At 41.7% G+C, this 107591-nt stretch overlaps 2 protein-coding genes across 3 annotated transcripts; one reads left to right on the top strand and one right to left on the bottom strand.

Moving 5' to 3' along the window:
• Positions 1–6098: 6098 nt before the first annotated feature.
• Positions 6099–33926, bottom strand: ptpn18 (protein tyrosine phosphatase non-receptor type 18). Its single transcript, XM_042224444.1, has 15 exons — positions 33855–33926; positions 23977–24063; positions 23038–23146; positions 22551–22627; positions 22198–22293; positions 20789–20827; positions 20372–20440; positions 20142–20204; positions 19258–19374; positions 18800–18859; positions 18279–18356; positions 16298–16387; positions 13019–13056; positions 7028–7153; positions 6099–6449 (listed from the first exon to the last, which is right to left on the bottom strand). Exons 1-15 carry the CDS (start codon positions 33924–33926, stop codon positions 6107–6109), a joined length of 1464 nt encoding a protein of 487 aa, XP_042080378.1. The 3' UTR covers positions 6099–6106.
• Positions 33927–35382: 1456 nt separating this feature from the next.
• gripap1 (GRIP1 associated protein 1) lies at positions 35383–77466 on the top strand. 2 transcript variants are annotated; one of them, XM_042224471.1, is made up of 30 exons: positions 35383–35588; positions 37040–37106; positions 38487–38548; positions 38723–38749; positions 39462–39569; positions 39659–39824; positions 41012–41178; positions 42094–42133; positions 43886–44052; positions 46804–46851; positions 46987–47018; positions 47350–47397; positions 47548–47647; positions 49206–49283; positions 50041–50133; positions 50969–51010; positions 53670–53804; positions 53928–54023; positions 54125–54235; positions 54505–54606; positions 54745–54858; positions 55098–55175; positions 60019–60114; positions 62434–62490; positions 62814–62913; positions 66533–66663; positions 69485–69601; positions 70031–70124; positions 73266–73438; positions 76668–77466. In XM_042224471.1, the coding sequence occupies exons 1-30, from the start codon at positions 35541–35543 to the stop codon at positions 76746–76748; spliced, it is 2778 nt and encodes a 925-aa protein (XP_042080405.1). In that variant the 5' UTR covers positions 35383–35540; the 3' UTR covers positions 76749–77466. The 2 variants fall into 2 exon arrangements, with proteins under 2 accessions (XP_042080405.1, XP_042080406.1); XM_042224472.1 differs by lacking the exon at positions 50969–51010 and having other exon boundaries at positions 35392–35588.
• The last annotated feature ends 30125 nt before the right edge of the window (positions 77467–107591 follow it).

The following is a 107591-nucleotide window of genomic DNA, read 5'->3' as shown; positions in this document are numbered from 1 at the left end:
AGTGAAGCCAAAAGTTTAATTGAAACCACCTTTCTCCCTCCCTCAGTGTGTTCTTTCTGTTCATTCACACTGCTTCGGGAGCCTCTGTTCTTCTTCTTCCCTTTATTGCTTTTACACACCAACAGGCTCCAGGCCTTCCTGCTGTTGGTTGGTGTTGCTCTGCTGCCTCCTGGTGGTCATCTGGGACACTGTGTTTTAGTCATCCTGCAGACACCAGGTTCAACAAACATACACAACAAGTGAGTTTCATAGGGAACATGTGTAATGTCATCAAGGTTGCTTTGCAACGGGTTACTTGAAAGTCTGCATTACAAAGTGAAGAGGCTGCCTCTGCATCCCATGTGTTCTTTGCCCCCGTGTATTAAAGAGGGGCGGTACTCCTCAGGAGGAAGGACTCCTCTACAAACAGCCAGGCCTTTGTATTCAGCAGCTGTTTCAGCTTCATGCTCAGACTTTGTTCTTCACCATGTGTTTGTGTTTTAAAAACAAATGTGTTCATGTTGTTGTGAATTTAACCCTAAATATATTTTAAAAAGTCAGGAGCACTAAAATGAGATGATAAAATACAGCTGCAGGGCTCGAACAAAACTATTTATGATGCAGTTGGCTCAAATATATTTAATTGATTTCATTTAAGTGCTTTAAAATGAGGCTGCAAAGCAAGGTGGTTTTATTTTGTTAAATCCCAGTTTCCTTGGCTCATCTTTAGAGTGACGAGAGGAGTCAGGGATGTGCAATCTAGCACATGAGGAAGGCCAATATGAGGTGTGGCGTTTGGACAACCTGGCTGCAGGCAGGAGCTAATGAAAAATCCCATCAGGTGTATGATGGGAAATGTAGGCAACCAACCAGGAATATTATTCCATAGTGACTGACTGTACTGAGATTAGCTCTGAGGACTTCGAGGACTTCTGCTTTGGTGTGTTTGAGAGTACTTCACTTGTTGATATAATTTCCTTTTTTTAGGTACTTCACAGACCAAAGAACCAGGTTTTCTCTTTTACTCTTCATCGTTTTGTGAAAAGCAATCCCGCGTGGATCAGCTTCTTCTAGCATTTGTTTAAAATGTACAAAGCACAAAACCTTCAAATATAAAAACTTAAGGTGTGTTGAGCCAAATTAATCCTTTTTCCCCATGAAACCTTATAGTTAACAGAAATCCTTTATTAGTAAAAAAATTAATTACGCTCAGCAGATGTGATGTTCCATTTTTATTTTTACAATTTGTCATTAACACTCACGTTACAAAATTAAAGTACTATGTTAGTGATACTGAGCTTTTGTGTCTTCAAATGATAGTGACAGTGAAGATTCAACATCTAAAATAAGATAAAGCCCCTGGTCAGGAGGTCAAATATGATTTAAGATTGTGGTCAAAGTCTGTAAACGTCTATTCGAAATATTTAACATATTAAATTATTCCCACCAAAAAGGTAAATTGAACCTTTAAATACAGACACGTCAAGCATGATTTCGATAAATATTTACAGGCAGCTTTCTGAACCCGGTCAGATGATCACAGTGACACCAGTTTAGCAAATCAAATCACACAAACAGTCAGATTCAAGTCTAATTCAGTCCAGTCCAGTCCAACAGTCTCTGATAAACCAGTTAAACCAGTTCATCTCTCCACCCGAGTCCACTCAGCTGGAGGATCTCTGGGTCCTCTGGGCTTCTGAATCCGACAGTTAAACCCTGAAAAATAACAAAATAAAGAAAATCAGAGAAAGTATAACTTCACTATGTGACACACAAACGCAGCAATAAGAGAGCAGTCCAACTGTGAGTAAACCGTCTTCTCTTCTGTCATCACCACTGCCAACTAGCACATTTTTTAACACCATCACCTCCCCCATACCACCTACACCATGTTCAGTATTCATAAGCAAAATTTAAAATAGTTAGTAGCACACCACAGTGTAGCTGTCAGATAATAGTAATAAACATAAAACAATCCTTATTTCTGAGCAGCTAGAAAAGCTCCAATGGAACACCCAAAAGGTTTCCAAGAGCACCTATTTGACATCTTTACTCATTTTTGGAGCAAAATCTTCCTTCAGTTCTGAAAAACAGAGACCAGAGAGTTAAACAGTCCAAACTCTTTCTCTCTTCGCAGGACTACTGACCAGATCGCGACCCCCTGATAATCCTCAGTCACTTGGGAAAATGCGTTTTCCCCAGCTGGTCAGCAAGTGGTTCCCAGTCAGCAAATAAGTCAAGTCAAGTCAACTTTATTGTCACTTCAACCACAGTTAGTACACAGTGAAGCGAAACAACGTTCCTCCAGGACCAAGGTGCTACATGCAACATAAATTTACAACAGAAATAAACAGAAAACACTAAACTAGCTAACTAAGAGGCGTAGTTAGCTGGCTAGCAGAGACAAGACAGACTGACCTAACATGAATTACAACATAAATTAACAAAAACTAACTAAGGATGACTTTTTTTTCCTTTTTTTTTTGTTAACAGACAGCAGACAACAAAATGCACGTGCAAATGTGCAAACAAGAGCAGCAAAGTGACAGTGTGACAAAAAAACCCAAAACAAACAAACAAACAAATAAACATTTTTAACTAGACTGACAGGTCTCCAGGGTTGGGCAACAGAGTTTAAATGATCAGTGTAACTAGTCACAGGTTTTATAATATTGCTTAATCCTCTTTCATCCATGAAAGAGAGGATTTACAAAGTTTAGCAAGATGTTTAGCTAGACGTTTATCAGTTTAGCTAGAAGCTAGCAGTTTAGCTAGTTTGTTTCCATCTAAAGATTAAATACATCAGTAAGAACATGTTTTAAACTTTGGACACAAACTAAGATGGAAACTAAATAACAGTTTGGAGAGTTAGTATAGTTTGAATGGCTGACAAACAAAGATGTGATACCTGGTGACTAGCTATGGTTAGACTGGTATAAACACATTAGCACAGCTGTGTCTATGCTGAACGAGGGTTAAATTGTTCTTAAAGAAAGTTCATTTTTAAGGTCCCTGATGGGCAGAGTGTAACACATTAATCAGGCGGGAAGAAGAAACCGAAAACCGACCAAACTTGAGCCCAGACAACGTCTGAGACGATCCATCTACACAGAGGTCAGACATGGTTCACATTACTCTCTATGAAAAAGTCCTGACCCAAAGCTTAATGTCCACACCGAAATCTCAGTCTGAGTATTTCTTGTCGTTCTTGTCACTCTTATGTGTAGCTTAAAGACTTTCTGCCTATGAGCAGCAGCCAGTCAGAAGTATGTTAGCTTAAAAGTGGCTTGAGTTTGATTGAGGATGAACAGCACCAGTAAAATACATAATTATTTTGAACTGCAAGTACTGCCAACTACCCATCGAGTCCTTGGATAAAAAAATAAAAAAAATAAATAAATATGGAGCTAGAATGAGCACAATACATGCCCTTAAAACGCTAGCATGCAACCACTATATCATTACATACACATTAAAATGACATTTCTTAGTTGCTATTACTCAACCTATATTTACACACATGCTTTTTAGACACACCGACTCTCTAATTAGCCTAATGTGACACAGTGAGCACTACAACACACATATTGTGTAGTCCGAGCCTGGCACCGAGAGTGTGGAATCTCCCATTCAGGATCTTGTGTTTGTTTTCTTTTTTTGCTCTATTTTTTCTTGTGTGTTAGTTGGTTAGTTACAGAATCCACAGAGTATTTGATTAGGTTAGGAATGAGTTTGACTGGGTTAAAAGATGCCCCTTCTCCGTGTAGAAAAATTATGCTTACCGAGTGTGTTCAAATGTGTCAAGCGCAGTGTTGGGTAAGTTACTTTAAAATAGTAACTTAGTTACATTACTAGTTACTTCTATCAAAAGTAACTCAGTTACTTCAAGTTACTCGTTACTTTCAAAGTAACTAGTTACTAGGCAAAGTAACTTTGACCGCCGCCATGATTCTAGCCTACGTCACAGCGTCATGTGCGCTTTTTACATCCAACACAAAAACTGCAGTCGTGGTGCTTTCGATTGTACTCAAGAAATTCTGCCTTCTGAATAGGAAGATGTAGGTAACACCAGACTGCAGATGAGCTGCATACAGGGCTGGACTGGGACAAAAAATCGTCCCGGGCATTTTGACTAGAGACCGGCCCACCATTATAGGAAAAATCATAAAGCCTTTGAATGAAAATAAACACTGTTGTGACAGTGATGTCACTGTTCTGATGGTATATATGCATCAATCTATCAATCGTTTGTTGTAAGATTCAGATAATTATTTTTTAAAAGCTAGACATTTTAAATGAGAATAAGAAAGAAAAGTATTTCTTTGTGCCCCCCTCTCCCTGTTAATGCCCTACCTGCCCCCCTGGCAACACTTTGCTAGACCCGCCCCTGCACAGTTACCAGCTGTCAGCTACATAGAAAAGGATCCTGGTGTTATTTGTCTCTCAGAAACAGTTCATAACTTCAACTCATTCATGTCACCTAAAAGGTAAACCTGTTTCTCCATCACAGCTCTGATGATCCAGTAAGGACATCTCCTGGTTTCATCTTCATGTTTCCCTCTCACCAGATAACCAAACCATATCATGACCAGCAGCTTTACAGCTGTGGCTCCAGCAAACATCAGCTGATACTAGAAATTAATATTAAATAAATTCTAACAACAGCTGATCAAGCTTAAACGTGCTGCTGTTGTTTAGCGCGACATCCGCTGGGCGATAAACAAACAAGAGAGAAAAGCCGATCAGCTGATCATTGATCAGTTTCATGATTGAAGTAGAAACGGAGAGGGAGGGGAGAGAGAATGAGAGAAGAAGAGGCAGCTGTGCAGCGTAAACACAGAATAACTCCAGCTTTGTGTCTTTTTCATTGTAGCTGAAGTCCGGGACAAACTGTTCCTTTTCACCTCAACACGAAACGAAAATATTTTCTCTGAATACGGAACGATTCCGTTTTTTATGGGATGGTTGGCAACTCTAATAAGGGTTTATCTGACCCAGATAGACTGCAGGTCATAACTTCTTACCTGAAGTTCAGTTCACCTGACACTCGGACCGGCGGCCGCCTCGGGTCTCTCCTCCTCCTGCCTCCCCTTTCCCTCATCCACCTGCTGGCCTCCACCACTTGCTAATGTTACTGAATCTGTGGAAGCTCCGCGATAGCCACCACACGAAGTAACGAATAACGAGCCTATCTAAATCCCAGTAACGAGTAACGCGTTCCTGATTTTGGCATAATAACTAGTTACCGTGCTCGTTACCACAATAATAACGTAGTTACTGTAACGCGTTACTTAATGACGCGTTAGTCACAACACTGGCCAAGCATAACTTTACAAGTGTCTATATACAAAAAGTTGAGAGGGAAAGACCTGAAATTATGAGTCTGTGAGGTGTGACAACATTAACAACAAAATGAGTTACTATTACAGTACTGTGAGAACAGGTATACTGACCGATGCTACCAGGCGAAAAGAAGCTGGTCACATCTGAGAGTGATGAGGAAAAATCTTCATAATATTCAAGGATAAAAGATCTGATGTCTCAACAGGACCTGGAAAAACTAGTCCATGCATTCATCTTTAGTAGGCTTGATTACTGTAACAGCATCTTTACAGGTCTACCTAAAAAATCAGTCAGACAACTACAGCTCATTCAGAACTCTGCTGCTCGAGTCCTCACTAAGACCAAAAAAGTGGACCACATCAGTCCAGCTCTGAGGTCTTTACACTGGCTGCCTGTCCGTCAGAGGATAGACTTTAAAGTTCTGATGCTGGCCTATAAAGCTCTGAATGGTTTAGGACCAAAATACATCAGTGACCTCCTGACCCAGTATGAACCTTCCAGATCCCTCAGGTCATCTGGATCCGGTCTTTTATCAGTTCCCAGAGTCAGAACCAGACACGGAGAAGCTGCATTCAGCTTTTATGCTCCTTATATCTGGAACAAACTCCCAGAAAGCCTCAGATCAGCTGAAACACTCAGTTTATTTAAATCCAGGTTGAAGACTCACCTGTTCTCAGCTGCATTTGAATAAAGCACCAAATCCACACTTTTAAGCTTAAATTTCAAAACTTACATTTTACTACTGATTTTATCTACTGTTTTAAAAATTTTTAAATCATGCTTTTTATTTGTTTTTTAATGTCTCTGTAAAGCACTTTGAATCACCTTGTTGTTGAATTGTGCTATATAAATAAACTTGCCTTGCCTTACATTTCAAGTCTTCACGTCCCCTTAAATCCCAAACAGCACTCGCCCGCCCCTCCTTCACCACCCTCTTCTTACCTGCAACCAGCTGATAGTCTGAGCCCTCCCCAGGCTTTTGACCGGTCGGTGATGCTATGTCATAGATGGGTGTCACTGAGGGTGGCAGGCTCTGCTGTTTAGCTCGGGGTTTGACGGTGCTGTAGATGGGAGCAGCTGACACACTCTTGGGGTCGTTGTCATAGTGATGGGAGGTGGGCATTGTCCTGAAAGGACAAAACAGCCATGATCAGTGAGTGGAGGTCTTGTGGCTCTATAGTGTAACAAGTGAAAGATCCTGGGACAAATCCCTTTGCGGTTGTGTCAGGAAGGGCGTCCAGCAAGCATGCCACGCCTTTAGGGTGGAGGTGTAAAGAGGCAAGAGGGAGTGAAGGGGTCAATCAGCCAAAGCAACAAAGACAGGTCTTGAATAGACTGCAGGCAGAATGGCGAGGATAAGACAAAGTTAGAGAGGCAAGGCTGCGATTGGTTGGACATGTCCAGAGGAAGGAGAGCGGATACACTGGACAAAGGAGCTGAAGATTGAGCAGCCACGACCACGGAGAAGGATCATGTAGTGAAGGAGGACCAGCACAGGGATAGTGTGACAGAAGATCCGTCCACACAGGATGCAAGCGATATGCTGAGACGACAGCAGACGAACTGCTGTGGTGAAGTAGAAGACGGCGAGGATTTAGGGTGTGGAATGAGACTTTTCATAAACAATAACCATTTATTCTTTTTACATGTTTGTGCATCACAAAATCCTAAAATTTCTGCATAAAGCACACTTTAGTTTCTTTACCTGCTTCCAGGATTGGATCTGGACAGGGGTACAGCTGAGTAGGTGGGAGCCGATGGGGGTGGATGGGCGTGTTTGGGCTTGCTGACCACAGCGTACGTATCATTCATGACAACCTGCTGTGATAATCTGCATGCAGACAGAGAGAAGGACAAGTACATTTGAGCTGCTGTATGAGGCCACATTTTCAATCGTGTGCAGCACAGTGATGATCAGGACCAAGCGGTGGTAAAAATTACAGTAAAACGTCCAAGTTTACAGCAGCAACAACTCCACAGCCTGTGACTAAAAACAGTTTTGGTTTCTGCAGCTAGTTTCCCCCTTTGCAACACTTCTTTTTAGGGGAATGACACGTAACCGACGAACGCTAACACAGGAAGCTGTAGCTGCTGCTCACCCCAGCCAAGTCTCTAAACTGGACCATGTTTGTGCTGTTGATGCCTTTTGGACTGATTTTAACAACGCACCAAACAACATGTCAGATAATTCCACAGCTTGTCCACAAAGTTTATTATCCAGTTTTGGGGTAGTAAATCCCAGCATTTCAATATGTTAATTAGTAAGTGCGTGTTTATTTGTGTACATTGCACCTGTACGGCGCACCAGAATTAGCTCCTGAGAGCACCTGTCAAATGTGGCCACATTTAGTTTCAGAAGACCAGATATAGAATCCACAACACCCCCTGCATCACATCTTCCTATTTACGTCAGCTTGTTTCCAGTTTGGATTCTTTGTATCCAGTTTGGTTTACACGGAAACATCTTTATATTCTGACTTCACGGTGAACAAAGATGCACCACGTTGTTTATTAATAGTAGGTATGTTTCTAGTTTTGGACAGAGATAGGTGACCACTTCCTGACAGTAGCAAACACAAAAGCATGACGTTAGCTTCCTAAACTAACCTGAAAATGACTGTTTAAGGCGTGACATGCTTTCCCTCTTCTCCCACCAACAATATGACTGTTGATTAACAGAAGAAATAAAAATGTTGAAGTAGACACAATTTGAAAAGTGCCAGAGGCACACCAGAAGTGCGAAGAAACTGTTAGACTGGTGTGATCAGAGGAGAGGAAGTTTGAGTTTCACAGGCAAAACTAAAAAAGCAAAAAGAAACAAAAAGAACTCCCCTGCCCCCAACTCAAAAAAAAAAAAAAAGAATTAAATATCGCAATTAAAAGTAAGAACTCAACAGCAGCAGTGTGGTTTCATATGTGTTGAGCTGCAAAACTGAGCAGATGGGGAGTGCTGCCAATGTGCTACTCAACACCACATGCAACAGCATACCATCCCACTCGTCAACAGCTTTTCTTCATTTTTATTTTGAGAAATGTAAGTAATATACAGTACTGTGCAAAAGTCTTGTGTCAGTCTTTGTCCGGGCTTTCCGAAGGTTTTGTGGCTGCTGTCTCACCCAACGTCAATGCAAACTTATTACTGAGCATTTTCACATGAGAGGTTCATTTTTGGGGTTTGTTTTTTTAAAACGCCATTTAACACTGACCGATGAACCATTTGCTAAAAATGAACTCAAAGTAGCGTCAGTCAGATTTTGCTCCACCATAACATCCAACTACAAAATGACAAGAAAGTCGTCTAAGAGCTGGGATGAAGAAACAATGTGGTCAAACTCAGTACAGCAGCTAAATGCTAACACGTATGTTTGCATTTATGAAAGCTGATGAGTGCGTCTTGGATATGAACACAGTTTCTAATAATTAAATGAGTTCGAAGCAGTGGGTGTATCATTTGATCCTCTACTGTTAACTGAAAGGTTTAAGGATGGCGTGACCTTTTAACTCCTATTATTAAAACTTTAAAATAAGCTTCGACTCAAATGTGACAAACGAGTCATGTACACAGTTTCTTCCGGCTCTAAAACCTACAGACTAGAAGCTTTTTTGAAAACCCATCAGATTGTGGAAAAGGTTACGCATGGTTACATTTACTCAGGTTAGTCAGTTTCACTTCCTCATTTGCAGTTAGCCCAGATTAATCACTTGGACTCAGATTACTCAATGTTAGCACATTTGCATGGGGTCCCTGTGGTGCTGCTTTAATTAAAGCCCTAACACTCCCTCCAGACATCCGTCATCCTGTGCTCAAAGTTCACCTCAAAAGGGCCTTTTGGACTGTGGGAATGATCCATGTGACCTCAGACAAGCATCAGCTGTGACCCACTTTAAATCAAAGATAATTAAACACTTCCTTCTTGGTCGAGCTTTTGGAAAGTGCTGATATCCGAGTTGTCATTTTATGTAACTAGCAGAGCATCTCACTGGTGATGTCCACAGGTTCTAGACTTCAGCCACTCGCTGAACTTCACACAGTGGACAAAACATGAAGTGAGTTTTTACAGCACAGCACTGTGGAACTATAAAAATGTATCGTTGTAAACTACAGGCCCCATGATGCATTGCAGAATCGGGCGTTCACATTAAGACCGTCGATCTGATATCTTTATATTGTGGCTCATGCTGTCACTGTAGCACTGCTGCCGTCGGTTAAAATTTTCATCTCTGCAGGAAATCACAACTCTACTTCCTGCTGCAGCCTCGTGATCACGGTCGTCGTGGTTACAATGATTGCAAACACTGTGCACCAACTGTGGTCCCGGAAGGAAGTAAAGACTGTTTAATTGATTGAGCTTTGATCTGAGTTTCATCATTTGCTCCTACTCTAACCTCCTTCCTCAGCTGCTTCCTTACTTCCTCATGTTTCCTCTGCGCTTTCATCATTTTCTCCCTCTCACATTTCCCTTCAGTTCTCCTTTTTTTCCTTCCCCTCTTCTTTTTATGTCATTCCTTCAGCATCCCTGTCCTCCAATTCTCACCTCCTACATCTACTTCCTCACCCCGTTTCCTCCCCTTCTTTACCCGCTCACTCTGTCTCCACAGAAACATGATAGCATATGGGAATGGAGGGTGGGAAGGTGCTAATTTAACACCTCGGGGTGAAGCATGCTGTCTATATCGGTCTCTCTGCCTACACAGACGGGTGTCAAATTAAAGAAAGGGGCTGAACTCTCAACCCCCTAAAACGAGGACATTTTCCTGTGTGGTGAATTTTTATGCACCAATTTACAATCTTGTGCATGAATTTATGGTGAAAATGTCTTTGCAAAAAGAAAACACACAAAAAGACTCTTAGAAAGCCTAATTCTCCTCGACGTTCTCATTTATTATTGCCCCTCACACACATGCAGGCGTGATTTACTCTTCTGGTTTTTTGCCCGTTGTCTCATATGAAGCTGCGTGTGTGTCTTTTGTTTGGGAAAGAAACCTGCTTTAATGCGCGTGTGGCACCTGTCTCCCTCTGTGATATCTTAAATCTGTGTAATTGATTTTTGATCCCTGGATTCTAATAGCTCAGGTAAGTTTTAATTAAAACGTGCTGCACAGTCACAGATCTCTTATCGCTGCGCTTTAGATCGCAGCTTTGTCACCGAAGCTGACTGAAAACAAAGATGACAGGATTATCTAAAGACTTGGTTTAAAGCCTGACTGATATTAGGCCTCCTGATTTTCCTTCTGGCTTCTCCACGTTTGTGATCACAGCTCTGAATGTGTGCAATGCAGCTGGGATGACCACTTATCACAAACACACTGGGAGTTTCCGTGAGAGTCAAAAATACCGACTGATACCAGCCGAAAGAACATTGTGAATAATCTTGTAACTATTCTGCCTCCTTAATGCTTTTACTGCAGCAGGAGGAATGCATGCATTATAAACGTGTATGCGGGACTAAAATCTTTGCCCCTGAGTGAGGGGATCAGGTGACTCTGCTGCCGCGGGGGTCGTTTTGCTGACATGGTTTGGGTGCTCTTGTCTCCTCAGGGCAAAAGGTCACTACAAATCAATGAAAAGCTGTTTTAGTGAAACATTTCCAATCTGATGGATGTGCCCTTCTCTGCAATGACAACGTCTCCATTCATAAGACATGAGTGCTCACTGAAAACGATGTCAATCTAATGCCATAACTCGATCTCAGACCAATTTTACTCCTCTGGGAAATACAAAGCACATGAGGGCCCGTCACGCAGTTTATCGACAAGCTTTAATTTAGTCAATAGCACACGTGCCATAAATCATTTCCTTGTACATTTTGGTGCATATAAAACCCTCAGTTCTGCTTCCAGAACAACTGATTACATTTCTATTCAGCTCATAGAGCTGAATCTGACAGCTGCTGGTCCTATGGAGCACTCGCTAACACCAAATATATCCTGACGCTAAATCAAAATAATGGACCCCTACATTTGTTCTTGCAAATGTGCATGCAAGTGTCTCTCAGCCTGATTCGCAGGCCTGAACATGAAAGCTCCCTGATGGCATAGATCACTGGTAACAAACAGTCCAGCATTATACCATGAAGCTGGCTGCACATAAAACTTAAACCAGCCTTTGGCGCTTCGTCCCTTTGAGATTTGCCTTGAAGAAACATTCTGCTGTAGCTGCATGCCTCTTTTCAGCTCAGTGACTCTCCGGAGTGTCTGTTCTCTCCCTGTGACTCCGTCTCTCTGCTCGTGTGTGGATTCAAAAATCAAAACAAGAACGTAAATTATGCTCTTTGAAGACATGGCGGCTACACGGGCCTCCGTTTACACCCAGTAAAGTTTTCAGTCTCCCACCTCAGTGAAAACTTTTCAGACCACAGCTATGCTGGTTGGGCCAAAACAAAGAGAGCAGGTCAGCTACTATTCTGCCAAATATCCTTGTTCTAGAAACGAACCCCAAGTTTCTCTCTGATGCCTTCACTGGAGTATTAATGTGTGAATGTTAGAAGCACTTAAGCATAGAAAAAAGTGGTTGTAAGAATAGATGAACGGGGCATGTTGTATAAATAGCTTTGAGTGCTCAGAGTAGAAAAGCGCTATAAGAACCATCCATTCACCTACTTAACCTGACACATGTGCCTAAGATGGCACAGGCCACAGTCTGCTGTTCTGAGACCATCATGGCAAATACAACTGACGCTTTTCTGGTAGCACCTGATGGCTCTACAGCTTCCACTACAACTTTTCCACACGTTACCTGCAGGGCACGCAACAAAGCAAATGACTCAAATTCAGCATTAAATGGCCATTAATCTACTGGCTCCCCATTACGATGTGTGTGTGAGTGAAACTGGTGTGTGCCTGCGTTGTGTCTGACAATGAAAGGTTAAAAGAAAGACCTCCGAGTAAACAACTTGCCTGCTCCAACTCCTATAAAATAAACAGTTGGGTCGAGAGTTAGCTCACCTCACTACAACTTCCAAGCTAGCAAGACGTACTAACAGTGCCTACACACACACGCATCACATATTCACAGCATCTAGTAAAGACAGGTGTAATGACGACAATAACAAACTAAAACACACAATCAGAAACATCAGGGTGGATAAAGATATAATTAGTTTTTGGAAAATAAATGACTGGGGAGAGGCCAAAGGGGTACCCCAAACCTATAGGGCTGCACCAAAGAAGAAGAAAAGGATGAGGAGGGGCTCTAACTTAATAGTCTGGAGCATTCACAGCTAGTGAGTGTTTGTCACGCTCACTGGCTCCTCCATGTTCTATCCGAGCAGCACCCTCACTAAACCCAACGGAGCATTTCCTAAACATTGTAGAGACCAAAGAGGTCCACGTGAGGAGTTCGGAGGGTTGGCAGGGGCACGTGCAGGAAACCTTTTTTTTTTTTGGGACTTTTCCAATTACACTTTACTTTCAGCTTTACTCACTGGAAAGGTTTTGACACCATGAACTACGTGGTTAAAGTGCTTTGGGTTCACATTACTGACAGACACCTCTCACCAATGACAGCATTAGGCACGGATACCGAAAGACACATTTTGTAGAAATCAAACACACCAGCAGCTTTGGCAAAACCACATTACCAAAATTCCCAGCAATGAGACAGATTCTAACATCTTCTGGACTTCATGTGTAAAAGCAGATTGTGTGTTTTTTTTAATGTATGTATGGTGCCTCTCTGTAGATAACATGCACACACCTTTTGCTGGAAGATGCAGCTGTTGTGGTTTTCTTTGTCTGAAAATAGAAAAGAACAGTTCAGTTCATCTTGAAGAAGAAATGAAGGATTTCTGTACAGCAGATGGAAAAGGGCTTCTGGGCAGAGTGAGACAAAGATGACTGAGTAAACGTATGTAGCACACAGGCCTCCAACTGTGGAGCCAATCATCACTTTCATATTTATGGGGTGTGTCCCAACGTTACCCCTCACAGAGTAAATGCAGCAGCAGAAATTCAATTCAGTTTTTTCAGATCACCCATGTTGACAATATGCACATCAATACGTCTCATTTCTGAACTTAAGCGCTTTCCTTTTATTTATTTTGGACCTAAATCCACAGAAATGAGGTCACGGGAGATGAAGTTCACCTCTGAGTCCGACTTGAAAACGTGTCGGCTTCGCAGGCTGGGATTTGCATGTTGCAGCTTTAGCAGAGACTGCTGCAAGTGAGAGAAGATGCTCGTCAGCTTTGTTTGCGTCGAGCACTGTAAGTGGTTCATGTGTAGATCAGAATAATTCAAACCACAACACTGGAGAGGACAGATCTGTGGCTGCTGTTTCAGCGGCTGCTTTTAAAACTCTGATGTCTGTTATGCGTGTTTAGATCTAGAATAGCCATTGTGTGTCTGCAGACAGCAGCTCAAACTGGGGAAGCAACACTGATTTAAGAGGTTGTTTATGGGCTTGTTTTGTGCGTTTTTTTCCCCCCCATTTGCCGTCTTTGTAAGGAAACAGGACGTGCCGCTTCATGTGCTTTGATGCAATGGTTAAAAAGGTGCATGAAGTTGTCATTTATCTGATGATCATGATGTTATGTTGTCCAGTATAATTCAGCAAGTCCTTCATCAGATCCTTAATCCAGTCACAGGTACAACATAATGACGGCTTAACAAACCTCTGCCTGTGTTTATCGTGCTGTTCGGCTATTTTAATACACGGATCACAAACCTGCAGCTTCCCCCGTCTCAAGAGGTTTGATAAAACATAAATAGAAATAACACAACATGACTGAGCTATTGAGCTATATTACTAAAGCTAGCAACACGTTAGCCTTCAATCAGTTGGACTTGGAGGGTAACCACACACCTAAACAGCCCACTGCAGAGCACTCATATGTGATAAAATAGGATTTATTTGCATCTAATAGTGATGTTGTGAAGCTAATTTATATGTAACAGTCTAAAATACGTTTTGTTACTCTATCCGTGTGGTTTTAAATTTAAAACTCAATATAGGTTTTTCGATCGTAAACGTCCACAAACCCACTGATGGGCGAAGCTTCTTTGTCCTGAAAAAGACCTGATTGTTTAGAAGTCGATGGGAAACAGCCCGGCATGGCTCTGTGACCTGTGTGGCCTGTTTGTGCTGTTGGCTGTGAAGTTAAAATGATGCCGTGTTTATTAAATCTGCTGAGCGTGTGTGAATGATAGATATGTGAAGGTTCTGAGCTAAGCTGTACCCGTGTGCAGAGTTTGGCTGCCTGCCTCCTGATTGTGCAGGAGGAGGAAGCAGACACGCAGATACCAGTGTGTGAATGTGAGAGTGAATGAATAGTGGCATTGTAAAGCGCTTTTGTTGCCTTGAAAAGCGCAATATAAATCCAATCCATTATTATTATTATTATTTTGTGTTTTATAGTAAGAACAGAGAATGACATCTCCATCACAAGCCATTAATGAGCCTGCAGCGTCTTTGGTTTCTCAGTCAGAGCTGAGAAGGCAACAGTGAAAACACAACCTTCACAACTGAGTGCTCTAACCCCTGCATCTGTCCATCATTTATCTACAGTCTTTGTGCAGAAAGTAAAAAAAAATATTTTAACCTAAAATTCAGAAAATGGTTCAGAAACGCTCATTCTGGTCGGTTTACTTTTAAGTCAAATTTACATGACTCAGAGTTTTTAAGAGGTTATATAAACTGAACTAAAAACAACAAACGTGTTAGTCATTTAAATATACCACATAAAGAAACCGTCTCTTAAATTTATTTACTTACACTAACACAATACACAGTTTTAATGTGGCAAATTTTCTGTAAGAAAAAGTAACATGAGGCAAAAGCTGGTTGTACGTTTGGTTTGCATACGTTACATGTTATAACTGCACTGAATTTCTTTACACGCTCACGCAGCACTAATACTGGGTCCTGTCCCCGGACAGGCTTCCAGAAAGCGAGCTTTTGGAAGAGAAGCCAGTTCAATTTCTTTAATGCAAATACTGTGTACATATATTACTTATCACAGTAAAGACACAGATAAGTGTACAGCTGTCACAGTATTTATGAGAGCTGCTGTTCGTGTCGGCGCTCTGGATCGAAGGTTAATGAATCTGTAACGTCACGAAACGGCGCACATTTGTAGCTGAAGGTGGTGAAATAAAAGGATAAAGATCATGAATGCTATTTTGTGGTAAGGTCGACAAAAGTTTGATGCCCAGAAGAGCTTCGAGAATGAAGCTGTAGTACCAGATAAAGAAAAATATTTACGTTAATAATGCCAATATGATCCACTGGAAATCACCCCATCAGCCTTAAATGTAGAAATAAATAAATAAATAAATAAATAAATAAAGGCATTTGAGAAAATTTGGAACTACATTGACATTTAATAAAATTAAATGTCAATTATTAATAATTGTATTTATGTTACTATAAACAGAACCATCTGTGTGCTACTTCCTATCAGAGTTTCTCTCTATTGTGTGACCCACTGCTGGATTTTTGTTCCATTTGTACTCATTTTTATTATGTCAGCTTAAACACAAATACATTATTTGTGCAAGAATGGTTTTTAAAGTACAATTCTAACTTAAAAGGCAGCTCTCAGTTTAAAGTCAAGTCCAAGATAAAATAAAAGAAGGAACGTGCCAGTGTTTCTAAATATCACCAATTCCCTTTTTTGTTCAGCAATAGAAAAGCGAGCCATGGCTCTCAGCTCGCGAGGTGAAAGCAGAGATACCACTGAAGCAGTGACATAAACAACAAGGTTAAACTCAGATCACCTCAGAAAACTCTACAAAACTGATGTAGCACAGAAGAAAAGCACAACAAAAATAAGCCATGTTTGTTGGAGTGGACCTACCTTCCGCCTCTGTGCTCCGAGCACTCTGCTGTCAAACTGCGTGCAGCAGAGGATTTGCAAAGAGGAACTCGGAGTTAAAGAACATTTCCTCTTTCTGCAGCTGCTGTCAGTCTACTTCCTCTGACTCCAGCATACTCATTTTGTTGTTACTGTAACACAAATAGATATTCGTGTTTTACCTGTAGGCTGCTGTAGACCTGCTCCTTAGATGTCTGCAGGAATTGTTCAAACATAGAGATGGCAGCTGTGTAGATGAACTGGAACTGATCCTGCGAAGAACAAAGGAAGAAAAGTTTCCTCTCAGCGTGGAAGACTGATGGAAGCTGACCGCGCTGGGGTCGGAAAACAAGACGAGTCATAAATGCAGAAATAAAGCCACTAACAAAAAAAAAAGAAAAAGAAAGAAAGAAAGAAAGCCACTGTTATTCTGTCGCTGTGCAACACAATACATTTTAATCTAAAAGTCACAAAGTAGGGAATGAAATGTTTCCATTACAGAAATCTAAAGTACGAGGAAAAGAGACAAACTTTCTCCATAAATATACACCAACCAGACGTAACATTCTGACCACTGACAGGTGAAGGGAATAACACTGATTATCTCTTCATCATGGCACCTGTTACTGGGCGGACTCAACCTAACATTTTGTCCTCAAAGTTGACATGTTAGGAGGAGGAAAGATGGGCCAGTGTAAGACTGTGTGATGGTTAGACGACCGGGTCAGAACATCTCCAAAAATGCAGCTCTCGTGGGGTGTTCCCGGGCTGCAGTGGTCAATCCAAAGTGGTCCAAGGAAGGAACAGTGTTGAACCGGTGACAGGGTCGTGGACGGCCAAGGCTCACTGATGCACGTGGGTAACGAAGGCTGGCCCGTGTGGTTTGATCTGACAGATGAGCTACTGTAGCTCAGACTGCTAAAGAAGCTAATGCTGGTTCTGTATAGCGAGAGACCCGTCAGGGTGCCCGCGATGACCCGTGCTCAAGAGTGGGAACATGAACATCAGAAGTAGACCATGGAGCAATGGAAGAAGGCGGCCCAGTCTGATGAACATGCTTTCACATCATGGTGGATTGCTAGCTGCCTACATCGCTTATCTGGGAGGCAGCCAGCTGGTGGAAGCAGTGTGTTGGTTTGGACAGTGTTCTGCTGGGAAACCTTGGGTCCTGCCATCCACGTGGATGTTACTTTGACATGTACCAACTACCCAAGCATTGTTGCAGAAACCGTGCTCGCCGATGGCTGTGGCCTCTTTCAGCAGGACAGTGTGCCCTGTCGCAGTGCTGCCCCTCAGCCTGTCAGCAGATACAATTATGGTATCAATTTCAAAAACCATTGCTTTGTTCTCAAGTTGTTGCATTCACCAGGTTTTCAGAGAACCTGAAGCCGACCTTGAGGTTCACAAACTAAGATGACCATGCTGCATGCCGCTGACAATACCTCATCAGCCTTTTACGGGTGAAGGGTAAAAATGGTTGAGGAATGGTTTGAGGAGCACAGCTACAAGATTGTGATGGTGACTTGTCTCCAAATTCCACAGACCAAATCCAATCAAGCATCTGTATGATGTGCTGGACAAAGATCCACATCCCAGCGTACAGGACTTAAAGGCTGTGTTGCTAACATTTTTGTGTGGACACCACAGCAAACCTTCAGGAGTCTATGCTTCAGTGGGGCATTATGGCATGATGCTATGCCTGATCAATGTACATCCATCCATGCATTCCTATCCCAGCTACCATTGGGCGGAAGGCGAGGTAAAGCCTGGACAGGTCGCCACACAGGGCTAACACAAGAACACCAGAAACAGTCACACCTATCCACAATTTAGAATCCCCAATTAACCCAACCCCACTAAGCACCTGTCTTTGGACTGTGGGGGGAAGCTGGAGCACCCGGAGAGAACGAATTCATGAACTGAAAAAGAATAAAAATTTTAAACTTTAACTTTTTAAGCTAAAGAGTTACAAAGAGAAAGATGTTGTGTGTCATGGCTGCTGTTGCGTTATGAGATAAAGTGATTTCACAACATTTTAACCGAATACCATTATAATGTGAAATTGACTCCCTTGCTGTTAAAAAGCAGCTGATGTTCTTTAAGTGCTGTTCCTGGGGATTAAATAACTCCTAAACTCTCACACTTGCTCGATGAAGCACTTACTTTAGTTTGCACTGTTGAGGGTCTCTGCCTCCTGAGCTCCAGGACGATGTTCAGGATGCTGAACTCTGGTGTGATCTTCTGCAGAGCGAGCAAACAAACACTGAAGAGCCGCCCCAAAACACAGAGTCTGAATGAGCCGCACACAGAGAGGCTGCAACATTCACACGTTACATCTGACATGCCTGATCTCCTGGAAAACAGACTACGTGCTTTTATCCGGCCTCATCTTCTGGTTTCATTAAAAGGTTTACTCGCCACATTAGGAAGCTTTTAAACACACTGATATTAGCTCAACTCAGGCTTCTCAATCTGAGACGTTTGTATCTTCTGATCAAACTCCATTTATTACTCTTAGGTCACTAAAAGAAAACCATTTAAAATCTTTAAAAAGGGTGAAATGTGTATTTAAAAAAGTGAAAACATGAAAAGAGAACAAAGATTCAGGACACGTCAGATTCAGACATTCAGCAGCCACACGGCAGACCAGCACTGAGGCCATGTGATGTGTTATCATGTGTTACCTTGGTAACCAGCAGGTCATGGATGTAGTCTAGTGCACAGATGACTCCTGTCCTCCCACAACACACACACACACACACACACACACACACACACACACACACACACACACACACACACACACACACACACACACACACACAGAGAGCAACAGATGCAGCATGCATGTTAACTGTGCCATCGTTAGCAGGTGTTACCTGCTGCATATTCACAGCCTCCTGCTTTCGATGTGTGGGCATGTGTTTGCACGTGTGTGTGTGAGTGCGTGCCTGTTTGTGCACGTGTGTGTGTGTGAGATAAGCTGCCATATGTGTGATCTATCCTGCTGAATGTTAATGACCATCTGACCTGCGATCTGCACCAATTTCACAAACAAGCTGCAGTAATGATGAGGCATTACCAGCCGTGTGTGTGTGTGTGTGTGTGTGTGTGTGTGTGTGTGTGTGTGTGTGTGTGAGACGTTGGCTCCACGGCTGCTCCTGGCTCTCTCCAGCATGTCCAGGACTCCAGCAGTCTCGTAGGGAACGTCATGATCCGGCCATGAAAGGAACTGATACTGAATCACTGACCGGCTGGCCTGGAGGAGGAGGAGGAGGAGAAAACAAATAATTTTAAAACTGAAAAGGTCAAGTCATTGATATTAGCGTTCATAATGATGCTTTAAGTTATTCAAAAGGTCCGTTTCCAAAGAAACTTCGGAATTAAAAACAAAATGCAACGAAAATGAAATCATTCTCCGTTTAACTGAAAATGGTACAAACTGAAAAAAAATTAAAAAACTGAAATTGAGATCATTGTTGGATGTGATGCCAGCAGTTCTTTCAAAAAAGGTTTTGATGGCCCAGAAAATCCTGGAAAATGTTTGTAAAACTAAATTTGAAAAAAAAAAAAAGGAGAAGAAAGTTTTGAGTGCATTAACCCATAAACTTGAAACACTGCTGCCTCCTAATTAAGACTAAAGCAGAAACATCTCGTCAAAAGGAAAACGTCTCCTAGAAATCGCTGCCACTGTGTCCTCTGGAGGCTGTGCGTCTAAACTGGTTTATTCCAACAGGATGGCTCTGTATTGAAAAATTTGGGAGCTGAAGTGGCCTTTCCAGATATCCCGCCCATTGAAAGCACAGATTATGAAACAGAAAGGAGACCAAACAGCTGCTGAGCAGTTGAAGGAAAAAGTTTGGATTTTAAAGAACAGTTTCCAAACACACAAAAGAAGGCGTGATGAAAAACATTGTCTTTGAACTATAGCCAATGAAAGCATTCTGCTTTGTAAGGTCCAAACTTCTTGTTAACCCGTCCCAGCGTAGCTTTTTGAAACCACTCACTCATGTGAAAACTTCCTACCTGCTGGAATGTGACGGTCAGATTTCTCACCACTATATCTTCATTGGGATGTGTCTCCTCCTGCTGGAGACACACAGGAACAACACGTCAGAATCACTCCAGATTATTCTGGATTTGTATTAAATAAAAGGACTAAATACAGTCTGAACAGTTGACATCGTTAATGAGGAGGTGAACTGTGCTGTATGTTCTGTGTTAATCAGATTTATTAGCAGCCTGTTTGTTCTTACGTTGCTGACAGTAAACGGTCCAAATGAAGCCGACTGCTGAGCTGCAGCCCAGTAACACTCACACTTTCTCTGCAAAGGAAAATACAGACTTGTTAGTTACGAACACGAACCTTTAATTCTGTTTTTATTATTTCTGGTTGCACGCAGCTGTTCCACATGTACAATCAGTGATGAAATACATGCATATGAAGTGTGAGATTCCCTTTCATTATTCAGGTAAGACTATGCCATACTTCACTCACTAATGCAATGATATTTGGGTAGTTATAGATTTGCATATTTGCTCTATTTGAGTAAACTTGAAAAACCTTTGAGGTTCGAGAGGTTAAAGAAAATAAAGTAAAAGAGAAGAGTTTTTAAAATCTGAAGTCAAAGGTCTGAGCCAACAAAGAGATCAAAGGGCAAAAAGGAGTTTACCTTTCCCATCTCTATCTCTCTGCAGGCCATGACTATCACCTGAAACACAAAGTCAGAGGTTAGTCAGAGCCTCCTGAGGAGAAGCTGCTGATCTGATGAAGAAAACGTCCCTGTGCCTCAGCGATGCACCGACTTCAGCTTAACAGTGCGTCTGAGTCTGACATGAACAACCTCAGAAGCTGAAAAGAGCACAGCTGTGTGTGTGTGTGTGTGTGTGTGTGTGTGTGTGTGTGTGTGTGTGTGTGTGTGTGTGTGTGTGTGTGTGTGTGTGTGTACACGCTTTGTTCCCCTGCTACACATTTTGGGACACATTTCTAAAATCTGGCTTTTATTCAGCGCCTGTGAAAAACAGGGAAGGCTGTAATCGTGGGCTGAGTTCAGGTGGCAAATTTCAGGACACTGCAAATCTCAAGTTCTCCAGATTTCAGCAAATATGATGAACAGGACAACAAAGAAAAAGAAATGCAGCTACTATAATTATTTACTTAGAAATGTAGAGGCATGCAAATAAAAAGGTGTAAATTTATGCTTTGTGTGCTAAACCTGGAAATCCAGGCTATTTTCAGGGTGTGAACAACAAAGACAGCTTCTGATTTCCTATTTTCAAGTCTAGACTTCTACACACAGCTCACATGGTCCAGACAATCCTTAGTTTAAACTAGCAGACCCTACTTTCAGTCACTGTATTTGTTATCATCAGAAATACATTTCTTTGGGCCTTTCTGGATCCATATTTTGGATGCTTGCAGTCAAATATTCAGCCACCATCAGCAGCCATCAGAAGAACATTAAATAAGACGGAGAGAGTTTAACTGGTTACTAGTCGTGCATTCATGTGTAGGCAGCATTTTATTGCACCGTCTGGTTGGATTAGAAGCAGCCAATCACATCGCGACACATTTGGGATGCTGGATCTGAAAGAACTGGCAGACTGTTACAGCGCTGCTTACTAATGTGAAGTTTAGCGTGAGCCAAAACATCATGCTTCATCTGTTTGGAATCCAAAAATCTGAGCACATAAAACACTTAAAAATTTTCCCTTTAAATGCAACAGAGTGGAAGCCCTAAAAAATAAGATAAAATAAAAATCTAGTGTTTCTGCCAGAGTGGCTTTGGTGATTTACATTTCAGTACAAGCCTTGTTTGTCTCATCATGCATCTTGGAGCAGCTTCCTTTTAAGCCAGCTTTTGCTCTGATTGGCTGCCCCCCGTAAGCAGCAGGGCTCAACAGTATAAGACCTGCTCTTTGTGACGTCATACCAAAACCTGAAGCCGAAGTTTTAGGAAGAATAGCAAGAAAAAGAAGAGTCCGCTTTAATGATTAAACAAAAGTTTATAAACACCATTTGTAGCTCAGACTAATTCGTGGATATTAACTGAATGCTAATGGTTTGCGTTGTGCGTCTGACCTTGACGTTGTACTGCCAGATCATCCTCCAGAAATCAGTCACAGTGGAGCTGAGGGGCCCCTGACAGCCAATGTATTTGCAGTCTCCTGTCGCCCCCTGCAGGACAAACGGCAGCATTACAACCCCATCAGAAACAGCCAAGCACGAATCGTTAAACACAGCAAACTGAACGCAGTGTGACATAAATCTGGTTGTTTGACAGGTGTGGAGTTAAAATGATCTAAAGAGCATGCCTAATAGAATACAGAAACATGTAAGGGGCCTCAAACCGTGCTGCACGTGTGAACCAGGTGATGTTTTCACATTTAGAGGAACAGCTTTGAATGATTTGTGTGAAGGCAGACAGCGTTTACCTTGATGAAGCTGGCGTTGATGTAATCAGAGTTGGAGTCCGTGGTCGGCAGAGAGAGCTCCACCCGAGACTGGTCATCTACAGACAGACAGACAGACACACACTTACTTAAAGGACAGGTATTTGAGACCATTAAAGCAGGTTTCACTATAACTGTTCTTCATAAATATTCGATCAGTCTCTGCTGAGCCCAAACTGATTTCGTAAAGCACTTTGTTAGGATCCGTGTTCACTACAAGCAGTCGAGCTACAGAACAGCCACAGGGACCAACAACAACCAGAAAAATAAACGCATGGCAATTGAAAGATTTTATGAACGTTTCCAGAGATGCAAAACAAAGCTTTGTGTCTCTTGATAAAATGTTTTCCTCCTTCGCTGTTCAGCTTGTTTGCAACTTGAAAATAAGCTAATCCTTACAGGAGAGGGAAACAAAGGAAAGAGGATGGAGGTATGAATGAGAGAAAGGCTGAGAAGAGTGAGGACATACATGGCAGGATGTCTTTATATCTGTTCTTCTTGATGTTTTCCTTCAGAGCTCCAGCCTCAGAGGTCAAGCCCAGCTCTTTCTTATACCCCAAAGACCGTGAACGCACCATCTGTCACAAGACACAACAACACACAGGTTAGTGTGTGTGCAGGTCTAATGCACACCAAGCCCAAGTCACAAAGAAATGAACTTTTTCAATTCATTCATGTTTATTTCAGAGTATGTAGTTAGAGGTCTATTCGCACGTGCATGTTGTAATTGTGTAAATGTGATGTGAGAATTTACTCCTTATGTATGAATGCAGTGCAGCACATTCATGTATGAGAGACAGGTGTCAGCAGTGAGTCAGGACTGTGTTCACATCATGAACTGAACATTTTGTAAACTTATTACACGGTGCTGTTAAAAAAAATAACATAAAATAAATTACATGCGCACACACACACACACACACACACACACACACACACACACACACACACACACACACACACACACACACACACTTTTATTATAGCATTTGAAAAAAATGTTGAAAACTATTCTCGGTGTTTGAAATGGTTACAAAAAAAGGTTTGTAAATTGACCTGGAGTCCAGTCTAATAGTCCACAAAGTTCCCTCCTCTTATTCCCATAATTTTCCTTTGACCTGGAAAATATCACGAGGTGAAAGAAAGGAGTGAAGCAGACTTAAAGTGTTAAATTGCTCAGTATCAGTTTTCTGTTGCATGTTTGATGAGACCAAAGACTCATACATCAGGGCACTTTTTTGTTGATTACAGCTCCGCCTTCAGTACTGTCATCCCACACAAACTCACACCCAAGCTGGCAACACTCGGCCTGCACCCCACCCTCTGTGACTGGCTACAGGACTTTTTGACTGGCAGGCCTCAGTCCGTCAGGATCAGCAACAGGACCTCAGCCAGCATTATCACTAACACTGGCGTTCCACAGGGTTGCGTCCTCAGTCCCATCTACACCCTGTACACCCACGACTGTGTCGCCTCCAACAGTGATAACAGCATACTGAAGTTTGCGGACGAAGGTTCAGGAGTGTGAAACCCAGAACATCTCGACTCAACAACTCCTCCTTCCCCACTGCTATCAGACTCTTGAACAGCTGACCTATTTTAACAGTAATAATATTTTTTGCACATCAGGTAATCTCACATATCAAACCAGCATATTAAGCTCATTGATCGTTTGCACATAAATCTATTTAATACTTCAATTTTTTTGTCTCCATTGATTTATTTATGCTATTTGTATTGTATTTTTTATTGTACATATTAACTGGCATCTGTGTGTGGACAGCAGAGAAAGAATTTCATTATACAGAGAACTACTTTTTCTTTGCACACATGACAATAAACGCTTTGAATCTTAAATGTTTGGAAAAGCAGCCTCAGATTGAATCATTGGAATTTTATTTACCATTTAAATAAAGTCCTTCTTGGGGATACTTGGGGTACATGTCAGTTTCACAGTCAAACTAAATTGTAAACATGTTTTAATTAGTTTCATTAGTATAACCTACACCGGTGGGACAAACAAGCATTCATTTAAATCCATTTAAATTCTGAAGCAGACATGGACCAATCTGACTGCAGGCGTTTTACCTCAAGTGACCACATCTTTAACTGTCCTGTGAGAAATCAAGCCTCACTGCCTCAATGGAAAATAAGAGGCTCAGTAGCAGCAAGGTTCAGCATGCCAGCACCTCTGCAAAAGCAGACGCTTTGGCAGTTTGCTGGTCCGGAGCGTTCAGCTGTGTTAATGACACGATGACGCTAATCAGAAAAAGACTGAACAAAGGAGGGTTGCTAGCACGATGCCTCTTATCTCTAAAAAGAACATGGCAGTAAAGTTTAAGCTTGATTTAGACTTCTGCAGGAAATCTAGTTCCAAACTTACAGTTCAACCAGAAACCTCTCAACCCTAGACCGCAACTTCCCCCTCCGTCTTTGCGGGCTGCATCCACCTGACGCACAATCAGATTATGTGAAAGCGTTCCTACGGGAAAATAACAGTAATCTAATTACCGTTTTTGCAATAGTAATCCCTTTACTCGTTACTTGAAAAAAGTAATCAGATGCCCATCTCTGGCCACAGGATTCTCGGCACCCTGCAGTCATCGACCTTGAGCTCCTCTCTATGTTTCGGATAATTTCATTGATAAAAGTGAGGACGTTTGTCTAATTGCTAAAACTTTGGGTTACTTAGCTGTGCTCGGACAATGATCCTGAGGTCAGCTGCAAACCTCTACGTCCAGACCTCGACATGATTGAAAGGCTGTGGTGGGACCTTCAGACATAAACAGGTCTCAGGTTCCCCACAGCGATATGAAAGACTAACGATAACTTATGTATTGTGAAAATTATTTTTCACATGTCACTTTGCACAGTTTATATAACGTATTGCTTTATTGTAGGTGTTTCTGCATGTTTATCGTTTATGGCGTCCTATCTTTAAATAATAAGGACAGCAAACAGTGACGTCACAGTTGCTTCAGCCTTTTATATACAGGTCACGGACCCGGTGTCTGTGAGCAGTGTGGATTATTATTATTATTATTATTATTATTATTATTATTATTATTAGTAGTAGTAGTAGTAGTAACTGTCCCTGAGACAGTTAAAATAAAGTTGTTTATTTCATGTTGCTTAATTTGGTTCATTTATTTATAAGATACGATGATAAAAGTGTAACATTGATTATAAAACATGTCTAAAATATGTGATTACAAAATATGGGTTTGTTAAATATGTAAAGTGCTGTAATGTTTGTAATGGTCACATGACCAGGTTTGGTTGAGAGCACAACCATGGCACGGTGGAGCTTGCATGGATACATGGCTACAGCAACGGGTTGGCTACAGATGCATCTACAGCCTCAACGTTAATGTCATTCTGCATGTGGTCCAAGAGGCGCACACGGTATGCTTTCATGTATATTGTTTGTATAATGTTGCATACGTGTTCTAAACTGGTAATAAGAGGACATTTATGTTGTAAACATAAATGTAAACTTTGTGTTTCTTCAGTTTTCACGGTGTCTGAAGACAAGTGAGAGAGAGAAAAATTAATTTGATGCGTGGCCATTGTTTGTTGGACCCCTGTAGTTACATTATTATTATTATTTTTGTGATGTGTGCGTCTTCTGCACGATGCTGTCATGTCTGTGTTGCACTTATTGTATGCATGTATGCATGCATGCAGGGGCGGAGCGTGGGGGTGGCTTACTGGGCTTAAGCCCGGGTTGTTTTGTCAGAAGCCCGGGGTATTTTGGAGTGTAATTTTTTCATAGTTAGATGTCTGGCTGACAACAAAAGTACACACAATATTCGAAGCACATAGTGCACACTGTGGGAATTTACGACTGTGCGTGAATCCCCCCTGATATTGGTATGATCCGAGCTCAGGCACTAAGCGACTGAGCGAGGGGGCGGGGCAGCTGCTGCCTGTGAGTGCGCTGTTGGAGAAACGGAGCCAGCCATACTAAGGAGAGCTTAAGTTTGACCAGGTACCAAAGCAAATCATTCGTACTGTACAAATAATGTAAATATGACGGTGCATCACGAAAGATTGATATCAAACTGATCACTTGACCCATATTACGTTACTTGCTCTTCAAGTGAATCAACAAATGGCGAAATGAAAAGCCGAACAACAACAATGCTATTTTTTTTTTTTACATGTGTGTTTATTTCATATTTTCAGTTGTTACCCTCCACGGCTAAATCGGTTTCAGTAATGCACTGATATACAAGAATGGACATAAGGGGCTTCTTTCAAAGAAAAAACTCTGGTAGTATTTTATATATTATGCTTTGTATGTTGTTCAGTATATTTCTATGCAAAACAAGAGGAACTTCAATACACAGCAGTATATTCACAGTTGAAACCAGATATTTACACTTTATGGAAAACACAAGAACATTTTTTTACTGTACAACATCAATTTAGAGTAAACTTGTTTTGTTTTGGATAAATAAATATTGAAATATCTTTTGAATTAGTTAAATGTCAGAATAAAGAGAGACAGAGCTGTCTATTTTTTATCACTTTCATCAAATTTAGGAGTACATGTACACTAAGTTTATTGTTAATTAATAAGAAAACTGCAGACGATTCCATTCTGAGCTGAAGAAGCTTCTGATAGGTTAGTAGAGTCCATGTGAGTAAATTGGTGGCACAGCTGTGGATGCATATAAGGCAAAACACAGAGCCTGTTTCTGTGACATGGGAAAATCAAGAGATGTCAACCAAAACACCAGGAAAAGAACTGTGGAGCTCCATAAGTGTGGCTCAATTTTGAATACAATTTGGTGCCATTTACAATTAAGAAATACAGATAGTTTCTCTCTTTACTCTTAAAGTTAACAAATATGTTTTTTATATTTATCAATCTAAAAAAAATAAACATTTAGTCTGATTTGATGTTACAATTAAAAAAGTGTTTGTGTTTTGATCTGAAGAGTAAATATGTGGTTTCAACTGTATATTTGATGATTGTCAGCACAAGGAGGGAGAGAGAGGAGCAGAGATGAACAAGAGCAGGCGAGACACACGTGTTAGTCAAATGGTTGTTTACCAAAAGTATCACCGTATCACAGGTCCTCATGTATCTCGTACCTATGTTTCTTTTTAGGTTTACTATTTTTCAAATTCTACATTTATTAAGTTATGCAGGCTTGTTTACACAACAAGGCTAAATAATTATATAAACTTTTCTCAATCTAAATATTGTACTTTGGTTCTGTCTTGGTTAAGTCCTCAGTAGTCCTGATTTTGAACTGTTGTCCTGTTTTAATTCCGGATCAGTTCTGGGTCTGGTTGAATTGGGGTTTAGTCCTCGTGTCTTGATACAGCCCCGACTTTGCATATGTGATATATATTTTTCCCTATATGAAGTCATTCTTTTTTGAACAAAACTCAAAACAGAGCCAATTAATCTTTCAGTCATTTCAGCCATACCAAGGTCGAGGCTGGTTCATAGAGGCGATCGAGCATTTGCAGTCGTAGCACCTAAGCTGTGGAATAATTTGCCCCTATACGTCAGACAGGCTCCTACTGTCAGTCTCTTCAAATCTTATCTTAAAACATTTTTATTTACTGGCTTTTAATACAGAGTTATTTGTTATTTTATTAGGTATGTTGTATGCTTGTACAGCACTTTGGTCAACGCTCCTGTTGTAATTAAATGTGCTATATAAATAATTAAACCATAATAATCATGTAGTTATGTTGAACTGCAGTGAAACAGAAGTGCAAAGGCACCACAAACAGGTCCCTGTTCCCCTCGTTCCAAATCTCACTTGTTGCCTTATTAAACCTTGCATCGACATGTCCTGCACCAGTAAGCAAACACCACACACTTACTGTAATCTAAAGCTGAGACCAGTGTGAGGAACAGTGGTGTGTCCCTCAGCACTTTCACTGGATGAGTCATTTCAGGAACAACAACAAGGAAGCTGCTGTGGCGGGTTAATCATAAACCAACCTGAGGGACAGAATGAGGAAGCAGGATTATTGACTAACCAACTTCTGCTGCCACACAGGAACAAAAAACCAACTTGGCAGCTCACCTTAAAACAGACAGCCAGAAAAAACCTCAAGAAATGCAAAGCAGCCTCTGTGTGCACGGCTAAAACAAGGGTGTGTCTGTCAAATTAGAAAGTCCCTCAGGGTTCCATATGCTCCGACAGGTTTTTAGAGCAGGAAATTAAAATCTTGTAATGCGTGAAAAATAGCAGGCTACTCAGCATTTCAAATGAGCTCGAGGCTTTTTGTCACGTGAAGGTGGTTTTATTTTAGAAGCAGGTTGTTTTCAGTTTGATGCTGAAACCAAAAGAGGCTGCTGCCGTAGCCAAACTGAAACTCAGGACATTTCCTCTCCGTTTCGACCTCATTAGCTCCCTTCAAATAAACAACAAGTTCTCTCCTTTTTCCAGAGAAATCTTGGCGATGTTTTCAATCATAGTGTTTGGGAGTCGCTCCAAATCACAGGAAGTTTGGGGAAACCAGGTCTTATTAACATGATGTTTCCTGAACAGCTCAAGGAGACAGTCTTAATAAAAAGATATTGAAGTGATGATGTTTTAAAGCCACATGGTTATGCACATAGACTGTATATAAAAGATGGACAGTGTCACCATGGCAACCACAATGAGACTGTACCTTTCTTAGTGTTTTGAAACCAGATGTCACAAGTCTGGAAACATGTCTCAAATGAGCAGTTTGAACTCCTGTGAGTCAGCCTTCTTCTGGTTGGTTGCCCCTCTCAACAGAAGTTGTGAACTACAGGTGGGTGGAGCTTCTGTGTCTGAAGTGGAATTTATAGTCCAGCATATATTCATCTGCATACATGTTTCGGTTCCGAGAGGGGGTTTCACACACCAGAGTTGCACTCCTCTGCAGTCCTTCAAGATCTTGACTGCGTGTTGCTAGAAACAGATGATGTATGCGTCTGCCGAATGCTGATTGGTTAACACGTAGTCCAGAATAGGGCGTAGAGCAACAGAAGTTCACCGAGAACGTGCAAAAAGCACAGACAGTAGCTTCAGTGGACATTTTTCATTGTTTTTAAAAACACCCGTTTTCACTTCAGCTTCTTTGTTTGCAGCACAAGCAAGAGTGAGCGGTTGTACAGACTTTGTACAGCGCCTCCATCTGGCAGCGGAGCCCTCTGCAGACAGACAGGCCCGATCCCGAACTGGAGTAGACGTGTTGATGATGATGTTTGCACTGCTCTGTTACCAACACATTTGTCTAGTTGAATGTGTCGTCATGCTCGCTGGAGCACTCGGTGCATCCCACTTCTTTCTCTTCGGGGTAAAGATTGTTTCTGGTGTTCTGTGGATGAGTATTACACACTGTTCTATGAAAAGGTTTTTTTGTTTTAGGTGAAAGAAAAATCAGAAGAAATGAATCAACATTTCTTAGAATCAAAATATTTTTTCCGACATGTTAAGATTATAACGAGGCACGGAGGATGCTGCTTTGGAGACTCAGCTGCGTTACTGCTCTTATATTCACCCTTTGAGCCTTGCTCACATACTTGGAAAATGGCTTTGTAAGAATCACTCAGCCTTGCAATATGATCATTTAACGCGTCACTCAAACACAGCAGTCTTGGTTACTAGAGTGAAGCAGATTTAATCTTAAATGATTTTAATTGTCATTGAGAGCATGCTCACCTCATTTAATGCTATGTTACATGAAAAACACTTTTTTCTTCATAAAAAGATTGTAGTCTGTATAGACGTGTGTAAATTGTAGCTTCATGTTTTCTGCTGCTGTCATTTAATTACACGAAAGACAAAAATAGCATCATTAAATGTCATTATTCAAAATAAAACCACACAAATTTGAGACAAATAACAGCTTTACCTACAAAAGCTACAAAAACAGAAACCTAGGCCTGTGGGTTAAGCTAAATTTATGTCACAAAGTAAGTCTCAGCTCATGTTGGATATTTTAAGAATATTGACCTAAAATGAAACCAAGTTCTAAAATAGAAGGAAGACAAAATAAATTTGAACCAGTGTTTAGATTTAATTACTGGTACTTCATCGCTAATATAAAGCTACAAAGGCAGAAACAACGGAAAACACCTAAACTTAATTCAAGTTTTCATTTTCACATGTTTGGTTTGAATAAAATGTGATGGATTTTTAGTACATGAGTTAGCGTCATGGCCCCTGAAGAAAAAACAGCAGCTTGTGTGCGTATGTTTTGTGGTGAATGGTTTCAGTGTAATGTTGACACTAAACTCTGCTTTTAGTAACTCCGCAGGTTGTTTCTGCTCATTTCTAACCTCACCGTGAGTTTAAATTCATCTTCTCTCAGAAATATGTGAGCAGAGCAGCAGCGGCAAAGTGACAGGCCTGAACACAAATACGTTTTGTGCCCCAAAATAATTAATTTAGCAGCGCCATGCGAGTTCACATCACTATTCACTCGATCCAATTACATAGGATGTAATGCCCGATCAGGCCATGTGACTCAGCCACACACCGATTAAAAAGTAGCAGAAAAAGGCCCTAAAAGGTGTGAACTGTACTCTGATATAAAGAGACAGGAAAACAAGAGCAGGGTGACCATTTTAAATATTGGATTATGAAATATGCCGCACACAGATTAACCTAACATCAATAAAATTAAAGAAAATTAGCAGAAAGCTGCAGTTTCCTTGCAGCTCAGCAGCAACAGCTGCACAATGTCACCATGCTTCATCGTTTCGACTAAGAGTTGTAATGTGTACTTAAATGTATGAAGATAAATAACACACATTTAGAGGACATCAGCATCCTGAATACGGGAGGATTGTTTGGATGTTCCTCTGACCAGTGAGCCTGAGAACAGAGGACAGCATCAGTTTGATGTCAGGAACATCTCATCTTAATTAGCGAGTACCGCGCTGCGCTGCAGACAAAGCAAAGGTGGAAATCTCTCAGCATTGATATTTCAGACACTCGTCTGCTGTTCCACCACAGAGGGACGTTGGGTTTGACATGTTAAATAATGTAAAACAGTTTGAGCAGTTTAAGGTCAGCGCTCACGCGACATACATGACTTTCAGAATGACCACAGCATTAAAGCATTTATAGTCCGAGTTATTGTACGTCCTGCTGCTGTAAAATAAATTAGCCAGTCCTCTCAAATAAAATGCATTTCCTTCTTGTTTTATGTTATAAAATAAGGATGTAGTTTTAGTTTCACAGAAATATAAGATGATAGTTGGACAATGTCAACAGTTTGCTTTAGCAAAAACAGGCTTCCTTGTTTGATTCAACAGTAAAATGGAAAATTAGTTACCTGATATTTAAGTTTATAATTACACTGGATTTGTTTCTGGACATAAATTTTATGTGACTTTGAAGCTTCATTACACAACGTTTTTAAAGAGTCTCTTATCCAAGCAGCCACTTTGGAGAGACAACAGGATAAAGGACACTGTGCAGTGGGGTCGGGTTCATTCATGAACAGAGCACAAAGTGGACCCAGAAGATGCAGATGGAGGACAAGTTAAAATTTCTGAAAGCCACAAACGAGGGAATTTACTACAACCCCCCCCAAAAAACAACGCCTTGATCCCCGAGTCTGACAAAAAGCCAAAGACTCACCAGCACGTATATCGACACCTTGACATCCACCTTTGTTGTAGCGTTCGTGTTGCATACCATCACATTACTGTGACAATGAGCACGAACATTAGGTGGCACTTGATTGTAATGGAAAACTGGTCAGTCCAGCTCGCCCTGGCGAGTTGATCCAAGTAGGTAGTGATGGAAAAGAGGCTATACAAAGTTGATGGAACAAACAGGGAGAACAGACAATGATGGAGACACAACTCTGGGAGACCAGACAGACATGGGGACGTGACCGGGGAGAGAGAAAGGGTAACGACACAGAAACAGGAGTGACTTCCACAGGAGACGCTGATGATCGAATTTTTATGCAAACTGGCCACCTGCATATAAATCTAGTTCCTGCAGCTTTTTCAGGAGCACGAGTGGATATTCTGTCAGTGTCTACCTGGCACATGATGATTTGGACCATCTACAGCTTTGCTGGTAAATTACCATAAGTGTGTCTGTTTGTATGATCATGGTAAAACATCAACCTGGAAACGCCTACAGAAGTGAGTCTCGTCTCTTTGTCATGTTCCGATAGCTCACAGTTGCTGTGGCTTTTGTGATCCAGTGGAAATTATTTTTAGTATTTTCTTGGCCTGAGTTTGACCTCTGAGGCTGAACGTACACTTAATAACATACTAAAATTAAAAAGAGACGTTATTTTTGTTTTCACTCACTGTTCGGGTAAGGTACCAGTGTGACTCGGTTCAGATTAGAAAAAGGCCTTATTTTGGGTTCAGATAAGCATGTTCACAGTCTTAACCCTTTGCATTTTAAATGGCATGCCGAAGAGTATCGTGTAATTGAAAGTGTGACACAGAGGAGTTTGACGTATGATGGACCGAGTCATAACCTTTCTGACAATGAAGAGGACTATTGGACCTGTGTGAGGTTTGTAAAGAATTGGTCTGGACCGCAGGTGTTTATTCTAAAAATAAACTTTGAAGAGAAATGGACCGAGATTGGACCCCTGAGGAACACCCGTACAACCTGTCAAAATCTGGTTTGAGGTTGTTGAGACTTAACTGAAGTGAAATCAGGAATCTTTGTGTTGAATGAAGACAGGTAGGATTAACAGAGCAGGTTTTTGAATAGGTGGAGGAAAAGCTGGAGCTCTTAGAGAATTCAGGACCCTCTTAATGTCTTAATGTTAATGCTTAATACTAAAAACAGGGTACAGTGCTGATGGGGGTTCATGAAAATAAGAGTATCCCCAGTCTGAAAACAACCTAACATGGTGTGCATGTTAGACTCGACCTATTTAGCTTTGCATGTTTTACACACACCAGCCTCACGTGACTGAGTTTATCTGATTATTGGCTGCAGCTCATTTAATTAGATGGGTCAGAGTTGAAACTAGAGGCAGGTTTTTCCAGGAAAGCACATAAAAGAAGTCATTGACAGAGATGAAAAGCAGCGAAGTTAAAGGTCCACCACATACAGAAGTTTGTGCATTGCGTATAAATGTGGCGTATAGGAGAAAACCTAACCTCGAGCACGACCTCAGAGTTACTCAAGCTGTTCTCAATCGTTATCTGAACTTCACAGTGCGTTATTACTGCACTTTTATTTCTGTAAATACTTTTCTGACAAATAAGACGTTGGACTAGATTGTCGAGGATGTGAAAGCTCTCAAACCGGCTTTTCCATAAACTGAGGAATGAAAACAAACACTCACACTGTACTCCTGATCCACAGTCCTGGAATCGACTGTCTTCAGTCTGGACAGCAGCGAGGGCAGCAGCTCCATGTCGAGTCAAGTAACATCCAACACCTGAGCCGAGCTCGTGCGCCTCACTGACTCTACTCTCCTGGCTGAGGCTGATCAGCCAAAACTGAAATTGAAATAAGCCTCTCCCTCTCTCTCTCTCTCCCTACCTCTTAGTTGTCTCTTTCCCTCTCTGTGTCTCAGTTCTGCCTCTGTCTGTCAGTTAATAATTTAACACCAGCTAATTGAGCCTCTCTCTCTTGCTCTCTCTCTCTCCCTGTCTGAAGAACAAGGAAGTATGTGGACAGTTTGAAGGAAATACAAAAACTTTATGACTGGTTACTTCACTGAATTTTAAAGCGTGTGTTACAGAAATATATTTCCTTCCTGAAGCACACAGTTAGTGAGTAATCTGGTACAGGCTGCATACCCATGTATGCAATCAGGCAACCTGTTTCACCTGTGTGTTCACCAGACAGCGTGCAGAGATAGATAATCTTGATAGAGAAGTGTTGACAGACGTGGAATTTAAAACCACTGCCTTGTCTGAAGCTGAAAGATATAGACACGTGTTTAAAAACACTGAACTGTGATGGGCACGTGATTAATTCTGCTTTTTGCCGACCAGGCGTGGAAAGGTTACTAGATAGAGATCTAACTTATGTAGTTCAAAAGTTGAATAACCACTCTCACATAAATTGGAGGCAATCTTATCTAGCTCTTGTCTGTTCTACCTGAACACACCTCATTCACACACACTCATATAAGCATTTTTCTTTTCCTGTCCTTTAGTGCTTTCTATCTAACAAGGATATTTGGCATGCCAGGGCTCAAACCACCAACCTTATGGCCTGCGCTACCTCCTGAGCTACAGCCCCTAAAAACATTAGAGGTAAAAACCACCAAATACACTCAGACACCTTGCAAGAAACAGGTTTGACTCCCTTTTACCTTCTTCAGTGAGTGCTGGAAACACTCCTCATCAATTTTGGTCCATATTAACATAATTAAATATGAATACATTAAAAGCCACATACACAACTAATTCCCATTACTCTGGATGTGATATTTTCTTTATTCATTTATTAATTCAGTAATGAAATGACCCTGGCTCACCATTGCACATCTATTACAGCTGTCCAGAACCTAAAATGACACCTTAACAGTGCTTGTTTTGCTCAGTATTCAAACAACAGCCTTAAGGAAACCCAGAGTTAATCTATAATGAAGAACCTCAGAAAGAAAAGGACAGCACGTCCTCACATGTGAGAAGCTGGGAGCGAAAGGTTTTTAAATTTATTTACTGGAATTATTTTGTAAAAGCATCACTCATTTGGCCTTTGAATGTTAAACAAAAGTACGTATTTCGTTATCTCTCATGACATTTATATGGACATATCGCCATATATTTAAATCTGACCTCTTAATATTCGCAGGTCTTGAGTAAATGTGATTTGAGTGATCGAGGTTTCGCTTAGGTTCTCGGAAACAGCATCAGAGTGAGCGCTCTGTCATGGCGGCTACTCTGTCAGCTGCTCGGTTCTCAGAAACTGCGTCAGAGTGAAACCTCCATCCTGTCTCTTCCTCTGTGTCAGCTGCTGCGTCTCCTCCTCCGCTAGCTTAGCCTGCTAGCTCGCAGCAGCAGGGAAGGTAAACATGGCTATGTCGCAGGCTCTGTCCGAGGAGGAGTTCCATCGGATGCAGGTGAGAAAAACTACGGCGATTGTTCTTTTGGTGTGTAGGTGTCAGTGTGGTGAAAAACACCTGTGCGGTGCAGCATCACTGCCAGGGGCGTTTGCCCAGTCTGCTAATCGTGAGCCGTTGCTAGGTGGGAGCGGTTAGAACGGCTAGCTCGGCTGACATTATTCATTTAACGTTGGCAGGAAGGTAACGGGCAGCCAGAGCTTTGACATGCCTCCGGGCGATATAGTTAAGAAGGGGAGGAAGCAGACACAATGAGAGAGCTCAGTTCAACACTTAGCCTAGCTTACACCCCCCCCCTGTAAAGAAAAGCACAGCGTAGCATTTTTGGTGCTAACCGTTACTTCTATCTGACAGCGGGCTAACATGTTAGCATTCACGGGACTCTCGCCCTGCTGAGAGTCACGGGGTCCTAGGCAAGCTGCCGTGGGCTCCTCTGTATCGGAGACAGGGCCGGGAAGCGCAAACACCTGTTAACATACTAACCACTGACATCCCCGACTACTTTAATAGGACTGTTTACTCATAGAGTCGTTCTCTGTTGTTGCACAAAGTGTAAGAACAGGAATCTTGACTGTCTTCACACATGGTAAACAGCAGTAGGGAAGAGTTCAAATATATTTACCACAAAAAAGCCGTTAATACAGCTGTTATACTGTAGTAAACGCATTTTTTTTTAAATTTCTTTAAATGCAGCTGTAAGGCCCCTCTGGGGCAGTAAGGTGGGTCCCCTCAGAACGTCATGCTGTTTATGAAATATTTAGGAAGAAAGATCTTTCTAAAAGATGGAGGTAGCCACTGGTGTCAGCAGCTGGTTTTGGACTTTTACAACTGTCATTGTTGTGTTTTTTGGTGTCAGCAGTGAGTGTATTTAGGCAAGTGAATAGAGTGCTCTATAATGAGCATAAACAGCATTTTGGGTGGGTGTAGCTGCCATGATGTCACCCGTTGGTTTGCGAAGTCCTGCTACAAAGCTTCAAGATCAGGGTGTTTAATGTCGCCCTCTTGAAACTGGATATCTGGGATGGATCCGACTATGAATCCACTTGTGTTAAGTGCTTCAGTTGAAGGCAGCTGGACTTCTTGGTTCATGAAGACATTTCATCTCTCATCTCAGGGGCATCTTCAGCTCTGAAACCTGATAGGGGGTCCCAGGTATTTAACTCTTTGGGGAGGGGTGGGACCACCTGTGCATCATCAGCGGTTATTTTGCCTCTTGCTGACATTCATTGATCTCTGGTCACCATGCTGCTGCTTGTTACAGTAATCAGTTTATTTACATGTTAGATTTGTTTTTAAAAAGATGAATAAGCTCATCTTCAGTTGACCTACTGGCCAATCAAAAACACAACATGATTCATGCAGTTTCTAAGAAAAGCCGGTCATAAATTAATACTGGTGTGTGTGTGTGTGTGTGTGTGTGTGTGTGTGTGTGTGTGTGTATCCTTGTGCAGGCCCAGCTGTTGGAGCTGCGGACGCAGAACTACCAGCTGTCTGATGATCTCAGGAAGAACACGGCAGGTAAAACCTTTCACTCTTTGTCCTTCTTGTTCCTGCTGTTTCATCTCATCAACACTTGAATTGACCACAAGCACACGAGAGGCTCTTTAAAGCAACAGAATTTTTAAAAACACGGATTAGAAGACCCACAGCATAAAACCAGTTTTCCTGCTCCACCTGAGCAGCTTCTGTCCAGGTGAAAGTTTTACTGAAATTAAAATTCTTTTTCGAGAACGACCTTGCCAACGGGGCAGCAGATATTATAAGAGACATTAGAGGACAAGTGCAAATGTCACACAGTGCATGAGAGAGAACACAACATTGAGATTATATGAAATATAAAATAAAAGGTCAAGGTCAAAATGACTTCAAACTCATTTTGTTGCAAGTTTCAGAGAAACCACACTGACCGAGAAGCTTTTGTCTCAGGGTTTACAAGTGACTGATGCAAACCGTTAACTGTGGGGTTGTTTACGACCGTTTCAGGTCCGTCTGCATATTATTCCAGGAAAACAGGACCGGATAGATGAATCTTTGTTTGTGTAGAAAGGGCTGGGATTAGCTGGATTTTAAAAAGTCATAAAATAATCATGTGTAGTTGGAAACACTGTAAGGCCAGAGGAGGATTTTGGTGTAGTTAACTTGGAGCCGTCCTGTGTAAAATGAATCAGTGCCTTGAGTAACAGGCCCTCAAGAGTGCACAGGTCTGGGTCAAAAACTTCTGGCCTTATTTTGCCAGCATTTTTAAGCCCTCATAGGTCCATGAGTACAAGGATATCCACAAATTTCAGAGTTAAAAGACACATTTACATGGCTGGATTAAAAAAGAAGACAGCATATGTAGGTAGAAAGGTCTTCTTTCTACCTACATTTTGATATCAGGCTCATCTCTAGCCACAATTCCTTCTAGGTCGTAATCATTCTGTAATATAGTCATGGTATGAAGGTAAAATTTCCATGGCTTTGTTAAATACACGGAGGGGCTCAGGTGGGAAGCATTTTAAGTGGAATGGTCCAATAATCATAGTGATGGTATTTTTATTTCTGTCCCACTTTTTAAAATGTACATATTCACACAAAATAAATTGCACACAGATAAGTGTGTACATATCACAGCATAGCCTGCATGAAAGCAAGCAGGGTCCTTCACTAGAATGAAATAACACAACATGAGACGGTCTACGAAAACGCAAGCCTACAGGAGGGAATCTGCCCCCAGCCCCCTGACATTCACCGATACAAGCAGGCTTTAAATGCAGTCGATGTACAGACTCCGCTTCAACTAACGAACATGAAATCATTCATCAGATAAATATTTGATTGGCCCATGTTAGCAGTAAAACTTTAATGAAGAGGAAACGTGTGTTTTCTATAATTAAATGTCGTCCTGGTGCATTTCAGAGCTGAATGCCGTCCGTCAGAAGAATGTGGTTTTGGAAAGAGATTTTGTCAAAACACAGAAGGTAACGAACACTTTATTACTATGTAGTTGTTTTTGTAGATGAGTGATTGGAAAAAAATAACCTGCTGACCTGAATTTGGGGGTTTATTTTCTAACAAAGCTGAGCGAAGAGTTTTCCTCATCTCTTCATGTTGTTGATTTACATTAAATGTTTTTCCGCTTTTCTTCTTTTCAGGCCTTGACTAAGAGTAAGAAAGCTCAGGTAAGCTGTTGTTTGATGATAATTGTTACCTCAGTGAATTTCTAGTGTAAACATTTTTCAATTATGTCCTTTTAATTGTTTCTTATTTTGTCATTGTTAATGCTTTATGGCTTCCTTATTATGCTAACACAATCACCAATAATCTGCTTATTGGAGGTTATTTCTGTAACTGAGACAAACCGCAGTGCAAACATCGCGTCTTCTTGTACCGTCACATCCCAGGAGCTGTTTAAGCTCTGCTTCTCTGGTGAAAGCTGTAATGTTTAAAGGTCATTCAGGCAATAGGTGAACTGGAAGTGCATCAGAAAAATAAGAGTTTAGTTTTTGGCCGTGTGTCATTTCTCTGTTCTGAAGAAAACCTGAAGTACGACTGAACTGTGGTTTTAAAGTTTGTGTTTATTCTCACCTGGTGCTGACGTCTTCTCTATTTTTGGCACTGTAGTGTTTTCACCGAAAATGTTAATTCACTCTGACTGCAACATGTTCCACTAGCTTTCTGTCGCATTGTTTGGCACAGAAACCCAATCACCCGCCACTGTTTGGATGGTTTAGTTGCAAAGAAATGACAGAGATATAACAATATGTCAAAATACTACATCACGAAAGTTTGGTCAGTCTGTCTGTGAGAGTGATCTCAGTTGGAGTTTCTGTAACCTGTAGTCAGCTTTTTATTCTGAATGTATTATTTTGTGTGTTATTTCTCTGTGTGTAGGAGGTGGATGCTTTGCTGAGTGAGAATGAGATGCTTCAGGGGAAACTCCACAGTCAGGAGGAAGATTTCAGACTACAGAACAGCACACTGATGGCTGAACTCTCCAAGGTGAGTCTGAGTGTTTGTGTGTAGTTCAGACACTGTAGAAGCTTCATATCATTATTGTGATCTTAACATTATAACATTTATTTTTCCAGCTGTGTACACAGATCGAGCAGCTGGAGCAGGAGAATCAGTGCCTGAAGAAGGAAGGAGGAGCAGCCTCTGCATCCAGCCCCCCACCTAACCCTGCATCCAGCCCCGTGGATGGAGAACTGCTCCGCCTCCAAGCAGAAAACTCCACCCTCCAGAAGAAAATGAAGGGTGAGGTGACATTTAAAAGGTGGAGATCTATCATCTCTGCAGTTTTAGAGGCTCATATTTTAATATTTTTTTCACATAAAAATCGTCCTGAAGGTGCGTAGAGCCAAAGACAAGTAAAGGAAAAATATCACGATCTGACAGTTTATCTTCAGGTGTCGAGCTGAGATTCGCCCACCTGTGTTCTCTCTCTCTCTTCCTGCATCAGCAGCAGTGTATTCAAAGACTTTGACACGCAGTAAGCAGTGTTGGGGGTGGATAGAGCTCCTTTAACTCCCCACAGCGTCGCATTCTGTGCAGTTCAGGAGACAGACAGAGGCTACTGTTGTTTTTCGGCATATAAGTATTAATTTTCACAGGTTTAGAATTCATCATTTAAAAAAACGTAATCATAAGCCTTCCTGGCACATTACAATATAAACTCAACTCTTCGTCCACAGAAGGCCTTTATCATTAAACATTTGCTGACATATGCAAACATTAGTCATTTTTGTCTGCTGCCCTCAGTTTTAACTGACCAGTGATTTTTGAGGAAATTAGGTAATTTTGAAAGGAGAAGTGTTGCATGAAACAAAACCCCAAACAGGACTCAGAGAAGGATGCTAGGAACTAGGCTGATGAGACGAGCTTGTATAAATCTGTACGGATGGAGAAACAGCACATGTGTTAGCAGTGTGTAATTAGCTGGGTGTATTGTGTACTGATGACTGAAGGTATGGACAAAAACATTGTCATCCTACTCATGAATTCTTAATGTTCTCACTGTGAGAGTTAACTTGTGTGTGCTGGGGAACGTTGTCGGTACGTGGGTGTGATTTTTAGATGCTCTTTATTTAGATTGAAGTTTAGGTAGAAGCTCCTATTGGCCAGACAGACATCATTTACTGATCTGGTTGATCACAGCATGTTTGCAACATCAGGCATTCAAAGTTGACTTCGTTCACATACAGTGACAAATAATTTGGACAGATGAACAAGTAAAGTTGGTTTAGAGTTATAACTTGTGCCTGGTTATTTATTTCCCTTTTTAAAGGTTTTAATACAATTTCATGTAAAAAGTTATGAAGCTAACCTGGGCGCAGTGACCGCCGGGCTTGTAGTACAGCTGTGGAAACCTTGTGATTCCTGTTAGTCCTTCATGAAATGAATGACTGAATGAATGAATGATGTTAACTGCAATTCTCCTCCAGCCCTGCAGGAGCGCTTCGACAAGGAGCTGCAGAGACAGGCGTCCGTTCAGGGCACCCAGAGTGCGACCACAGAGACTGACGGATCAGCAGGTACCAATGGAGTCTCTGATGTCACAGGGACAGGGGCGGAGTCATTGCCAGGAGGATCCAATGAGAGACTGGAACAGGTGATTGGAAGTCAAAGACACAGCCGATGCAGCATGTTTGTGATATTTTCAGCCATCGAAGATGATGCGTTCAGATTAAATATATTCTTTGACCAAAAATCCAAAATCCTCAAGTATTAAGTTTACAGTTTAGATATGATGAAAAAGGTGCTTTAATCTTTTTAAGTTGAAATCTTGTTTCAACTTTAGTGCGAGTCACCTGATGTAGTGCTGCTGGACTAGAGTTTACTGAGTGCTAGGGCTGCTCAATTAATCGAATTTTAATCTCGATTACGATCTGGGCTTTCAACGATCATTAAAAATGACCGAGCCGATTATTAGCCCCTCCCTCATGCTTTACTCTCGCGCTGCTCCGTGTGGCAAATCGAGCGCACCTCTCTGCATTTCACGTGTCACAACAATTAAGAGGACCCGAGGGAAGCTCGGAAAGCTAAGCAGAAGTTATTTGGAGGAGAGTGACTGCCGTTGGTTGAAAAGAGAGGTAAAAAAAACTTCAGTGGTGTGGAAACATTATGGGTTGGCGGAGTCAGACGTGGATCAAGTAGACACAGTGTGTAAACTTTGCTACACTAGCTGCACCACAGAGCAACACTGCAAAGTTCACTAAACATAGATGTTTACATTTTTCATTTATTTTTTTTATATTGCAAACATTTGCACTGTTATCAGTATTTGCACTATTTTATATTATTTTTTGACAATCTTTAAAGTCATTATTCAATACATTGTTATTGTTAAATAAATATCGTCAAATAATCGAGATCTCAATTTCAGTGAAAATAATCGTGATTATCATTTTTGCCATAATCGAGCAGCCCTACTGAGTGCTTTTAATATTTTGTCCCGTCACGTGTGCTCATGTTATAGCACACTATACTGTAATAAGTATGTTTTTTTCCCTTGTCTGTTTTTCAGGCGGAGCCTGAGCTGCGGCAGACGGAGAAACAGCTACACGGTGAGTTTACAGTTCGCTCTTTTGCTCACACGGTGTTTCCACTCAGAGGAATAACTCCTGTTCTTTCATGTGGTAATTAGTAACTTCCTGAAGAATAGCATTTAAAATATATGCTGTTTATTACATAATTAAAGACTAAAGTATTGAAAAGGTGTCTGTATCACTGTAAGTACTTTTATTGCCCTGAAAAAATGACCATGACGTACTTATAGAAGACAGGAAGCTCAATGAACCGTATGAGCTTCACATGCAGAGACAGGATTTATCCTCCACAGTGGGTTACACTGAGCTTTGCTTTCTGCCTCCACTTAACATAAACCTCGAAACATAAACACTGGATTTTGATGTCAAATGGAGTTTTGAGTTCCAGAGAGAATTTTCTGATGGTATTCAGGGTTTTTCTTGCAGTTGGCAGCCCCCGTGCAACAGGACCTTAATCTGTTTTACTGAACGTTCTAATTGTTGGAGCCTCTCAGCTTTGAGCACACTGGCTCTAAAAACACTTGAGTGTTTTTTCCCTGTCTTGGTAGTAATGAAGGTGCCTGAACAGCAGTGTGATTCACTGATGTGTCTTTGAAGCAGCAGTGAGCTCTGAGTTGATAGATTTATTTTCTATCTGCACAGGGGTTTGTTGACAAGAAGAATAATGCTGAATATCACAAGATTTTAGGTGTAACATGTGGGCTTTAGCATTTCAGCTATCTTTATTTATGTGCTCATTACCACATTACATGCAAACTAACTGTATCAACATGCTGCACGAAGATGATCAAAATGGGTTTTATTTTGTGTGTGAATGGATCTGACAGCTCAGACTTTAATAAGGTCATCTTCGTGCAGCGAGCTTTATAAACCGATTTACACCTGAAGCCAGCAGCTGAAAGGAAAACAGTCTAAAACCTGATCGCCACGCTGGTCTGAAGAAAAGCTTTAATCTGTCAAGCTTACAAACGCACGCTGTGTTTTAACAGCCGTCTTTTAGTTTGAATTTTGGGCTTCTGTAAGGTGAACCCACAGCTGGCTTTATAGGTGCAGAGCAGCTAGCTGGCTCAGGGCAGACACACACTACAAGCTGAAGCAAGGAAAAACAACGAAATCTGTTAGGAAGCCGCAGATTAATTAGGCTTTAATGTGGATATAACAGCTGAGGCTGCTTGAGCAGGTATTCCCTGTTAGAGCTGCAGAGCCAAACTCATTTCCACCTGTTATAAATAAAATCTTTGTTTTTGGCAGTCACTCCTGCAGTCTCTGCACTTTATGGAGACGCTCAGAGAATTTCTTGTAATATGAACAAGTGATTATTAATTTCAATACATAATTAGTGTGAGACAATCATACTGAAAATGGTAAAAAATAGCTGTATTTTGCAGCAGCCTGTGAGTCAAAGTTACCACTGGTTATTTTTCTGGTAACATATAAGTGAAGTGAAGAAATGTTACGCTGCTGTTCTCTGTTTTGATAAATGTTGGATGACACCGCCTCTCTACAAACAAATGGACCTGAAAGTGAAAACCTGCAGAGTTCATATAAGCATGCTGTCAGTGAACGCAAACTCACAAGATGCAGCAGTTGATGTTTGACTTTGCAGCTCACCCGGAAAATCCTGGGCTCCGACTCTGTCTGCCTCCTCCAGAGATTAAAAACAAAACAAAAGAAAAACCCAACTTCTCAGACGGCGTGTAAAGTGAGGAGCTGGTGTAGTGTGTGTCTGGCCTAATGGACTGCCCCTGCTGTGTGCGGCGCCCCCTTTAGGCCTGTCAGAGAAGAGCGTAGAGAAGATTGTAGCTAAGCAGGCAGCGCTAGGCTGGTCGGCTGCTCTCTGTCCAATAACTCACTGCTTTGGACCAGAGCTGGAGATGGCCCTGAACACCGAGCAGGAGGAGAAGAGGCTGCTGAAGGAGCAGATCCACACCCTGGAGGTACACATGCACACAACAAACACAAAAAACACATTTGCACTCACATATATCAGAGTAAGTTCTACTCGAGTACTTCCTTTATATATTTACTCCACTAAAAGTCCAAAGTGATAAAAAACTTTCCGCAGAGTAATGCTTTCAAATTCCCAAGAAAAAAAATTCCAACTAAAACTACTTAAAATGAACTGTTTTACTCTGTAAAATCTAAATGAGCAAACCAAAGTCAGGTCATAATTTCCTGTTTTATTGTCCAATGTTTGTGTAGGACGTGCAGAAGTGTAACTCAGCGTTAGTTCACCTTCACTTGTGTTTCTTCTGAGAAGTACATGGATGCTTACACAAGGAGGCTGCTCCAACACTGCGGGCTCGATTAGTACACTGGATCATGTTTACCAGAAATAACTTTGAAGTAACAATCAATAATTATTGTTCGATAATACCTTAGCAAGCTAATTTTAGGTAGCATCCCACACTGAGCCAAACAAACATGTTTTTGATGGATTTAGCTGAGAGTGAACTCCTAAAATTTCTCCTCCTGAGTTTTTTGCTTTGAAACAACACAAAAATATGACGTCTCTGTGGACATCTGCTGCTGGACTCCATAAGCTCCACGTGTGGACTGGTTCAGTATTTTCTCTGGTTCTGCAATCTCAAATGAGAATATTCACAGATGAACGTATTGACGTATTGTATGGAACGTATCGTATTTCCAGGCCGATCACAGCAGATCATCGGATCAAATTTTAAAATTGATTCCATTCTGCAGTAAACGGCATATGAACAGGAATAACGTTTAAATATTAGACAACATTATAGAATATTACAGTAACATCTACTTCTTCTTTTTCATACTGCTTCTTTGTGGTGTAATGTTGCTCGATCTGTTGTGTAATTAACTTCCACTTATCCAAAAAGCCCAAAGAATAAAAAAGTCTAAATGTTGGCAGATGAAACGGTTGTATGTCGTGAGTGAGAGAGGAAACGAATTAATTCATGACAGGAACATAAACGGCAGATGGAGAGCAGCGGTGAAATGTCAGCGTGACTAACGGACGACTGTGTCCTTTCCTCAGCGTTCACCCGCTGAGGCTTTTTATGGGAAACATGCCTGAAGATGATTGTGATTTCTTGACCTTTAAATTGGTTGAACATTACAGGTTTGACAAATGAGTACTAAGGAGGAGGGGACAAAACATCTCGAGTGGTAAATGGTCTGTATTTGTAAAGCGCTTTTACTTGGTCCTAAGGACCCCAAAGCGCTTTACACAATCATCCACCCATTCACACACTGGTGATGGCAGCTACATTGTAGCCACAGCCACCCTGGGGCGCACTGACAGAGGCGAGGCTGCACTGGTGCCACTGGGCCCTCTGACCACCACCAGTAGGCAACGGGTCAAGTTTCTTGCCCAAGGACACAACGACCGAGACTGTCGGAGCCGGGGCTCGAACCGGCAACCTTCTGATTACAAGACGAACGCCCAACTCTTGAGCCACGATCAAGAGTGTTCGTGCTGTAAACCAAAACAGCTAAAACGCTGTGTGCTGCCCCTGTTTTAGTCCAGCTTTGAATTTGAATGCTTGAAAGTATTTAAACAGAAGAGCTACAGTGTGCATTTCAAATGAGCCAGCAGGCACAGCTGACAATTTGAGCCAAAGTCACAAGTCTGCTGTTAACGTGTCATTAAATTAGGTTTCTGTTTTTACTTTTTGATTTTGAAAACTGCTGCTAGCTCTGTCAGGGTCACCCACACTAGAAATGATTTTTGTTTGGTGGATGATGACTGTGTGATTGATACATGAACCCTGAGCTTGGACAGAAGGCTGCACTTCTCATAGCCTTTGTTTCCACATCATATAAACACGTTTCTGCTGCCACAGCTCAGCTAGATTTTCTTTTTTGTTGGATTTCCAAACCTGTAGCTTTGTTTGGACTGTTTGACTTGTTTTGCTCTTTTTTTTTTTCTTCCAAAAGTGTTGGTGTCGAGTTCATCAGCATGTCATCGTCATGCTGCTTTCCTATTGGTTGTTCAGTCGTAGTGCATCATGGTAGAAGTGCGTTATGAGATGCTCTGATTTAATCTCTGACACGCTCCTGATTTTTCACACATTATATCACCACAGATCTTTCATGATTCCAGATTCTCACGGTTTATATTCAGCTTAAAGGTTTTGATAACAGAAGGATCTGTTGGTCACATGACACCTGTCAAAATCCACTTTCATCGCCCAAATGTGATTTAAGATTACTTTAATATGTGAACTGTATTTCTTTTGGAAAGTCATTTGTGAATATTTGCTGCAGGATTATCTGTTTAACCAGAGTTATTAAAGTTTTAAACCTGGGCCTCATTTTCATATCACCTTGATGGTAAAATTGTTAATGGGAGCAAATGAATCTGAAAGAGCTGCACGTAATCCCAAAAGGCTCAAAGGTTTTTGGAAAAACTTATCGTGATGCTGCAAACTGAGTTTCTTTGTGTTCGGACTTCCAAGAACCAAAACTCTGACTGCAGTTACCGTCGTTGGTCTAGGAACAGACGAGACATCCATTCAGAGGAGCAATAAGTTCACTTTGATTAATAAAAGTTAAGGAAATGTAATTCAGAGCAATACTTTTTAGACTCTTTGGACATTAGCCTGCATCGGTGTACTTAATAAAGTGGGGAGGATCTATAAAGTGAGCACTGAGCATGCTGTAAGTGTCTCTCTCCTCAGTTGACTGAACGTTTGCTTTCTGTCTGCCTCCAGGCGTCCAAACAGGCTGAAATCACCAAACTGCAGGAAGAAATAACAAAGGTAAATCTTCTCAGGGCTGACAACACACAACCACTGTGTAATAGAGATTTATTTTGCAGTAACTATGCCAGTGAGCTGATATTGGCTATTAAAGGTGCAGCTTTTTAATGCTGTTTCCGTCTCTTTGTCCTGCAGCTGTCTGACAAGCTAAAGAAGAAGCAGGAGAGGTGAGATGACCTAACCGCAGTCACATTCACAGCTTTTTGACACAGTTATCAGCCAGTAATGTAGCAGCAGTGCTGTATAAACTGCTTCAGGCGTGGCTCAGTTCACTTAACCTTCACAGCAGCTGGATATTGTAGGTAGAACACCCTGCAGTAGTAGAGAGAGAGAACCCCAGCCAAGTAAGAAATGAATAAGTCTTAAACTGTGAATCAAAGCTACTTGAGTCGAGGTGAAGATTTAAAGAATATATATCCCGGTCTGGAAACAGATTCACCATAATGTTAATCTGTTCTGGGCAACTAAACGAAAGCTTATGTTGTTGTTCTCCTGCAGTTTCCAGCGTCTGCAGACAGAAAAGGAGGCTCTGTACAACGACAGCAGGTCAGGACTGCCGTCACCCCGCTGCTCTTACTCCCACTAGTGTATTGACGGCTCTAATGTCCACGGTTCAGGCTGTGTGCTTTTTTTCCCCCTTTAAATGTGCTGCTTGTTGTGGAAATGTTGACCTTTTGTGCTTTTGATTCTCTGCAGGACAAAGATCGATGAGATCAACCAAAGAAAAGAAGAAGAGCTGAAGGCCATGAATATCCGTGTCCAGAAACTACAGACGGACCTCATGGCAGCCAATCAGGTTCGATCTCGCTAAGAAATCGCACCAGTTCATTACTATGTACGTTCCCCCAGCTCCTCTATGATTCTTTCCCCAGTCAGTACAAGGAAAAGTAACCATGTTGGAATTATTTATGTACACCGATAAAAGTTTACAAAAAACTAAACACAGAAGTCTTGCTCGATGTTGTGTGGTGTAAGTTTAACCACTGAAAACAAACAAAGCACTTTCTATCTGAAATGAATTTTTTATGTGCAGAATGTTGAAAAATGGGCCGTATCAGCCCATCATCAGTCATCCTCCAGGTGTGATAAACACACAATCTGTGTTAATACCAGCTCTGGGTACTACAGCCCATAGAGGGCGCTAAAGCACGTGATAGATGTGTCAAAAGTACAAAATATTCCATATTCCTGGTTAAGTGATGACGTATGAATCCCACTACCTCGTCCGAACTCCTACATTCATTAAGGCTGTTGTCTGTTTAACATGTTGTGATGTGTTGTATCTTGTTGTCTTTAATATACTCCACCTCTCTGGCTTTTTGTTAGCACCATTCATGTGCAGCACATCTTTAAGCTCAGTTTTTAAAAATGGATGGATGGTAACTGTGCTACATGGGCTCACGGTTTGCCAAACACCAAATAACTAAGCTCTACAGAGAACTGTCCTTCTGAGGCTAACTAAGAGTTCAGTGGGGACATGAAGCTGAGGAGCAGGAATTGTTCATAACGAGTAATCCAAACCACGCAGCAGCATATTATTGACTACCCTGGTGTTGTGGATGGATCATCACAGATGTTCTCTTGACTGAAGTTGGGTCCTCTTTTAGTGCTTTTTTCCTGTCTTATGATTTCATTTGTCTCTGTCCATCTGGGACCACCACAATAGCTTTTATTGAGGGGGCAAACTTTAATGTTCATCCTCCATCTTGGCTGTGTTAATGTGTTTATATTATCCTAGCTATAGCTCTGTAGCTAGATACCAACTAGCCCAGCGTTAATGACACCACAGATATTGCTGCTGTTTAGTTTTCTTCAGTTATGTCTGAAGTGAAAGCAGAACAATACTTTTGGGTCTTATCTAACAAAGAAAAGAATCAGTGTGCTGCTGAGATAATTACACAGTGATGAAAGTTTGGACTTGTTTAAGAACACACCATGTCTTCATTGTTTGGACTTTATGTTTTTTTTAATTGACAGAAACTCTTAAAAATCAGACTTTGTATCATGAAAAGTAGTTCATGTCTGTGGCTGACGTCTGTTGAACACCTTTGGGTGTTATTGGAGAATCTGAATCAGACCGAATCCGTTGGACACACTGAATAATTAAAACATGCATTAATAAAACATTCATGCTGTTTTTCATTTAAACGTGACGTCACATTTTCTGTACGAGTCCAAAAACAAAAAAACTTTTAATTCCAAAGTTTGCACACTTCACATGTCCTTGTGAACATAGTGAAAGAGTCTCTTTCTGTTCGGTTTTCTCCTCTGTAACGATCATTTCACCCTCGTTATGAACTTTGACTTTTTACTTTATAAACGAATCATTTGTGTTTGTGCGTTTTCTTGTTCAGACGGTGTCAGAGCTGAGAGAGCAGCTACAGAGCAAAGAGAAGGAACATGAGGTGGCTCTGCACACACTGAAGGACGAGGTAATGCATGCGTGCACGCACACACACACACTGAGTCAGAGATCGTGAATCCTGCCACAGACAGGCAGACTTCTGAACCTATTTCCATGTCTCAGGCGCAGCAGGAGTGCAGTAAAACACACACATATAAAGACGTGACGGCACTCTTATTTCGATATTTGTCCACATCCAAATTCTGCACACACATATTAGAATACAGTTTTCTTTTTCTTTTTTTTTAAATTGAAGAGGATAAGGTTGAGGGAAAAGGGGACAAGGGAGGAAACAGTGTGAAGGTTGTAGGAGTTTGATTAAAGCTGACTGTTTTCGGTTCTTTCACTTCTCTGTGAAGCTGCTTCTCTGCCAAAGTGATATAAATGTTTAAAAAGGATCTGTTTTCACCAAAAACAGGTTTTTAAAATGAAGGAAATGAAATGAGAGATGGTGGGATGGAGAAAGCTCCTTAATACAGATGATTTTTTCTTAATAAAGTACAAATATGTTTTGGAATATCACTCTGGTAGTGGAACTGGTACTTCTGTGTGTTTCTGAACTGCTTTATCCTTCTCTAATCCTCGACTCTGTTCTTTCTGTCATCTTTGTCATTTAAAATTTCTTTACCTGTACACTCTTATGTTTGTGTGTGTTCTTTTTGTTTTGTTTACCTCCTATATTGCCTTTGTTTTTCTCGCTTTCTTTATTTGCTCTTTACTGGTTTCTTTCCTATCTTATCTTTTCCCCTCTGACGCCCCCTGCTGGTGGTTTGGTGCGACTGCAGGTAGCCAGTCAGAGTGCAGTCAGTCAGGAACAGGTGGACAACATCCTGCAGGAGAACGATGCTCTGAGGACAAACCTAGCTGCTCTAGAACAGGTAATAAATGTTACACAGCATGGAGAGAGTTAACGCCACTAACTTAGTGGCCATGAAACCAGAGAACCCCTCATAAGCATGACGTCATCTCTGAGCACTAACCCAGCTACTTTTAACATGTAATAAAACTGATGAACAGTACCATAACCCTGACAGTACATCATCTCTGTGTACTAGAGAAACTGACAAGAACGTTACACTGACCAATGAGGAAAAAGTCATTAATACCTCAAAGACCATCACGCTGCTACTAATCACACAACAGTTACCTGATCCCAGTTGTTGCTTTAGAAAGAAATGACAAAAATTCACATTACTGTGATTGTCTGCAGCACCTGGACTTGGACCATGCTAACACAAAGCAAGTAGTTAAAGATCAGAGCCGTGCGAACCAAGCAGCTGAAGCTTTGTTAAAGGTTAAGAAAAATCTACAAAATATTAGCATCTTACAAAAAAGAGGAAATTTTGCTTATTAGAATGAACTGCTGTTACAAGAATTACTTGTAATCCACTTGTTCCATATATATATATATATATGTGTATATGTATAATATGGAACACTGGATCAGGCTGTGTTAATGCAAAGAAAAGCGTGTCATGCTCCGAGCATTCAGCTTCAGCTGTTTAATAGCTTCATTTACTGGTTAAAGACAGACAGCCCAATCAGAAAGAAGTTTAATGTTTTATATAATTCTGACCTCAAAACGCTGGTTTGAACCACTTACTGTTTTTTGTAATTGATGTCATTTCACGTGAGGTTTTGTAAATCTGACCCTGAACAGGATCATCCAGAACACTTGACTCACACACTATCAAACTGTAACTCACCTTGTAGGAGAACAGTCCTCTGGGGACTGATCTGTGCACGCTTGACCAGGTATTTATATCTTAGACTAGAGTAGAGCCCTCATCTAGGACCCTAACCTTAGCTTGTTTTTCTGGACTAATGTGACTCTTGAAAACTAAACTACATACTGCTGCACCGAGTGCTAACAACAGAACACTTTAGAGAGGCTTACATTAAATCTTTTGTGCAAGTGTAAAATTCAAAGCGCTTGCAAGAAACTAGATGATAGATCTGTGAGGGCTGCCCAACTAATGATGGTAGGTGGAGTTAATCTAGAATAGCTTTTTTAGAGAGAGTATCTAGAACCTGTGTGTTTATTGTAGCAGCTGTCTTTAATGTCAGTGTGGAACACGTGTTGCAGGAGAACAGTGCTCTGAGGACTAATCTGTGCGCTCTTGAACAGGTAATTATTTCCTGACTCCTCATGTAGAGTTTAGCATTAGATTGAGGTCCTGAAATGAACTTTGATTCCTAGAATCTTTTCCAAAGGCTTTTTTAAAGATTGATCCCCTTAAAAATAAAATAACATGACTGTGTATGCTGAGTAGAATGTGTTGATGTCCTGAACCAGAAGCCTAAGTAGAGTGACTGGTTACGGTGACTGAGATTAGTTGGTTGGAGCTCCTCAAAGTAATCACGATGATCAGTTTTTCCTGCTTTCCAGCAGGTTCCTGCTTTAATTCTGATTTATGTAATGAAAATGTTGATGCTGGAGGAGGTCAGTAACCTCAGCTGTAGCTCATTAGGGTTCACATCCATGGTCCATGTTGCTTTCTTTGTTTGTGTCTAGCAAGATGTATATTTGATGAAATGTACGACCTTTGGCCTGATTAGATCTGTTCGTGTTGTTCTTTGTCGTCATTCTGAAACACTTAACCAACTGTGTTACATGTTAGGTTTTCAGGTTACTTGGAGGGCAACATCTTCACCTTTTGATGTCTTAAATGCTTTTTAGAAAGAAAAAGTCTAAATAGTGTTTGATTTTTCAGTCAGACTTTTTCCACCCAAATCCCAAGACTTGGAGAAATACTTTTTCAAAGTAAAAGTTGCATATTCTGATGGCATACTGTTGGGCCTCAGAGGTAAAGATTAGGCCTTTTGCCATTGTCCATGACATAGACCTCACCGGATTATTCATACCAATACAAAATGTTTACTTAAGTATAATTTGTGTCTTGTGACTCTTGTTTGTGTCGTCATAAACTAAAGAAAAGGTCTCATGATCATCATTGGTGTTTACGTTGGCACTTTTCGTCACGTCCATAAGAAACTGCAGGACTGAGTTGGTGCACTTGTTGTTCATAAACGAGTAACAAGTTGAAAATAGTTGAGCTTTAAAAAATCGCTGCACTCCTCAGTGTCACCACTTTAACTAAAAAAAATAAGAAGAGGCGGGATTTATGATGTCTATACTGTCAGTGAACAAACACTGTCGCTGACGACAGTCACTGACGAGCATGGTTTCATGAGCCAGCAACAGGTAAAGTGCTCTGATGTTCCACGTTAGCCTCAAACTGGAAGATTGATTTAGAACGGAAAATTGCAAAGAACAGTTAAGACGGTGAAATCATTAAGTCCGATACAAAACGCACTGTAGGATTAAATACGTTCTTAAACTTAGAAACCTGGACTCAGGAGACGCTCCAAATGCTTCGTCCTCTGTTCTCAGACGAAACAATCCATGTGCTGACTTACACAAATCTTTGTGTGGTTTGTAAAGCCAAAGTATACATTTACACTCTGCTTTTTTCTCACTTAAAGTCACTGTGCTGTACACGTGAATATTCTGACTAGAAATCAAAATAACGCAAAAACATTTTTCTCCCAGGAACTTTGTCATGGTAGTAAAATGTTTTTTGTGTTTCCTCTGAGACCTACACACACACACACACACACACACACACACACACACACACACACACACACACACACACACACACACACACACACACACACACACACTGATGTTCACACGAAACCTGGCTGTGTGGAGCTGTGCTGCTTTAGAACATGAGAGCATGACTGCTGTCAAAGAAACTGGAAATTAAAATGTATTTATCAGATTCACTGCTTTGGGTCTTACTAATGCCGGCTAGTTCGCTCTCTGAACTGGACAATGTTATGTTTAAAAAACTGAAATGAATGTTTTGAAATAACTTACAGTAAGCAAACGGATTTTTGGAAATCACCACAAATTTAATCAGAATTAGTGGCTGAAAATTGCAGCTAGGCTGCTACCAATCAGAAGTGTGCAGTGGCACAAACTCTAGAGTCTGCTTAGACAGCCATCACCGTGGTGGCTCCAAAGGGTGTAATCCTACAGCCTGAAGGGATATAAAAGAGGGTCAGCTGATGTGGGTGACCTATAGAGATGGACCTCCGACATGGATCTATATGTAGATAAATGATCTGTGTGTGGGGGTTCATGCCATTGTTATACCTAAAAGGCCAAATGATTTAATGCTACAACTTACATCTTATTTAACCTGTGGTCATCTACTGTTCTCTGCTTCATCTTAATCATCTGTCATCGTCATTCTTTTCTATCTAATATTTTCTGGCAGTTGTTATCTGTCCAGGACATTCTTGTACATGTACGTGTTTAAGTTGGACAGGTACTGCAAAGAGTTGTTCAGGAATAAAAGTGAACACTGTAAAGAGAAATAAAGTGTTTGAAATGTGTTTGTAGATCCAGACGGTGAAGACGCAGGAAATGAACCTGTTGCGAGAGCAGCAGGAGGCGCTGACGGGCGAACTGCAGCAGAGACGAACTGAACAGGAGAATCTGCTGGCTCAGAGGGATGACCTCAACTCCCAGCTGCAGGTAGATTAAACAGTGGTTTGTTTAACCTTTGGGTTTTATCTCAGCTCGTTCTGCCGATATAAACGACTCTCCAGCTGTTTGTTTACACGTGGCTTTCTGCTTCTCTCACTTTACGTCCTTCAGGAGTCGAGTTTTGCCAACAGGAAGTTGTTGGAGCAGTTAACCGAAGAAGGACAAGAGAAGGATAGACTGCTGAGAGAGCTGGACGAGGCTAAGAAGGTACACACATAAACAACAACAACACACAGCGTGCCACATGGTGTCTGTACACAAACCAGCTGAACCAGTAGACACACTTACACCTGTTTGTGTGTGAGCAGACAGCAGAGAAGAGGAAGGCCATGCTGGATGAGATGGCCATGCAGCTGAACCAGGAAAAGTCTGACCACAAGGAGGCGCTGTCAGACCTCAAACTGCAGCACGAGAAAGAGGCGAGTGGTCATGGATCTGTGGCTTTTAATGGCTTTTATCCATCACAGTTTTCATGTCTTCTTTGTTTGGTTTCTCTACATGTCTATATAGTTTCTTTGCTTTGAATTATCGCTGATCTGTTTTTGTTTGTGTGGTTTTTAGTTTTTAAAATGTGCAAAAATAAAGAAAAGCCACACATTTTCATCAGATTTAGTGAATCCTTTTTGCTTTTGTCTCTTCTCTGTATTCCCTGACTCATTTTCTTCTTCTGTCTCCTCCTCTCTTTCAGGTTCTTGCAGTGAGGGCTCGATACGAGAAGGAGCTCAGAGGACTTCATGAAGACAAGAATCGCTCTGAGGAAGAAATCCGACAGCAGCTTAGAGATGAAAAGGTAAAGAGGCACACAGGAGGTGAAAGTGGGTAACGAGACAAAAGAAAACTCCTGATGTGTGTCTTCCAGATGTCTCGTATAACACGAGCAGCAGAGTCGTTATCGCACAAGTTCACGATACGCTTTGTGAGTTTTCAGGCTCGGACGAAGGAGCTGGAGGGTTTACAGCCCCGAGTGGAGGAGCTGCTGAGTCAGGTCCAGTCCATGGAGGGAGCCAAAGGATGGTTCGAGAGACGGCTCAAAGAGGCTGAGGTCAGTATCTGCTGAGTGCTGGCTGGTCACCCTATAAACCAGCGGTACTTTTCCGCCAATTCGTCCTCCAAATCCTCCGTAGTTTAAAGGTCGAGTTTGCACATTTGCATGATTATTTTAAAGTGAAAATGCCAACATTTACTGTTTTTAGCTTCTCGGCTGAGCAGATTCTGAGTTCCTTTGATTCCAAGTGTTCCTCTGTGACTGACTGTACTTTATCTGTCTGCTGATGCGAGCAGGAGAATATAGAGAAGAACAATCTGCAACATCAGGAGGAAATTGAGCAGCTGTGGAAAGAACACAAACTTCAGCTGGAGGTACACACACACACACACACACACACACACACACACACTTTCATTTCGTTTTATTTAATCAGGTAAAGGTGTCACTGAGAAGAGTAATGTGTTTTCTGTGAGTACAGAATGAAAGCCGGTGTTATAAGAACAAAAGCAGACAACAGACGATGACTGTCACACTTGATGAGATTACACACATTAAAGCGAGCACAGAAACATTGATTAACAGATCCTGTAGAAGTGACTTAAACTCAGCAGCAGTAATCAGCTCTGACAGTTTCACCTCCGTCTCTACTTCGCCTCAGGAAAAAGATGCTGAAAAGATGCCGAGACTGTCTTCACTCAAAGAAGCGACATCTATAAAATGTTATGTTCAGCACAGTTGAGGAAGATCATCTTGGGGTGGAGTTACAAACATGTATAAAAGTCACTCGATTGAAATGACGGACAAGAAAAGCTCCTTATATCCAGCCGTCACACCTTTGACAGGCGTTAGGTCAATTTTCAGGCACTGTGTCAGTTTTTCTGGATATCATCAGTAAACTGTGTTCCATCATAACCCACTACATAACCGTTTCTTTGCATTATATTCTGTTTCCACCTGTAGCCTGTCTGGTAGAATAATCATGTCTCTCTAAACTCCAAATGGAGGATTTGTAACAAGAAAAGTAATGAATACAGTGAGCTGTGTTTAACATTTTGCTCCATTTGCATTTATTTTATCTAATCAGTTGAACTCCTCGACTAAACTGCTGAGCAGTAATGTGGATGAGATGATATCAAACCCAAACTGCCTGCTGCTCAATTCTGCACACCTGTGAACTATAAAAATACAATTTCCCATCTTAGTAGTTATTATGGATATTTTCTTCTAGGCGATATTGTGCTATTTATCCCAGCGTGTTGGTCTCACGGACCCAGAATACACACACCATGTATGCAACGGTTTTAAACTGGATTCCTGTGTGCATACGTGCAGTGATTGGCCTCCTGCATTAGTGCACGGCCTGTAGTAAGACAGTCGCTTCAATCACTTCACAGCGATGTCGCAAACCTGCTGTTCAGTTGCAGAGATCTGACGGGCTTCAGAGGTTTGAAATGCAGACACAACTGCAGAGCCGGGCTCAGCTAAACCTGCTCTCTGAGACACACAGCAGTGGTGCATCAGAGAACCGTGCAATGATTTGTGTGATTGCTTCCCAGCATGCACTGGGACAGAGGATTTATCATAATTTTTCATGTGTTAGTGTGCTCTGTAGTGTTTCCACAAGTGATGTTTTCCACTCATTTTTTTTTGGTCCCCATGACTGCATGAAACATTGATAATCTGGTGAGACATATGCAGTTTAATTAATGACTCGTGCTAATCAGCACACATTTAATTTGTCAGAGAATCAGTTACATTTCTGTGCAGAATGAGATGAAATGATACAGAATCTGTAGCTGGTTTAATAGTAATTCACTTTAGTTCAGTCTTATTTATATAGTAAAGCTCCAGTTCACAACAGCAGTCATGTCAAGGTGCTTTAGTTAGATTAAGAAGCCTGAACTCCAATATAGGAGAGAAGACCCCATCAGTCAGACCAACCTCTATGAGCAAGCCCCAGCAGAACCAGGCTCAGGGCTGGGCAGCCATGTACTATGATCAGTCAAGCGGTGAGGGGGGAAAACAGGAACAAAAGGGATAGAAAGCTGAGAACAAAATATAAACTACAGGAGAGAAAAGGCACAAGATGAGGGCTTGCAGTAGTGGGATATAATATCCATGGAGAGTGGATGTGGAGAAAAGTGCTAAGTGTTTCTTGGGCCATGAGCAGGACTAAGGGATGGTTGAGGGTCAGCTGATCCAGCCCTACCTAAAAGTTTTATCAAAAAGGAAGGTTTGACGCCTGTTTCTGAAAAGTCGAGAGAATCTCGTCTCCCAAATCCACAGGAACAACTGAAGGCTCTGCCTCCATCCACAGAGCGCAGGCAAGGCTGCAGTCTGAGAGCGATGTGATGTGAGATGGTGGCGCTTGATCATTCATGACTTTGTATGTGAGAAGAAGTATCGTAAATTAAATTCTGGATCTAACAGGAAGCCAATAAAGATGAGCTAATGCAGGAGAAATATGATCTCTCTTTCTGGTTCCTGTCAGTACTCAGACTGTGGCCTTTCTGATCAACTGAAATCTTTCAGGGAGCTTTAGAACGGCCTGCTGATACGAATTGTAGTATTTCAGCCTAGAAAAATCAAATGCATAGACTATTTTTTCAGTAATTGTGACCTCTTAACAGTTGCACTTTTGAAGCTTCTACGGAGGCTTGAAATCATTTCTGAATGTTAAACTGCAGCTCAGGTGAAGACGGAGCGTCCGCGTCCAGAACAAGACGTTTCAGAAGGCGCCTCTATAAATATCAACACTTGTGTGCGTGTGTGTAGACAGGCACACAGTGCGTGTAGGCATGTACGTTTGTGTGTGCGCTCTAATTGAAAATGTTTCTGATTAAAGCGTAGTTGTCTCCATGGTAACTTGGAGAGGTTAAGCTGTGTTAACAGCCGATCAGAGTGGAGGCGGCTCATGTGAACGCTGACAGTCTGCTGCAGACACCCTGAACGCTTCACGCCATCTGTCAGCAGGACGGAGTTCAGCTTGTTGTTCAGCGCCGTGATTCTCGTTTCCACACTGACCCGTCGTCGTCGTGCACTCACAGCACAAAGACGAGGCTTTGTTTACAGCGTGCGACGAGTGGATACCGCTCGACGCGGTGGTGTTTGTTTCCAGTCTTGAAGCTGATTGATTTTGTTTGCAGTGTTTACAGACATCTCTGTTGTGAAACGAGGATGGATGGAGGGCGCTTTTTGGACCGCGCTGCTGTAATTGGTCACTGTGACACGCTGTCAGTATTAAGAAGCACTGGATTAACTCTGTCAACACTGTTTCTAGAAGAGTTTTGTAAATGAAATGGCTCCACTAAACAGACAAAAGATGCTGAGATTTTTAAACGTTGCAGATGTTTGTTGTTATTGATGTAAGGTGATGTGATGGGCCGCCAGGCTGCGTACAAGTTCAAATAATCCAAACATAAACCATAAACACTAAATGTAATTTGCAGCTAAAACAAAGACTGAAAGGAGAGCGCTTGCCACCTGCTCTGATTCCTGCAGTGGATATAAACACACTTAGTGTACAGAACTCCACAAAGACTAACTGAAAGGAGTAAAGACCCAAATATTAACACAGTCTGATAGTGGCTACAGCTCCATATGTGGTTACCATTAGAGTCTCATAACCAATAATAATTCTCATTACTGATGAGCGTAATTATTGGTTATCAGTAACGAGCCCTTTCAGCAGATTAGATGACCACGGTGATCGTGTATACGTCTGTGAGAAAGTCTCTCCTCAGAGACCTGCTGCACTGATTAGTTTGTCTGCGTGTGCGTGTGTGTTTTATCTGCTGGATAACAGCCTGGTACTGAAACCAGAGTGAGGAAACTTAATAGGAAAAGTTAATTAATGATGGAAGAAGTCTAATTAGAGGGCAGGTCAGGTCCCGGGCAGGTGCTCCACGTGTCGGGGGTTTGAGTTTCAGCCGTCACATGTCGTTTCCTGTCTTCGTTCCTGAACATCAACGCTAAGGTTTGTTAAACCGAACGTTAAATGGCAAATTAAAAATAATCAGTTCACCCTGTTCTCTCCAGTTACATCAGAACATGCTGAAAAAAAGCAGGTATTTAAATGCAAGTCTTATCTCTTATTCCACAACACTTAATCCTGGAATTCAGGTGTTTTAATTCCCATTGCTACAGATGTGTAAAATCAAACACTTAGCCATGAAGTCTGCTTTCTTTTGTAAAAGAATGAGTCACTCTTAAGATCCTGCTGAAGTTAGGAGTGGTACCGTAACAGGATGCCACTGTTGCAAAACAGTTTGTGAAGTTTCTTCAGTCCCAGATGTTCCACGATCAGCTGTCAGTGGTGTTATTTCAAAAGTGGCCGACCACAGAAAGCTACCAAGGGGAGCCATCAACCAAAATGATGAAGAGTCTCCAGCGCTCTGCTGACTCAGTAGCTGCAGAGCTCCAAGCCTCCTCTGGCTTTAACATCAGCACAAAAGCTTTGCACCGGGAGCTTCATGCCAAGGGTCTCTGTGGTCGAGCAGCTCCTGCAGGTGTAATGTGTAGGTGGCTCAGGGTTTTTGTCCACATGCTGTACTTCTTGTAAATTTGTGTATTTGAGAAACCGTTTCCAATCTTCCAAAATAACTAATGCGATTAAATCGAGTATGAAAAACCGTGTCAGTGCCCTTATGTCTAAAACATCTGTGTGCTGCAATGAAGAGGGAACAGCTGGCAGGTCATCAATGGCACATTTTTATTTACAGTAGCATCCTGTAAGAAAGCAAAGAATAAACAAGTTTTCTTACAAAATGAGTTTAAAATCTGCAGTTTAGAGTTTTTATTATTTGTGATTTTTTTTTTTTTTTAAATAAATAATGTCGTACATCTCAGTAAAGTCTCAGAGCTTCTCTCCCACCACGTGGTGAGCTGTTGACAGAGGCGTAAGACGTTACAGGGAATTAACAGACTCTTGTTTTCCTCCAGAATGACATTTCCCCCTCCCTCTGTCAGGTGAGCGGCTACAGCCTGCAGATGTTTTTAATGTAGATTTTAGTCAAATTAATTAGCGGCAGAAGATTAGAAGAGAATTAAAAGCAGTTTCCTTTTTCAAATTAATCTCTGTGTCAGATGGATTAAGAGCATGGGGGCATCGCTGGAGGTGCAAATGTAGCTCGTTTAAATGTTTTTCGCCGCATTTCTCCTCCAGATGTTTGAGCTGCTGAACGAAATCCTGATGTGTCGCTTTGTGTCCTGCAGGAGAAGCAGTCAGAGATGGAGAAACTGAAGCAGCAGCTGGTGGAGGTGGAGAAGCAGAGGGAGGAGCACGGGGACACCATCGGGAAACTCAAACAGGTAATAGCTTTGTGTCAGAGCTGATATATCTCGTTCCTCCAGTGTCCAAAGACTGCAAACTTTAATTCAGACCCACTCACACGGTTCTGTCTACGAGACCAAATGTGGTTTAATACGCCGCTGTAAATAGTCCTTTTCCTACTGTTTATAATGATAGAACAGAGAGCAGCTTTTATGAGCTTTATAAATATGGAAATACATTTGTGATTTTTCGTTTTTTTTGTAAATAAAGGTTGATGTTTACAGTATGAACCAGCGGGCTGAGACCATACACTGTATGTACAAGATGGACATAAACAGACACAAATACCTGTTTATGTATTTGTTAAAAAAACAAACATAACAGAAATTAATACTCGTAAATTTAAATTGATTAATTTGTTTTTTAATTTGTCAGAAGCAGGTAGCACGGTGGGATGGTGATTAGCACTGGTCCCTTTGGGTTCTCCAGCTTCCTCTCGCAGTCCAAAGACATGCAGTTAGTGGGGTTAGATGAAGTGGTGGTTCTAAACGGCCCATTCAATTAGATTTGAATCGGGGAAATTTTGCCTCAGACAGACAGAAATATTATAATTCTGATCACGCATCAGTACATTTCCATATTTTTATATTTATAAAAAGAAAGCTGACACTTGTGAGACTTTATCAACGGTGTGAACATCACAGCAGAGGCCTTTGTGTCAAAGTAGCTGAGGATGAAACAGAAAAACATGAAGGAGATTTTCCTGGCCTGAGATTTTATACAAATATTCTGCAGTCGATCAAAAACGAAGGAAAACCATTAATCAACACATGAACATGACCTGATGCTGCTGAGGTGAAGCAGAGCAAAGTTACAGTATATTTAAAAATCGAGTCAGGATTTTAATGAATCGATATCACGTTATCCAAGCTAGAATCGATTTTAATCAATAAATCGATTATCAACACCCACCCCTACACAGGAGCTGTCAATCATGAGTCTCTGCCCCGCCCTTCCCCTTCTTACGCGCTCTATACACTTCTTAATAAATGACAAAGAATTTTACAATAAGAAGTTAATGATACACAAATACATTTATTTATTTATTTCTAGCCATTCGAATGCTCGTTAAATCATGGTAACTCCGGTAACCTTTGTGCTACAGACAAAATTCCAAGGTGAGCTTTTCAGGGATCACAAAGCATTCACAACGCACTGCTGTCTGAACACGGGCAGAAAAATCCGTTCTGCCTAGACTTGAGTAGGTACGCTTAACGTTAGCGCTGCTGCTCATCTTTTTTGAGCTAGAGAGAAAATTCAGAATTCTAAAACAAGTCTATCACTGTATGATACTTGGATGATAAAGAGTGAAACACTTCTACAAGAACAAAGCAAAGAACATGATAAAAAGAAACAATAATGAGGAGACACAACGGGATCGAAAACATGGCCACACACCAAAGATTCACAAAAGCCTTTTAAAAGAGAAAATTTAAAGACGAGATTTAAAAGAGTATTTTGGTGTGAAGGGGCAGACGGTTCCACAGTTTAGGAGTCCTAATGGAAAAAGCCGATCACCTTTACTAGGATTTCTCCCAGCAGAGCTGAAGTGGTCTGCAGCACTGCAGCAAAGCTTTGAGCAGGTCCTCTGAAAGGTCTTTACATGGTTGATGCAGCGGCCCACGCTAGAGATAAAAGGAGACGGTCCCTTTGAGGCCGAGGTTTTTAACCTTTACAAATGTGTCACTTTGAACCCAGGAACTGTGGACCTGTTTAAAAAGCACCAAAATCTGTTTACTCTTCTCTTTGTTTATTCACCCAGCTTATGTGTTTTAGTGTCTGCCTTTAGCGTCACCCTCCCTTTATGCTGTGTGGAGGTGCGAGCGTCTGTTTAGCTTGGTGTTTGCACGATGCTCTGCAGATCACAGCACAGAATTTGTGGGCCAAAATGTTAAGGAACCAAAATAATTTGCTGATCAGATTTAAAATCAGCTACAGGCTCAGTATGGCTTGCTTTCATTTTGACATGGTTCTGGCTGCTGTCTGTGTTTTTGCTGGTTTGGGTTTTTTTCGTGTTTAATAATTTCATCAATCGTGACTCGTGACTGCAGATGAAAATGTTCATTTTAAGCTAGATCTGGCACGTTTACAGTATGGACCCAGGTGTTCATGTTTGGTATTGTGCACTTTTTTTAATAGTATAAAATGCCCTGAAAAAGTCAGAAAATATAATGTCTGACAAACAGAAGCAGTAAATTCTCAGTTCAGCAAATGTTTCTGGCGTTTTTACTTTGGAAATGAACTAGAACGATCAGAGTAACTGACAGTGATGTCTCTGACCTGCTTTCTTTGTTTAGGAGATAAAGGACACTGTGGACGGTCAGAGGATTCTTGAGAAGAAGGGAAGCGCAGCGGTAAGTTTACTGTTTATCTGACTGATGCTGCCAGAGACAAAGAGACGGATGGACTGTGTGAGTGACAGACGCAGACTGATGAACCGATACTGCAAGACGAGAATCTGATTAGCAATGAGAAAGGAAAAATATTTAGCAGAGTAATTTGAGAGCAGTGGTGCATGGAAAATAATAATTAGAAAATAGACCCTGTGTGTGTGTGTGTCTGTGTGTGTGTGTGTGTGTGTCTGTGTGTGTCTGTGTCTGTGTGTGCGTGTCTGTCTGTCTGTGTGTGTCTGTGTCTGTGTCTGTGTGTGTGTGTGTGTGTGTGTGTGTGTGTGTAGCTGAAGGATTTGAAGCGGCAGCTGCAGCTGGAGAGGAAGCGAGCAGACAAACTGCAGGAGAGGCTCCAGGAGATTCTGACCAACAGCAAAACCAGGACAGGTACTGTACACACCCCGAACTGTGATGCTGTCCTCATGTCTGCATGCCCCTACGTTTAGTTAAATGCTGGTATTGTCTGTTCATTCTTCAGTCCCACTGACGCAACATCAGCTTCAGAGTCTGAAAACCTTTAATCTGTTTCCTCTCATTCGGTGAAATGGTCAATTTTCCCATCAGGATTTACAAAACCAGAAAGAAGCCCCACCTATTTGCTCTGGTAGGTACTGTTAGCAGGGCAACCAATTAGAGGAAAACTGGCTTAAACAGTGTGACGGGGAGGCTGTGGCTCAGGAAGTAGAACAGGTCATCTGTTAATCGTAAGGTTGGTGGTTCTCTCCATGGCTGCTCTGATCTGCGTGCCAAAGATACTGTAGTTGCTGAGTTGCTCCTGATGCATTTGTTGGAGTGTGGAAGTTAAATAGAAAGGCCTTGGATATAGAAAAATGATATATGAATGTGTGTGTGAATGGGTGAATGAGACATGTTGTATAAAGCTTTGTGCCTAGTATAAATGTGCTGTACAAGAGCCAGTCCACTTGCAACCATGCAAGGGAGAGAGTGCAAGCTCCACACAGAAAGACCGAAGGTGGCTGTGGATTTGAGTCCAGGAGCATCTCGCTGACCGTGCTAACCACTGTGCTCCTGTGCTGCCTTGTAGTACACTTTAAAAGGAAACTATGGAGCTTGATATGTGCGTACATTTTTTTTTGTTCATAGCACTGCTGTCTATCGTTACCAATTCTCTTTCACGTGCACATTATGCTCAGAATCGCCCCTTTTTACAGAACAGATGTTAAGTAAGCAGCCCGTAGTTTTAAAAGGTGAGTCTTCTGTGGAGTAACACATGTACATTACATGGAGACTTTAACATTATTGTATGCCTCCAGGCTCAGGATGTTTTGAAAGGAAAAAACTGCCCCCTTGGTGTAAATAAGGTTTTTGATGACGATTTGATAAATTCTAATAATAGCTTTTTAAAAATGAGTCTACGTAGGTTTGTCCTGATTTATGCCTGTAATTGTTAAAAACGTTCCAGTAAAAAAACGAAAAGTCATCACAGAGATGCCTCAGGACACAATGTACAAGATTATGCTGACGTCTGCTGCTGACGAAACATTCACAAACACAGGGTATATGAGAAGCATGAAACATGTTGACACCATACCTGAAGTCATGTCACAGTTATTAGGTGTCGTTTCAGTAACAGCGGTCCAAGCTTTTGCTCGATGATACACTTGTCACAATCATGCCTCCAACCAATGAGCCAAGAGCCTTGTGCTCATGCAGCACAAGTTCATCCATGATCATCAGCATCTGTGCTGGAGGCTGGAGCCCTGGATGGCAATCAGTCGGTGTCTAAAGCAGGCGACCCACTTATCCTGGAAGAGCTGGGCATTTTAAAACCAGTTTCATGTCCTGTAAAACACCTGGTGTGATGTGCTCTGGATGGGAAACTCTGTTCCTCTCTCGAGTAATCTGTAGACATTAGCACTGCATGTTTCTGCAGGTTATCGATTGCTGCACACTTAGAGCTCCATAAAGCTGAACCTGACGGGACTCTGAAACTTAGAGGTAGAGGACGTAAATCCCCGAACAGGATGGTGCTCCCATTTAAATACTCCAGGAAGGAGAGACAGCAGTTTTTTTTTTGTGTGTGTGTGTGTGTGTGTGTGTGTGTGTGTGTGTGTGTGTGTGTGTGTGTGTGTGTGTTGTGTGTGTTGTGTGTGTTGTGTGTGGTGTGTGTGTGTGTGTGAGAGAGGCCAAGATGTGATTGTAACGTGACCAGTCCGATAATAGCGGCATGCTAGCCCTGCGTCAGGAGGTTCTGGCTCAGTCCGGAACCTCCTGCTTAATATTTAATGGAGCGCTCTGGTTCCCAGAGCTGAGCTGGACACACTGGCGTCTGCTGGCAAAACACAAGCAAATACACACACAACCAAAACACTTCTTGCCCACACCTGCATCAAATGGAATTTTGAAAGTTTTAACTTTTTCCACTTAATATTATTTAAATATTATTCTTTTATTGCATATTCTCTTATTCTCTGGTGCTTATTTAGCAGACTCTCTGTTGTCACACACACACACACACACACACACACACACACACACACACACACACACACACACACACACACACACAACAAAAACAAAACAACACACACACACACACACACACACACTCACTCTCAGTTGGTGCAGGGTAGTTCTGAGCTTCATGTATAATCTATGAGCAGTGCTGAATGTTTAAAAGCCTCTTCTGCACAAACCTGAGAATCAGACATTTTAAAGTAGCTACTTATCCATCTCTCCCAGTACCTGCCTTATAGGGACGTCCCAGAGCCTTAAAGGGGCAGTTTGTCGTTTTAACAGGACAGCGTGCTGCTTTAAAAGTGACAGTCCACGGCCTTAATGGTAAAGTGGGATGTCTTATAGAGACAGTTCATTGCCTTGGACAATAAAGGGACAGCCTGAAGGGTCGGCCAGTTGCCTTAAAAGGACATCCTTAAAGGAGTGACTTTGTCCTTTAAAGGGACAGTTCTCTCACTGCTGTCTTACTTGGACAACTTGCTGCTTTAAAAACACAGTTTCACTGCCGTAAACAGACAGCTTACTACCTCAAAGCAACAATCATACTCTTACAGGAACAGCCCACATTTAAATGGGCAGCTTACTGCCTTAAAGGGCTGTTTGCATTCCTACAGAAACGGCTTGCTGCTTTAAAAGGATGTCCACATTTTTTTAAAAGATTGTTTGACAGGCCAGCAGCTTAACAGGGCAGTTTGCTTTCTGAAAGCAATAACAGCCTTTATTGCCATAAATAGGTCTTATATGAACAGGAGGCTTTAAAATGATGTTCATATACTAAAAGGAATAGTCTTGGTCTTTAAATGGACTGTCCACATGCTTAACATGGTGGTCCAGTATCTTACAGAAACACTTCGGTGTTTTTAAAGACAGTTTTCTGCCATAAACGGCAACTTGCCACTTTAAACAACAGTCTTAAAGGGGCAGTGTAGGTTTTAATAGACAACTTACAGCCTTTAAGGGATGTTTGCAATCCTAAAGAGACGGCTTTCTGCTTTCAAAGAACGTATGCCCTCTTAAAAGGTATATTCACCAATCCACTGCTTAAAGGGATCATTTATTGCCATAAATAGACCTTATGTTACTGCTGTGCTTTGAACAGTGTCCTGCTTTAAGCACACTGAAGAAGAAAAGAATCAAGATGTTGCAGTGCTTCAGTCCATGTCCAGACCTCAGCCGGATTATAATGCTCTGTCAGGACCTTAAGACAGTTGTGCGTACATGAACGCCCACAAACCTCAATGAACTGAAGCAAGGTTGAGTGGGCCAAAATTCTTCCCCAGTGATGTGAGAGACTGATGAAGTCATATAGATGCTGCTAAAAGTGTTTCTACGAGCTACTGAAACATGGAGCGTTCTTAATTTCTCACAGGACTGAACAGACTCAAAGTAAAAGGCTACGTATTAAAAGGTGGTTGAAGTAAAAGTCTTTGTCAAACAGCTGGGGGATTTAGAGTTTGTCTGGGGTGGACTGCAGCTTTAAAGAGGTGAATATGTCCTGATGCTTAGAGTGAAATTGTTGTTCTTTCAGGTTTGGAGGAGCTAGTTCTGTCAGAGATCAACAGTCCCAGTCGAACTCAGCAGACCGGAGACTCGTCCTCCGTGTCCTCCTTCTCCTACAAAGACATGATGAAGGAGTCTCAGTCGACCAATCAGAATAAGGTGGGTGGAGCTCCTCGTCACCTTAAACACAGAGCTTGATGTCTGTGACACTTCAGGCTTTGGTGTGGACATTATCCCAGCCAGCACACTCAGCTCCAACTTACAGAGAAGGCAGTGTTTTTCAGTTTGCCTGATCATGGTGCGTTTGAATGGCTGCCATGCACTCATCTGTTCTCTCTGTTGACTGGTGTTTGGACCTCGTCTGGTTCAATATCTCACGTTATTATTTATTTATTTTTCATTGTACTGATGGTGGTTCATGGCTGAAATGTGATCAACATCATGAATCTCAAAATCCAAACACAAACATGAACATCTGAGAATATGTCCTGTCAGCCTGGAGTCAGCAGCTGCTTAAGCCAGAGTGGCGTTCTGGCTGAACGCCTGAAAATGCTGAAAACGTTCCATCAGTACTTCATACATGACCAGCAACAGCAGCTGGATCGTCTTCAGGATGTGGAGATTCCGGCCGGCTCTGGATTCAGCCGTGAGCGAGATCACAGATCGACTGATTGAGGAAACGGTGAAAGGAAAATTTTCTGATGGGCCTTTTAATGCTGCAGCTGCAGTTTGCTGGTGTTACTTTGTGACAGATTTACGCATCATTAAAGGCTTTACTGGATACGACTTCTCTGCTGTTCAGCTACTGGAGCACACATTGAGTGCTTACACAAAACCTCAGGCAAGTTGAAGAAATCTCAATTTCAGATGAAGGTTTAATTGAAGTGCTACTTTGTGTCTGCAGCTACAAACTAATGCTGTTGGAAGGACACATTGTTTTCATAGCAACAGCTATAAAAGGTTAACATCTGAGGGTTTTTTTTAACCTTCTACAATAATAAACTGAGTAAAATGTGTGATTAAAATATGTTCACATTCAAGGCCATCTTCTTGTTCACCTCTGGACCATTTCCTGCAAAGACCCAGGTTCAACTCAAAGTTCAGTTAATGTGATGTAAAATTTCAGCCATGCTGGAAGCTGTGTGAATATGCCCAAGAGTAGGATTTTAAACAGGTTTTTATGGAGCTGCTCTCAGAACCTTCTGATAACTTTTGCCTTTTTGTTTGAATACTTCAGGCTTTAGGAAAGTGAAGCAGAAAATTAATTTGGCAGAATAATGGAGAATAGCCCTGACCGGCTGTGTGCTTTCATCACATTAAAATGTAAACCGTGGTATTTATTAAAGCTGTGTTAAAACTAAATGTAAGCAAAAGTCACAGTTTGAAACCTCGACAGATAAAAACTGTCATGTTAAAAGTGGATTAATTCGTGTTTTTACTGTATTCAGTGAAAGCTAAACAAGCTTCTGCTCCTGACCTCTTAGCTCTGTGTCAGGTCGAATCACGACCTCTGACCTCCAGGTTGTATTGAAAGACAGATTTAACTGTAACATCCCGTCATCCTCTCTTTTGTTCTTTTATTACGTTTTACAACTGATTTATCTTTAAAGTTCCTGGTGCCATATTTATCTGTGTGTGTGTGTGTGTGTGTGTGTGTGTTTCTATTGATAGAAACACTGTAAATAGAGCTGACAGACTCTCTGTATGTCGATGAGTGTTTCTGTCAAAACATGACACTGCAGAGTCCTCCATCACTTCAGTTTACTGTGGTGATGCGGTTGTTATTAGCAACAGCATCACATGAGAGAAAAGAGGGTTTGATGATGTCCTGCTGCTGCAACGTTTCCCATCAGACACCTCTGTGATGATTAAAGCCTCAGCGTGCTTCAAAGGTCCCGTTTTGGTCCACACTTTAAATTTTAATGAGAAACTACAAACTGAATGCTTTTGTGTGCATTCAGACATATAGATCTCAGTGGGCTGATGATGATGACTTTTTTCGCTTGTTTCCATCCGACTTTAAAGTTCGGCTCAGCAGAGTTTAACACGCGAGACTACAAAGTCTGCTTATTATCTTGAACCCAAACTGTGACAGCAGCTGCTGTACCGAAGTGTAAAAGCAGAACAGACTGTGGCAGCAGTTTGATCCTCTCACACACAACTGAGGTAATGTTCATGTTAGCAAGCCTGTGAAAGGCAGCAAAAGCTTCTGGCACAACTTCACCTGCTTCCAAGATGCATAGAGAGGATGAAACGATTCACAATGCAGGAACTCCCGCAACACTTAAGAGAAGAGGAACAACTTTATTGATTGACCAACGTGTAAATCTGCTAATAAGCTCTCTTATCAAATAGCTCACATGCCTCCATAATGGAAGAGGAGAAGTTCTGTCTTAGAAACCTTTTCTCAGGTGGAAATACGACACTCTCACAGTTGCATTTGAGTCTCCTCATGTGGCACCATAATTTTTTTTTTTTAAGACGTCTGTAGTTTGGCTTCACTGTCCTGCCATTAGCACCTGACTGTACCAGCAGGAAGCTGCACATCAGACACTGTAACCTCTGAGATACAGCGAATGATCAGCTTTTGAGTTTGATTAAACACAGAAAAAGCAGTTACAGCGACGAGTCTATTACCAAACATTATTGTGTCTGTTTTCCTGATGATCCTGGCCAGTGTGTTTAACCCAACTTAAAAGAGTGGTTATAAAAGTGTTGTTATTTCCATCCTGGCGTTCCACACATGTGCAGTACATCACACACAGCTTCAGTACTTTTTCTTTACAAATAAACTGTTAACGATAAGGCAGCCTCAACCTCATCCGATTCTTTAGGACTCTTCCCTGTGACGTGTCCAATAATGTGACGAGTTCCCTCTTGGTTGCATAATGAGCTTCTGGGTTTGAATGAGCTCTGAAGTGCTATAAAGCAAGGCAGCAGAGCTTTCACATTAACTGAAGCCTCTGTGTGTGTCTGTCAGTCCGGAGGAGGCAGCCCTCAGTCTCAGCGCCCCGCCGAATTATCCGATGATGAGGTCGGAGAGCTGTTCCAGCGGCTCGCTGAGGTTCAGCAGGAGAAATGGATGCTGGAGGAGAAGGTGAGGAGTCTTTGGCTAAACCGGAAAGCAAACTATAAGTCCTGTTCCTGAAGTCCTAAGCACATGACACAGGAGTGGAAAACTAACAGAGAAAGCAGAACATTCTCCAAGTCCTGATTTAACGCCTCACTTGTGCCTTTTAGAGGCTTTAATGCTTCTCTTTGTTATTCGACTCAACAGTAAAACGTCTGTCCTGTTTTTAGATGCAGGTTTGTATTTTTAGATGCATTATTAATGTCTGTTTAATATTTAGGTAGCTTGTATAGTAGCACTGTGAGGCCAGTGGATAATTCAGCAGAACTTTATTAATCACTTAAATATTAATAAGTTGTTTCAGGTTTAATGATGCTAAAGAAAGGACTTAGTTTGTTGTTACATAAACACATTGTGACATCAGTGAATACTAATTGTGTTTTTTGTCTGTTTCAGGTGAAACATCTGGAGGTGAGCTGTTCATCGATGGCTGAAGACATCTGCAGAAAGAGCGCCATCATAGAGACGTACGTGATGGACAGCCGCAGAGGTGAGAAATCATTTCATCTCCTCACAGAAACATCTGGAACTTAACTGTAGTTAGTTATGGAGCATCTGTGATTCAGTTTTTGTTTCAACCACAGACTGTGATGACCAGGAACATTTCTTTTAGCAAAAAAGGCAAAAACATGTCAAAGACGGCTGTTGGCGTCATGAACGTGTGTGCAGGCAGGAGTGGTCAGAAAGTGGAGATGTGGTGTCGAGTCCCAATTCATGGGAAACAGCCATGAATGTCATGTCAGGACTGCTGTGGACATCCACTCTGTGACTCAGCATTATTAATAATAGTTAGCTCCTGACCTAGCTAGCTACATTTCAGCTTTTTTCTTCTGTGGAGCCGGGCTCGATGCTCACAGGTGTGAGGTGTGGTGATTTTGGGTCTGTATATTGTCACTGAGAGCTGAGCGTTAACATGGTCATCTCATCTTTAACTGTGAGTCACGAAAAGCTACTTTAGTTGAGCCTAAGACTAAAAACATGGAGCTGGAAATGGATATGATATCTATCGATACTCAGTTTGCTGCTACAGTTTTGTAAACACCGGAGCTGGAAATGCTGTCCTCACAAACTTTATGACATCACCATTGCTAAACGACTCCGGGCTCTTTTTCTGCTTTATGATCTGTAAAGTAAGCACCAGGTAGGAGTGTGATGTAGTTCAAAGAAAAAGATTTTCTTTAAAATGCTGATTATCTTCATTTTTAGTGTTTTGGAACATTTAACAGACCGAGGTACAAAACGGTTATTTAATATGTCTTTGAAATAATCCTCGTCTCAGTGGTAAAACTGAGAGAAGAGTCGCTGGTGCAAAGTGCTAATCCAAACTCTGAGGTACTTAAAGTGCGTCAGTCAGCAGAAAGTTAGCCAGCTCAGCACGTCGTTTATCTGACGGTGACACTTAATTAGAACCACTTTAATCTGCCGCTTCACTTACCTGCGCTCAGGTTTACATGGACTCTTTGTGTTTGGAGAAAACAGGAACAAGCGGTGGAAAAAACAGGCGTGCTTAACACTTTCATGTGCCGCTCGTGCCGAGCCGTTTCCACTGCAACACGACGGAGAGAAGTTCGTGCTGGACGGATGTCAGGACGGAGAAACTCGTTGGTCTGAGTGATTTTCACTTTCCCACGTCTCTGTAAATACATTTGTACGTCTCTGATGTTTCACCGCTGCTATATTTATCCGCTCGTCCGTCTTCAAAAGGTGACGCTGCCGTGTGTGAAGTGTTTTTAATAACTTGTGCAGCTATCAGCAGACTTATTTTTCAATCAAGTATCGTCCTCCTCGTCTGGCTGAAGTTATGTTCAAGGTCATCATTCCTGGCCTCACAAACACTTTGTTTGGTCACACCTGGACCATTTGCCAGATTTTGACTCACCTGAGGAGCACCAGTGTTCACCGCACAGGTGTAAGAGGTGCAGAGGTCCACTTCAAACGACTGATTTCAGCTTGTGTTGTAATAAATGTGGCTCTTTAGAATGAATTAGAAAGTTGGTCGCTGCTGCAGAAGAATATGATAGATATCGTGTGCCTTATTTTTGTGGCTTTGATTTCTGTGGTAAAAAAATCAAATTAAAGCCGTAAAATAGAACAATCTGAACACTCGTGCAGTCTGAGTGTGAACTGCAGATGGACTGAAACGTGGCAGGTTTGGATTTTAAACAGAAGTAAACAAAAAGCAGCTTCTCATGTTAATCCTCTCGCTCCCCTCAGTGTAAAACTCTTTGAACGACTCTGTGGGAAATGTGCTGTATAAATAGTTACCTTTCCTCCATCCCTCCCCCCCTCGTCCCGCTGCCTCACGCTGTCCTTTCTCTCCTGCTGTTTTCAATTTCATGTTTGACTGCTTCAGCCCTCCTCTGTCTCTCCATTCCACTCCCATTAACGCAGTAATGATGGTAAATCTAATGGGCAGTAAAACTGAGAGCGGAGCTGCTTCTCTAAAGGCTGGACTGTCTGTGTGTGTGTGAATATTTCAAACTGCACTCGTTAGAAAAGCACTCGCACACACAGTTATATGCTTTACATTCAGTGTTCATTTACATTTGTTTAAAACTTGTCTTGAAAAGCTGACTGAGCGCGCTGCAGTCCGTTTAACCAGCTGCAGAGTTTCCAGCATGATACGAGGAGCAGCTGAGTGGGCGGTGCCTTGCTTGAGGGCTTCTCGGCAGCTCCTGGCGAGATGATGACTCACTGATATTGTGATCGTCAGAATCTGGGTGAAACAGGCTTTGGAGGGATGACAGAGTCACCCCAGTAAACCGTATAAACGATTTATTGTGATGATAGGAAACAAACCGAATAGATGAGCTGCCGATGATTGATGACGGGGTTAGCTGACTCGGCTACCAAAAACGAAATGTTCAAAGCCACCTGTAACTACCCAGAGTGTGTCTTGCACCACAGCCCTCGTAGATAACGTCCATGATCTGTGTTGCAAACTAGCAGCGTGGGAAGATTTTTGATGTAGAACATAAATGGCTGTGTGTCTGCTGTGCTCGAGTAAATACAGACGTAACTATTCAAGCAGTGTGTAACTAAGCAGGTGAGCCTGCTGGTACTATTAGCACTGCTAATGTTAGCCACACTGTGTTTTCTTACTGTTAGAGTCAGTTTTTAATGTCTGTTTCCATGATTGGTGGCGAGCTTCACCTCTGTGTTCCTGCACGCAAAGACCCCAATGAGCAGATCCCCGTTATCGAGCAGGCTCTTGTTCGTGTGTCCTACGATGGATTCTTGGGCTCTCTGGCTTTTTATTAGGAATCTTTGTGTAAATTAACTGATCATTTTGTTGAAGCAGAAAAATAGGACAGTTTTTAGTGTTTCAGAAACCTGACCGCTCTGAGAGGAATCTAGAGTGATGTTTCAGGGTTTCAAGGTCACGAATCTTATAATTTCAGTAATGTTCCTTCCCGAAGCTTTGTGTGCAACGTTTGGTTAGAAATAAAGGAAAACACCAAAACAAACAAACCTCCTGTTTCCACTCCTCACCCTCCTCTTCATCTCCTTGTTCTTATCTCCTTATTTCCCTGTTGTGACTGCTTCTGGTGTTTTCTTCGGGCCGTTTGACCAGCATGTTTCTTTTAAAACGAATCTCTGTTGAATCTCGCGTCTTTGCTTTTTTGCTCAGATGTGTCGGGGAGCACGGTCGGAGGTCACGGAGGCTCTCAGGGAGACCGGGGAGGTCTGGGTTCGGTCCTAAGAGAGCTGGTGAAACCAGGAGACGAGAATCTGAGGGAGATGAACAAGAAGCTGCAGCACATGTTGGAGGAGCAGCTCACCAAGAACATGCACCTGCAGAAGGTAACGGTCCACACCAACATGCTACATGGACAGTTTCCACGGGGTGAGGGTTTAGTTCTATAAAATATCCTTTAAATTACCGATTCAAACACACACAGGGTGATGATTTTCATCTTCACCGACTTGACTGTTTAGACCAATAACAGCAGAAAGTACAGCCTGGAAGTTTCACAGGTGGCTAAACAATGTTTTTTCAGATTGGCTGAGACTGATTGAAGTGTTTCCACAGGTCTTATTATTAATTTTTAATCTGCTAATCCATCAGTTTGCTGCATTCATCTTTGTCCAGGAAACCTTCACTGATCTCATTACTGAGAATGATTAATTAATACAGCTGAAAGAAATCTGATAGAAACATCAATAAACACTTAATAAAAGACTGAAGATGAAACACGTAAACAATGTATGTACAGTTTCATTAAGGTAATGTACACACACGGAGACCATCAGCCTTGTGGGTTTCTTTATGTGGTCACTCCACCCTTTTCCAGCTAAGAACCATCAGCTCAGACTTGGAGTTGATGGTTCTCATCCAAACCACTTTGCCCCAGTGCGAGGTCATCGCCAAAACAGCGAATGTCCATGGTCTACCACTCGCTTTTATCTCACACAAACAATTACACACACGCAGTAACAGCAAGTGTAGCAATCTGTGCTGTGCATACGGGCGCTTTGATGAAAATGTGACAGCACGCCACGTCAACGCAACTGCTGTGATTGGCCTGTTCCGTAACATTGATTCCTCCTATGCTTTTTTCTCATATAGCATTTCACCGCAGGTTTGAATGAATCACTGAGAGAATATCAATCATTGTCTCAGCATAAGGAATAATCATCGCTCTTTCAAGTGTCAGATCTTCCTAGAGGGAGATCGTTGAAAGTATCAGGCGTGAGGTAAAGTCCAAAGATGTGGAAACACTTCAGGGACAAACACGTTTGACTTTGAAAAAGAAACAAAAAACACACTGCAAGAAAAAATGGGGGGAAAAGTCCTGACATATTATTTTTTTCTATCGTGGCTCACACACACACACACACACACACACACACACACACACACACACACACACGGCGAAGGTGAAGTTGTACAAAGATTCGCTCAGAAGTCTAAATCAGCCATAAATGGGGATGTTCATGGTTTTTGAATAAAAATAAAAAAGCTTACAAAGCTTAACCTTATGCAAAAACAAATTTGTCATAAAATATAAAAATTATTTACGTTTTTACGGACATCTGTCCGATCTGTCTTGTGCATGTAGTGTACCACTACCACCACAAGGTGGCAGTAATCTATCTGCCAGCTGTTTGCCAGCTTACAGTTCCGACAAAAACGGAGGAAGCAGATGTTGCGTGTTGGATTAGAAACGAGAGCACAAACAGGAGAAAGATGCACAGCCAAGGACGACTTCAAAAAGTAATCGAAAAATTCGGCCAGGTGAAGCCCAACCCCCCACAAGTCTGCTGCATCTAAGATCAGTTTTTAAGAGAGCGAGTTGGTTTAGGGCAGAGCTTCCCAAAGTGTGGGGCCCGCCCCCTGGGGGGGGGCGCAGAGCCATTGCAAGGGGGGCGCGGCATGAAAAGGGAAAAAAAAAACGCTTGGACACTGCTAGCATCATGGACAGGTTTTTGACGGGGCTCCACACGAACGCAAAGCAGGAGATGAAGCATCGCTGAATATGTTTCCAAATAAACTTCATTCTAAGCCAAAGACTAGAAAACCTGGTGAAGCATCTTCCCTTTGGTTTCACCTGCACAAGTGCCGAGGTAGGTCTCCCTGCAGAATTGGTTTTCCCTTCATCGGGAGCAGCGCTGGGCTCTCCAAATCACGGACAAACAGGATCCCACATTCTTGACTTTTAGTTCACAAACACTTCTTGTAATGACTAACTGCTCCTGACATGTTGGAGATGTTTGCTCTTTATACAGTAAAGTTACAGCAGGACACAAATAACATCAGGCTGATCCTGCCACGATCTGTTCCCCCTGTCCAAATCACAGACAAACAGGATCCCACAGCTGTTTATGTTTTTAAACCCATTTTGCACAGAGAGACATTTTTTGATTTGATAGTAATGTTGAACATGATTACACAGGAAAAAAACAACTACACGTAAAGTAATCACACCGTGACGCCTCAGCCTTTGTAAATGGAGGGACAGTAACTGCATGTGTATATGTAAGCTGTAAAACTGATGATAGTCAGATTAACAGTATTTTGTCTCTATCTGCCATTCTGCAATTCCTCTCATCTCATAACATGTGCACAGCGTGACGTGAAAAAAGGCACATACCTTTGACGCTGCGTGACCAACTCTGTATTCCTCGTCCACACGTAAACGCAAAAAAGGAGTTTTAAAAAATCTCCGTTTTCGGTGATTCAAAACGCCGTTTACGTGGACGAAACAGCTGCGTTTTCAAAAATACCCGTGTAGGTGCGGACGCAGCGTAAAAGAGTTAGTAGATTATTTTCGTTCTACCTGCAGATTACTTGTATTTGCTTAATTGTTTAGTAAATGTTTGAGGTGTGAATAAACCGCAGTGCAGCAAAATATGGGCGTGTGTGGTTGGAGGACGTGTTTTGCTTTTTTCTTGGGGGGGGGGACATTTTTCTTGTAAAACAAAGAGGGGCCTAGCGAAAAAAAAGTTTGGGAACCTCTGGTTTAGGGGGAGAAATTCAAAGAATTGACTTTAAATGTCCCATTTGTCAACATTTTATTTTGAAAAATCGTTTTCTGCTTACCAGTCCAGCCACATCCCATTCAAAATAAAATGGCTACATATCTGATCAATCAGCTGAGAGAAAATTCAGTTTTCAGAGCCTTCAAGCACAGATCAGTGGCTTTAATCATGGAACAACCTTTTTCCATGAAATGTGTCTTATTAAGTACTTGTGTTTTTCACACTGAGCGTACTGCAGCTGTTAGTAACAGATGTTGTAAATTACAAAATGATGTTTTACTTGAGGCACTTGCTTGAAATCATTTCAATTACTGAGTTCACAAATTTGTAGCTTATAGGTTTGTAATAATTCACTTTTGTGATACAGACTATAGTCTGGGCTCTGCTGTTATTTTCTTTTAGCTGCAGATGAATTAAATGATAAAAGATTAGATTGTATCTCCTGGTCTTCATGTTCAGAGTGAGATTTTATCCAAAAACGGGTGCTGCTGTTTCAGAGATGGGCTGTAAAGCTGTTGATATATAAACATTTTCTTTCTGTTTTCTGCAGGACCTGGAGCTGTTGTCCCAGGAATTAGTTCGTCTCAGTAAAGAGAGCAGTCCCGGTAGCAGTGCTGCTGGGTCAGGATGAGGCTATCACCTGGATTAATCCATGCAGTCACTTCCATCTCACCACTACCATTCACCTCAGCTGGAAGGTGTCAGCCAGACTCAGGCTAACACCTGGAACCAAGTTTTCTTCCTTACCCCATCTCTGCGCTAAGACCTGCTGTAGGCTCTGACTACTGCCTGAAGCTGTTATGTTTTCACCATTTCAGCCTGGGTTGCGACTAAATGCTGAAATAATGTCCATGTCATGCTTTTCAGCCTGGAGGAAGCAGTACTTTTTAAAGGCGTAGAAGAAGACACTGAATGGAAACACTGAGGATATTAAAAGCTGGCCTCAACTCATGTACGTCTATGTTGAATGTACTGTCATTAGAGCGCACTGCTCAGTTTGCTCTGAGTCCTGGCTACGACCTGCAGTGGTCACATTATAACAGACTCGTGCTTTCTGTTGTCTGTAAATCTTTGCTTTCACTGGTTTCTACTTTATGTCTTAACACTCTGTCTGTCTGTCAGGGCCTGGCTATATCCTGAAGGACGCTTATCCTAAACGACTGACATTGGTTCCTGTATGCAGTAACTCTGTTGTGATCTGATTATGTCCCGTCTGCTAACGAATCGCACATTACTGAGTATGTGGGCTATGTCTATGCTGTCAGCTGACCTTTTTGATCTTCTTAGGGAACCAAATGTACGATTTTTATGAGGTCCTCATGACACCTGAGTAGCCGCCCCCCCCCCCCCCCCCCCCCCAAATCTTAACAAAAAGAGCAGTTGATTTGCGATTTATTCTGAAAGTTCAGTTCGCCACTGCCTTGTCTTTCCTGCCTGCATGGTGGTCAGGTCTCTGTTGTGGTGTCCTCTATGTCGTTCAAACTCTCGTCCAGATGTGTTCACTTCTGACTTTTATATCAGTGGCTACGACCATCTAACCACCAACAGACCTCCAGAGCAGACCGTAGACTCTGAGGTGAATGACGTCAAAGACACCACAGAAACTAGGCCAGGAAAGTAGTACGAGGCTAGCTGTTTGTCAGCAACTGAGCTTTCAAAATAAAATACTTACTTTTTAAGCAGTTTCAACCAGAGAATGAGCGATAATCCACCAGCTGTTGCAGCTTTAATCACCTTTTCTTTGGTGAAACTCAAGTTTTACACGTTATAGTGAAACTGTGATGACACTAAAAAAAACAAAAACACTTCTTATTAAGTGTTTTTCTAAAAGAACTTCATTCCATAGGAAAGCTTGTTTGCTTTAACAGATTTAACATAACCACCAGAAAAAATAAATGCCTGTACCTTAAAGACTACCTACAAATGTTCACGTTAAACTTCCTGTTAATCTGTCAGCTGGTGTCACACGTTAACTGATTGTGTCCTTAGATTAATTAAGAGTTGCTTTATCTGTCTGTGTTGGGCTGTGGCTACGTCCAGGAGTTCACAGTGTGAAATGTCTTAGGCGTCACAGGTTCCAGCCTTTATTTATTGCTTTTTATACACTTTAGGATGCAAAATGGTCTCCCGTGTGTTTCAGCGCCTGCCACCAGAACAGTCATTAAAATTCATCAGGGATGGCAAAGGGATCCAGGCTTAGACTATTAGCTGGATTTTCAGACACAGTTTCTTTTGTCGAACCTAGTGTGACCGTGTTTCTGTGTTTCGATGGCTTTTATTCAAAATAACATCTCCGAGAAATAAAAACTGAAACGCTAAAATATTAAAACACCAGATTTTGTGATTATGTTTCCCTTTGTTTTAGTCAGGTTACTTTGGATAAAACCTGGTTTAAAAACATCATTGATGACAAACAGCAATCAGTAATAGCTGGACAAGGAAAAGTCTGCACAGCTTTAATTAGCGTGACGCAGCCTGGGATCCACAATGGTTCAACAAAAGCTAAATGACTGCCTTGGTGTGGTCTGTGTCTATATCCTGGATGAAAAGAGCTCTAACATTTCTTGCACTATTATCAGTTTGTGAATACTTCCCTCTTTACCGGAGTCACCAAATGGCACACAACAAAGACAGTTTTCAGGGTTTTTTTTGCTTTTCTGCAGGGTGGGTCTATTTCCTGCTCTATAATGTTCACTGACTTTGACTGTATCGTTGCATTTATTTCTGTTTCGTGAAATCTGACAGGAAGTGACAGACACTTCCCTTTTGCTTTGCTTTTGTTTCTTCTGGACTCTGGATCATGGGCCCTGACTACGCCCTGGATTATACTCTGCCCCAGGCTAGCTCCATCTAACTGGGCTGTGATTATATCCTGGACATTATGCTTGTAACAGATTTTGTGTTTTATGTTATAACTGCCTGTATATCACTGCTTTTTTTTGGTTTTTGGTTTTTTTTGGGTACACTGCAGCACATATCCAGCACCGTCTGATGTTAGGAGTTTAAAATGTCAACATGTGGGAGGAAAACTCGAGCTGTTTCTGGTGCAGCTTTAAGGATTTTCAAATCTTAAGCTCAAGGGTGTTTAAACCAAACGTTAAGCAACTGAAAATTTCCCCAAAATGATCACTTAGCAGTTGAGCTGCACCACAATCAGATCTTTTTCCACTTTTGCTTCAAAGATGGCACTAACTGATCCACTGGGATTGGTCTATGTGCTGGACAGGGACTCGGCTGGAGCTTTTTGTTTGTAATGTTTAAATCTGTACATAAACGCTGCGATATGACTTCTAACTGTATGAAAAATCAACTGCTCTATTTATGAAGCCGATAATGATCATGACGCTAATTATTGTAACTATGATGAAATGTGATTTAAAAAAAAAACTGTCTGAACATGATGATCACGTGTTCGGGTTTTTTCGGCTCAATTTTTCCAACATTTTACTGCCTTTAAATCAAAGCTTGATTTTGGCGATCTGAACGCAGAATTCTCCTTCATGCCGTCAAATATGCAGGACGAATGGTGGTGCCGATTAGGCCTGGACATTTTATCAGATTTTAGTTTCAGTTACGACTTTGCCTGCCAATGAATATGAAAGCGGATCTTATCAGGCGCGCCCCATTTCTAACAGGGCTCAGTGGTGGCATTTGATAAAGCAGCTCAAAAAGAAACCAAAGGCGTATTTCTCTTTAGTTTCAGCTTTGTTCCAACAATCAGTCCAGACTAAACCTTTCTAATATTATTAAATTCATCCAGTGTTGAGAAGTCCTACCAGACTGAAGTTTAAAGACTGTACAACAGCACAAAAACTCTCTGTGGGGTCATCAAGGGGTCACCAGCTGTTACCACCTAAAAGTGAGATGTTGCAAACAGTAAACATTGTAAAATATTGTAGGTTAATCTGTGGAGGATGATCTGGTTGCCTGCAGCCGTCTGTTTCTCAGTTGTTTTTGCCCGTCTGTGAGACAAAGGTTGGTTGTTGGCTGCAGCTCGCTGTGACTGTGCTGGATTGGCATCTGTCTCACAGACATCGGGCGGCTCAGGTGGTCGACCAGGTCGTTTACCAAACTTCAATCAGAAGGGAGTGGACGGATCTCGTCCTCCTGTGCATGTGTCAAAGTATCCTTGTGCAAGATGCTGAATCTCAATTCGCCCCTGATATACATCGGAGTGTGTGTGCGTGTGTGTGACGAAAGACTGGTTCGTTTACCATGATCATCACCCCCAGTACAACCCTGTCTCCTCTGTTACCCCAGACTTTATATTTTATCTGTTTGCCTTTTGAATTAATTTTTAAATTCAATGAAATCCATATATTTTTAAAGTATAAAGTGCCCGACACTTGTTATGAATAATATGAATCATCATGTTGAATAAAATCCTAATTTCGGAGTCTCCCATAATTTAGCAGCAGTGTCTGACCAGTTTGGGAGGCCCTGAAATTAAGATAAATGGACAGAAAAATAAGAAACAGAGGAGTGAAGAGGAGAAAGGGAGCAGTCGGGCTTTGAAGGATGCTGTAGGAAATCACACACAGGTGTTTTTCAGACTTTTAGTTCTTAAACATTTCTGCTAGTTTAATCAGTGGCACGGCATGAAGTTGAAGTGTTAGTTTTTCTTCTTTAGCTGGACAGTCCTGATCAAAATAACTGAAGAATTATTATTTTGAAATGATTTGGGGCTCTGTCTAAGTCCTGGATTAGGAAGGAGTCTGAGTTCTGGCACCACGTGTTTGAGGATCAGCTCCTAAAAATCTTCTAAAAGTTGAATGAAGTTCGGTTTCTTCGGAAGTTTCACTCTTCAGACAAACGTACAGGAGGGCAGACTCCGCCCTCTCTGCCATCCCACAATCCTCGCTGTTTCCTTTTTTTCAGAATCCAACTCTTTGTGTTCCCAGTAAAGTTTGGAGATGGAGGTCGAGCTTCGCGGCTCTTTGCAGGGAGATGCCGCCTGGCTCAGCACTAATTAGCTCTCGGGCGCTTCCTGTCCCACAGAGAGAGGCGGATTAAAGAGGTGACCGCTCACCGCAGACGGGGTCCACCTTAACGAGATAGCGCCTGATTGGCCAGGCTGTGGGTTAATTGAAGGGGAGAAAGTGATGAGTTTTAATTAAAAGGAAACCTCAGAGGGAGGCCGACAGCCCGAGAGCTGTATTTCTCTGATTCGTCACCAACTTTACTCTCAAACTTTTTAACTATTCATTTTTTGATGACACTGATCTGAACCTGCAGTTTTTCAATAAGAAACACTTGTTTTCTACTAACTTTGTGACTTTAATCTTCAAATTTTCATGAATTTCTAACCTTATAGAGGCAGCACGGTGACGCTGTGGTTTTGTTGCCTCACAGCAAGAAGGTTCTGAGTTTTCACGGGTTCTCTCCGATACTCTGGCTTCCTTCTTTTCTCACATATTAATCATATTCTGATTTTGTTCAGTTGTCAAATTTAGGCCTATATTTGGATCCAACAGTGTTATTGATGCTTTGCTCCCTAATCTTGTGAATCACTGCCTCATTATTAGTAACGTTTCCTAAACTCTTCCTCGCAGTAATTATCACTGTAACTAAATGTTTTTCAAAAGAAGGACAAACTGCAAAAAAGGCAGGAGACACTGGGAAATGAAAGAAGAGAGGACGGAATAAAAAATAGAAATGACGGGAGGAGATGAGTGGAGGAGAGAAAAAGGATGAAACGACCTGAGGCCTAGAGGGCAGGAAGTGAAAGAAGAGATGAGATGAAGATGACAGAGAAGAGGGGAGGAGATAAGATGAGGAGGTGAAACAGTAGCAAAGAGATGAGGAGAGGAAGGTTATCTTCTGGTGATCGTTTGCATTAAATTCACTCATTTCTGTTCATAAAGATGCTCAAAGAACCTTAAAGGGTCCTATAAACTGTCTGTTTTGTTGCTATGGGTTACATGAACTTTACACTCTCCGTCTCCATTGTAGAGATTTGAGGACTTGAGTATCTGGGTAAAAAGTGCAAACTCACTCTTCTTATTTCTCTTTTCTTTCTTTGAGGTTCACTTTAGAAATACACGTCAACGTTACGGTCTCAATCTCATCAGATGTGTCACAGCACCAAGCGCCAACCGTGCCCAGCTACTCACTGAAAAAAAATATAGTGCTGGGTTTATTTTTTATTGAAGGGCTGCACAGAGCGGATGACAAGGGCATGAAGTCCGACAGAGGAACAGAATAAAGAATGTGCTCAGATTTCAAAATAAAAGACCCCATGCAGAGTAAAAGTGCGAGTGGGAGTCATGCAGACCGCTTCACAGACATGAACCAGGTGCCCTGCCAGGGTTAATCTACCGTTTAACCTCGACATGCTCATGCGTTACACAAAAGTTGGATGTAGCCACTGTGACATCATAAAGTTTGAAGCCTCAATTTGAGTGTTTGGAGTTGGAGACAGAAGAGACCATATTTAAGAGTGTAACATGGAGGGTTTCATCTTGGTTAGCAAGGTGGAAGTCTCACAGACTCAGATACAGATACCTGCTGATTAGTGGTAATATTTTAGTACTAAAATACTAGAACTTCATTCACCAAGTGTGGAAGAGACATTTGTCGAACTGACCACACACAAAGCTGAAGAGCAGAGGTGAGACCTAATGGAAAGTGGCCACGCCTCTAATAATGCACTTAATTATTACTCACACAGACGTCTTACTTAGATGCTTACTTAATTCAAACCATTTTCCCCAACGGGTCACCAGGAGATGGATTTAGTTTAATTCTGGATTTGGTGGAGATTTCACAACAAACCGGCCTCCTTACTCAAGCTTCCCGTTTGTCCAGGCTGGGCTTGTCTTTACTCCCAGCTGTGACACAAAGACCTTTTTCTTTCCGGACACACAGGTCAGTTATGACTGCACTTTTATTATGAAAAGTAATATTAATTATGAAGACCAAAAGCTATTCTTGTAGCAGACTGCAAACCTTTTAATTCTGCTCTAAAGTTGAACATTTCAGCTATTGATGCCAGCCTCAAGTGGCCATTTGGGGAACTTCAGTTTTTCGAGCACTGGCTTCATTTTTTCAGATCACTGCTGTTTCCTGAGTAAAACGTCGTCCACACCGGCATTTCCAAAGTCAGACGTTCATTCATAACAATGCCACAGAACAAAGATTTGCAGACTGTGGGATCAACTTATTAGTGGATGTTTGATAAGTAGTCAGACTGAAGACTTGATGAGATGGAAGCGGACAGGCTGAAGCTCCTCAGGTGAAAAGACAAGCTGTCGTGTTTCCTTTTGGTTTGAGGGTGTCGGGGAACGTCCTCACAAATCCAGATGCAGAGACGTGTGTGAGGTCGGGGTGATTATGTAACTGGACTCTCTTTTTGCCCCGGGAAACCAGGGGCTTGCCGTGGAGATCCCCTCATATCTGAATGAGGGTGCGACAGTTACACGGAGAGGGAGGAGGAAGTCGGTTTACAGAGTTTAAAAAATTCACGAGTTTTCTCCTGCAGCAGACTGCTAAATATAGACTGTGTGTGTGTGTGTGTGTGTGTGTGTGTCCACGAGATACAGAATCCGTCTCCACAACAGAGAGTCTTAAATGCATCACAGGATGTTGGTAAATGATGCACCAAAAATAGTCAGTGGACATCATGAGGATGAACAGTAAACGCATCACCACAGCACACAGCCAAGAGACCAACAAGTCTGTGAACACATCACCATATGGTCATGCGAGGAAACACAGACACAACCAACAGACTGCAAACATGACGTAAGAAGGAACTGCATGCTGATGAATGCATCAGCAGAAAATCAGCATCACGAGGGAGAGCAATAAAGTCAAATATGAGAGAAAGGAAAAGAAAATGAAACTAAGGTCATCATCAGAGATAAGGAGGAAAGAAGTAAATGCATCAGCTGCACACACGCAGTAGTCCTCCACAGTAGACGCTAGCTGCATCACAGTGGAGGACATTGAAGGCATCATTGGCAAATTCAAGCAAATAAACCATGAATGAACTGAACCATAATCTGCTAATCTGCTGATTTCAGATTCAAAGTCATCTTCTCAGAGATGTTCGGACAGCTTCCAGCTGCATCTTTACACCTGTGTGTTCTGTGATTCACCTCAGAGGTGTGCAGGAGCATCGGAGCGGAAAGTTACTGAAAAAGTGGACAGTGGGAGAGTCCATAGTTGTGAAGTCCGAAGGCACTGTGGTCTTCCACTACACCACCCTGACGGGAAAACTCAGACGCGGAGCAACACAAATACACCGATCAGGCGTAAATAAAGACCACCGACAGTGAATGACGCGTATTATTTCTTCATCATGGCACCTGTTAGTGGGCGGGACTAAACTATGACGTCTTGTTTAACACATGATTCTTCTTCATTCTTTCTTATGGCCAGCAGGGGGCGATTTCTGTGGTTGTATAGAAATCAGATTGAACTCAGCAGGAAAACGACCTTACTGCTTGCTTGATGTTTGATTTCACTAAAGACTTTTCTGATGAGTTCATGGTCTCTGTAACAAGCTTTAAATTCTGCTGAAAGCAACACGATGTTTGTTTTGTGAATAAACGTCCACATTAGTATCCAGAAGGATGACAAACGCAGCTTTAAGGCGGGGCTACCTTGTGATTGGCAAGTTAAGACATCGGCGTGCACCCCTCAGTCATCACGTCTGTGGCCTCACTGCCATGGCCACATCCATCTTTAATAAGCAGTGCAGGACAAACAACAACAACCTGAACTCACATCAGCTTCAGACTTGCTGCGTTAAACGGACTTAACTACACACACACACACACACACACACACACTCAGAGTGCACTGTGGCCTCAGAGGCCTCTGAGTATTGATTGGACTCTTAGCGTGTGTAATGAAAGCCGCTGCGTTTGTTTTTAGCTTCAGACCACGATGAAGCTGTAGGCACGCGGCAAAGACACACACACACACACACACACACACACACACACACACACACACACACACACACGCACACACATGCAGTATCAGAGATGTACATGTCTTTATATAGACTCACTGTGAGCTGTGTGGGAGGCTGTAATTGAGAGGAAACAGCCTGAGGTCTGATTACACCACCGCTCTCCACTTTCCTCACTTCTTTCTTTCTTCATGTAATTTATCTTCTATTCACTTTGTTTCTCTTTGATTTGTTGTCCGGTCTCCTTTAAGCCTCCAAACCAATACCTGAACAAACTCTAAGTGGATTTCCATGAAATTTCATCCATTCTACCCCTGAGCATGAAGTTCAGATACGTTTGGGATTCTCTGACATTTCCTTTATTTGGACTTTTTAACCGAGATGAACCTTTGTGAGTGTGTTTGGTTACCTTCAAAGGGAAAAGTTGAATGTGTTGGAAAATTCTTTGTAGTAAGTTTTAGCTCAGGTTTTGGTCTCTGCCAAGCGGCACCTTCAGAGGGCGGAATAGGAAGCAACCTCAGACGTGCTCAAAACTGCAGTTTTGGTTTCACTTTACAGTTTTAATGGCACATGCATTGCTTAACAATATCAAAGCTATGCTTCATTAAGGGTGTGGCCTCATTGAGTGACAGGCAGGTGTGCTTGGTTTTACTGAAAGTCTTTCTAAGGAGTTAGCTGTTTGATCTTTACTAGCCAAAATTAGACTCCTGTGTAATATCACAGCTGCTGTGTCTCAAGTTGCATTTGTCAATACAGTTGCTATTTTTGAATGACTACACAGATGGTGCACCCTGGTCACTTCTCATCCTCACTGGAGATCGTTACGTAACAGAAAAGCCCCATTTCCATTAGTACTCAGACTGACTCGGCACAGTTGCTTAGAAGCATTGCTGTGACAATGACCACCGGTGTTGGTCAAGTTACTTGAAAAAAAGTAATCAGTAACTAATTACTGATTACTTCCCCCAAAAAGTAATCCCGTTACTTTACTGATTACTTATTTTCAAAAGTAATTAATTACTTAGTTACTTAGTTACTTTTTAAAAACACGATTTACAACCTGAATAGGTGATAAAGCGATAGATCTTTCAGCCCAATTCTACTTTTTCTCATACATCATACAAAATGTAATCAAATGGAAAAGTCTCTTTTTAAAACTTGTTTTATTAGTTTTAATCTTTTAACTTTATGCATCAAGCAAAAATTTAATTATATGCAACATTCTCTGACTGGAAGAAATTTGTTTAACATTTAAACCTATTTTCTGCACATTCCAGCACATAAAATATTTTTTGTGTTTACACTCATCTTTCAAATAGATGCAAGTAAAACACAGCAGAAAATAAATAAAGTCAAAGACTCAGCGGTCCTGTTGCTCTATTTTCACCTGTAAAGCAGGAGTGGGTAGGCGGAGGTTTACCCTGGTGCAGGTGTGCCGCGGTCAGTGGAAGAATCCGCGAGTTTCTCTGTGAGTTTCCCATTACGTCGTTGCGCACTCGGTGCTTGCTTGGAAGTTTAGGGTTTTTTTTCGCTGTAAAAAGAAGTTTTCTTCCCACGCACAGCGGACACTAATGTAAAATGAGGGGTACACTGTGCACAGGTTGGCAATCTGTTGTAGGGCTGTAGTGAAAAAACTTCATTTTTTAAATTCAGAAAGGATGATGATCAAGCTACTATTTTCACCTCATTATGATCCTCATTTAAAGTAAGAACAATATAAGTGTGCAGAGACAGATATGTAAATAAATGATAACCCAGAGAGCTGCATCGACCCCGAAAGTGACCCGAGCTGCACATAATTCATGAAGTCTTAAACATCAGTGAATAATTCCATACATCAGATCTGAGCACAGGATCATGAACCCAGCAGCATGTATGAATCAGACGTGATGAATAATAAAATCTGAGGTTCATCTCTGGGTCACACACATAGAATGTATGTCCTGCTATAGATCTAAATCTGATTTCATTCATTTATTCTCTGCATGCTTAGTTACAGTATTTTAAACCTCTGACTGTTTTAACCCCCGAGCCTTCGGGACTGTCATACTCTGTATTTTCCCAGTGACTTGGCTGAAGGTTAAATAATTATTCTGTTTCTATAATTATTATGTATCAGCTGAAAGATTAAATTGAAAGATTAATGAGTGAAGCCTGCTGCGTGCTCACTCAGTATTTGTTGTTGGTGCAGGTGTGTGTTGTGTGTGTGTAGTTCAGACATCAAACCAGACTGACCTAACTACCAGGTCACATGACCCTACTGTCTGTCTGCCTCACCCCCCGCCCCCTCTTGTCTTTGCTATGTGACCTGATTGGACTTAATGAGGTTTCATTGGTGCAGCAGGATCAGGTTCCCCAGAGCTGCTGCAGGACGACTCCTGACAACTTTACAGTGAAGCTGCTTAGTTTGCTTTTTTCCCCCAGCATAACATTTTTTTGCACTTAACAACAACAACAAAAATATATATATAACCAGACTATTTACAGTCATGTGGAAAAAAGTAGTAGCCAGGTGCTGCCAGTCAAATGCACTTGATCAAATCGTCATCAGCACCTGTAAAAGCAAAAGTCCTGGCGTGTCCTTAGCACAATGCTAAGGAGGAAAGGCTTCAGCAGCAGGTTTAGAAAAGAAACTGTTGCTGCAAGTTAGTTTGAAAAGGGTCATACATACGACCATGATTCTAGATTATTCACAAGGCAGTTTCCAATCTTCCCAGGAGTTGACATCCCAGCAAATTCACCCCAAGGTCAGACCGGCAATGCCCAGAGAAACTGCAAAAAATGAAGTGAATCATATCTACTACAGGCTGTAACAGGCTCGCTGAAGCTAAAACCGACCTGTGTGGTTTGATTCCACAGAAGAGGTGGACTCTGTGCACCACACCTGCAGTCTCATAAATGCCCACACCTGAGTTTGACCCAAGGAGCACATCCTTACGGTCAAGCACGGAGGTGGAAGCATGCTTTGGAGATCTTTCCCCCACTGGATGCTTCCTGTTCATTGGGAAAGTTATTTTAAATGTTTCCTCAGCGAATTAATGAACATTTATTTAGATTTGTACGTTCTTGTTTTAGTTTGTCCTGCTTACTGATCATTTCTACCTCAGGCAATATTATTAGCATCTCTTTTTGTCTCCACTGCACATAGAAGTTTATCCTGCCTCCACCCTACACCAGCCCAGCCCTGATGCCAAGTGAGTGTTTAGTAAAACAAAACACTACGAGTGTCCCAGCTGGCAGACAGGACGACCCGTCGTCACCTCTGACAGCCGAACACAAACTGAATCTGGGGTCGAAGCCAAAGCTTTACAGCGCACAGACAGAGGGTCAACTCAGCGCGTCACTGACTGATCCACAGGTAGATAAGGACGACAGGTAGGCTGATGGACACACGCCGAACATAATGAAGCCGTCAGGCTGAGAGAAATCCTGACCCTGAACACCTGAACGCCTCGCAGACAGAGCTGCTGCAGAAAAGTGAAAAAAGACATCAGAGCAGATGAGCATAGGACACAGGGCCGGACATTTTTATGATAAAATTATAGTAAAAAATATCATTTTTTCATGGGTTCATGGGTTAATTCAGTAATGTCTCATTCAGATGCTGTGGGACTCAACATTTTCTCGTGTGAATTTGTACTTTGTGAACAACTGTAATAAAATGATAACGTTGGTTTTGGTCATTATGTATTCACGCTCATAGAATTAAATATTGACCGAACAGGTGCAGCCTGAAGCGTTAGCTTAACATGCCAGCCCTATTTTTATAACCTGTTCTCAGCCCTTTCAGCAGCAACCCCACCCACATGTGATCATACCTCAGGTGTAACCGCTTAGCTCGTTCACTGTGGCAGCTTTGCTGGATCCATCTCTCAGACTTTCAGGATTTTAGACGCTTCTCATCTTAGGCTGACAGACCAGGTGATTTTTTTCTCTTTATTTTTTTCCTTTATCGTTTTCTCCACGATCCACTTCACAGTAAGTGGTGGCATGGCAGCAAGCAGATGGTGAACACAGGCTGACTATGAGCACCGAACAGTGCGCATCATGAACGTACTTTCTACTCATGTATTAATGAAGGGTGAGCACAGTTTTGGGACATCGCGTCCAACAGCTGTTTGTGAAAACTGAATAACCTAAATAATGTTATTCAGACTTAACTATTCTGCCACCTATGGTCACGAGCTGTGCGTAGTGACCGAAAGAACGAGATCGCGGCTAGAAGCAGCGGAAAAGGGTGGCTGGCCTCTCCCTTAGAGACAGGGTGAGAAGTGGGAGGGGCTCAGAGTAGAGCCGCTGCTCCTCCACATCGAAAGGAGCCAGCTGAGGTGGTTCAGGCATCTGACAAGGAGGACACGCCTCCTGGGTGAGGTGTTCCAGGCATGTCCCACAGAGAGGAGGCCCCTGCGCAGACTCAGGACACGCTGGAGAGATTATATCTCTCGGCTGGTCTGGGAAACCCTGGAAAAATGTGGCCAAAGATTGTTTTTGAAAATTAGTTTATTAGTTAGTTAATTAGTTAATAGTTAATTTCACAAGTTTAAGTAATTTGTAATATACAGTTTCTCTTTGCATCTGTTTCAGAGATGATTAAACATGTGTAGGAATTAATGTTCATGTCTAAGTCAATGAGACGTAAGTCTACGATGGATGATGTGTACATGTCACATTAACAGGATTTCCAACCCACATACGCAAAACTGCACAAAACACAGAAGTCAGATTTAACGTTTTTGTGAAGCTTTTTATTAAGAATCAATATGAAACCTTTAAAAATGCTTTAGGGACATTTTCTGTGTCATTTAACTCTATTGTGAAGACTTAGTGTTGAGCTATGTGATAAACGGGATGTAGGATATTTTGTTCCATTCGGCTGAATCACTGGATAATACTTGTTCTATGCATTTATGATCACAGCAGAACAATGAGTGCCGTGACAGTCATGGTTCTGCTGTGATTGCAGGACGGATGCACATACAGATAAACGAAACCATTTTATTTAATGGAAAGTTGAAGTCCAAATTCTTCCACAACTACAAACACTGAAAACAAACTAATATGTTTCATGAAATGGAAAAAATAGATTTTACTGTTTTGCGCGAACCAAACCTGATGAACACTTGATGGATTTATACCCTTTTTTTCCCACCTCATAGTTACACGTCCACCCTCATGCCTGCTGCAGATTTCAGTCCAGGGTTCATGTTTCATAACATACGTGGTTACTTTTATTTTTTCTTTCCCCCATGTAAATACAGTAGTTACATTGTTACACAACTTGCATGTATTTTAAAGAGGTTTTCTGTTAGCTGCACCGTTGGGCAGCAGACAGATTGAGAGGGACGGCTGCAGACAGAAAGCATCGTGTTACATATGAGAGACAAACGGGTCTGAACAGGTAAGACTGTGCAGGGAGGATGGATGGACAGGTGAAATGACAGGTAAGAGTCACAACTGATCCTGTTCCTGTGGTGTGTGACACTACAGCCGGACACAAAGACCAGGATCTGGGGGCCAGACAGGCAGAACCACACAGAGCATCAGGTTTCCTTCGTCCCTCAAAGTTTCCACAAACACTCAACTGCAGACTGACAGACACCTCCCACAGCAGGAGTTTCAAATATGTGGTGGGCGGTGCCTGAATCAGCTGACTGGATGTTGTTGCAAAGTGTGAAAAATCAGTGAGGTCACTAATTAAAATGTTTTCAATAAAATGCTGCTGTTCAGTCTTGACAGGCTGAATCATAAATACTTCATAAAATACTCCATGAAGCTGCAGGTTTTGGGCCTTTCTGTCACTCTGATCTGGTTCACAGATCACAGAGTGGAAGACACTAGAAATACATAGGTGCTGGTCAGTGGGGTTTTAAACCCAACAGGAAATAGAAATATTGATTTTTCACAGCTGAGCTTTAAGTTCCCCAATCAAATTTATTGGCACACCCACTCCAAATTAAAGACATGGGGGTTACAGCTGCTCCAAGACCGTAACAGTAACAGTAACAGACTAAACTAATTAAATAATACGATATATTACAATATATCAATTATAAATACCAGGAATATTACAGAGGTGAAATATTGACCACTGACATGTGACTGTAAAACTTTGTCATTTGTTATTTTACTGTAGAGCGTTGCAATGAGTACAGTGTATATTTTGGAATCTAGGACTTATTATGGAGCTCTTGTACTCTGGAGACTATGAGCGCTCAGAGATGCTGTAAAATATGGCAAAATAAGTTAAAATGAAAATAAATGGTCCCCAATTTGATCCCCACCTACACTTGATTCGATAGACCAAGTTATTTGTTTGGTAAAACAAATATGAAATCAGGAAGCTCAGTGCATTTGGGTGTGTAGACATGATCTATTGAATCTCAGACTCAGCAGCAGAACATGCTTTTAACACAGCATGTTAGTTTGTGCCTGACAGGCTGGTGTTAGTATTTAAAAACTGATGAACTGTCTGGATTTTCTCACACAATCATCTTTAAGGTTAATAGAGAACGGTCTGAAGAAGAGAAAATATCCAGTGAGTGGAAGTTTTGTGGGTGACAATGCCTTGTTGATGTCAGAGGTCAGAGGATAATGGCCAGACTTCTCTGAGCTGATGGGAAGGCAACATCTCTGGATACACAACACGTCAAACCTGGAAGCAGAAGACCACACTGGGTGTCACTCCTGTTAGAGAAACTGACTACAATTAACACAGGCTCACCAGATTTGGAGAAGATTGGAAAAACGTTGCCTGGTCTGATGAGTCTGTTTGTGCTGTAACATTGGATGGTAGGGCCAGAAATCGCCATAAACAACATCCATCCCAGCTTGTATTAATGGTTTAGGTTTCATGGCACACTTTGGGCCCTTTAGTGAGCCTCAGTGAGCATTGTTTAAAAATCGCAGCCTGCCAGGATGTCCTTGCTGACATTATTTTATGATCACAGTGCTGCTTCCAGCAGGATACCACATCTCAAACTGGTTTCCTGAACATCACAATGAATTCCCTGTGCTTAAACAGCCTCCACAGTCACCAGATCTCAGTCCAATAAAGCACCTTTGGGTTATTGTGGAACACCACAGTCGCATCATGGATGTGCAGCTGACAAATCTGCAGCGACTGTGTGATGATGTCATGTTAACATGGACGAAGATCTGCGAGGGACGTTTCCAGCATTCAAATCTTTAATCTGTGCAGTTCAGAGGCAAACCTGGCCGATCCCAGCACAAGGAAGGTGTGACCAATGAAACGAGTGCATGCATTTGACAGTAAGTTTGCATCACTCCTTGAAATACAGCCCAGTGAGTGGGTCAGGTGGACTGCTCTCAGAAGGTTTCTTTTGCTTTTTACAGTGTCTATTTTTTAACGATGGCAGATTATTAAATATACACATCAAAATAAAGGAAAAATACATTGTCACATATTCAGGCGATAGACAAACTTATGAAAAATAAGTTTCATGTACAGATGGAACCTCATTAACACTGAGAGTCAGATCGTCTCTGCAGTCGTCACTGCAAGATAAAAATACGTCTCAGTCTCATTGCAGCTGCTGTTTGTGCGACAGCTGAGGGAGAAGATGGATTTATGTGGCACAAAAACGGCACCATTTGTTTCCATTAGTGGGAATCAACAGTTTCTGAAATTGAAGCTTCCAGCTGAGTGATATTATTCATGTGACATTAAAATATAGTTTTTTGCAATATTTCAAAAACATGGTGTAGATCGTGTCGTGGCAGCAAACTGCCGTCTTTTTTCTCACATTGAGTACGGTGGACACACTCGCCGTTTAAACCAAGGACAGCCGCTTCTGTCAAACTGCACTTGAGCTCTTTTGACTCTAAAAATAAAAACGCCACAGTTTTCCTGGTAAAGTTCACTGACCTGATTTGATTGGTTTCTCTGTATTAACATTAAAGCAGCACAGACTTGGTAAAATCTTGTCATGTCCCATTATCTAATTGGATTTCCCGAAGATAATGTCATCGCCTGGGGCAGCAACGGCGCTTGTGATTGGTCAGAGCTGTCAGCCTGCAGCAAAACGCATTTTAAATTAATGTATTTTTTTTGATATATTGATTTGAGCTAGTTTATGTTTTGAATGCAAATTTCTCTTTTCATCTTCTTCTCCGTCTTTGGTTTCCTGCCTGCTGTGTGTAAAGCTGCCTTTGTGCGGCTACATAAGCCAGAGAGAGAAACCATTAGAAGCTTTCTTGCGCTCCTCCTCCAACCGTCACTTCCTTATTTCTCATGTATCTACTCCATCCTCTCACTCTTGACCTGCTCCTCCTCCTTGTATCAGTGGGTAGATCATTAAACTGACACACCAATAATTACTTCTTCGTGTTCTTTTTCTTCTACAGTCCAATTCTGTGAAACACCCCATTATCCACCCGCCTGCACTCTCTCCCAGCTTCTCTGAACTCTCATTAATTTTGGCTCAGCTGAGACCACCATGCAGCTCTCTCTTTACTCCTCTCATTTCAGTCCACTTCAAACAAATGTGACTGAAATCAGCTTTTAACTGTTACTGATCAATCACAGCCTCATTACAGTAAATGGCTAATCTGATGTAGGGTTAGGATGTTGTTTATGGCATTTAATGGTACATTAAAAAGCGTTATCTTGTGTTGTGATACAATTTGAAATCATTTGGTGTCTTGTCGTTGTTACTTCCTGGTGCCAGGCTGTGATAAAGGCTGCTTCACACGGTTTTTCATGATCTCAGGTCTTCACCTGCTTTCTGATTAGTAGCTCTGCTTGTTAGGCTGCAGCTGAATAATTAAATGAACATAACTGCAGCTCCACGTTGCACGCTCCTACGTTAATGTCATGTGACACTCTCACAAACAAGAACACGGTTTAGAAACGCAGCGTGCTTACGGGAAAGTAACAGTGATCTGATTACTTTTTGGACAATAGCAATCCATTACTTTACTCGTTACTTGAAAAGGTAATCAGATTACAGTAACACGTTACTTTTAATGTGTTACTGCCCATCTCTGGTCATGGACTACACCGACTACACCGACCGCCTGACTGTGCGTCTGTTGTGTGTGAGTCTTTTAAAGGATGTTTACTCAGTGTGTTGCACTTGCGGAGTTTATGGATGCTGCTTTCATCCATATTTGATCACTGCCAAACAAAAAATCACCATGGAGACATCTTTGACGCTAGTCTTGACATTCAGACTCACGGTTGACATCACAGCGGCTATGTCAATCTTTTATATACATATTAACGTCCGTAAATGTAGAACAACTTTTCCAGAGCAGCCTGATGGGCTCCTTTTAAGCATTAACCGAATCATAGCTCGGTTAATTTGTTGCTTCTGACAAACAGTTTATTATAAAACACAGTTGGAAAGCTTAAATATTAGTACACTAATAAATGCTCCAACTTAACTGTTCATGTACTCTTTATGTAAGCTTGTGCAATTAGTGCAGAGCTGAATTTCAACTGGGTCGGGCTGAGCAAAAGCAAAACAGAAATCCTACACACTGGTGTGAATACAGATCACTTTCCTAGAGTACGATAAGGTATCGGTGTCTTGTCTTTAGCAGAGGATGTATTCTCTGCATGCCTTTGGCGGTTTTAACCTTTAAATGCATATTTTTGCATCAGGCATCAGGCAGTGAAACTTGCCTTTTTTTCTTTGACGTATGCTTGAATCCCTGCAGGACACATAAACACACATGAAGACATTTATTGTAATTTCTCAGCTGCACCACAGCTCTGAGATTCTCAGACACACAATACAGGTCGCACATGTTTTTGTTACTTTGTGTCTTTTTAAATGTTTTATATCATGTGTTGCGCTGACATGTGTGGTGTTTGTTCTGCACCGCTCTGAAATCTTTTTTATTGAGTTTCCAGCAAGAAGTCTGAACATTTCACTGCAGATGCTCGGGCCCAACGAGCCCTTGGCGTTTTGGAGGGCTCGGGCCCGGTGAACATGTTGAGTAATCCATCCACGTGTGTATTTTTGTGAAACTGTGGCAGGAAGGATGGTATTGTGTATCTCGTGCAGCTGGAGTCTGATGTTGAGGACGACAGTTTAATTATAGAACAAGCATGTCAAGAAGATGATACCAGCCTCAGAGTGAGGGCTGGCTCAGGGCGCGTGTGGGTGTTAACTATAGATTTGATTTGATATTGAATTTCTTTCTAAACAAATGACAGTTTTGTCACCGTGGACCAGACAGTGCAGAGTGACGTGGGTCGCAGCTGTCTGCTCGGCTTTCCAAAACGACCTTCAAGGCACGAGTACAGTAGCCTAGAGTGCTAAAAATAAATGTCTGGGTCTTCCTGCACCGTGAATTATTTACTCTCATCTGAGTTTTTAGGAGAATCTGATTTCGTCCTGACACAGTGCCTAAAGTGCAGCTCTGTGGCCTCAGATCACTATCGGCTAATAAACCAAAACATTTAGACACTGATCTTCTGAATTTCCTTCATTAAATCAGAATTTAAACAATCAAATTAATTAATTAATTTTCAATTAAAAGCATCACAATAGGCTTTGCTTTTAACCCTCGTTACCCTGACCCTAACTCAAAATGGTCAGTGAGACCCTGATTTTTACAAAAGAAGAAAGAAAGACAGATAAATAAACTAGAGGGACAAAAAATGTCCAAAGACAGAAGCAAGATAATGACAATCAGAACTCCAAATAGACACTGAATGACACAGCACATCTGTAGGACACACAGCTGGAGGTACAAAGGGATATAAAGATGAACGACACTTCTTTGGTTTGTGGTCGTCTTCTTATCTCGTTCAGAGTGGAGGTCTTGGGGGGTTGGTTGTTACGTGGGGGGGTTGACACATTGTTTGTGCCAGGAGCCCTGGGATTGCCTCCCAGTCCATCCATAATGAAAAGAGTCCATGATGCAAAACAGGATGGGAATTAAGTCTCCCAGTTTGTTTCAGTGCATGAATGAGTTAATATGAATGAATATGAATGAGATTTAGAGACAGTGTGTGAATGACTCTGTGTGTGTGAGAGACAGAGACAGAGAAAGGTAGAGAGGATTGCGTGAGAAGGAAGTGCGTCTTTGCTTTCTCTGTAAATGTAAATCGACCACTCACTGACCTTCCAGTGTGTGTGTGTGTGTGTGTGTGTGTGTGTGTGTTCAAGCATATAGTTTGCGTGTCAGGATCTGCATCTGTTGGCCTCTGGTTGCCTGATCGTGTGCAAAAACACTGTCGTGCAGTGTGTGCGTGCGTGTGTAACATCTGCAGTTTTCGACCTCCACACTGAGACATTTAGTCTTTAGATTGTTGCGTGTTGAGGATTCTGACTTGGTTGTAAGGTCAAGGTTATAATAAAGTTTGTGTTTATAGTTGTGTGTGTGCACCATAAAGACTTTTTTGTCTTTAAAGGGAAATGGCCTGTATTTCTATAGCCCTTTACTCGTCCATAAGGACCCCAAAGCGCTTTACATATCCAGTCATCCACACATCCACACACTGGTGATGGCAGCTACATTGTAGCCACAGCCACCCTGGGGCGCACTGACAGAGGCGAGGCTGCCAGACACTGGCGCCACCGGGCCCTCTGACCACCACCAGTAGGCAATGGGTAAAGTGTTTTGCCCAAGGACACAACGACCAAGACTGTCCAAGCCGGGGCTCGAACCGGCAACCTTCCGATTACAAGGCAAACTCCCAACTCTTGAGCCACGATCGCCCCAAAGACTAAGAAAAGAAGCACGTCTTAGAAAAAGAGTAGCAAAGTCAGATGTTTTGACATTCTTGGTGTCACCGCTCGGGGCAGCGGCCGTATGAAGAGTGGAAGGAGGACTCAAATGCAGCACTTATTCAGACGTGAGGGTAATTTATTAACAATACCAAACATAAAGTGGAGATGGCAAAACAGAACTAAGGACGAACTAAACTGGGAGAAACTACACAAAGGAGTAGCAAACCTGAACATGAAGGGAGAACACCAGGGAGAGCACGCAGGGGATTTCACAGGGTATGAACACAGACGACGCGACGAGGAACAGAGGCAAACACACACCATAAGTACACAGAGAGACACTGGGAATCACACGCAGGTGGGAGACACAGCTGGACCTGGTTAACCTGACGAGACAGGGGAACACTGACACCAGGGACCAATAGAGGGAGCACAAACCCAGAACCCAGTATCTAAAATCCCAAAACACAAACCATCCCAAAACAGCCCATGAATAATAAAGAGAATAATAACAATAAAGAACACAAACACAAAGTCACTGAGTCATGGCCGCAGGACCTTGACACTTGGTGCTTTGTACTGTGAATTGTTCCTTCAGGGATGGATGGCTGCAAATGTCTGCCCTGAGGGAACACCACCACAAACGACCAAGACTGGGATTCTCTACAATGACAACAGACGCTCACAGCGTGTTGAAAGTGCATGAATTTTGGCTGCATAAGTGTAATCATCCCCAGGGTCAGACTATTAACACAAAGTTATTCTGTAATGCCTGCTGTGGAAGGGGTCACACAGTAGACAAGCACACCTTGGAGTAAAATATACTGTCTGATTGTATTATTATCATGGGAAATTTTGTTTCAAGAAACATGAATTAACATTAATTTTGCCCACTGCCATGAGACTGTTAGATGGTGGCAGTAGAAACACGTCTAAAAAGCCTGTGATGCTTACATGAGCATATGTAAGCATCACATAGGCAAGCTCTGACTCTAAAATCTGCAGTACCTCTTGTAGCCACTTGAGGCTGACTTGAGCAAGAAAGTCAGTCCCATAGACTCCTATTTTAAAACGGCCGAGCTCATAGCAGAAATTAATTATGTTCACAGCTTAATACAAAAACTAAAACAAAACAGTTTTGACTCCATGAATATTTCTCCCTTGCAATTGCTCTGCAGTGGGTGAACTTAAATAACTCACCTTTTTAATTCTATCTCCATTATGTGGGGTAGACCAACATGTGCTTCAGTTCTAGCATTTTATTACTCTGGTACTTCATAATATCTATATGGATGTTAATTTTGTTCTTTATCGCTCATCTATCCAGTCATAGAACAGGACCTGATGACTGCAGAAGCAGCCCACCCAAAATCAGATACTCCAGTAATGGCATTAGTATGACTGGTACTGATTAGCATGTCTTTATATCTGTTCCAATGTAGTTTATAGAGATGGCTTGCTAAACAAGCTTGCTAACATTAGCTGATCTCATACAAAGATGGTCTCTACTGTACAAAAAACACTCAACACGGTGATTTCAGAGACTCTTTCCTCCAGCATAACCTACCTGTTCCTGCTGAGCTGGTCCTTCTTTATCGGCGATCTCACCACATCAGCTCACCTGCCCGTCCAACTACGACTCTGTTCACTGGACTCAATCAAACCATTGGTCCCCATCTAAGAATCCTTCTGTGCTTCTCACAAATGAGAAATCGTACTCGACACAATACTCTGAAACATTCCTCTGGACTCCTTACCTGGATCAACCCACCTCTCCGCTCTCTCATTGACACCGGTCCCCATAAACCAAACTGTCCTCTGGAAACCTGCATGCTGACACATCTTTCTTTAATTGCTTGTTGTCTATTTTATACACAGCCTATGCATATGTCACTCCCACGGTATGTTTGCTGAGACTTTGCACAGCTTAATTTTAGTAGATTTGCTTCCTCATGCAGTGTGACCCTCAGAAGAGTATCTTCTATCATTCTGTCATTCTCCTTGTTTTACTCTTTGCTTTCCTGTTGTTTTCTGCTCATTTTTCTCACCTCTTTTTAATTGATCTCTTTTAATCTTTAGTCCCCCCTTTTGATCTTTCTATCAAATCAGATCATTTATCCATCTTTTCCTCTTCTTGTTGAGGTCACTTTGTCTCATCTTTCTCTGTTCATCCTCCTAACAGTCTTCTTTTCTCTCTCTCTAGTGTTTAAACCCACAAATATAGTTGCACACATAGTAAAAGTCCTTCTCCTCCTCCCTCTGCCTGCATTTCTTCTCTTATTCTCCTTTGCTGTAGATATTCTCTCTCTCTCTGTCCATATCTTTTTACCCCCTCCCTCTGCTCTTCCGTCTTTCAGCCTTTAAATGCAGGACTTTGTGTCTGAATTTGGCTCGTTCTGTGTGAGTGGCTCATCTATCTTTCATGAGTGTTAAATTATAAACTGTGGGTCACTGCTCCGCCCTCTGCTAACATCCCCTTGACTCTGAGAGAGACATAAACTAGCAGAGAGAGAGAGTAAACAGTAGATGGATATCAGGCCTCGATGTTATCGGGGTACTTGCTGGTGTTGTCCATTCTCCATCTACCTTGCACTCAAACATTATACTGGGCTCTTGCTCCTCGTCTGTAATGGAATGGGATTCTGTATCATTTTAGGGGATCTGAATCATCCTAAAAAAGACCTTGCTGCTCTCCCTTGGCACGTAAAAAATAGTTTCTGCACCAAGTCTCTAAGATGTTATCAGAGCGTTAAAAGACTCTTTGACCTCTTTGAACACACCAGGTCACTGTGATCCGGTGTGTTCCCCAGCCAGTGATTGCTGAAGTTTCTTGGGTTTCAGGTGAAATCAGTCACAAAAGAGCTACACCAGAAACCTCTTTGCATTTGTTTTGGTCACCAACAGACTTCTGTTGCTGCCTGGAAGACCCCTAGGTACCCTGCTTGTCTGCAAACACTCACCAACTACTTTCCAAGTGATACTTGGAGATGTTTGTCCTCAAGATAAAAGTTTCAATCAATACATTTCAAAAGCCGCGGCTCATACTAGCAAAGAGATTTGCTGAAAGGATTGCTTGTGAATGCTTTGTCACCAGGTGAAATTTGCATCTAACTTCTCTTTGTGACTATCAACAGCAGCCTACAGCAACCACTTAACAAGTCGTTGGGAAATGCACACGTTCTCTAGCAACCAGTGGCTACTAGTCTTTAGGCCCCTATGACTGGTAACCTTGCAACCAGTTCCACAGCAACAGCTAGCAACCTCCAGCAACCAGTCACCAACCAGTCAGGGTATGCATAGTTTTCCCTAGCAACCTGTGGTTGCTCGGGGGCCACTAACTAGTCTCTAAGCCTCTTTGGGCCTTGGATAAAATCAGAGCAATCAACAGAAATCTATGGGAGGATCTGTTAGACAACACAGTGCAGGAGAGATTTAAACCGTAGAGATTTTAAACACTAGATATTTGACTTTGTCTTGGCTTTCTGTACCCGTAACTCAAAATGCAGCGATTTTTTTCAACTGGGTGGAACCAGACAATCTGTGTTACTTTGTGCACATACAGTAGAAGTATAACTTGTTTAAGAAAAATGTTTTTTAACTTCATCTTGGGCAAAGTCAACAAACTTTTTTTAAAAGCTTTTTTAACTAGATTTGATTCCACAGAAGCACAGAAGGCATACAGTGCAAAAGTATTCGACCCCCTTGAACTTTTCCACATTTTGTCACATTACAGCCACAAACATGAATCAATTTTATTGGAATTCCACATAAAAGACCAACACAAAGTGGTGCACATGTGAGAAGTGGAACGAAAATCATACATGATTCCCAACATTTTTTACAAATAAATAACTGAAAAGTGGGGGTGTGCGTCGATCCTGCTTGCTAGATTTAGCTCATAATTAACAACATGAGCAGAATTATTAAAACAAGACATAACGTATTGCTTACCTTCTCATATTGAAGTCTTATAGCTATCCACCGGTCAGCCACTGAACTGCATGCATATGTTTAGTTTTGAAGTTTGTTCCAAGCTAGCTGTTTTGCTATATTTCCAGTCTTTATGGAAAACAAGGCTTAGCACAAGAAATACAGCACTGTGCAGATAGATTGACTATTTTTTAAAAAACTTTGATATATTTTTTCATGGATTGAAAATGTAATTTTTAGACAATGTAAACTTGCAGAATGACGATATCCACTAGTTGATCACAAGAAATTGTAATCAGGGGAACTCCTGTTGATTAAAATAGAACTAAAATTAAATTAACAATATTAAAGTATCATTCAGTTAAATGTAAATCACATAGGAGATGTGTAAAAAAGCTGTGAAACACATGGAGGAAGTAAAAGCTTTATTCGCCCTGGTGTAGTGAGCTGTAGTTTATTGGACAGAGATCATGAACTCATGGTGAAATGTTGGAAAGTTTTTAAAACTGAGAATAAAATTAGTTTCAGAGAACTTGTGTTATATTTCAGAATTCAGAACTTTTGGCTTCAAAATACAGGTTCATCCATTAATAATACAGCAATATAGACAGTATTCCTAATTCAACAGTTGAATTATTGTTGTTGTCAGAAGTGTCCTACTTTCTGAAAAAGTAATCTGGTTTCCCTGAATGGAAAACGCTGAGACACCTGGCGCGCAGGTGTAGCAGGGCACCGCTCAGCTAATCCCGGCTAACCTCCACAGAACTATTTACACCTCTGCATGAATGATTCATCGAGAAGGAACTCTTATAAATTACACATGAAACAAACTCTTAGCTGCTGGGTACATACTACATTAGCACAATCTCTCAGCTCAGCATTTACAACCTCAGGCCCTCTGCAAGAAACACAAAGCCACTTCAGGTTTTATTGCTGGACTCTAAAAAAACATCATCTGATTGGCTGAAAGACGTTAGAGTGAAGCTTTTTTGTAGGAGAGTGGCGTGTTTCCAAAGTAAACTCCTGCACCGAGGGTAGGGAATACTTCACAGTCACTGCCGCTTTTTTAATGTCCAGAGTGAAATAAGCTTGACTTCATAGATCATCAGTACATTATACACATCAACACAGTCAGTGAGTTTATTAGTTTTTCTCTCTGGAGGCTTCAGACCAGACTATTAAACAAGGAGGACGAGCGCGATATTGGAGATGATTCAACAGGGATGACAGAGCGGCGTGGCGAAGTGTTTGTTGATGAGATGAGTTATAAACTTATGACCGATGACGGCGAGTGACTCTTTTGCTTCGGAGTGAAATGAAAAGTGGGTGTTTTGATGACGGAGCTGCTGTTAGGAGGGACTCCAGATGTCTTTAAAGGCTTCTGCAGATACCAGTGTAACATACTGGCTGTGAGTCAGTCCGGAGCTTACCATGAGTTTTTCATAGGTCAATATGAACACAGCTGCTGTTTTCTGTATTGCACATGAAATTAATAATGAATGGCCGCTTAATGGTGAATAAATAACGATTCATGCTTTCAATTTCTGTTGCTGGCTTCCTGCTTAGACTCAATCTCTGGCCACCAGTCAACCTTCAGAAGGTTTCTGTCTTTGCTGATGGGCTCCTGAGGGGATCATTGTTCCCCCAGGTTTCCAAAATGATTCCACCTTTGGCATCAGTTTCCTGCTCGGGTTCTGAAGGACTGTGCCTGCAGGTTCGGTGTCTCCAGTGTGCTCAGCCAATCACATGTTTGCTCTGCCTCTTAGTTGCCCTCCAGAGTCATGCTGATTGCATTCCCCACCTCCAAGCCTCCAGACAGTATGCCTCCTGGCCATTCTCCTGAGTATTCTCACCTGTTTGCCCTGGTCCTCTGGCACTTTTGCTTCAATATGTCAATAAACAGAAAAAGATGAAAAGTCCTGGACATCATGGGCAAGATTGTTTAATAACCTCGGCTTGGATGGACTAAGTCAGGACTGAGAATGATGGTGTGAGCAGCAGTTTGATGGCTTTTTACACTGAAGGTAGGAACTGACTCTGAAGTCTAACATCAGAGGGGAGGAACATGATCAATATTAGTATGTTTTGAATTTGATGGCAGCAACACAGTTGCTGTGCAGCATCCTCTCGTCTTTTAACAACAGCCCGTAAACATCTGGGAACTGAGGACACCAGCTGCTGGACTTTCTAACTGCTCAGCAGCCCTGGTTTTTTCTCATATTTCATTCATTTCATGATGTGTTTTCAGCTGGTGAAGCTGGTGTAGGCTGCAGACAGGCCCGTTCAGCAGCTGGACTCTTCTACTGTGAAGCCATGCTGTTGGAATAGAAGCAGTTAAGCATCTATTCCTTTTTTCTATGTCCTATTGTGAATAAAATACGAGTTTATGAGCTCTGCAAATCAATACATGCACTTTATTCTGTTTTTATTTATGTTTTACACAATATTCCAACTTTTTTGCAATCGGGATTTTGGCTTTTTAACAAGGTCCAATGATAAACTTCCTGTGCTGGCAAACGTGTCGGTCAAGCAGCCACCGTTACCTCTAAGCTTTGATAAGATTGAAATGCTTGAATTATACAAAAGTTCACCAGTGTGGAGTTGTAAAGAACAGGAAACAAGCTCCAGAGACCAAAATCATTTCTTGTAACCAGCTGAAAACTTGTTTATGAAAGCTGACTTGCTTTGTGGCCATCAGATAAACTGCACTTTCTGGCACATTCAGATTAGCTTCATTTATCAGCCTCAGAGGACGCTGTCCGGCCAGGTGGGAAAACTGAAGAGTAAAGTAAAAAAATAAAAGTGTTTTTTTTGTTTTGGTTTATAAAGTTCAGCCTTTGATATTTGTATTAACTTTCAGTTCGTCTTTCGTTTTATCTGCATTGATATTGTTCAGTTATTATATGACCAGTAATTCCTCGGTAACACATGATCCTGATTTCTCAAAGAAAGATTTGTCCAGAGAAGAAGTCTGACTCTAATCTCCCCTCATTGAACCCTGAGGACTTCTGGGAGTTCCCGGTTTGTCTGGGAAATGTCAGTCCACTCAGTACTGATGTCTATATATAGGCATCACACACACACACACACACACACACACACACACACACACACACCACACACAACAAACACACACACACAAACACACACACACACACACACTATAACGTGTGTTCTTCTCTCCTCCTTTCTTTAGATTCCTCCTTTTTTCTATTCTGTTCTTTCCTCATTACTCCCTCCAACCCTCTCGCCAAAGACTGCACTGGGCCGCTGACGTGTGATATAGCACTGGAAACCACACAACACACACACACACACACACACACACACACACACACACACACACACAAACACACACACACACACACACACACAACAAACACACACACACACACACACACACACACACACACACTATGTCTTCCTCTGTGATCAATACAGCCACAAAAAGCTTTTCCTCTGACCCTCCCTCCACTTCATCTTTCCTTTTACTTCTCCGCTTTACTCCTGGCTCATTCTATTCTATTCTATTCTATTCTATTCTATTCTATTCTATTCCATGTTGTGCATAACTGGGACCCATGGTAATATATCACAAACTGTTCTGTAGGAGGATTTAATGTTACGAGTCCTGGCCAGTTTAATCTGTGCATATTTCAATCACATCCAAGTAGTAGTTTTAGCTGCAATTACTTTTTTTTTTAAAAATCTCCCATGAATTGAAATCTACTCCAGATCCATGCTGTTGTATTTTAGAGTGAATTTTCCTTTTAACTTGTTCTGTGAAATTTGACTTTTGTGTTATAACTGTGAAAGCCAGAAATGTTAGCAGCCTAGTAGATAGAAACACCCACATATGAACCCTTTTAGAAACCAAAACGATGACAGTGATGAGCTTTGAGATTCTGCTGTTGCCTTGTTTGCTTGTTTTCTTTGTTCAGTGTTTACTTAGATGAAAGTGTGATGATAATGTGATGAAAACATTCAGCATCATGAAGAAAGTAAGAGGTGAATAAATCAGATGAACTGATTATGTGGAAATGTGAACATAAATTATGAAAACAAAAAGACTAATTTCCACTTTGTACTTTGAAATCCTTTTTAACAACTTTCACCTTTAGCCTCAAAGGGGGGAAGATGACCCTCAGCCCATTCTCATTCACCAGGTGTCACTTAATGCCGTTTGTCAAATCTGCTGGCTCGGCTCATTTACATACAAAATGTACTTAGTGTTGGCTGTAGATCGTCTGTCACTCCCAACTTGTCATCTACCAACTTGCAGGGCAATGAAAGGTGCATGTTTGAACCCAAACCTGCCCAGGTAGCTTTAGTCTCCAAACATGACTAGAAAGGAAAAATTAAGTGACAGATGAAACAAAGTGTCATGGTGTGGGTGAGTCACAGTAATTTTCCACAGTCCCTGCTCTCTCGGAGTCTTCATCACTCCTCCCAGGATGACCACCTGAGACTAATCAAGCCAGCTGTATTTAAGACCAGCGTTCACAACCAGCCTTCGTCAGATTGTCTGCTAACCTACGTTAGTGTGCGGCTTCATGACTTCCATGTTTCTCATAGTTCATGTACTTACCTTTGCTCTCTCAATGGTTCTTTGGAAAACTCCATCATCATCACAATAATCTCACTAACATGGACGCTGGTCTCTACTCAGGTCTCCACTGCCTCTCAGTTTGTCTTCTCCAGTCTCACCTGCCGTCTCTGTTTGGAATCTCGGATCGTTACTCCACTGGACTTACCCAGGCCTCGTCTCCACGCTCCCCCTCTTGTTAAACTCCACCTGCGAACGAGTAAGGCTGTTCCATTCTTCGGATCTGCCGAACCAATTTCCCAAACCAACTCTGACTCAGCTTCTGTTTCAGTGCCTCTCCACCATCGGCTCTCGCACCACAGTTCCCTTTGCTGGTCTTTGTCTATCACAGCTTATGTTCACAGTATCTCATAGCTCCTGTTCATAGTATTCCCCATTCATGTTCATTTACCCTAGCCTCACTCCTAGCTTTAGCACTTGTAAATATTGCTGTCACAACATCACTTAAAGTTCTTGTTCACTTCATTGTGAGCCTCTGAGTCTGCGTTTGGGTCCACTTCACGTTCTGGCTTCGGCCCTGACACAAAGAGAAACAAAATGCTTGCAGGTGTAAAAGTTTGGTGGACAAACTTGCAACTTCTGACACCGTCATCCCTCCAACCTCCTAGTGCAGAACTTTCAGCTCCCTAAAGCTTGACTGTTATCACTTGACAGTCAATACAGCTGCAGCCAGCAAAGCAACGTTACAGGACACCTTGTTCATAAAAGGATCAAGTCGAAGCACCACAACTTCTTAAAACTGCATTCAATGATTTCAGCAGTTTTTTGTGTTTTGACCATGAACTTGAACAAAACTGTAACACTGGTTAGGTGGAGGTAGTGTGAAATTGTAGAAAATACTGGCTTTTTGTTGGAGACTGGTTTCCAGCCTAATATTCATGCATATAAGTCTATATGACCATCCATGCCGAGGACTGAGCAGCTTCACTGTATGTAATGTGTAGATCCTTTGTTGTAGTTTAGTTATTTCATAGTTGCTGATTTCTTCTTGGCCTTCTTATGTCTCCTTGAGTTCATTTCCTGTGGTTAATATGTGTCTATTTCCAGGACTTGCTGTCTTTGTTGAAACCCAAAACCAAATTGGAGGTACTGGGAACATGAATCAGGCCTCTGGGCCATTGTGGAGGTGTGCAATGGAAACCTTTCCTGTACTATTTATTACACACATCTTCATGAAATCACTCAAATGATACATTTTTAGAAATAATAATTCATCAAAAATGAGTGTAATTGCATGGTGTGTGTGCGTGTGTGCGTGGTATTTCCTGTGTCTCCTACAGCAAGTCAGTCAACACAATTAGAGCCCAACCTTTGCTTTGACGAAACCAGACGAGACAAATAAAAATGGAAAATGCAAAAATAAATTCAGACCAAATCCAAAACTCATTAAACTCCTTACATTGTGTAACGGGGGGGAGTGACACATTGTTATCTGATGAACATTTCACTTCCATTAAACCCAGTAGATGCTGGCGGTTTGCACACCCTCGGATAGATCTTTGGAGACAAATATGCAGGTAATAAGATTATAGAAGACTTTGATTAGTAGCTGTATATCGACAACAGTGACTGACAGTCAGCTGGTTAATTTTATATATGGTTTACATCATCAATAAATAATATTAATAAATAAATACAGTTTTAGTTTGAGGTAGAAGGAAATGGTTCTGGGACCCAAAAGGCAACACCCTGCACTGCAACAGACAGACACTAAACAAATGCTGGAGTCTGCAGGCTGTGATCTTTACCAGCATGAGTATAAAAGCTGGATGTAACTTCAGTCTCCAGAATGAAACCATTAAGCCAAGTGTTACTGGAAAAAACACTCATTTGAAAGGTTCAAATAGAAACTTTGCAAATCACGTCACAAGGGACCAGCCAAACGTAGCTTCTATGAAATTACAAAATACCCATAAGAGATGTAAAATATCCAAAAGGAGACACATAAGTGCATCAACAAAATGGAAAAACAGTCAAAAAACGACAAAAATGAAACACAGGAGGCTTCAAAGACACAGTAAAGTAAATGAGTGCAATATTAATACACCTGCAGAGTAATGTAAGAAGATCCAAACTGGCTATGAAAAATGACCAGATGGTGTCATAAAGAATCATAATTTCACAAAAGTCATGGCAGCTGTGAGAGCAGACAAGACTTACACTCCATATCCATCACTCTGATTTCCACACTTGGAAAGGATTTTTTTTAAGTCTATTTGCCTGAATGAATCTATCTATCTATCTATCTATCTATCTATCTATCTATCTATCTATCTATCTATCTATCTATCTATCTATCTATCTATCTATCTA

This window comes from Haplochromis burtoni, unplaced genomic scaffold, assembly GCF_018398535.1.
Source record: "Haplochromis burtoni strain Fernald_Lab_line unplaced genomic scaffold, NCSU_Asbu1 Contig_138, whole genome shotgun sequence".
Lineage (NCBI taxonomy): Eukaryota > Metazoa > Chordata > Actinopteri > Cichliformes > Cichlidae > Haplochromis > Haplochromis burtoni.
The sequence above is the reverse complement of the archived record's forward strand: the minus strand, read 5'-3'. Positions and strand labels throughout refer to the sequence as shown.

Bases quoted from the DNA above. Each gene is read 5' to 3' on its own strand.
- ptpn18 (XM_042224444.1), bottom strand. From the start codon at position 33,926: ATGGAGCTGCTGCCCTCGCTGCTGTCCAGACTGAAGACAGTCGATTCC. The intron at 23,147-23,976 runs GTTAGTGATAAT...GTCTTGTGACAG, and splicing joins CAACCCTGTGGAACGCCAGT to ATGGTGCGTTCACGGTCTTT. The intron at 20,205-20,371 runs GTAAGAACAAAC...GTGTGTCTCCAG, and splicing joins GACCGTTTACTGTCAGCAAC to CAGGAGGAGACACATCCCAA.
- gripap1 (XM_042224471.1), top strand. From the start codon at position 35,541: ATGGCTATGTCGCAGGCTCTGTCCGAGGAGGAGTTCCATCGGATGCAG. The intron at 47,398-47,547 runs GTCAGGACTGCC...GATTCTCTGCAG, and splicing joins GCTCTGTACAACGACAGCAG to GACAAAGATCGATGAGATCA. The intron at 53,805-53,927 runs GTAGATTAAACA...TACGTCCTTCAG, and splicing joins ACCTCAACTCCCAGCTGCAG to GAGTCGAGTTTTGCCAACAG.